At 40.8% G+C, this 144179-nt stretch overlaps 2 protein-coding genes and 1 non-coding gene across 4 annotated transcripts; all 3 read left to right on the top strand.

Moving 5' to 3' along the window:
- Positions 1–386: 386 nt before the first annotated feature.
- On the top strand, positions 387–1697 carry LOC134286485 (uncharacterized). Its single transcript, XM_062848101.1, has one exon. The coding sequence runs from the start codon at positions 387–389 to the stop codon at positions 1695–1697; it is 1311 nt and encodes a 436-aa protein (XP_062704085.1).
- A 3357-nt stretch (positions 1698–5054) lies between these two features.
- On the top strand, positions 5055–102719 carry LOC109404739 (zinc finger protein Elbow). Of its 2 annotated transcripts, XM_029872451.2 has the most exons (3): positions 5055–5378; positions 6285–6765; positions 101195–102719. In XM_029872451.2, the coding sequence occupies exons 2-3, from the start codon at positions 6706–6708 to the stop codon at positions 102542–102544; spliced, it is 1410 nt and encodes a 469-aa protein (XP_029728311.1). In that variant the 5' UTR covers positions 5055–5378; positions 6285–6705; the 3' UTR covers positions 102545–102719. The 2 variants fall into 2 exon arrangements, with proteins under 2 accessions (XP_029728311.1, XP_062707593.1); XM_062851609.1 differs by having other exon boundaries at positions 5055–6765.
- A 38693-nt stretch (positions 102720–141412) lies between these two features.
- Trnaa-cgc (transfer RNA alanine (anticodon CGC)) lies at positions 141413–141484 on the top strand. Its single transcript has one exon. It is a non-coding gene; the product is annotated as a tRNA-Ala (tRNA).
- Positions 141485–144179: the final 2695 nt, after the last annotated feature.

Raw genomic sequence — 144179 nt, forward strand, 5'->3', positions numbered from 1 at the left:
ACAAAAAATTGCTTGCGGATAAATTTCCTCTTCCAAGGATTGACGATATTCTCGATCAACTTGGCAGAGCCAAATATTTTTCGACGCTTGATCTCATGTCAGGTTTTCACCAGATTGAGATCGAGAAAAATTCCAGAGAGTTCACCGCGTTCTCGTTGCAGGAACGTGGACATTTTCAGTATAAAAGATTGCCGTTTGGACTAAATATAAGCCCAAACAGTTTCCAACGAATGATGTCAATAGCACTCAGTGGCTTGAGTCCCGAGTGTGCATTCTTGTACATTGACGATGTTATTGTCGTAGGTTGTTCAATTGAACACCATCTGAAAAACTTGAGGAATGTTTTCGAATGCCTCAATATGTTGATAGTATCGACATGCCTCAATATGTTGATAGTATCGCTGTACACAAATGTACCAGTGGACTACGCTCTGATGTGCCTAGAGGAACGATGGACCGAGCTAGAAAACCACACGAACATAGACAAGGAAAGCTTTATGAAGACGGTAAAGGTAATACTCGAGTCAACCTTCTTCGTATACCAAGGTACGGTATATGGACAGACGTACGGAGTTCCGATGGGATCGCCACTATCCCCAGTAATCGCCAACGTAGTGATGGAGAAACTGGAACAGGAGTGCATAAAGAACCTGGAGGCGAAACAAATACGAATGAGGGTGTATAAACCGTATGTAGATGATTGCATGTGTGTCGCGAGAAGAGAACACATACAAACGATCGTAGACACGTTCAACAATTTCCACGATCGTCTACAGTTTACAGTAGAACATGAAGTGGGCGGGAAAATGAAATTCTTGGACATGATGTTAGAACGCGCCGATAACAAAATTACTACGTCGTGGCTTCCCAAACAACCCGACGGTAGGTATCTGGATTTCAAATCCAAAAGCCCATTTCAACACAAGCAAAATACGGCGATCGCGCTCATTGACCGCGCGATCAAACTATCCTGTGGAGATAAACGTGCGGAAGCACTAAACCACGCGACACGAATCTTGCGGAAAAACCACTACCCCACATGGTTCGTAAATCGCGTACGAAAGAAACGTGTACACAAACACTACAACTCTTTGGAAGAAACAGGTACGGCAAACCAGCCCCAAAAGTTTGTGTCAGCCCCCTACATACCAAGTTTGAGTGAGAAACTTACCAAAACCCTACAGCGGAACAACATAATCCTAGCCTCCCGACCACGGAACAAAATTAAACACATGGTGTTTAGCAAAATGAAGGACCCGATACCACCAGGGAAGCAGACGAAGGTAGTGTACTCGATACCATGCGGAACCGACGATGGAAAAGTGTACATAGGACAGACGAAACGCATGCTGGAGATACGGATGGCGGAACACCGCAACGACTGCAGGAACCGAAATCCAAAATCGGGCTTGGCGGTACACACCATCGAAGAGGGCCACGTGTTCAACTTCGAGAAAACGACAGTACTGGAGCGCATCGAACACCCGGAGGTAAGGATGATCGCGGAGGTATTTCACATAAAAAAGCAAGGCGATCAGCAAACAGTGAACCTCCAACGAGAATGCGGCAATTTTAACTCCACGTACAACGGACTATTGGCTCGGCTTCGTGAGGAACCACGAACACGAACGCAGACACGAACGGCGCAAAATACGAACAGTACCGACAACGAAACGAACGAAGTGCATGCTGAGTAGGATGTTCCCCTGGTAGTATAGTAAAATAAAATTAGTTAATAGTGACAGACCAAGCTGTAAGGTCGCATTCAGCATGTTGTAAGTGTCCCCCCTTTTTTGTAAGAATTTGACGAAAATTGTAATTATCTAATAAATGTTTTGTAGGCGTCTGAGGAAGGCTGAAGAATAGTAGGCCGAAACGCGTAACGTATAAAACGCTGTTTTAATACAACCTGTCACCGAGAAAAGCCAATGCAACCCAATTATTATATATTGCACGGTGATTACCCAAGTTTATTATATGTTGATATGCCTGATGATTCATCCTAACTACTACAAAGTAAGAAAACAAAAGGTTGCCATGTATGTATATATTTGTGCTTGAACCCGAAAGTCTCGGCTCCACTTGCCAAAAAAAAAAAACAAAAAAATATCAATATTACCCCGGATTACGGTACCACCAGTGTTGCCACATTTTTATCTGTACTAGAGGCTCAAAAATTTTTTTTTATCTGTACCAGACATTCGAAATATCTGTACCAAATTCATACCACATTTGACTTGGAATATACATAAAAAGATTATTAATCCTTACTCAAGCATGAAAAATAGTTGGTTTCGGTGCACTGTGTCCAATTATTGAGCTAGAAAACAAAATACGATTATTAAAAATATTCTATATTCAAATTTTAATGATTTTTTTTTCTCAATTTCAAAAATATTTACCATTTTGTACCTTTTTCCGAAAATCTGTCATCTGTACCGTACAGATTCTGTACCAAAAAGCAGAAAAAAAATAATACCTTTCCAGATTATTCTGTATCTGTGGCAACACTGGGTACCACCTATTAAAAGAGTTAAAAATGTAAGTTTTTTTTTGTCCAAGCAGGTTTTTGATATTGGGCTTCGTGGCCGTGCGGTTAGCGGCGGCAGTCGTCTTGGCGTATCGTAAGCCTCGGAGTGTGGGTTCGATTCCCGCTCCAGTCGGTGGAAACTTTTCGTCAAATGAAAAATTCATCACTGGGCCACTGGGTGTTCTGTGTGTTGTCCGTTGTCTAGTGTAAGTAATATGTTCAGTCTGTGCAGCCTCTGGCGTACATTTTGCTTTCGATATATCGTACAACATTGAAAAACAAAATGTTTGTAGCAATACTCCAGAGCGTTCATGATTAACAAATATTTTAATCATGATTAATCATTGGTAATTAAAATTCAAATTTCGGTGATTATTGATTATGAATAATGATTAATTTGATTTTTGGGATGATTAATGATTATGATTAATGATTAAAATTGATTTTATCTGTGATTATTGATTATGATTAATGATTAAAAATGGCTCATTGATTAAAAATCATGACTAATCATGATTAATCAATCACAAAAAACAGGAAATGATTAAAATATAATTATTGTTTAAAATATTTTTGAAGTACCAAAAGTAAAAGGTAACTCTGTCTGGGAGATTATTGAAAAAATAATCAAGAAGAACAGCATTTGAACCAATTCAAATTGGATCATATACACTACCCGTCATAAGTACGGACTCACAAAAAGTATTGCAACAATATTGCATCACCCTGACTCAGCTCGCTATCTCTAAAACCAGAACTCCTACAAAAATGCCGCCTTCAGAAAAGTTGTTGCTTTTGGTCTTATGAATAACTTTCCTGAAGACAGCATCTTTGTGAGTCCTCAGGTTTTGGAGATATCGAGGTGAGTCAGGGTGATGCAATATTGTTGCAATACTTTTTGTGAGTCCGTACTTATGACGGGTAGTGTATTTTATATGGTGAAAAATTTTTGGTGATGAATGATTAATGATTAATTTTTTTTCTTATGATTCTGATTACTGAATAATGATTAAATTGCGAAATCAGTGTGATTAGGATTAATGATTAAATGAGAAATTTTGGTGATTATGATTACTGATTTTTGATTAATCTTAATCATTATAATTAATCATGATTAAATTTATGATTAATCATTAACGCTCTGCAATTCTCCGATTAACTACAAAATCACTCAAATCAATGTTTTGTTACAGCATTAACCTTTTCACCCAGCATTAGAGCAACTTGGAAAAAAATGGTGTACGTTATATCGAAGCAAATGTACGTTATATCGAAGCATAAAAAAACGAAATGAATTTTTCGCGAAAACTCATGTTTTTCATTATTAGTTTTATGAATTTCAACGAAATCATCATTTGGGGTTAATTTAACATCGAAAAATTTTACTATGCTTCGATATAACGTACACTTTGATATAACGTACAAATGTACGTTATATCGAAGAGTACCTCTAATTTCACTAAAACTCTATGAAACTGAACTTCTGGCTGCACTCAATTCTGTTTTTACGCGATGGATGCGTCCGCACAAAAAAAAAATCGCGTAACTTTGAGAAATGGCGCAAAAAAAATCCAAGGGAAAATTTTTTACAGATTTGCTTTCCTATCAAAATCGTGTAAAGAAAAGTCACGTAACTTTGACAAAATCGTGTAAAAACAGGATTGAGTGTAATTGCATCGTCCATAATAAACCGAAAAAAGATAATTCCAGAATTTTGTACTTCTCCAACAAACATGCTTATGAACAACTTATCACGTTTGACTATACAAACCGAACTGAAACGCGTACCTAACAAAGTACTAAACTTTTCATGAACTACTCATCCACTCCAGTCATTGAACACTTTGCCTCGATTCGAGAGGTGATAAGTCACCCATTTCAAAAATATCACCTTTGCCGCCCATCTCATTCACACGAACAATGAAAACAATAGGAAACACAAAAGGGCAACCATCACTTAACCTCTTGGCCCGGCACGCTTGTAAAAATATACCTACAAATTCCCACACCACCGCGCGCACCGCTCCGTGTCACGCTATGCCTGTTTGTGTGAATGAATGGAACGAGGTGTAAAACCGCCAACAACAAAGAGATACCAACCAACGAGCAGCGGCCATAATAAATTTGACGTCACATACATCAACACGTTGCAATCATGGCGAACCGTGAAAGCGCATGTTCCAATCGAAGCTTACCAGCTGTGAAATGATCCACTTCTGCCGCCGTTTTGCTTATGCGAGTGCGATCCGCTCTTTTGCTCTCCGGTGAGTCGTAGCTGGTGCAATCAAGTGTTGATGTTGGTTCTCTTCAGGAGCAGTGCGCCATGTGCTTTGTGGAGCGAGCAGTGGGGTTGCTATGATACCACTACAATTCCACAGCCTACTGGTTTGCTTGTAGCAGCGCACAGTACTGAGAAGAAGGGGGTCATTTTTGGGTGGCTCCAGACTGTTTATGCCCCACACCCCATTTGACCGCCCTTTTTCATGGAGCAATTTGATGCAAGCGAGCGAGAGAGAGACGCGAGTGCCCCTTGATAGCATGTGTAGGTATTTGTAATGGCCCGTCTCGCCGGCTTTTCTCTGGCTACTTCGTTTGGCTCGGTCACATGGCGAGCGAGAGCCGGCTATAACGACTCTGCGAGAAGTCCCACGTCTGAGAGCGCCTGAGCGTAAAAACTAGTAGTCGAATGTTTTTGTTAGTCGCTGTCAGTTATTGTGATCGTTTAGAGGCGCACAAATGTTATTAATCACTTTTGCATGAAGTTGGCTTGCTCCACCGGTTACGTTACGTGTTTTGGACTCAATTCGCGAAACTCGTTCCGTCTGTCGTGTCGTCGAGTTTTACTCCGGTTAGTCGCGAGTTCAAAGTTTGCGCGCGTATATTAGCCGTCTCTGTCTCCCATCGGAAGACAGATTCTGGCGCGCGGTCATCAACAACTTTGTTCCCAGTGGATTATATGGTTGCTATGGTTGAGAATAATCCACAGCGGTGGACAATGAAGCCCTTATGATTGCTGCGGTTTGTCTCTTGAACTGTTATTGTTCGCACTCGAGTGTGAATGTGATGTGTGACATGGTCTCTCGTGGGCTCATTTGTTGAATTTACGAGCACATTTCCCCCTTCGGAGCAATTGGTGATGATTTGAGTTGATAGCATTCATTGTCATCAACGGATAGCAGTTTATGGGCGCATTCATATCGTTTCTACCGTGGCAGTGTTCGCTTTCGAATATCAGACGGCTGTGGAAAATAGTAACGACGGATAGTTATGAATGAATTAAGTATAAGTTATTACCGTTCACAATCAGGCTGCAGTATAACACGAAAAATAAGGCAGCGAAAATTGCTCAGTGGAAAAAATCTTGACAACATAAAATAATGGATTAATTTACATAACTTCAACTAAATGTGGATTTATTGCGTCTAAATGGATATAAATCTAGCTCAGGGGATTATAATTCAGTGATTTATGTAGTTTTTATTCTGTGTTTCGCTTTGTTTTCGGAGCTACCTCACTCTTACACTCGCGCTGGATACCGACCTGAATACAATGAGAAAAAAACCCGACATCCAGTGGAAAATATTGCTCTCCGCAGTGTGAATAAAATTATGGCCGTGATTACTGCTACGGATAAATTTATGTATTTTTCCTCGGGCCAGAGAGCACAGTGATTTCATGTTTTTGTTTCTCTCGTTGCATATCATATAACGTTGCGTGTGATCATTTTGGGCCGTCAATTCATTGCGCGCCCTAGGAGATACGTCCAGCCGTAATTGATGTGGGTACGCGTCATGAAGTACGTGATAATAAATAGCAAAGTGAAAGTAAAAGTGACAAATAAACAACAGAAGAACAGCAAATCATTGTTATTGCAGTGTGATTTATGAAAATTACTTCGACTGTTTGTGTGGTGTAAAATGTTTACACTTTGAGCTTGATAAGCGGATTAATTATAATTTCTTGTCAAACAACTGCCTTGACAAGGCAAGCATACGACCGAGTGATTTCAAGCCGTTTCCTAAGGAAAAATCTGTGTAACAACAGATTGCAGTTACCAAATAGGCAAACGAAGGAAACTATTCTGGCGCCACGTAGCGCCACCCGAAGCTGTCGTTGATAGCTAAGCCGATTGGAAGGCACATCAGCAGGAGTGACACGAAGTAACAACCGCCATAATGTTGACATCCAGCAATCAATACATACGACCGGAATACTTATCCCCTCTTCCCACTACGGTAAGTCAATGAGTGCTTTTTCTTTCAGGGTGCAGAAAAATTTGGGCAGTGGCTTCTATGTTGGGTACTTTTTTCGCTATGACTCAATGTTAAACCAAATGACTAAAAATTTTGTACACAGCTAGAGTCTGCTAGCAGCCATTCTACTGGTTCTTCTTTTCTTCTGCTTTTTGGCATAACATAATTTCGGAAAATCGAACCCGTCACCCTTAGGTATCAGTAGATCGGCTTCAGAAGCAAGTTCTCCTCAATTTGGAAATTTAAATAATAAACTGCTCGAGGGTTAAGGACACGTTCGTCACATAGTTCTCCCGTCATTTTTGGCTGATTTTATGAATGAAAATTTTACAGGAGGTGGCGTCTTAACACGTGAATATCATTACCAATGTCAACAATGTTGCCGCTTCGTAAAATGGCTTATTCAAGATGCCAACACAGGCAGTTCAATTTGTAATATAAAAAAACGAAAAGAAATTGTAGTAAGCATATTTGAGTATGTAGGATTAAGATAAAGGATCCTTAACCAAAAAAAAAATAAAATGAAAAGGCAAATCCGCTCTGGAAATTTTTAGAAGGGTAACAACAACAGTTCTCAACAGTTTTATCTTACTGACAGTCACAAAACTCAAAAGTGACAGCAATTTGACAATTTATGGTGACATGGATACATGTACGTAAGCCTTATAGAAATTTTCAAAACCTCACTCAATATGGGAGTGAGACATTACCACACGGATACTAAATGTATGACTTGTGAAGGCACTTCTCATGTTAACCTTCCGTAACTCGCGCAGTTGAGCACATCCGTCAGCACTACGATAATGCTGAATACAAAAAGCGAGCTTTTTTTAACGTGTAGTACAAAATACAAGAGCGATATCGCTCAAGGCTTAAGGACGATTATACGGTGGAGGAAGATATCAGAAGTGTATATGTTCGAATTACCCGTAATTACAAATTCAACTTTTTCATCGCCCGTCCCGTAGAAGAGTTGTTGAATCACGTGTCCGGCAGATGAACCTGGGACATCAATCGTACTAGTGACTCGAACTCGTAATGTAGATAGGAATTCTTACAGCGCAAATTCTTCCATCCATGAACGGTTGATTCCTACTCATACCTATTTTCAGACAAACTATTGCTTCCTTCCAGCGGAGTAAATTTTCATAAATCGAATCGTGCTGTTGTGACTGCTGGCCAGACGCATTCAAACTATACTTCACCAACCTTTTTTTTAATGCACTGATCTGATTCCGTTATTGGGGTTTCCTTCACTAAAATGATTGATGAAATATTTCAATCTTTGCTCAATCTAATCTAATTCACGAGTAAATTTGTTATTGAATATCGTTTTGGCAATAGATTCAAGTAAATTTTCAAACATTTTACTGGGGATGAATTATTCAATTTTCTAACAGTCGATAGTATGCAACATAATATTCAACAACTCAAAATATGTTCCACTCGCTGCACACGCAAAACATCATCAAATCTCTCAAATGGTTGATGGCTTAGCTAAGAAGGCTAATTCAAGTATTTCATTTTCAGGTCAATGCTTTAGGTCAACTATTATCAAACATATTTTGATAATGCTGTTTTTAGCGCAGTGCGGAAGCTTTCGCATTATAAGCATCCAATGGGAGCCATCATTGAGCAAAATAACATAGCTGAATCAAATTGATTAATGTTTGAAAAACAAACGTCAGTAGACTGGACTAAACGTTTCGACTATATTTAGCCTGAGATAGTTAGGAGTCGTAAACCTTCCAGTTTGATTGACGAGTGTTTTAGCAAACCCTGCCGAGCAGTTGTTAAGAAGAATAAACATTTTAATCAGCATTTCCTGAAGCACCAATTGCTCCTCCAGCCAGCCACAGTGTGCCCACCCGAATCGAAAAAGTGAAACTGTTTGGCCCACTCTGCACGCCATTCTCCTGTCGCCTGTGATGGATGATAACAAACGATCCCGGGAATAAATGTGCTGTAGCGCACCCATAAATCACTCCGACTGCCATCTGACAGACAGAGTTGCACCGTAACGCGTTGTGCCGCCGACTCTCGCCATCAACCGTTTCGCCTCGTGCGCTGGGAAAAGGGGACAAGTACCTACGAACTGTAATAATGATAATAACAACTATAAGAGCCCCGCAATATGTCATTAAAATATTGCGCCATACCATTCCGGACGGGGATAGATTACATTTTTGCTAATTAGAATGAATGGAATAATATAGAAGGCACCGAGGCGCGTACATCGTTCCCATTGATGACGATTGTAAATGTGGCATCATACTATCAGGCTTAAGGTAATTCATCGCACAATTTATTATGTTAAAAATATGTTTTTGAAGTGAAAAGATTATACTTCTATAACGACTTGCTGAAACAAGATATTTACATATGATTTGCTCAATATCTACGAACACCAAAAAACAATTCAAAATCAACAAAAAGGTGTGTGGCACCCAACCTTGTGAACTGTTGTAGTCAGCCGGCATGCAATCGTTCATCTTCGTCCAAACAGACATCCATCACAGCCCTGTCAGTGATGGGCAGCTGTTTGTGGTCTCTGTGAAGAAATCAGCTAAACTTTGAATGAATAGTGAAGTGTTGTTGGCTTCTAAGTTATGTACTGTAATTCGGGGTAAGTTAAACACTGTTGGAAATGTACAGAAGATCTGTAATGATCCATGATTAGTAACTACTAAACAATGTCCGAAAATTGTACTTATTTTTTTTTGCATTCCTACTCTATTTCTGTAGAGAATATGAAACTAACAATTCCGTTCAAAAGATATTGATGATTTTCTAGAAAAAAAATAGGCACTTTTCAAATATGTTTTACTTGACTTACAAAAATAACACCCCTCTAATTTTTTGATATGTTTTAAAACATCAAGTCTTCTTTTGAATGCGGGCAAAAGATATTTTTTATGTTTGCCCCAATCCATTATATCACCTTTTGAAAAAAAAACTATGATATTTTAAGAAAAACACCTGTAACTATTGAACCAAAAGAGATAACGACCATCTCAGCGCACGAAACGACGCGTCTTCAAATGCTCTACAAGTGTTTCTCGGGCGATTTTGATGAAAAAATAAAACTGAAAAAGTTAATGCAAGAAAACCGATTTTTCTTGAACCACCCTGAGCATATTCAGAAAAATATCTCTACGTCGGTCAATTTTAAAGCTACATAAAAACTGTCTTCAGCAGACTTGCCTAAAATTGAAAGATCTACAACTTTTCCGAAGAATGTATATAGTTATTCTTGCAAATAAAAAAGTTTGGTTTCCAATTTCTTTGAAAATATGGACCACCCTAATTTTCATGTACATTGAAAACAAGACCTTATTTTTAGGAACAACTTTGTAGAAGGCCATATTTGTCTAAAAAATCATTTGAAGGCGCTGAATGCATCTTTCCTCGTAAATCTGGTTCGTGGACCACTGTGCAGTGTAATTAACATGATAATAAATAGCCACTCAATTTGCAGATCATACTCCGTGATAGGGCGGGCTTAATTTTTGAAACTAACAATAACTGTTTGGAATTCATGTGTTCTTCTAGATTCAACGTACATTGAAAAGCAAATACTCTGAGTTTGCACCAATACCTTTGCTAAACAGGCAATTTGAAATTTATCAGGGCTATTTTCTGTGATAAAGATTTTCCAAAAAGGTAATAAAACATTAAAGGGTGATACGGTCAAAATTTGGTCACACAATTTGTTTCATAACTTGAAACTGCGTATACCAAAACAGCTGAATTTTGGATCAGTAATGGTACTTTATATGTAGCTTATACCATAAAATTTTCATCAAAATCGGTTTAGTATTTGCGGAGATATTGTGTATCCTGAAAACTGCAATTTGAAAATTTTGTACAAAGAGGATTAAAAAATAAGAACACATTTTTACTCTTTTATTTATAGAGCCAGAAATACTGAACCAATTTCAATGAAATTTTTTCTGTATATAAAGTATACATATCAAAATGTTGTGTAAAAATTTCATTCAATTTGATCCAGCCGTTACAAAATTATATTTGTTTAGGTGGTCAAATTTTGTCAAATTTTGTCAAGTCAAGTCAAATTTTGGTCACACAATTTTTTCATAACTTTAGATTGCGTACACCAAAACAGCTGATTTTTGGATCAGTAATGGTACATTATATGTAGCTTGTACCTTAAAATTTTCATCAAAATCGGTCTAGTATTTGCGGAGATATTGTTGAACCCTGAGGTCTGCAATTTTAAAATTTTGTGCAAAGAGGATTCACACATTTTTACTGTTTTATTTATAGAGCCAGAGATACTTAACCGATTTCAATGAAAATTTTTCTGTATGTGAAGTATGCATATCAAAATGTAATGTAAAAATTTCATTCAATTTGATCCAGCGGTTACAAAGTTATATTTGATTAAGTGGCACCCGGTCAGATTTTTTTCATATTCAAACTGCTACAACTTTGAAAGTATGCATACAAAATGGCTCAAAATTTTACTAAGAACATATTTACATAATAGTATTATACTGTAAAATTTTGATAAAAATCGGAGCAGTATTGATAGTTCTATAATCGAAATTGTGCTTTACTGACCTTAAATTTCCGAAAATTTACTATGGGGCGCCTTTGTACAAAATTTTAAAAAGGTAGGTCGATGGTTTTATCTATATATCAATCAATACTTAATCGATTTTGATGAAAATTTTATGGTATAATCTACATATAATGTAGCATTACTGGTCCAAAAATCAGCTGTTTTGGTGTACGCAGTCTAAAGTTATGAGAAAAATTGTTTGACCAAATTTTGACCGTATCACCCTTTAGTTGAAAGCTCTGAATCATTTGAGCTTCGTTACAAAAATTTGATAGTCTTCGAGATATCTCTCCATAAAATCATGGGGTATTTCTCGAAAAAAAAAAACCATCCCAAATTATTCAAGGGTTCCTGAGGGGTCTGAATCTTACCGAATTTCTCCTCAGATACTATTGAGAATTCTTACGGAGATTCCGTCAAAAAACTCTTAGCGATTTCTGCAGGGATTCCTACTGGAATATTGTAAGGGATTCATTGTAGAATTCTGTCGGGAGTTTATCCACGAATTTTATGGAGAATTTATTCCAACAAGAATTTCTGTGTGTCGGGGCCCGTGGCGTAGTTGGTCACACGTTCGCTTCATATGCGGATGGTCATGGGTTTGATTCCCAGCCCCGGCACTTGCAATTTTTCGTCAGTTGCTTTTCCCCCGAGAGCAACTGACACTGACCCTCTTCTGAGCCCCATGGCTCAAACGGACCCGGATACCTGGACATCGGCGAACTGCTACTCATAATGGACCCCCAATCGGACTGGAAAGAAACAACGGCCCATCCATCATCATCCCTTGTGCTCATCATTCTACTAGGTATAAAGTAAAAAAAGTGAAAGCAGCAGAAAGGCAACCAGTTCGATAAAGTAGAATAGAATCTAGGCGCTGTACAAAATGTAAGTGCAGCTGTCAATTGAAATTGCTCAAGTAGTGCCCCAGTGGACAATAGATTAATTAGGTTAAGTGATTAACCTTCATCCAGCCAACGTACATTTTCCACCTTCAGAAAAGCACAAAAATGGTCATAACTTTTTTGTTTTTCGATGGATTTTGATGAAATTTTCACAACTTCCCGAAAAACTCTCCTAGTTTATGATGCCGGGGACATGGGTGCCTGGTCCACATGGTTCCGGAGTTATTCCGGATTGTCCTGGGGTACCAAAATTGGCCACATACATTGCGCAACGTATATCTCAAGATCCCGATGAGGTAGAAGTATAGTGTCTTCGGCGAATTTGTTCAGCAGGTTAAGAACGAACTGACAACAGCGACTTTGGTTCGCGATTCGGCCGCTAGGTGGCGCCAGTGTCAAAAATATTCAAACCCTCATATCTCAGAAACCTGATAAGATAGAATGATGCTGTATTCGGCAATATTCTTCAGCAAGCTCAGAACTATCTGATAGAAAAGTATTTGGTTTGGGATTTATCCGCTAGGTGACGCATTGTGTTTGAAAATTTCAAACACGTATATCTCGATTCCCTAATGAGGTACAAGCATGCCGTTTTCAGCAAAGTTGTTCAGCAGGCTAAGAACTATCTGGCAATGACGTCTTTGGTTCGCGAATCGTCCACTAGGTGGCGCCAGGGTAAAAAATCTTCAAACTTCTATATCTCAGAATCCTGATAAGATAGAATAATGCCGTTTTCAACAAAGTTCTTCAGAAAGCTAAAAACTGTCAGATAGTTGAGTGTTTGATTCGTGATTTATTCGCTACACAAAAATCGATTGAAGGTTTCAGCAAAACGCTTTACTGAAACAAAATCAGCAAACTTTGAGTTTACTGAAAAAACAGCAATCCGGGTTAGTTAGCTGAAAATCAGCAAACTCGCCTGGATTGCTGAAATTTCAGCAAGTTTTTCCGATGCCTCGCCGGCTCGGAGGGTCAACTGTCAAAACAAAAGAAAAAATGCAAAAAATAACTTTGTGCTTCGCTTGCGTTTTCCCATCGTCAATTCCATTTATCCGCTATTGCGAATAAATCACGAATCAAAGACTCTACTATCAGACAGTTTTTAGCTTGCTGAAGAACTTTGTTGAAAACGGCATTATTCTATCTTATCAGGATTCTGAGATATAGAAGTTTGAAGATTTTTTACCCTGGCACCACCTAGCGGACGATTCGCGAACCAAAGACGCCATTGCCAGATAGTTCTTAGCCCGCTGAACAACTTTGCTGAAAACGGCATGCTTGTACCTCATTAGGGCATCGAGATATACGTGTTTGAAATTTTCAAACACAATGCGCCACCTAGCGGATAAATCCCAAACCAAATACTTTTCTATCAGATAGTTCTGAGCTTGCTAAAGAATATTGCCGAAGACAGCATCATTCTATCTTATCAGGTTTCTGAGATATGAGGGTTTGAACATTTTTGACACTGGCGCCGCCTAGCGGCCGAATCGCGAACTAAAGTCACCGTTGCCAGTCCGTTCTTAACCTGCTGAACAAATTCGCCGAAGACACTATACTTCTACCTCATCGGGATCTTGAGATATACGTTGCGCAATGTATGTGGCCAATTTTGGTACCCCAGGACAATCCGGAATAACTCCGGAACCATGTGGACCAGGCACCCATGTCCCCGGCATCATAAACTAGGAGAGTTTTTCGGGAAGTTGTGAAAATTTCATCAAAATCCATCGAAAAACAAAAAAGTTATGACCATTTTTGTGCTTTTCTGAAGGTGGAAAATGTACGTTGGCTGGATGAAGGTTAAGAATAAAAAAAAAAAGAATTTCTGTAAGGGTTTCTTCGAGAACATTATTCTAGAATATATTTGGGATTTAAGGATCCTATCGGGAATTTCTTCAAGGATTTCGTTGGGAATTTCTCGTAATAATCGTAAGAGAATACATCCCGAGAATCGAGAGTTTCTCCAAATACATATATTCAACGAGTATTTCTTCATGAATTCTTTGGAGGATATTTCCAGCGATTTTCTGGGGAAATTATTAGGAAGTTTCTTGAGAACCCTTTCAGGACTCCTAAAGAATTCTATCGACAATTTTTCTAGGGATTTCATTCGGAATTTCTTCAAGATCACATTGAAGATTTTCTCCAGAAAATCCTTGGAATGAAATTTCCTAAGATTTCGTTGTTGATTCCCCGAGAAATGATATCAGGAGAGTCAGGAGTCTTCTGAGAATACCAACGGAGGTTCCTGACGGTATTGTTTTGATTATTTAAGAAAAATGTTTACACTATATGCTTCAAACTGCTTCTCCAACCTGGTAGGAGTATTACCGCAGACAGACGTTCTAGCTCGAACAAATTTAAAGGGCGAACACGATAATATTGCCACACAGAAAATATTGTATAACTTTTGATTGCGTTCGTCAAAATAGCTAATTTTTTGACCATGAATAGTATATTATGTGTAGCTAATACCATGAAATTTTCATTAAAATCGGTTGAGTATTGGCGCATATATTGTCGATATCATAAAATGAGATTTTAGAAAATTTGTGCACCCATTTCAAAAAATTACTTAGGCTATAACTTTTTTGTTACCTCATCAATACGTTTGAAAATTTCACTCGAGATTCTTAACAAAGTATTAATTAAGTGGTAAAAATTTGATCGAAATCGGTTCAGTACTTTTTCCAGTAAATATCCAAAGCTCAAATCGCTTCAAGGTAAATTTTAGGTACTTTTTGACAATTTCTAGTTCCGCGTGCTGGTAACACTGTCCCGATTTTTATAAAACTTTGACAGTGTAAAATTGTTGTGTTAAACTGTTTACAGTGAAAATTTCAGCCATTTTTGTTGAGTACTTTCAAAGTAAGAGCAGTTTGAATTTCACTATACCAAAAACCACATCTGCTTATTGTGACTTAGTGCGACATATTCGGCACCAACATTTCAAAAGGGCGTAACTGCATTTTGAAACAAACCCTTCTTTCACATCTGTGGATCGTATTTCAATGCCGCCATGCAAATCACTGCCAGTATAGGAAAGAAGAGTGATTTCTCTATCTAGTAATGTTTGTGAATTTCGTGGGAAACTTAAAATATGGCCCACAGATGTGAAAGAGTGGTTTGTTTCAAAATGCAGTTACGCCCTTTTGAAATGTTGGTGCCGAATATATGGCTATAACTTTTTAACGGTATGATCTAATTGAATGAAATTTTGACAAACTACTTCTACATACATACTTTACGTACATAAATATTTTCATTAAAATCGGTTTAGTATTTTTGGCGCCAGCGTTGAAACGGCAAAAAAGAGATATTTTCCAAAATGTTTGTTTGCACAAGATTCTCAAGTGGCAATTTCCTTGTTTCAACGATATCTCCGCCAATACTCAACCGATTTTAATGAAAATTTTATGGTATTAGCTACACATTATATACTATTCGTGGTCAAAAAATTAGCTATTTTGACGAACGCAATCAAAAGTTATACAATATTTTCTGAGTGGCAATATTATCGTGTTCGCCCTTTATTCAAATTTTCTATGTAAATTTTCACTAGCGACACCTAGGCAACCGATTGCCACAGTGCAGTCGCGAGCAGCTGACAGTTTGAGAAACCACGTGCTTCCAGCCGTTTACTTACCACCCAATTCACCACCCACCGAAAAATAAAATTAAAACAAACACTGTCAAAATCATTCCTACATTTGCGTCACATTACAAAGATTTCCCAATGCGAGTGAAATTCATCCAAATGCAGTTTTATTCAAGCAAATCTATGTAACATAAAAGTAGTAATGTGTAAAATATTTTACAAGAGTCCTGCGCTAATTTGTGCAAAAGATTTTAGACATTAAATAAAAGTCATTTACTCTGCACAAATTATGTGGAAACATTATTAGCGTGCAACACGTGTGGTCTTTTCCCGCCATCCGGCTGGAAGACGACCGTGATGACAGTTGTTGGTCGCAACGCACATGTGAGGCAGCGATTGTAGGGTAAAAGGGTATAATGCGCCCCACCGGGGCAAAACGCCCCCCTAATTTTCTAGCGTTTCAAGCGCTTTTCGCATGCGTGATCGATTAGAAATCTTGAATATTGAAGAATAATTGTCATCAAGCTGATCCATTAGTTAATTGGTACCGAAAAGCAACAATAATATCAAAAAGTCTGAAATCGAGGCTTTTGGCGTAATATTTTACCTCTTGTAAACTGACTTCATTGTAAACGAAGCTAGTTCTGTTCGCTTGTGTTATTTTGCAACTTTTATGCAGTTAAACACTTGTTAAAAGACCCTCCTAGGAAAAGCATGTAGTGGAATTATTCCCTGGGACAGTTTTATCACGAGGCTAGACGTTTTTCTTTTGGTGGGGCGTATTGCCCCGTTTGTTTTGATAAGACAAATTTTTGAACGTTTTCGAAAAACGTTTCAAAGCTTCCATAGCCGCCCCTCCAAAGGCAGAGTTTGCATGCAACACTTCACTGACTTTAGGAACAACGATTTGCAGTGGACAATAGATGGAATAAGGCGCCAGTTTTAGATATATTGCCGTTTCTGCTTAGGGGGGGAATATTATACCTGTTTACCCTATATGAACGCCGCTAACGCCATCTGTTCGCTGATTGCCACATGGCAATTTGTGGCGGCCATGTTTTTTACACAAGCTGCTGAGTCAAACTTGAACGTCTGTCTGCGGTATTACTGTGATAATTCCTTGTATTATTTCTGAAAAAGTGTTGCAAAAACTCTCCAAGAATACTAGCAAAAATTTGATACCTAACACATAATTCATATATGTTTGTTGAAACGGTTCTCTTTGAATCAGGTGTTTATGCTCGCTTGATCCCACGCAGCGATAGGCGAAAGCCCCAAGCTGCTGTACTTGAGCTGGTGGCTTCCGGATGGGTGCTCGAGGCTTTGTTTTGTTACCTGAATATCAGGGTCAATTAGGTGCTCTTGGTGAATTCCTAAGCATTTGGTGTTGTTTAAAGGCGGACATTACAAAGTGGAATAGACAATGTAAAACAAGATTTCAATTAACAAAACAGAAACAAATTAGCTGTAGATCAGAGGACCATACAACTTTTATAGCAAATATTTTTATTGTAGTTGACTCCGAAGCACACCCTTTATCCTTTTTTTCGATATAAGAGGTAGTGTATTGGTTCCCTTATTAAGCATGTGGCTCCCATTTTCATCTTTCTTAAAACAAATGATTGAGGGGCTGTTTGTTTTGTTTCTTATTTCTGTATTTTTTTTTTTAAGTGAGCACGCATGAAACCAAAAAGAACGGAATCAATTGATGTGTAGATTATTTATGGCACTCGTAGCCTAATATAAAAAAAAAAAACAACATTTTCTCAACAGTCAAGTGAGCGTTCAAACAGAGAAGAGAAGGGCATCTCAGAACAAATCGACCACACGAAAAGTGATAAATTTTTGGCGTGAAAGATCGACTCAATTTATTTTGTTTCTGCCCATTTCGTTTCCATCGGGCATAAACGTCAAAGCAAAACCATGGCTCAAAGTGTATTGATTACTTTCAGGTATAGTCAAAATTAATTAATAAATGACGTCATATCGATGATTATTTCTCTTATTTTTCAAAATTTTGTTTCATTGAGAGCATATCAGTTGTTGTTTCGACCACTATTGCAATTACATGGAAGACGTTCCAAAGACGTTTTTGCAATTGCAGGCTGTAATAAAGCATAACTATGGTGTTTGACCAATTATTCTTAATTATCATAATGATATTATACATATTCCCACCACTATTGTATCGCATACCCTATTTACGGTTTTAAGAGATAAGCAACTTTGACTGTGTCGCCGAAATACAGGGGATGGCCAAAATGTTTGGGATAGGCAACTTTTTTTCTCTCACTAAAAAGTTCAACATGCTATAACTTTTCATAGAGTGCATCAAAAAATCTCAAATTTTGACTGTTTGTCAACCTATTATATGTGCATCATTGGTACAAATTTAGGCTCGATTGATTAATCTTTCGCAAAGTTAGAACCATTCGGGTAAAACACCTTTTTTTAGACAATTCATTTTTGAGCTGTCATATCTCGGAACCCTGTGAACCGAATTGAATGAAATTTTGAACGTACACTAACAATGTGTAAATGCTTCACAAATCATTAAAACATAAGTACTTTTTAAACGTTGAAAAAAATTATCATGCATTGACACTTTTTGGATTTTTCTCGAAAAAAATGTAATTTTTTTACATCAATATCAATAAATTTTAGTGTTGATATTCAAAGATTTTCCACTTCTGTTCTCAAATTATCTCTAATCAGATATATTAGAGCCTATTTAGATTGAAGGAAGAACACATTTAATATTTTTTGTGTGGTATTGTAAATTTGACTTATTTTTCTCTATATGGATAAAAAATTCAACCCGGTATAACTTAATTCGCCGTGAGAAAATATTACATTTTATAACGTCGTATTAAGTATCAATATATTGTTGATAAACGTTAAAAAATTCATTCAATTCGGTTCACTGGTTTCCGAGATATGACAGTTCAAAAAATAGTTGTCTAAAAAATAGTGTTTTACCCGAACGGTTCTAACTTTGCGAAAAATTAATCAATCGAGCCCAAATTTGTATCAATGATGCACATATAATAGGTTGACAAACAGTCAAAATTTGGGTTTTTTTGATGCACTCTATGAAAAGTTACAGCATGTTGAATTTTTTTGTAGGAGAAAAAAATTTGGCCATCCCCTGTACATTCAAGTTAAGGAGAAACTTCAGATAATACAAATATGGCTGCCACAATGCCCGACTTGAACCACTACTCACGTTTTCAAGAGCACCAATCATAAAAATTCGTAAACAAATGCGCTCGATTTGGAAAAGCTGCCTCTTTTTGCAAGTGAGCGAAGCCATGATTAACAAGTGCGGCTTGATTCGATGCTTCGTTGGACAGATTTGTGCCTTTAAAGTTTGTATGCAAATTTGCAATGGGATTTCTTGATGTTTCACCTTAAACACAATCTTTTTGCGAATCAGTTTTTTAGTTGGTGTACCTGCCTCCGAAATACTTTGCTTTTGCATGTCAATAGGTAGGAATTTTTCGTGTAAAAAGTGTGATTTCTACCGCTAGGTGTCGCGACCAACAGCATGAAATATTTATCGATTTCGGACTCCGGAGATGGCCTTCTCTTCTCTGGTTCAAACTAACCTCTAACATTGTAGTGCGGGATTCTTGGAAAAATATTAGGCGCTACGTCTTTGGTTGCCGTAGCGGTGATACTTTAAATAGATAGTTAATTTACAGCAATAAAAAGCGAGTTTTATTAGATTACTTCCATTACTGTGTGAAATACAAGCTCATAAAATATACGATTTTAATATAATCAACGAGTCAGCGACGGGGCAGCCGCAGCAGTATAAAGCGCAAAAAAAACCTAAAGCGCTGGAGATCCAAATGCTGTTGTAACAATTCCATCCAGCACACACAAGATGTGTGAGCCGTGGCGAGCACTGGTTTCAAAAAGCTACGCGATCCGAACTAATCGGAGCTGGGCGCAATGTGCTGGCAAGATCCAGCAGCATGCCACAGTTGGTCGGTTCAAGGTGGACAAAAATATGAAATATGTAGTGTAATACTGAACGGGACAACAGTGGAAAGCACATGCGGCAGCGGAATATCACTTAGTCCTGTGGTTTTATGGGTCTGGGTGAACTAGTCCTTTTCACTTATCTGCGAAATCATCGGCGTGGCTAGGTTACAACGCGTGGACATTGTTTTTTGCACAAAGAAAAGAGGTTAAATTCTACGGTGGAACTGTTTGAGGCAGGGGTGAAGTAATAGAACCATAATTTTCCGTGTAAATCTCCAACATTTTATGCTTCTTCAATGCTCTAAATATAAATGTTTATGTTTAAAGTTACTTTTTTCCGCAGTTATTATCATTCTTGTTCTTGCCACTGACTTAGGGGCTGATCATTTATTTCATGAGACGAATTTAACGATTTTTGAACACGAATTAAACCGTTCCTCTCCGCCCCGCCACGAATTCGCTGAAATACCGGTGGGATTCCGCTGGGATTCCACTGGGATTCTGTTGGGAATCCGCTAGGATTCTGCTGGGCATTCGCTGGGATTCCGCTTGAAATCCGCTAGGATTCCGCTGGGAATCCGCCGAGATACCGCTGGGAATCCGCTGGGATTCCGTTGGAAATCCGCTAGGAATCCGCTGAGAATCCGCTGGGATTCCGCTGAAATTCCGCTGGGAATCTGCTGAGAATCTACTGAAAATCCGCAGGATTTTCGCTGGGATTCCGCTGGGAATCCGCCGGGTTTCCGCTGGGATTCAGCTGTAATGCCGCTGGGAATCCGCTAGGATTCCGCTGGGAATCCGCTGGGAATCCGCTGGGTTTCTGCTGGGAATCCGCTGGGGTTCCGCTGGGAATCAGCTGGGATTTCGCTGGTTATCTGCTGGGAATCCGCTGAGATTCTCTTGGAAATCCGCTGGTAATCCGCTGGGAATTCGCTGCGATTCCGCTAGGAATCCGCTGGGATTCCGCCAGGAATCCGCTGGGATTCCGCTAGGAATCCGCTGGGATTCCGTTAGGAATCCTCTGGGATTCCGCTAGGATTCCGCCAGGATGCTTGGAATCTGCTGGGAATCCGCTAGGATGCCGGTAGGAATCCGCTGGGATTCCGCTGGGAATCCGCTGGGATTCCGCTGGGATTTCCCTGGGGTTCCTCTGGGATTTCCCTGGGATTCCGCTGGGATTTTTGGCTGGGAATCTGCTGGGATTCCGCTGGGAATCCACAGGGATTCCGCTGGGAATCCGCAGGGATTCCGCTGGGAATCTGCTGGGGTTCCGCTGGGATACCGCTGGGAATCCGCAGGGATGCCGCTGGGTTTCCGCTGGGATGCCGCTGGGAATCCACTGGGATTCCGCTGGGAATCCACTGGGCTTCCGCTGGGAATCCACTGGGATTCCGCTGGAATTCCGCTGGGAGTCCGCTAAGATTCCGCTGGGATTCCGTTGAGATTCTGCTGGGATTCCGCTGGGAATCCGCTAAGATTCCGCTGGGAATCCGCTGGGAATTCGCTGGGTTTTCGATGGAAATCCGCTGGGTTTCCGCTGGGTTCTCGCTGGAAATCCGCTGGGATGCCGCTGGGAATCCGCTGGGATTCCGCAGGGAATCCGCTGGGATGCCGCAGGGAATCCGCTGGGATGCCGCAAGGAATCCGCTGGGATTCCGCTGGAAATCCGCCTGGATTCCGCTGGTATTCCGCTGGAAATCCGCCTGGATTCCGCTGGGAATCCGCTGGGATTCCGCTGGGATTCCGCTGGGAATCCGCTGGGACTCCGCTGGGAATCCGCTGGGACTCCGCTGGGAATCCGCTGCGAATCCGCTGGGATTCCGCTGGGACTCCGCTGGCATTGGCGTAACTAGAGGGGGGGCCAGGGGGGCCAGGCCCCCCCCAGAATCCACTAGGCCCCCCCCAGAAATTTTTCATGACTTTATATATGGGAATTAGAAAAAAATCTGAAAAACCACTGTCGTGGTGACAAACATAGATCTATATTCTCAATTTAGTTGAAAATCGGAGTTTTCGACTAGCGAAGTTGGATTTTTCTCCAAATCCGTGCGTCGGACCTAACTTTGGAAGTGCTGTTTGCTATACAGCGCACCACTTCCGAAGTTAGATCCGACGCACGGATTTGGAGAAAAATCCAACTTCGCTAGTCGAAAATTCCGGGTTTCAACTGCACGTACAGTAATAGAAATTTATTTGGCATAATATGTGTTTAAATTGACAGTTATTGGAGACAATTCTCAACTTGTCACTCTTTACAAGATCATTGTCCAAAATGGTCTATGTAATTAGTTAGTTTTGTTTGGAAATATTATATAATCAGAATTATATAAAAAGCAATACTTTGTACATCTTCTTTTTTAAATCGCTAAGAAATTTAATCCAAATGAAAATTTCCAGGAATTCTTTGATGGGTATCTTTAAGAATCTTTGATTTTTTTAGCAGCATTACTGCAAAATATGGTTAAGTGATTCTTTATGGAAATCAAGTATCATGTGGGTAAAAACTCTGGTTGATGGAATTCCAGCAAAAGTTTGTGAATTCCTAGTGAGAATAGATGTACTTAGCTGAAGCGTAAACGCGAGTGTATTCATTAAAACCATGCTGGAGGTGATTTCTAGTCGGTCACTATTAATTTCTTTTATTTCGTGGGCCAGGGGTATTTTTGCGTCTATCAAACAACGCACAAATTCAAATGGTCACTGAGGAAGTTTTAATATATTTAAAAGCTGGTGCTGCAAGATGTAATCGTAAGTTTGAAGGTATTCATGATTGGACTTGTAAAAGACTTGGTATTCATGAGATAATTGTGAAAGAATTCCTGGATGACTTCTTGGAGAATTTCTTGGCTTCTATGTCCCTCTAAAATTATCTGAAAGAATTTCAATACAAATCGCTGGAGGAATTCCTCTAGAAATCCTTCAAATTATTCAAAAAATCTACAAGTAATCCTAAAAAAAAAACCCTGGGGTGAATCCCTGAAAAACATTATGAACGGAATACTGTAATTTTATAACTAACCGCTGAAAAAATTAAAAAAAAAAATCCCGAGAGAAATTTCGGAAGAAATTATTACAAGAATTCTCGGAGCAATACCTGCAGGAATCCCTGGAGTACTTTGTGAAAGTATACCTGGAGGAATCCGAAAAGCAATTATGCTAGGAATTTTACGAAAAAAATCTGAAGAATCCGCAGAGATGGCATACACCTCAGAGCGCTAAGTGAGAAGATAAAAAATACACATTACACACAGCCTGCATGATGAGAAAGAGTGCGTGTAAAGAATTATCTTCTGTGTGGTCCGACTGCACGCGCTCGGCATCGTTGTCGCATCGCGCACGACGGTGAGCGCAGGAAAGCAAGAGAAAGTACAGTCCAACACACAGCTCACATCACAGCGCTGCGCTACTCTGTACTGCCGAGAGCCTACAACTTTAAGCTCAGTCAGCGCAGATGTGTAGCACATTCCTAGAAATGAGCAAAGCTCACGCAGACGAAGTTTGAGCTGTGCGACGTCTCGCGCAGCTGGTGTGGCAACTTACACATACGCAATCTCACGCAAAGTTTTGCGGCTGAGCGATGTGTGTTTGTTGCCGGTCCACATTCGTAGCAAAAGAGAGCGGCGCTCATTTTATTGAAGATGTGTACGCAGAGCTGTTTATCAGTGTATCTAAGCCATCTCTGAGAATCCGCATCAGAAATCGCTGTAGAAATTACTAGAAAATTGTTTAGATGAATCCTTGGAGGAATTTCTGGATGCATTCCTGGAGGAATCCTCAGAGGAATTCTTCAAAAAATCGCAGGAGGAGTTCCTAGATGTATTTCTGGAGGATATCCGGGAGAACCATCTGGGGAAATTCCATGCGGAATCTCTGGAAAAGTTCCTGGACTAATGCCTGGAGCATTGGGGGATTTTTTTTAATTATCTTACAAATTGGTATGAAGTTTCTGAAGGTTAATGCAATTAGGTAGGGATCATATATATTTGAAAAACTAAATTGAAAAAAATCAGGGTCGCCTAATTTTCCGGAAAACTCCAGTGAAAATCAAACATTTTCCACAGACATCACCTACTTTGAAAAATCATAGAACGAAGCATCATAGGCACATTTTTTTTGTGAAATCATAAGCAAATTTTCTCAGCAATTCCAAGATGGATTTCTGGAGGAAATCCTAGAAATTTTTTTGGACAAATTCCTGGTGGATTCCCTGGAAAAGTTAATGGATTGATTGATTGATTTGTCTTTTTAAATAGACTTTCAGCCCTTGGCTCCAAAGTTAATGGATAAATTTCTGAAGGAGGCATCCCTGGAGAAGTTCCTGGAGTAATGCCTGAAGCATTAGAGAAATTTCTGATGAAATTCCAAGATAAATTTCTAGTAGAATTCCCAGAGGAATTTCTGGAGGAATTCCAGGAGGAATTCTTGGAGGAATCTCACGGAAGAATCCTTAGAGGAATCCCTGCAGGAATTTCTGGTATATTTTTGGAGGAATTCCTGGTGGAATTTCTAGAAGATCCCGTGAAATAACTCCTGGACGGATTTCTAGAGGAATCCCTGGAGTTGAAATTCATGGATTTATTCCTAGATGAAACCTGAAAGAATTTCCGGAGAAATCCCTTGGAAAAATTCCTATAGAATTTCCTGAAGAATCTCCTGAAAGAATATCGGAAGCAATCTCTAAAGAATTTCCTGCAGAAATTCCTGGAGGAATGCTGTAGGAATTTCCGAAGACATTCTTGGAGCGATTCCTGGATCAATTTCTGAAGAAATTCCTGTAGAAATTTCTAAAGAAATATCTACGGTAAATCTTGGTGGAATTTCTTGAGGAGCCCCTGGAGACACTGCGGTAATAATTTCTGAGGAATTCCCAGAATTCCTGAAGGACTTTCTGAAGGAATTCCTGGAGTATTTCTGAAGAAACCTCATAAGGAATTCCCGCCAAATTTCATAGATAAATTTCTGCAAAAATTCTTGAAAGAATCCCTGAAGATATTCTTGGAAAGAACCCTGGAAAAATCCCTGAAACAAATTTCTGGAGGAACCTTAGGAGGGATTCCTGGAGGAACTTCCGGACAAGTTCCAGGTGGAATTTCAGGAGGAATTTCTGGACAAATCTTTATAGGAAATCTTGGGGATATTCCATGGAACTATTCATGGATGAATTCCAGGAGGAATCCCCTAATCAATTCTTTGAGGAATCCTTCAATGAATTCCTGGAAGAATCTCTAGAGGAATTCTGGAAGGAATCCATGGAAAAATTTCTGAATATATTCATAGAGAAATTCCTAAAGAAATTCCTGGAGAAATTCCTAGAGGAATTCTGAGAGGAATTTCTAATGGAGTTCCAGGAGAAGTTTCCAGAGAAATTTCTGGAGGACTTATAGGAGCAATTTCAGAAGGAAATTCTGGAAGAATTACTGGAGAAATCATCGGAGGAATTTCTGGAGGAATCCATGAAATAATTCCTGGAGGGATGTGTAGAGGATACCTCGGAGGATACCTGGAGGAATTCCTGGATCCATTCCTGAATAAATTACCGAAAGTATTCCTGAAGAAATACCTGGGGTAATTTTTGGTGAAATTCGTGGTAGAGTCCCTGGAGAAATGCCTGAATGAAATCCTGGAAGAATGCCAGGAGGAATTCTTGAATAAATTCCAGAAAGAATTTGTGGGGAAATTTTTTAAAAGAATCCCTTGAGGATTTCCTGGAGGATTCCTGAAAAAATATTTGAAGGAATTCCTAGAGATATCTCAGGAGGAAATCATTCAGGAATCCCAGGAAGAATTATTGAAATATTTCTTGGATAAACTCCGGGAGGAATTCTTGGGGCAATTTCTAAATGAATCCCTGGAGCATTTTCTAGATAAATTCTTGGAGAAATTGCGGTAGTAATTTCTGAAAGAATCCTGGATTAATGCCTGGAGGAATCCCTATAGAAATCTCTGGAGGAACTTCTGGAGGAATGCCTGGAGTAACCCCTGGATAAATTCCTGGAGACATGCCTGTATCAATTCCTGGAGGAATCTCTCGAGAAATTCCTTAAGAAATCCCTGGAGGATACCCTGGAGAATTTCCTTAAAAAATCCCTGGAGAAATTCCTGGACTAATGCCTGGAGTAATCTCTAGATACATTTCTAGATGAGTTCCTGGTGGAGTTTTCAGAAGAATTCTGGGAGCAATCTAGTGGAGTTTGGAGTTTTTAGAAGAACTCCCGAAGCAATCTCTAGATGATCTGCTGGAGAAATCCCGGGATGAGTCCATGGAGAAACTCCCAGGAGAAATTTCTAAAGAAACCTCTTGAAAAATTCCTAGAGGAATCCTTAGAGAAATTTCTAGAGAAATTCTTGGAAGAATTCCTGGGAAAATTCTTTGAAAAATCCCTGGAGGAATCCCTGAAGCAATTTCTGGAGAAACCTCAGGAGGAATGCCTGGAAAGTTCTGGACAAATTCCTGCAGGAAGTTATGGATAAATTCCTTGCGGAATCCCAGGAAGAATTCCTGGATTAATCTGTAAAGGAATTTTTGTGGAAATTCCTTGGAACTATCTCTGGAAGAATTCTTGAATGAATTCCTGGAGGAATCTTGAGAGAAATTCTGCAAGCAGTTAATGGAGGAATTTCTGAAGAAATTCCAAGAGAAATTTCTGAAGAAACTCCAAGAGAAATTTCTGAAGAAAATCCAAGAGAAATCCAAGAGAATCTAGAGGAATTCCCAGAGGATTTTTTGGAGGAATTCCTGAAGGAATTGCGGTAGTAATTTCTGAAGGAATTCCTATGGGAGTTCCTGGATCAATTCATGGAGGACTTTCTGAAGGGATTTTTGGGGTAAAACTTAGTAACCTCTTGAGGAATTCCTGGAGGCATTCTTAGCGGAATTTCTAGAGAATTACTTGGAAGAATCCGTGGGGGAATTCTTGCAAAAAAACCTGGAGGAATCCCTGAAACCATTCCTGGGAGAACCTCAGGAGGAATTCCTGGACAAATCTCTATAGGAAATCTTGGGGAAAATCCGTGGAACTATTCATGGAAGAACTGCAGGAGGAATCCCTAAATGAATATCTTGAGAATCCCTGAATGAATTCCTGGAAGAATCTCTAGAGGAATTCTGGAAGGAATCCATGGAGAAATTTCTGAAGGAATTCCTGGAGATTTTTAGAGGAATTCAGAGAGGAATTTCTGGTGGAGTTCCAGGAGGATTTTCTGGAGGAATTACTGCAGGAATCATCGGTGGAATTCCTGGAGGGATCCATGAAAAAATCCTGGAGGAATGTGCAGAGGAAACCCTAGAGAAGAAATTCCTGGAAGAATTTTCGGAGGAATTCATGGAAGAATTCCTGGATCCAAACTTGAATAAATTCCTGGAGTAATTCCTGAGGAAATGGTAAAACTCTTGCAGAAGTCTCTGGAGAAATGCCTGAATGAAATTCTAGAGGCATGCCAGGAGGAATGCCTGGAATAATTCTTGAAAAAAAAAATCCGGGAGGAATTCCCGAAGTAGTTCCTGGAGGAATCTCAAGATTCATTCCTGATGAAATACAAAGTTCGATTTCTGAAGGAATTCCAGGAGGATTTTCTGAAGAATTCTCAGGGGAAATACTGAAGAAACCGCTGAAATTCCTGAGGAAATCCTGGATTAATTCCTGCGGGAGTTTTTGAAGGAATCCCAATAAGAGTTCTTCTAGGAATGTTTAAATTAATCTCGGAATTCGTTTTTGTAAGAATAACAGAAGAAATTTCCGGTGAATCGCTGGAGGAACTCTTGAAGTAATTTCTGAAAAAAAAAACCCGATGAGGAATCCCGGAAGCAAGCCCCATTAGGAACTCTTTATGGAATCTCAGGAGAGCTTTCTTAGCGAATACCTGGAAGAATTTTTGTAGGAATATTCCTGGATAAAAAATGAAGAAGTCAATGTCTGCAGTAATTGTTGAAGGAATACTAGGATCCCTAGTGGAGCGGACCTGGTGGGATGGTTAGAACACTTGACTATCACGCCGAGGACCTGGGATCGAATCCCACTCCCGACAAACTCGCAAAATGTGAGTTCTTCCTTCGGAAGGGAAGTAAAGCGTGGATTCCGAGATGAACTAGCCTAGGACTAAAAATCTCGTTAATACAGATAAAAAAAAACTAGGATCCCTAAAGGTTTTTTGTACAAATTTTTCAAGCAATTCTTGGAGTGTTTTTTAAGAATCTCTATGTAAAATTTTCTAAAAGAATTTCTGGAATACATTCCTGCAGAAATACTTCGAATCATTCCAGATGTAATTATTGGAGCAATCTCTAGTGGAATTTTGGAATGCATATATGGAGATATCCCTGTAGAAATCTCTGAATACCTGCAGAAATACCTTAAAAGATCTCTGGAGAAATTCCTGAAGGAAACTTCGAAAAAAGCATTGGAACAATTACTGGAGGAACCTCTAAAGATATCCCAGGACAAATCCCCGAAAATAATTGAATTTTCAAATAAATCCTATTAAAATTCATATAAAAATAATAAATCCAATAATATCCTTATAAATAAAATAAGGATGAAAAGGAATTTTATCAACATTATGTCTAGTGGAATCCCTAGATGAATTCTTCATCTTGATCCCTAGATGAATTCTTGGAGGAATTGTTCGTACTCATATAGTTTACAAAACTATGAACAAATCTGAAACAGTCATTTTGATTACTCAAAACTACAATACTGATTTGCATATTCACATATCGGGCGCCCATCCCGTTTAAAATTCATCTCAAGTCAGGCCCCCCCTGGGCCCCCTCCAGGAAAAAATCCTAGTTACGCCAATGTCCGCTGGTAATCAGCTGGGAATCCGCTGGGATTCCGCTGGTAATCAGCTGGGAATCCGCTGGGAATCCGCTGGGATTTCACTGGTAATCCACTGGGATTCCGCTGGTAATCCTCTGGGTTTCCGCTGAGATTCCACTGAGAATCCGCTGGTAATCCACTGGGATTTCACTGCGCTGCGAATCGGCTAGAGCAGTTCACGGTTAATTACTGTGGAAGTGCTCATAGAACTTATGGCTGAGGAGCAGATTTTGCCTCTTTTTGGGAGGCTGCACCCAGATTCAATAGGGCTATAGTAAACGTAACAGTAATCTACTTAAGGGCATTCCTTTTTTTTCAAGTATTCAAGCAAATGCTTTGACATGCAAACAAAAACATTTTGAATTAAAATAGTCAGATAATTAGTCATGGCTACAATACACGATGAAGCTATTCCCATTACTGATGGAACTTCATCAGTCCCCCAAAGTCAACCCTGGTGTCATGAGCCAGTGCGATCAACGCCGCTCGCAAACTGCGCTGCAGCAAGCAACTAGCTACTGTCGTCGTGCTTGCGGTTGTCCTCGTTGAAGATTTGCTCGTTTTTGGTCCCCAGTAGGACGGTTCTCTGCATGTGTGCGCCCTTTTGCGGATCTGGACACCGAGAGCTCATTTCGCTTTCTTCTGGCCGCTACCGCAAACCGGACGACCGACAACGGACCGACGGGCGGATGGACGGGTATTTCGTGTGAGTTCATTTTGTGCCTGGTCGGTATTGTGATTATAATTTATAAACACGCTTTCACATATTTTACCCCGTAATCTGCTAATTTATGGTCTCTTTTAAAGTCAACCTTGATGATTGCACACAGAGGATAGGTGCCCGACGGACGAAACTTGGTTCAGATTCTATGCTTCTTATAGGGGATCGGAAAGGAGTAAACATGCTAAAATAACGGTCTAATGCCGAAGTTTGAGGACACAAACATGATGTGAAGTCAATATGCTTTTTCTTGCAAATTTTTAGTAGATACATATTCCCAAGAAACATTTTAAGTCCAATTTGCATTGGAGAGAGAACCTTTTTTATCAGTTTTATAAAGAATCTTTTCTAGTTGAAAATGTTTACTGGGATTGACTAACTAGCCTGCATCTTTTGAGGCAAAACTCATCCTTAATTTTATCTCAATTAAATCTAAATTTTCCAAAAATTGAAAGACTTCAAGTTTATCTATAAATGGACCAATAAAACACGAAATTAAAGTGAATTGATCAGATACTATATTTGTGAACGGAAATAACTAAATTAATTGCCAGTAGAATTTAAGTCATAACATATCGTCATAAATATGGTTGCAAATTCAATTTCAAAAGTATCAAGCAAATCCCACCCTGTCAGAAAGCGGATAGGTTCAGGGGTTTTTTTTTTTTCTTTATTATGTTCGTGCCTTCAGTTACGCCTTGTAAAAACCAAGCACCGCCTTACCGCCGTTGGTGCCGTCGAGAGTAAAGCTCGTTTGTTGAATTTATTTATTTATTAATTTTATTTGCGTTATTTATGGTATGTTGCTTCTCTGATCGCGGCTCGAAATTGCACGTTCCATGTCATTTTCAGCATTTAATGAATGTCTTCCTTTCGGCGTGATCGTTCCGCGCAATCCAAACAAAGATATCATCACTCTTTAGAGTCAATTGAGAAACGGTTTCTCACATTTTGCGCTGCACCGGGAAATATGATTGAATTATTGAACCGCTCCCTCTATAAATGGACTCGGAGCTTGAGAGCTGTAGCACGTTGAATGTCAACTGACTTAATTGGCCTGACAAACGGAGTCAAGGTGGCGTACCGCGGCGACCTCACAATATCTCCGCTTCTCATGATTTATTGCTCGTGACCGAATACTGTCAGCGATTAGTGTTCGATTGGACGTTAATTCTTCGACTCCGACATCATCAACACGTCAATTAATCTGCGCGTTCCGAGTCAGACGACCGCAGCCAAAGACTTAATCGAGCGCAGCACAACTCGTGTATAGGACAGTGGAGAAATAAGTAGAAAAGACACTGAGACGGCTCAAGTCATTAATTACACGCGAATCCGATTGCCAGCAAGTGGACCGAAATGTCTCCCCATTGCAGAAATAAATCCCTGAAACAGTGGTTATCAAACCGGGACTGAATTATGACTAGAATCATTTCCTGTCATTAATTTCATGATAATGATGCATGATGAGTTTAGAGAGGCTATTAATTTATATTTTGATGAAATTATACCTTTTGAATCACTGTTTCGATTCCACATACCCTGATGAACTTCAGGCACGATTTACAAAAGGAAGTTTTATATGAAAACTTTATCTAAAGCTGCAGAATTTTTTTTCTTGTGTACACAGTTAAACAGGCGCTCGGAGATCGGTAATTAAATTTACCGGATTTGATCGGTAACTTAGGAAATTGCTGAGTATTCGGTAAATTTCTGCAGATTTACCGGAAACTGTAAACAAAATAACAGAATTCCTGTGATTGAAGCCTGATTTACCGAATACGGTGATATTTTTCACCGAAGACATCTGTAAAAGAGCTCTAACACCGAATTCGGTGGAAAATTACCGAGCGTACAGTGGTTTATGCTTTGTATCACCGACCCTTCGGTAATTTGTTTGAAACGTCAAAATGAGTGAGTACCAAGTCAGTGAAAGCAGGCACTCGATACAAGTGGTTCCAATATTCTATCTATGAATTGGATATTAGTGGATTTATTTAGTCAGAGTGAAAGTGCGTATGTTCCAGCGTGTGACCCAATGCAATCTAAAAGAAAACAGGTAAGTGAGCCGGGAACTTCAATATTATATTGTCAAACCATTAGTTTTCATTTGTGAATTTCAGTTTCCAGCGCAGCAGCAGCAGCAGCAGCAGCAGCAAAAGGGCCAGAAATCCGCTAGGATTTGACTACTTCTAGTTTTATTCCACGATGCAGAAATCATTCTTGTATTTATTCTATGATGTTAAAATATAACTTAAAGCAAAAAAGCACAGACAAAAAAAAAGGTTTTGTATTTTTTTCCTACAAAAACAAATGAAATAAGTGAATAAAAAGAAGAAGAAGTAAACGATAAAATGAATGGGGCCGTTTACAGTTCTTTCGGTAAACGTTACCGATTAATCGGTAAATTTGACAGTTGTGATCTACGGCTCAATTTACCGATCGTTCGGTAATTTGTTTCATTACCGAACGGCTTACCGAACAGTCAGCTGTTGAGATTTCGGTAAACTATTTACCGAAGTCGGTGATTTGGTCTAAGTGTGTAGCTGGAAATGGGGTGGATCAAATTTTAAGATAAGAGCAGTAACATCACATATTTTCTTTTGTTCTCTAGGAATAAAAAAGCAAAACAACTTATTCAGTAAATGAATTATTGATGTCATCAACCGAAAGTTTGAGGTCACCCACCAATATGTTGTTACAGAAAATAATCACGAAAAACATGGGCGATTTTTTAAATATCGTACAAATTGGTACGAAGGTTCTCAGAATTCAACGATTGTTTTTTTTTCATAGGTGGGGTTCATATATACATATGAACAAAAACTAAATTGAAAAAAATCAGACTCGCCTAATTTTACATAAAACTTTAGTGGAAAACAATCATTTTCCACAGACACCACCTACTCAAGAACGAAGCATCGTAAACACATTTTTTTGTGAAATCATAAGCAAATTTTCTCAAAAATTCAAAAAAATATAAAATGAAAATTGTTTTCCACACAATTTTATACTGTTAAGGATAATCGGTTGGAAAAGTCGGAAAAACTAATAAGGAAGTCCGAAAAAATTCTCCAAAAAAAATTTGGAAGGGAACTACATAACCTATATTCTGTGAAATTTCACGATGTGGTTTTTCTCCGTTTCTGAGTTATGATCAATTTTGTGGAAATTGTCCAGATGTGCTGTATGAGCCGTTTTCTTTGCAAAATCATAACTTAAGTACGAAGGATCGTAGACACAATGTTTTTTTTTCTGTGAATTCGAAAGAAATTTTTCTCAGCTATCCAAAAAAAATACAAAATGAAAATTGTTTTCCACAAAATTTCCCACTGTTGAGGAAAATCGGTTGGGAAAATCACACAGTTTTAGCCGAACTTCGATAATGTTTTGCTGATCATTCGGTAATCTGACCTTTTACCAAAAATAGAACAGCTGAATACGGTACTTTATTTTAAGTGTACATGTTTGGCCAGTTGGAAGTTATTTAGGTTCTCCATGGTAATGTGCTGCTACAGCAACCTAGGATTTGGTTCACGATCAATCGCACCTACCAGGGTCTCGTCGATTACGATGAGGAACAGTCACGGTGATAGTTTATATCCTTGCCTCACACCAGCTACGACCCGGATGGCATAGGACAAGACACCGTTGTGCAGTATGTACTCTACACGAAAATGCCCTGTAACTCTGCTTCAATGAGTCCGATGATTTTCTCAGGGACACCCTTGCATCTTAGGGTTCCCAACATGTTTTCGTGATTGAGACGTTCAATGCTCCATGATAATACGGAGTGCGATAACAAGGCCCACACCTGTCCACACAGGTTAGCACACATGTTGTAGATGAGATTATGTAACAACTTTGTGACCAAATTTAGTTAATAACAGTTACATTATCTAATGTAGGAAATGTGTGACTGGTTTAGCGCAGAATCCTGCTTGCTGCCGGAGAGTTGCGTCAAACTACTCATCCCAAGTAACAAAATTAATTTTATAATCCTTTTTAAGAGTTCTTTAACACCTGTTCTTTAAAACCAAACATCCTAAGATGCTCTCGGAGAGTTGATTATAAGATTATCTTAAAACATGTTCAACTTCACAAGATGTCCTCTTGTCCTCTAGGCGAATTGATCTCTCCTTGCAGACCGCTTCAAGTGCACGATAAAACGATAATAAATGTATTAGCTTCTGTTGCTACTGCAGCTTTCATGTTGGAGCCAAAATTAAGGTGAGTCGGGAAAAAATATCATGAAAATAAATAATACAACATTATAATTGGGATATGTTTCCAACACAAATTGGGAACATTTCCAAAGTGTCACAAGTTTGTCAGCTGCCAACCAAAATTTATCGTTTATAAATGGCAAAATACTTCCGATAATTGCAACGCGCTTCTATAATAATGCAATTGGGAAATATTTAAAATAATTATTTCAGGCCACGAGAGAATAATTCATGAGTTTTCTCAACATGGCTTCCGATGAAATCCACGAAGACGTCATTAATTACACAAGTTTACAAAATAAAACGAAAGTCGTGAACTTCTGTCAACGACCAAAATTTTTGAAGCACAATTTAGTGCTGATTTCGAAACCAGCCATCAAAAAATTTTAAGTAGAACAGTTTTTGAGTGTTAGCTCAATATCGAGTTTTGCAACTTTTCAAAATATGTAATTTACTAAAATTCAAATATATTGCGTTCTGTTCAACCAATTTTAAATCTTTTTCCACAAATTAAAAGCTGAATACAATACCATTCGATCATCTGAATACATGTTTTGCGTCAGATTGATGAAATTCAAGATATTGGCGAATTTTAGGGACGATCTTCTTAAGTTTTAGCAAAATTCTCAAAATTTTTTGAAGAAATGTATTTTTTTCAATAAGAAAAAACCAACTTAAAAATTTTTTCTCGACGTTTATTTGACATATCATATGTAGGCAAGTTGCAGTAAAAATTTCAGCTTAATCGGAGCATTGATTACGGAGAATGAGATGTTTGAAGTGAGCGACTTTGCTTAAAAATAGAACAAAAATCGATTTCAAATCATCAACCTTGTATGGAAAGTCGAAAAAAAATCCGCTCTACTGTAATTTTTTTCTTTCGCGTTTTCGAACTCAGGGCATGATTCCACACCAAAAATGATCATCAGCTTACCGAGTTCAAAAATGCTGTAAACTAGTGTTATCGGTGGTTTTAACCAACATCACCATAAAATCCTTTTAAATTCCTTTAAACTCAAGCAAGAGTTAAAGGTGTAGCTCAAGAGTAATCAAATTTATAATGTTCTCCACCAAAATTGAAAAAAACACGTCTTGAATATATTTCAACTATTTCAACTTAACCAAGGGTAAGAAGTGTTTTTTTAGGTTTTTTTTATTCACTTAACCTAATTTACAGCTCTTTTGTCCACTAAGGCACTGCGTGAGCGATTCCAATTGGAAGCTGTACTTACACTTTGTACAGCGCCAAAATTTATTCTACTCTCATTTCATTTATTTAGTTAACATCAAATTCATGATAGTACTGAATCAACAATTTGCCGCCATAATACTCGATTTGCAGCTGCAGCTCTCCAACGTCGGTCACGCCCAACACTCGCCAGATCACGCTCCACCTGGTCCGCCCATCGTGCTCTCTGCGCTCCACGCCTTCTTGTACCAACCGGATGGTTAGCAAACACCAACTTTGCAGGGTTGTTGTCCGGCATTCTTGCAAATGCCCTGCCCATCGTATCCTTCCGGCTTTGGCCACTTTCTGGATGCTGGGTTCGCCGTAAAGTGCAGCGAGCTCGTGGTTCATCCTTCTCCGCCACACACCGTTCTCCTGCACGCCGCCGAAGATCGTCCTTAGCACCCGTCGCTCGAAAACTCCGAGTGCTTGCTGGTCCTCCTCGAGCATCGTCCATGTCTCGTGTCCGTAGAGAACCACCGGTCTTATTAACGTCATGTACATGGTACATTTGGTGCGGGGGTGAATCTTTTTTGACCGCAGTTTCTTCTGGAGCCCATAGTAGGCACGACTTCCACTGATGATGCGCCTTCGTATTTCACGGCTCACGTTATTGTCAGCCGTTAGCAAGGAACCGAGGTAGACGAATTCTTCTACCACCTCGAAAGTATCCCCGTCTATCGTAACATTGCTGCCAAGGCTTGTCCTGTCTCGCTCAGTCCCACCTACCAGCATGTACTTTGTCTTAGCCGCATTCACCACCAGTCCGACCTTTGCTGCTTCACGTTTCAGGCGGGTGTACTGTTCTGCCACCGTTCCAAATGTTCTAGCAATAATATCCATGTCATCCGCAAAACAGACAAATTGGCTGGATTTCGTGAAGATCGTACCCCGGCTGTTGAGCCCGGCTCGTCGCATAACACCTTCCAGGGCGATGTTGAATAGTAGGCAGGAAAGTCCATCACCTTGTCGTAGTCCCCGTCGAGATTCAAATGAACTGGATAGTTCACCCGAAATCCTTACGCTGTTCTGCACACCGTCCATCGTTGCTCTTATCAGTCTAGTCAGCTTCCCGGGAAAGCTGTTCTCGTCCATTAATTTCCATAGCTCTGTGCGGTCGATACTGTCGTATGCCGCTTTGAAGTCGATGAACAGGTGATGCGTTGGGACCTGGTATTCACGGCATTTCTGGAGGATTTGCCGTACGGTGAAGATCTGGTCCGTTGTCGACCGGCCGTCGATGAAACCGGCTTGGTAACTTCCCACGAACTCATTTACTTTACGTGAGAGACGACGGAAGATGATCTGGGATAGCACTTTGTAGGCGGCGTTTAAAATGGTGATCGCTCGAAAGTTCTCACACATTAACTTGTCGCCTTTCTTGTGGATGGGACAGATTATCCCTTCCTTCCACTCCTCCGGTAGCTGTTCGGTTTCCCAGATCTTGACTACTAACTGGTGCAGACAGGTGGCCAACTTTTCCGGGCCCATCTTGATGAGTTCTGCTGCGATACCGTCCTTACCAGCCGCTTTGTTGTTTTTGAGCTGGTGGATGGCATCCTTAACTTCCCTCAGCGTGGGAGTTGGTTCGTTCCCGTCCTCGTCCCCGTCATCCTTCTCCTCCAGAACCGCTCTGCACTCCTCGTCGAACCAATCGTTTCGTCGACTCCGTTCTACATACCCGATAGTGCTCTCGGCTGCGTTGTTGATGGCTGCTTTGACTGTACTCCAGCAGTCCTCTAGAGGGGCCACATCGAGCACACCCTCGTCCGGCAACGCTGCCTCGAGATTCTGCGCGTATGCGGTGGCGACATCCGGTTGCTTCAGTCGCTCTAGATCGTACCGGGGCGGCCGCCGGTACTGTACATTGTTAATAACGGAGAGTTTTGGGCGCAGTTTAACCATCACCAGGTAGTGATCAGAGTCGATATTAGCGCCACGATAGGTCCTGACGTCGATAATGTCGGAGAAGTGCCGTCCATCAATCAGAACGTGGTCGATTTGCGATTCCGTTTGTTGTGGTGATCTCCAGGTGTAACGATACGGGAGGCTGTGCTGGAAGAAGGTGCTACGAATGGCCATGTTCTTGGAGGCGGCGAAATCGATGAGGCGTAGGCCATTTTCGTTCGTCAGCTGGTGGGCGCTGAACTTTCCAATTGTCGGTCTGAATTCCTCCTCCTGGCCTACCTGAGCGTTTAGATCCCCTATGATGATCTTGACGTCGTGGTTTGGGCAGCTGTCGTATTCGCGTTCGAGCTGCGCGTAAAATGCGTCTTTGTCATCATCAGTGCTTCCGGAGTGAGGGCTGTGCACGTTTATTATGCTGATGTTGAAGAATCGGCCCTTGATCCTCAACCTGCACATTCTTTCGTCGATCGGCCACCAACCGATCACGCGCCTCTGCATGTCGCCCATCACTATAAAAGCTGTTCCCAGCTCACGTGTGTTGCCGCAACTCTGGTAGATGGTATGATTACCTCTAAACGTTCGCACCATAGATCCTGTCCAACACACCTCCTGCAGCGCTACGATTCCGAACCCGCGGTCCTTCAGTATATCGGCGAGTATGCGGGTGCTCCCGATGAAGTTGAGAGATCTGCAGTTCCACGTACCGAGCTTCCAATCGCAAGTCCCTTTTCGTCGCTGTGGTCGTCGCCATTGGTATCGGTTCGCATTCTTCTCTTGTTGATTTTCCGGTGCTAGTCTTTTTTACGGCTGGCTCGCAGGGCCTGACACCAACCCACTAACCCAGGGAGCTGGGCTTACCTTCCCGGAAGCTACGGGTTCTGCATTGGCATTTCCTCCAACTACAGTGCTAAATAGCTAGGCTCGAGCGCCAGTCTTCGCCGGGGGTGGTGGTTTTAATGGGCGCCCAGTTATTCTACTCTAATTCTTCTATATCGAACTAGTTCCCGTTGCGCTACTTTCACTTTCTAGCCTATCATGGTACATTGATGAGTACGAGGATATTGGCTGGAACAATCATTTTTCCAGTCCGATTGGGGATCCATTATGAGTTGCCGTTCGCCGATGTTCGCCGAAGTATCCGGGTCCATTTGAGCCATGGGCTCAGAAAAGGGCCAGTGTCAGCTGTTCTCGGAGGGAAAGAGCAACTGACGAAAGTGCCAGGGCTAGGATCGAACCCATAATCATCTACTTATTAAGCAAACGTGTGACCAATTGCGCCACGGGCCCCGCCCTGGGTTAGAAGTGTTATTCAAGAGAACTCCGATTTATGACGTTCTTGATGCGGATTTCTGCAAACTCCGCCGAGAACGTCATAAAATCTTGCAATAAATTGTAAACAAACAAATTAATTCCATCGTACCGCCGTGAAATATGTGATAATGAGAGTCGGCAATTAAAACTGGGCTCTGTCATCCGACGAATTCCATCAGCGGCCTGATACCGCTGCCAACCAGGAGCATCTGTCCCGAGAAACAGTTTTGATTATCATAATGTTCATGAATATCTCTGCCGTGTGCAGCATAGTTGTCCCATGTTAATAGGGATTCCCATAGAACATGGGACAACTTTGCTGCACACGGCAGATCTGCAATCCGATGAATTGACCATCGATTGCACGGAAATCGAAGTTCTATGACAAAACCAATCTGGATGCTGATGATTTTGGCACTGCGCCGCGTCAGGATCAGTTGTGCTTGGTTGGCACCGATAATGCGATCGATGGCAATCAGAATCTGATACTTTTTCATTGGTAATTTTTATTTGCCAAACTGTTCTTACTCGAGAACAGTTACTCTTGCTCAAGAATAGTTATTTGAAGATAACTAAGAAAACCTTTTAAAACTGACAATAAGTTCAATTGTTCTTGTTGTGTTTATTGTTTTATGCACTCAGTCACAAGTATTCTTGGAGATGTTCTTAAAACCTCGTAATGATGAAGAATAGTTGTGATCAGCTGAAACTCCGATAAGATCAACTAGAATATGCAATGCCTAATCCCAACATATTTAAAACTAATAAAACAAAATAGAACCAAAATAGTTACTTGGGATGTATCCAGTTTAGGATCACTTTGCAGAGGACGTTGAGAACGATTCACAGCAACATGATACCCCGCCAATCATCACATACAGTCAGGTTACCCTTTTGGGCACCTTTACTAAGATTCCCTGCATACAGTCGACCAGAGAAATTCCCATTAGTTGCATAATAATTGATACAGCAGTTGTGCAGATATCACGGGGTTAGCTTTGAGCATCTCGGCTGATATGCGGTCGACCCCAGGAGTCTGCTTGATTTCATTCTATGGATGGCTGTTTCTATCTCCTGCAATGATGGAGCTACGGAGATGACACGGGTAAAGCGTGGAACCGGTGGATCCTACTGAGGTGATGGCCGGCATTCAGTTGGTCAGCCGGATCGGCCAATAGCTGTTCTGACATGTCTTTTCACTGCCATCGTTACATTAATCTCAGTCCCACTAAGGAGACGTGAGACATCGTAGAGGAGACGAATGTAGGCAGTCCGCCTACGCTCGTTTGTCTCGTCTACATAAGCGCTTTACTTCCTTCTCGAGAGCTGAATAGTGCTGACGGGCTACGACTTTGGCTCCTCGTGTTTTCGCTCGCTCTATCGCGGCTTTGGCGTTATTTCGCTCCTTAATCTTCATCCAGGTGCCATCTGATATTCACGGCTTTATCTGGGTGCGTAGCTCATCCAAATTAGGTATTCTCACCGGTGGCGATGAAGGCATTCTTGATGGCGTTCCATTGATCTTCTATGCTTCCACCATCCGGGATATCAGTCGGCGTGTGTTGAACCGGCGCGCCCGATTTCGTTCTCCTGTCGATGGATCCTTGCAATGCGCAGCTGGATCTTACCGATTAGAAGATGATGGTGCGTCGCCATGTCGGCACTACGATTGTTCCGTACATCAAGAAGACTCCGTCGCCACTTTCGGCTGATGCAGATGTGGTAATTTTATTTTACGTGACGCCATGACGGAAAACCCATAACACTTTGTGCACTGGTCGATGGAGAAAGAGCGATCCCTCAATCACCGTCTCATTGTTGCCACAAAACTCTGCGAGCTGTTCATTTCATCGAAACCATGGCGCCCTATGACGTGCTCATAGTCCGAGTTGCCGGAGCCAACAATCACGTTGAACTCGCCCATGAGAATTTTGATGTTTTTTTGGAATCTTATCCACGACAGCATTCAGTCGCTGTGAAAGTTCTGTTTATTTTATTTTAACATTGGATCATGGTGAAGTTTCGAACCCATGTTCTGAATCTAGCTACAATTATCCTCTCATTAATAGGTTCCCACTTCATGGCGTTGGCGTGAGCGTTTACCAGCGCTCGGGACATACCTCATCAATCTAGCTGAAGTCAGAAGGACAACAGTGCCCAGGTTACACTACCAGCTAAGCACTCAACTCTTAGCTGATGGCCTTTGTCATCTATTGACCCGTGGAAGCATGAGGTAGGAACTTGTGAGGCCCATATCTTTTTTGGACGCTCCTTGCCGACTCAACATATTGTTGTTCACTTTAACCGGATGCTATTAACATGTTATGCAGTTGTGGCTGTGGAGAATCGAGAGTATCCTTGGATTTTAATAACAAAGGCGTTCAAGCTTATTTTGATTTTCTTCTTTGTGTTGGTTTTGTTTTAAATTAGTGAGATCGTTTCATGTTACTTTAAAAAAGTTTTTTCGGCTGTTTCTTTGTAATGTTTACTTATTTGTTTCAAACCTCTTGAATGAGTACTAAAGCTTTTATTCCTGGATTTTCCTTAATTCTTGGAAGATAATTTATGTATATTTCACTCAGCTTAGGGCCGATTTCTTCACCCTGGATTAAGAGTTAAACCAGGTTTAACTATATGGGTAAGCCTGGCTTACCGGTTAAGCCGAGGTGAAGAAATCGGCCCTTAGAGATTTAAATTGTTCTTAATGAATAATTTAGAAAATGGCATAATTCATTATTTATGGGTCCCTAAGTAATTGGATTTTAAGGCAATATGCATAATAGTGTTGGTCATCGGAACCGTTTTCTCAGATCAAAGCTTTTTTGGTTCCATTTCGGGTCCTGAGTATCTGTGCAAAATTTGAGCACGATCGGTTGCGTCTACACTTTGCGCATTGCAATTGAAATTTGAATGGGATTTTGAATGGGAGAACATTCTTTTTTGCATTTTAGCCATAAGTTGAAAAAGTTTGTCTGAAACTTTTTACCCGATACTGTAAAATGATGGCCTAGGATGTTCTGAAAAACTTTGTTGAAGACCGCGAAGCGATCCGACGCTTGTAAAAATAGTTATAACCAACGAACCACATGCATGTGTTTATGTTTTAACATGTAAAGGAATAACAATAGCAGCAAAATCATGCTGTTTCGCCAAGCAATGCCAACGCTATAACTTTTTTCTTAAGCATCTGATCACTTCGCGGTCTTCGACAAAGTTTTTCAGGACACCCTAGGCTATGTTTTCACTTTATCGGTTACACGGTTTTAGAAAAATTCGAGCTTGTTATGAGAGAAATGCAAAAAAGTGTGTTTTCCCATGTAAAACTCCATACAAACTCCAAACACGATGCGCAAAACGTAGACATATCCGATCGTGCCCAAATTTTGCACACTTATTTGGGTCCTGAAATGGGACCAAAAAAGCTTTGATCTGATGAGATACCATCAAATTTTTCATTTTTCCATATAAACGATGACCCACTCTAATGCATAACAAGGATAAACAAATCTCGATTTTTTTTAAGAAAAAAATAGTGAAACATATTTTTCTTAAGCACACACAATCTTTGAATATCGATCACCTTTCGTTGCCGTGGAGTCTCAATGTCGTCTTGGGAAACACTAACCTAAGCTCAAAAGCCTAAAGTATTGAAAATCAATACGTTGTACTTGGTCACCCCAAGCGCAGCAGCTCAGCTCCCCTATATTCGAACTGACTATATTCTACTTTTAATACGTCGTACATTTCTTTACCTCTCAACCCGGTGCCAGAGCGTTGGTTGTTGTAGGCACGTCGATGCACGGCAAACGGTCGATTGAAAATCTAGCAATTTATGGGTCGTATATATGCGCGCTGATTATGAATATAAAATTTATTTAATCCTCTTAGTGCCTATAAAGACGTTTCTAATGGGCCATAATTTAGCGGCGGCCAGATTTGATCTTCCTTTCTGGGATCACTCGGACGGACTGAAACCGACGTGCTCTCAGGACTGCTAATTTGTGTCAATAACATTTTGTACCAGAAAACATAATGAGGGTGCTTATGGAGTCCCTTTCCAGCCCGGACAATGCCCGCTCAGTTTGCGGTGAATTAGTTGGGGATGATTCTTTGATTTATTGTGCCCAGTGATTAAGTCAGCCTAGTTATTGGATTTGATTTCCGGACTCAGCCCAATGAACTTTGTTGCAGGAAATAGATGTTAACAGTTCGTTAGTGACTAACGGCTGGCCACTGAAAAGGGTAATGTGGAGATTTATCATTCTGGAGCAATCATAGTTTCATTGTACCAATTCAAGATTATTTCAATGCAAAATTGTAATTGAGAACATTCCCATGTCATTGTAACCAGATTTGCAGCTACAGATTTGGAGTCGTTTAGTCAAACAAGTTATAGTTGCATGATTTTTTCCTTTCAAGTATTTTCCGTGAATGGCGGCAACGCAGTAAGGTACAAACGCGCTTATTGCATTCTGTCATCAGCTTAAGCGCGAAACATACGGCACTGTTCGGCCCACGCGTCATCGTTGGCATGTGGAAGAATGTGAAATAGTTATTTATGTGACGAGTTGCAAAAAGTTGATTTTTTCAGCACGAGTCGTACATTTATCCAACGAGGCTTGCCGAGTGGGATAAATACGAAGAGTGCTGAAAAAGTCGAGTTTTGCAACGAGTTTCATACAAAATTTTATGCAATGATTTTTTTCATAATGCAACTCATTTGAGTTGCATAATGTTCATAATGCAACTCAAATGAGTTGCATTATGAACTTTATGCAACTATTTTTCATTATGCAACTCATTTCAGTTGCATTATGAACCGGTACGGAAAAGTTGGTCATTATGATACTGAAACGAGTAGTATAAAATAGAAATTATGACACTGAATTGCATAAAATTACTTCAAGACCCGTTTTTGGTATGGGTTCCGCTTGCTCTCGGAATAACTGGTACAACCCTAATCGGACACGAGCAATTATAATCATCTGCCAACGCAGAAAGCGACACACTCCTCGATTGAAATATCGATGAGTGCTCCCAGGCAAACAAGTTGTGCGGAGTAAATAAGCATGAAGAGAATGTTTTGCTTATGATTGTAGGATGTGAAGGGTCTACCATTGTTCCTGCTATTATAGTATTTTTAAGAGACTAATAAAGCATTTGTTTGATATGCTGTGTCAAAAAAAAAGTGTAATAAAATTCGTTGTAATAAATAATTTTTTTGCAACTAAGTACTATAATATTCACTTTACACCTGCCATTTTAGTATCATAGCGGTCCATTTTTCCACACTTTACCAATCAGTTGCATTATGGTTCATAAAGCAAGCCTCGCTTTTTAAATGTACGACTCGTGCATCTTCATTTTGCAACGCGTTATATAAATAACTATTGAATCAATATGGCTAACAATACTAGCGCACTGACTTTATGCATGACTATAGCATATTCTGTTGAACTTCTTTGAAGATAATCAAGATTTCTAAATTTTCTGCATGTGTTTAACTTGTTGGGGTAATCAACCATGTTTTCAATACTATAACGGATTTATGTCAGGTAATGTATGTGTTTATTTTATTAATCAACACTATGATCTTCCTTCGTGAAATATAAACTATTCTGTGAGGGTTAAACTACATTGTAATCGAACTTAAACTTCCCAAAAACCTAGAGATGCCATTAATTGAACATAAAAAAAAAACAAAGGTCTTAAAAGCTTATCAAATTGAAATTAAAACGTTTTCTCCATTCTCGCATATGAATAAGTTGTTCTTTTATTGTTTCATGGCTGCAAAATCACGTTCGTTCGAACTTGTTATTTTACAACATGTTGTTCATAGTTATTGTTAATCATCCAAACGCCACTAATTGACTGCACTCATTGAGGCGTGATGAAGTGCTCGTACCACAATCGTTACGATTACTGGCTGCCCACCGCGCTGCTGCCAACTATACTCCGGGTTGTTAGCAAAACCTCACGAGCAATTGAAATGTGGTTTATGGCAGTCGTTAAAAACATCGATTCGCATTATTTTCAATAAATCGCCGCACAACAATAATACCTACTGGCAGAAGCGATAGCGGTAAAAAAAATCGGTCTGACAAATCGGACCACGGTGTGAAGCATTCATTTCCGACGGTTGGAGGCGCGCGTTGAAGCGGAAAGTCATCACTGATGGTTTTGACGGGTGAAGAGTTGAGTTAGTAGGGCCCCTGGCTGTAACGTGTAATCAGATGCAACTTGTGTACCGCAGATTTTCCAATCGTGTTCGTAAAGGTTGAACGACTGTGTGAAATTTGCAACTGGTTGTACAATTGTGATAATAGATCATAACGGAAAGTTGGTAGACAAGTTGCGAAGTTGTTGATCGGTTTGATTGATGATAATTTTATACCGGTGCCTAGTACTTGAAATTTGATTAGGTACAACTCGCAGTGGTAAGTCTACGTTGAATCAAGTAACCTTGCCAATTAGACGCCATGCTGCGCAAATAGCTTGCAGTTGCCTTGTGCATTATTCAAGTAATTATTCAAGTTCTACATGGTTTTATTCATGATTTATTATAGCTTTGTTGAACCATCATCACTCTTACTGTTTCATCTTATATAAAGCCAGACAAGAGACATTATTTGATGGTTTACGGTTTGAAGTAATACAAATGTTAAAATTCTGCATTCTCGGATACACTAAATTTTGTTTTTACTCGATAGATGCGTCTGTGCAAAAAGCAGTAAAAAAATCGCTTAGCTTTGAGAAAATTGCCGAAAAACGTACCTTCATCGAAAATTTCACAATCCTTAATAACCATGAGTGACACATGTAGTTCTTATGTAGGACCAAGGAACATGCAACTCTACGCTTTGTTCTTTTTCTCGCCCAATCTGGTCTTTAATACCTATTTTAAGAGCAAGCACATGATTGGGTATGAATAGCAAAAGAGAACAAATAGGGTATCGCGCTACTTGGGCGGTGGTTTTCTTCGTCTGTTATTTTCGTCTGTTTTCCACTGTAACTCGGTCAATTTTGAACCGATTGACTTGAAATTTTGTACACGGGTAGATACTATACCTATCTCACCGCATTCCAAGAATTGTGTCAATTGGTTCAAGATTGACTGAGTTATAGTGGAAAACAGACGAATATAGAAGCCACCGCCCAAGTAGCGCGATTCCCTAATAGTTATGAGAAAATACGTGAACTCCAGATGAAGAACCACAGTGTAACATTAAAAAAGATAATTATCTTAAGTTACATGCATTTGAATACCAAATAAATAAATAAATAAAATATACAAGTATAAATAATGACTTAATTATTAAAGTTACATCACACGAAACAAAGACCAAGAAAATGAAAAATCTGTGTAAAACATCTATTACTCAACAACATGATTGCGATGGTTCGCCTTGAAAGGCATGTACCTTGCGTCCTTGTATTCATTTTAAAAACCGAGAGTGTGCGTACAATGCTGTTTTTCTTAGTGGTAGCAAAACCCAAAAGCGATGTGGCATTTTTTTTTTCGTGCTATGATTCTCTACCCGGGTAGACGTGAATATCATAATCATATCTTAAAACGATCAAATTTTGATGTCATATCTTAATATGATATTGATGAGATATTCAAAAGGCTGCCAAATATCTGCTCAATATCTCATCGTGATATGATTTCAAAATTAGTACTTAATTTGATCTTTGGAAAGCCTAGTGCAACCCGCTGTATTAATGTCGAAATTTCCCAACATTGCGCATAATAGTTATGTTAGTAACGCCCCGTCGGAAAGTACCTCGTCGAAGTTTGCCGCCAGTCTATGAGGTTGATCATTATCAATCACACCCGTCGCCGTGCGGGGGATTGTCCCGAGGTAGAAGTTCACACTTATATGCTATGAGATGACAGATTGGAACAAAAGTGAATTATAAACTAGGAATTAACAGCAAACTGAATTATCTTAAAAGCTATTTTCTTAATCTAGTTTACCTAAATACTATTCTAAATCAATATTGTTAAGTGAATTGGTAAGATTGAACGTAAATCTAGTGCACAAACATTGAATAACGTTGGTTTTGTACTTAAATTACTAGGGTAATGCTTAGGGTCTAAAGTTGCCTCTAAAATTGATATCTGCCCACTTCGATAATGCAACTGAGGGCTTAAAAAGGGGTAAGTGGAAACATAACTTAAATCTAAAGCATAATCCTAAACGAAAAAACATGCAAATAGGTATTGTGTCCAAACAGAAGTCTGGGAGCGCATTCCACCGTAGTTCTACCGTCGATAGGTGAGACTTTATACCTACAAACACACAAATCGATATACATACATACCTAATTCTATAGAGCGCCCTAAATACCTGTATTTCCTGATAAAGTTGAAGCAGAAGACAAAAAGAGTCACTAAAAGTAAGTACTAGATCTAACACATGCAAACATAGCTTAAAATTGACATATTTTCGTCAGGAATTTTATAACTTTCGTGCCAAGGAAATAAACGACTGGAAGGAAGTTCATAGAATTTTGATTCGTCCTCGCTGTGATCAACACCTTATAAAATTCTTTTAAGAGATGTCGAAGAAGTCCAACAACCCTGGACGGGAAATTCTGGTAGGGCAGGCAACTAGCGATGTGGCTGAAGGTAAGGCTGGTGCCGGAGCGATAGCAGCAGTCACCCCTGTGGATGCAGTCCCTTCTGCCAGTGGAAACCAGGTAAATTCGAGCCCAGGTAATGTTCCGTCGGTAACTGTAGCCCTCAGTACCGGGACGAAATCGAAACCACCGAAAGTAAATAGCATACCCAAGCAGTCAAAGTCAGTTCCCGCCGCGGTCGATACGAAACGAAATCCGGTTCGCGAAGTTCGAAGGAAACATGATTTTCACTGTCAGTTGGGTAGTGAGCGTGATAACGATCGTATGGTGCAGTGTGATGGTGATGGTTGCATGCAGTGGTTCCACTACGATTGTGTGGAAGTTACGAATGGTGTAGCAAACGTGACCTGGATCTGTCCAATATGCAGTACCGCAAAGGATCCAACACCGGCAGCGATAAATCCCCCCACCGGCACAACCGCTGGTCTGAACGAGCTAGTCGAGCAACGGAAGAACCAAATCGAGTCGTCAAGAGGCACCAATACAGAACGATCGAGTAGTAAGGCGAGTACAGTTAGGAGCGAAATGAGGAGGATGAGGGAGCTGGAGTTGCAAAGACTGAAGGAAGAGTTGGAGCTGGAGAAAAAGTTCCTGGAGAAAAGGTACATGATCCTGAAGGACTACGGCAGCGACTCATCGTCGGTCGCGAGTGAGATGGAGAACATGTCGAAGATCCAGGAATGGGTAGCAGAAACCGAGCGAAATGGTGTGGAGAACGATTCCGGTTTAGTAGAAGAGGAGATGAACGGACGGCCTGTATCGACCAACTCGAAGCAGCCGCAGGAGTACCAAACTCCAGATCTCGCTCAAGACAACAACCAATCATCGATTCATCCAGATCATCCAGGCCGGCTGTCGTGGCGTACAAACACGCACTGCCCGAACTTCCTCGAAAATCAACCATCAAACTTCCCATCGTTGCATCCCGGTACCTTTGTTCCAGGACAGCGTTCCACTTCAATATCTAGACCGCTTCCTGGTGTTCCGGCAGTGAATATGAACGATGAGACGGTGTGCATCTTGAATAGGAGCCAACTCGCCGCTCGCCAGGCAGTCTCCAAGGATCTGCCAGAATTCAGTGGGAATCCGGAGGATTGGCCGCTTTTCTTTTCCGTGATGAACTCTTCAACCCAAATGTGTGGGTTCTCTAATGAAGAGAATATGTTACGTCTACGAAAATGCCTGAAGGGAAAGGCATTAGAGGCCGTGCGATGTCGTCTGCTTCATCCATCGAATGTAGCCGGGGTAATGACGACCCTTAAGATGCTCTACGGAAGACCGGAGGCCATCATACAAGCGATAATCCGGAAGGTTCGATCACTACCTCCACCAAACATGGAAAAGTTGGAGACAGTTGTGAATTTCGCGCTGACAGTGGAGAACCTCGTCGCAACGATACAGGCATGCGAGGTCAGCGACTTCGTATATAACGCATCTCTAAGGCACGAGCTGGTAGAGAGGCTGCCATCATCCCTCAAAATGGACTGGGCCAGATTTTCTCGTGGTAAACTGCATCCAACACTCATCGATTTCAGTGCGTGGTTGTACACGACGGCGGAAGATGCCAGTGCCGTTATGGTCAGTAGCAGTGGCAGCGAACAGCGAACTCGGCAAGGCAAAAAGGATGGCTATCTGAATTTTCATTCAGAATCGGAAACGGCGGGCACAAAATCGACCGAATCGTCTACTAGGATGAGATCTTCCGGAACTGTCACCAAAGAACAGTGTGTAGTGTGCAAAGGAGGTTGCTCTTCTGTCGCAAAATGCAAAAGATTCGAGGAGTTTAGCTACGATTCCAAGTGGGCAGCAGTAAAGGAATGCAAGTTGTGCCGGAAATGCCTGCGCAAGCATAATGGATCATGCAAGCAGTCAAAACCGTGTGGAACAAACGGGTGTGAGTTCCTTCATCACCCTCTACTCCACAACACACAAAAACACGGAGCGCCGAAACCAACAGCATCGGTACAGTCAACTCCCAATAGCGCACAACCAGAGACAAGTCGGACGGATCGCAGTTGCAACGTTCATCAAGGTCAATCAGAGGTCCTGTTCAGAATTGTCCCAGTTCTGTTATACGGACCAACAAAGACGATACGCACCTACGCGTTCATAGACGATGGATCTGAGCTAACGTTGATCGAGCAAGGCCTGTGTGATGAGCTGGGAGTGCAAGGTCCGACGAAATCACTGTGCTTGAAATGGACCGGCGATACGCAGAAGGTAGAGGAGAAATCACAGCTGGTCGGCCTGCAAATATCTGGCGTGCGCAACTCGAAAAAGTACCAGCTAACAGATATCTCCACGATATCTACCTTAAAAATTCGCCCACAAACGCTTCTACTATCAGAGATACAGAAGAAGTACCCGTACTTGGCAAAGTTACCACTCGAGTCGTACCACAACGTTAGTCCTCGAATTCTTATCGGCCTGGATCATGCTAGACTTGGTCACACCATAACAAGCAGAGAAGGTAAAGACAACGAGCCAATTGCAGTTCAAACGAGACTAGGCTGGATGGTCTTCGGAAATTGTGCCGGCAATGAGAAGACCGAGTGGTATGTAAACTACCACAGCGTGCAAACCTGCGAATGCAATCGGGATGTAGGCGAAGATCTCCATAAAATGGTGAAATCTTATTTTTCCCTGGATAGTCTCGGGGTTTCAAAACCGGACAAGTTACTGGTCTCCCATCAAGACCAACGAGCACAAATGTTGTTGGAAACACTCACTCGCCGTATCGATGGGAGATACGAGTCGGGGCTTCTATGGAAATACGATGAAGTCCGATTACCGAACAGTGAACCAATGGCACGGAGACGTTGGAAGTGCTTAGAAAGTCGTCTGAGAAAAGATCCCGCCTTATCCGAGGCAATTAGAGCGAAAATTGATGATCATATCAGCAAGGGTTACATCAGAAGGCTGACCGAAGAAGAGTTGCAGAAACCACAATCCCGTGTATGGTACCTTCCGATCTTTCCTGTCGTCAACCCGAATAAGCCGGGAAAAATTAGAATTGTATGGGATGCTGCAGCCACGGTCCACGGAGTATCACTCAATACCTTCCTGCTGAAAGGACCAGACCAGCTGACGTCCCTTCTTTCCGTTCTGGTGCAGTTTCGAGAGTATCGAGTAGCAGTTAGTGGTGACATTCGTGAAATGTTTCACCAGGTGAAGATGCGCGAGGAAGACCAGCATTGCCTACGTTTCTTCTGGAAAGATGACGATCAAGCCACGGAACCAAGCGTCTACGTAGTACAGGTGATGACGTTCGGTGCTTGCTGTTCGCCGAGTACCGCACAATACGTGAAGAACAGTAACGCTCAGCGTTTCGAACAGGAACACCCTCAAGCCGTCGTTGCCATCGTTAAACGACATTATGTGGATGATATGCTCGTCAGCGTGGAGACCGAAAGGGAAGCAATTCAGCTGGTTCAGGACGTGAAAGGAATACATGCATCGGCGGGTTTCGAAATTCGGAACTGGATTTCGAATTCGTGCAGCGTCTTGGCAGCAATTAATGAAGAGTCACCGACGGAGAAGAACCTCGACATCGGCGAAGAAGCCGCCACTGAAAAAATCCTTGGGATGTGGTGGGACACTTCGAAAGACTGTTTCACCTATAAGATATCTAGCCGCTATGATAAGGAACTGATCTCTGGAAACCGTCGGCCAACGAAAAGGGAAGTACTCCGCACACTCATGATGGTATTCGATCCATTGGGACTCATCGCACACGTCCTGATGTTCCTGAAAGTGCTATTACAGGAGATATGGCGGACTCCGGTTGGATGGGACGATCCAATCGAGGATTCACAGTACGAGAACTGGTTATCATGGCTGGAAATCTTCCCACAGATTGCAATGGTAAAAATTCCACGCTGCTATCGAGTGCTGACATCAGCAGAGGAGGAAACCGTTGTCCAAATGCATACTTTCGTCGATGCAAGCGAAAATGGGTTTGCTGCAACGGTGTACCTACGATTCGAAAACGCCGGCACTGTAGAATGTTCACTAGTCGGTGCAAAAACAAGAGTTTCGCCGCTCAAATTCCTGTCGATCCCGCGTTCAGAATTGCAAGCAGCAGTCATTGGTGTGCGATTCGCCGATATTATATTGAAATCACTCTCGATTAACGTTAGTCAGCGAACGTTCTGGACGGACTCCAAAGATGTACTCTGTTGGATTCGTTCAGATCACAGACGATATAGCCAGTTTGTTGCATTCCGGATTAGTGAAATCCTTGAAACGACGGATGTCAATGAATGGCGCTGGGTACCCACAAAACATAACGTTGCTGACGAAGGAACAAAGTGGAAGCGAACTCCCAACTTGTCCAGCGATAGCCGGTGGTTCCGTGGGCCTGAGTTCCTTTACCTCAAGAAAGAAGAATGGCCGGTGAATCCGTTTCCTGAGAAGACTACGCAGGAAGAACTTCGAATGCATCTGCTTCTCCATACCCAATCTGCGGAGCCGGCAATACGCCCACAGGATTTTTCGAAGTGGACCGACCTGCTACGAGTAACGGCCTACGTGCTGCGTTACGTCAACAACCTAAAGCGTAGCTGCTATGGAAAACCGCCCATTCCTGGATCGCTGAAAAGGCGCGACTTCATCGACGCTGAAAACAACCTATTCCGTCGAGCTCAATCAAGTGCTTTCGCGGAGGAAATAGCCATTCTCACTAAAAATCGTTCGTCGCCGAATTCAGTGAAGCTTCTTCCTAGATCAAGTCTACTATACCAGTGGTCCGCTTTCCTGGATGAGAACGATGTGCTTCGCGTCAAAGGCCGCACGAAAGCATGTGCGTTTATTGATAGAGATGCCGCCGAACCCGTTATTCTTCCCCGGGATCATTCTGTAACTCGCCTTATCCTCTCTAAAGTACACGAGTGTTTCAACCACCAGAATCACGAGACAGCTGTGAACGAAATACTCCAACGCTATCGTATTCCTCGCCTGAAAGCCGCATACCGACAAATCCGGAGAGAATGTCAACAGTGCAAAATACTCCTCGCCAGGCCCAAGCCCCCCGTAATGGCTGATCTCCCTAAAGCTCGACTGTCCGCCTTTTCTCGTCCCTTCACCCATATGGGAGTGGACTACTTCGGTCCGATACTGATCTCCGTTGGAAGACGTACCGAGAAGCGGTGGGGGGTACTCGCCACTTGCTTAACCACTCGCGCCATCCACCTGCAGATCGCTCACACTCTGACCACTGACTCCTGCGTAATGGCCATCCGGAACATCATGGCCAGAAGAGGTATCCCCGCCGTGATCTACAGCGACCGTGGAACCAATTTTCGTGCCGCAAGTAAGGAGCTGCAGAACGCATTAGAAGAACTGGATCATAGCGCCCTGAAGAAGGAGTTTACATCTAGTCGCACTGAATGGGTTTTCAACCCTCCCCTCTCGCCGCACATGGGCGGGGCATGGGAGAGGTTGATTCGAAGCGTAAAACAAAATCTCGACCGACTGCAGACAAGTAGACAACCAACTCACGAGGTTCTGGAAAACGTGTTGGTAGAGATAGAAAATATCGTCAACTCGCGTCCTCTAACAAGCATTCCAATTGAGGATGACGATACACCTGTGCTAACCCCCAATCATTTTTTGTTGGGATCTGCTAACGGATTACGATCGTGGGTTCCCCTGGACGAAAACCCAGTCCTGCTGAGAAACAGCTGGAAGCAGTCACAGATGTTGGCAGATACCTTCTGGAAGCACTGGGTTCGGAACTATTTGCCTATGATCACTCGTAGGACCAAGTGGTTCGCCCCAACGAAGCCGATCACTGTTGGAGATCTTGTAGTCATCGTAGATTCTAAGCTTCCCCGTAATTTCTGGCCAAAAGGTCGAGTCATTGCCACATCTCCCGCTTCAGATGGCCAAGTAAGATGGGCTACAGTGCAGACCGCATCGGGAGGCATCTATGAACGACCCGCAGTGTCCTTAGCTGTACTTGACGTAGGCGTAGAGACGAATACGCTTCAGGAGGAGTCTTCGCGTATTCCGGGGGGGAGTGTTAGTAACGCCCCGTCGGAAAGTACCTCGTCGAAGTTTGCCGCCAGTCTATGAGGTTGATCATTATCAATCACACCCGTCGCCGTGCGGGGGATTGTCCCGAGGTAGAAGTTCACACTTATATGCTATGAGATGACAGATTGGAACAAAAGTGAATTATAAACTAGGAATTAACAGCAAACTGAATTATCTTAAAAGCTATTTTCTTAATCTAGTTTACCTAAATACTATTCTAAATCAATATTGTTAAGTGAATTGGTAAGATTGAACGTAAATCTAGTGCACAAACATTGAATAACGTTGGTTTTGTACTTAAATTACTAGGGTAATGCTTAGGGTCTAAAGTTGCCTCTAAAATTGATATCTGCCCACTTCGATAATGCAACTGAGGGCTTAAAAAGGGGTAAGTGGAAACATAACTTAAATCTAAAGCATAATCCTAAACGAAAAAACATGCAAATAGGTATTGTGTCCATACAGAAGTCTGGGAGCGCATTCCACCGTAGTTCTACCGTCGATAGGTGAGACTTTATACCTACAAACACACAAATCGATATACATACATACCTAATTCTATAGAGCGCCCTAAATACCTGTATTTCCTGATAAAGTTGAAGCAGAAGACAAAAAGAGTCACTAAAAGTAAGTACTAGATCTAACACATGCAAACATAGCTTAAAATTGACATATTTTCGTCAGGAATTTTATAACTTTCGTGCCAAGGAAATAAACGACTGGAAGGAAGTTCATAGAATTTTGATTCGTCCTCGCTGTGATCAACAAGTTATTTATGTGACGAGTTGCAAAAAGTTGTTTTTTTCAGCACGAATCGTACATTTATCCAACGAGGCTTGCCGAGTTGGATAAATACGAAGAGTGCTGAAAAAATCGAGTTTTGCAACGAGTGGCATACAAAATTTTATGCAATGATTTTTTTCATTATACAACTCATTTGGGTTGCATAATGTTCATAATGCAACTCGAATGAGTTGCATAATGAACATTATGCAACTATTTTTCATTATGCAACTCATTTCAGTTGCATAATGAACCAGTTCGGAAAAAATGGTCATTATGATACCAAAATGTGTCCTATAAAATAGATATTACGATACTGAATTGCATAAAAACTATTTTAAGTTTTCAACTTTCATTATGCGCCGCCTCAAATAACGTGACGCTTCAGGAGATAGGTGTTCAATGAATTCCGTAACGCTCCAGGGGAATAGGGAATACAGCCTAGCGTTACGACCCATACAAAAAAGTTGGAGTTATCATACAAAAGCACATTATAGATTCCGCCAGATCCTAATGAACCAACCACCGAATTCAAAGATATCGAATTTAGCGTTACATAATAAATAGATGTTCCCTTATGTACACCACAAATTTTACAAACGAGCACTGGGACAAAAACGAAGTAAAAGTGGCCTTCATTTTCAATAAGCGGGTTTATGGATGCGGCAAATGAAAAAAAAGGGTAATCGGCACAAAAAATGCATATAGTCGATATTTGCTTTTCTTTAAAAAAAAAGGCATAAAAATATATAGTGATTTTATCTGATAGATTTCTAAATCCCAGTTTATAATTATTTTATATCACTGTGAGTAAACTAGCAGAGGCTTTCCAATTGAGTCGGATGACGATATGAGCTGGACATCGATGTCGATCTTGCATTTGTGGTACGAATCCAATAAATGAATCACCGGACAATTTGGGAACTGGGAACTAAGCAAAATACGTCCATTTCGAAAAACGGACCGTTTGATTCTAGATTCAACAAAACATACCGTTGCAGACGACAAGCTTTTTGAGTTTCAACCAACGAATTGCGTAGCGATTCTGCATGGGGTATACGAAGAGACGACAGTCGTGACGACTACGATCTTCTAAATGTTTCCAAAGCTTTTCTGGGCGACAGTTCACAATAGAGCACGTTTAGTGAAGTACATACTAGATTTACCTTCTCACCATACAAAAATTCAGCTCATTACTACAATCTAGTACTTCACTGATTGCGTCCTATTGGTGGAAATTCGTCCTGTTTTAGGCGCAAAATAAACCAAACATGTTTCTACGCATGTCGTTTTTAAAGTTTGGATCACTAGCTTTGTTAACAATTCAGAAAAAGAGCATGAAATGTGAAATCATCTAGAGAAAAGTGCTCTCTTAGTTTGGGAAAATATGCAAAATAGTCTTAATTCATTTTTATTTTCCATACCATCACGTCAGTTTACAAATTTTGAGTGGAAACTGTATTAATATTCTGAAATAGAACATTTATCATTGAGAAATCTGAAAAATACTGCTCAAGATCAAAATTAGCTCTTCACATTTCCATCTGCAACAACCAGAATTCGAAAGATCTGAAAATTACTGCTCAAGATCAAAATCAGTTCTTTGACACATTCAACTAAAACATCCGAAAATTGTAAGATCTTGAAAACTACTATTCAAGATCATAATTAGTTCTTTCACACACTCATCTACAACATGGCGGGACCAAACCAACACAACTACCATGACTCGCAAACACCTTGGAAAACGTAGAACTTGATGCTCTTGTTACCTCCTGTTTTCAGATATGAGTCGTAGTGCAGTGGTAATGTCACTGCTCATAAATCACAAGGTCATAAGTTCGATTCTGGTTGCGGCCGTTTTTCTTTTTTTTTTTACTCTAATCCATCTGTCAGATCATTTTATGATATTGGTTAGATGTGCTACAGCCCAGATCTCTCCAGATATTAGTCTGATCTTATAACATCAATATGAGATATTATTATGTTCTTCCCCATACTAATTTTTGATCTTATTTTTGATTTTTTATCTCTTATGTCAAACAAACCAACAGCTAATTATGATCTTGAGTACTTCACTGAGGAATATCAAATGATGATATTGTTCTGATTTTTACTTCTACTCGGGTAGCATTCCTTGTAGGGATTGCTCCCGAAACTCTAGTTATGAATTATTCCAGCAATGTAATCTGGTGATTTCTTCAGGAATTACTCCTGGGGATTCGTGTAGACACTTTTTTTTATTGATCCTGAAATTTCATTCGAACATTTCTACAGAAACTTCTTTCAGATATTCTACCTGAAATTCAATCCTTGTCGAGATTCCTTCTGAAATTCCGTGTGGGTGTTGTTTCACAAATATCATTAGGAGATTTCTTGAGAAATTATTTCTAGGGATTTCTCTACGAATGCCTTCAGTAGATTTTTTTAAAGAATTCCTGCAGGGGATTTCTTTATGAGTTCTTTCTAGAGTTCCGTTTAGGAATTCCCACACGAGTTTAGACTGAAATTCCTCGGAGATCGAGTTTAGACCAACATTCTCAGAAAGAATTCCTAAATTCTCGGGGAAATTCAAAAGATGATTCTGAAGAATATCCAGTGGAAGCTATTGGAAGCGAGTAGAAGCTATGGATCGCATGGGTAAGAGGAGCTTCTGTTGGCATCCCAGAAGCAACTATTGCACAAGTCCCAGAGCAAACTTAAAGGAACTCCAGAAAGAATTCCTGGATAAATCCCAGGAAGATTTGCTGGAAAAATACCAGAACGAACTCTTTGAATGATCTCAAAATGAACCAATGATGGAATTCCAGAAAAACAAGTTTGCGATGTTTACTTTTTTCGTATCCAAAACTCCAATCACGTCCCCCAAAAATTCCTTTGGAATTCCTTTGATGTCAGCTTAAGGAAACAATGTTTATTCATATTTAATTTAAAAATTAATCTAAAAATTCTCTAGAAGACTCCTTTCTATACAAAATGTTGATAAGAAACTCCTCTTTCCCAGATTTTTTACAAACATTTGAACAGTTCTTGCCGTTTTGCATTTCTCGTACACCGAAGTGTACTGAAAGGCTATATGTTCACTCAAAAAACTCAGTTCGACGAATTGACATGATGTCTGTTTGTGTGTACAGTCCTGATTAAAAGTTTGGGGTCACCCCCTCAAAAACATGTCATTTTTTGTCTCAGCCAAAAGTTTGGGGTCTGTGTAAAACATGGAAAAGTGATTTGGTGATATCTTCGTCTTTTATAGTTCAATTTTAATTCTTTTCGGCTCATTTCAAAGATAATTAACTATATTTACGTTTGATGCCTTTAAATCAACGTATTCAGACACTGCACCGTTTTTCAGGCCGAAATCTTTGCTCTTATGTGCGGAGTGCAATCAGCACTTCAGCAGCACGTAATGGGCAAAGTAATATACTTCTGTTCAGATAGCCAGGCTGCTATTAAAGCACTTGCTTCGGCCAACTCCAGGTCGAAGATAGTTATCGCTTGTCGAACTCAAATTGAGGAGCTGAATTCAGCGAACGCTGTTCACCTTGTATGGGTACCTGGCCATTCTTCCATCGCTGGAAATGAATTGGCTGATGAGTTAGCTCGCACTGGAGCATCACATGACTTCATTGGCCCTGAGCCAGCTATTCCGGTATCCAAGTGTTGGGCGAAGCTTCGGATTGACACCTGGGCTGCCACTCAGCACAAACAATACTGGAATAGTTTGGAGTCATGTCGTCAAACAAAATTGTATTGTACTGAGCCATCTCTAGGGGTGGCAAAGTATCTAACAAATCTGTCAAAGCAGAATTGCAGCATGCTGGTCAAAGCATTGACTGGCCACTGCCGACTCAGTTATCACATGGCGAATATTCAGCAAGCTGATTCATTAAAAGCACTGTATTGCTCGCTAGTTCGGCCGATTTTAGAAAACGCTTCTATCGTCTGGTGTCCATATGAGATGACCTGGATCCTTCGCCTCGAAAGTGTACAGAAGAGATTTGTTAGGCTGGCATTGCGGAATCTACCATGGCGCGACCCAGTGAATTTGCCTCCATATCCAAACAGGTGTTTGTTGCTCGACTTGGAGACATTGGAGCAAAGAAGAAAAATTCAACAAGCAACATTTGTCGCAAAGCTACTCAATGGTGAGGTGGATTGCCCGGTGTTGCTATCGCAGCTAAACTTTCGTGTCCCGCACCGGTCACTTCGGAATAACAGCCTCTTGCAGCTAAGTTATCATCGCACGGCGTATGGCTACAATGAACCCTTGACAGCGGTAATCCGAGTATTTTCATCAATGGAGTCTCTTTTTGAGTTCGGCGAATCTTCCAATACGTTTCGTAATAGAATAAGAAGAAATGTCTAATGTTTGCTGTTCTATTTTATAATTTCAATGTATAGCTGTTTAGTTTTAATGTATTTTTGTTTTGTTTTGTTTTTACAATTTAACCACATTCATGTAGACTACCTGTCAGATGAACTATAATAAATAAATAATAAATAAATAAATTTGCATGTGATAGCTGTGAATCCGATTATGGAACTTCGTATCATTTAATATGTAACTGTCCAGTTTTTGCGCAATTGCGTTTCCGAGTACTCGGGAAACACTTATTAAGTGAAACTGACTTCAGAAACCTGAATCTTCAGGACGTTCTGTTGTTCTTGACCCGCTGTGGTAAAGAGCTATAGGCTCTCTTTACGCTTTATGCATTATCACAGTGCCCTTTTCAGGGCGCTGTTCGAACCCATTGTGGCACGCTTATGCGTTATTACGGTGTCCTTTTCAGGACGCTATGTGAACCCATTGTGGTACGCTTTTGCGAGTATGACGATCCTATTCCCTTACCTGTCCTTTTCCATGTCCTATCCTTTTTCCTTCCCTTCTCCGTCAGGTAAATGATGAATAGGCTCGTGTTCATGGCGATGGCACAAATTTCCCGAATGGAGGAGAACGTGCCTCTAGAGCCGACCTACTGATACCTGATACCTGATGGGGAAGAAGTCTGGAGTCCAAAAACGGCGACCAGATTTTCCAAGCTGTCGGAATTTAATACAAAATGGCGGCTCAAAGTTCAAGACTTCGGCTGTTTTACAAGAGTTTAAGGCTCAAAAATCAAAAGCCAGATAAACGATATGATCTCTGATGCCATGAAATGGATTTCTGTTAAAGTTTGTAATTATAATAACTGAAATTATATCTAATAACATTAAAAATAATGAGTTTTATTTTCGGTAATAAGTTGTCAATGTGGATTTGTCAATAAATAAAACTGTCCAAATGACTATCAAACAAAACTTCTCATGCTTAGCATCGAAGTAGTAAATTTATTCCAACGAAATTCCAATTTCTCAGATTGTATCGATAAATTAAGGGCATTTAAATATTTTGTTTAAGGATACTGGATTGATTTAGTAAGTTGAATGGAATTCTGTCCGACCGAATTCCATCCCCTGGCAAATTTTGCCAGGTATACTGCCAGGAAATTTTATAGCCATATTAAACTCTCCAAAAGAATTATTTTATTTGTCGAAAAATACCATAATATGTCACAACAATATTCTCGGTAATATGTTTCTCCTCTGCTTGGACAGACGCTGCATTTATGCATAATATTCTAAAGGTACTTTTAACGTTATTATATGTGAGTTATCCTGCCTATGATCGCAGAACTGCCCTCTATGAATTGAAAACACTGCAAATATGGGGCTGTTAATGTTGCACATTTTTGATATCTTGAGCCTGAGTATACATATTGAAATCACAAAAATAAGACATTTACCGTTGAACGGAGTACCATTGATCAGCGGGGTAGCATTGATCGGCATAACCGATTTCATGAAATGTCCAAACAACCACTTTTAATTGAATCTGTTTCTGCTCACGAATAATAAATATTTCGTAATATTTTATTATTTAGCTATCATGATAATCATATTTCCTTAACCGTGTTTCGTAACGCGAATAAGATATATAGTAAAACATTCATGCATTCAAATACTAGATACAATATAAGGAAAGAAATCACTGTATTACTTCAATATAATATCCTGGAATATAAACTTTTATGAAAGTGCTCTTTATAAACAAATTATACGATTTATTCAAATTAGGCTATCAATTTATTAAGTTATTGTCTATCTTTAGGCGTTGTTCTCGGTTTAGAGGATTTTAATCATAAAATAACTAAAAGAGTACATAACTTGTAAGAATTTGGGCAACATATTTGAAATCAGAGACCCCAAATTTAGTAAGTAAGGGTATTACTAACACAAACGACCACTGACATGATCAATGTAACCCCAAATAAATAAATTCAACAATATGAATAAAAAGCCTATTTTAACATGTTTTAAGTTTCACAATACTTTTTCGGGTAGCTTAACACACTCAGAGGGCAGTACATATTTTAAAAATATAAAGCATAACGTTTGCTTAAACAAGAGAATCACTCAAGAAATATCGATCATTTTGATCAATGTTACTCCGGAGTCCGGATTACGGTACTGAATGATTAAAATTTTAAATTTATCAGCTAATGTAATACATATGGAGGGGCAACGTGGTGTAGTGCATCACACGTTCGCTTTACATGCGGATGGCCATGGGTTAAATTCCCAGCCCCCTGAACAACTTTTCGTCAAAGCCGCTGGATGATACAGCACGGAGGACTGTGCTTTGCGGACGGCCGTCCATCTCGGCGATCAGACAGCGACTGAGACACTTGATTTTCTCTGATGTTGTATACATCAAAACCAGACACCCGAACAATAGCAACCGACAAAATTGGCAGTGTATGCGATCACCCTTCTACGATGATAAAGTAGAAGTGCTGTAATCGGCATTAAAATAGAAATGAATAGACGATGCAAAGATACCACATTGTAAAGATATTAAACTATGTGCTATAATAAGTGTAGATCATATGTCAAAAGGATTCAACTCACGCAGTGCCTAATTGGACGAAAGAGCTTAAACAAATAAACGTTAAGAAAAAAAAATGTATTACATAAGCTTAGGAAATAAAATCCCAACATAAAATGAAGCAAAGATACGAATATGCAGTATATTCTGCCCATACTCTCAAAAGTCACAAATTCAGCATGTGCTTAAGAGAAAACAAACCACGAGGCTTCCCAAAAGTTGACTTAATTAATTTACACAACTAATGAGCAAACACGGCCATAAATTCAAGCCAGCACGGCAAAGCTGCGGCATCCGGCGCGACGTTTTTTGGCGAAATGCCGCATTCACAGAGCGCGAAGATGAAATGTTTGACGGTCAATAAATTTTGATTAATCTTCTGTGCCGTCACCGAGAAGCAGTTTGGTTACGCCTGTTGCGGTTGATCTGGTTGTTGTTTCTTTGAAAATTATCTCAGATGTGTGGTGACCGAACTGAACCCGATGACGGGAGATCGCGCGTGTTTGTATGGGATTCGTTTGATGTGTAGCCGGTGTAAAATGCCTAGCGTAAATAAATAATGCTAATCCTCTGCCATGCAGCAGTTAACACGTCCGAGAACGAAAAACGAAACATTAGGAAAGGTTTAATTCGCCGTTAAATTAAGTCGTGTTTTTGTTAGTAATTTGAAACGCCCAGTCTCAGTTCGGAGGATTTCTTTGCCGACACGAAAAAAATTAGATGCCTTTCAACGGAAGCGTAACAAATGTCTCTCGAACATTTTATCCGTAACAGTTAAACGTAAATTATTTATGAGCTATGTGAGTGCCCCGACAATGGGAACAATTTATGGTTGAAGTTACTTTACGAGAAGGAGGTGGATAAAATTGGCTGTTGTTGATGAAGTTATAATTAAATTCACCTTTCGAGTCCAACAGCAACAGCGCAACAAGAAGTGATTATTGATAAATTTCACTGTGCTATTTAGAAACACTACTCAAGGTGCTGAGAACCACTCCCTTTGAAAGTAACTTTTAGGTGAGCGCATTCAATTCACCACCATCATCATCAAATGAATATAAATGACGAATTAATGGAATAATTTATTCTCGCAGCTCATTTCTGGGTCTGGAAGTGAGCGGTAAAAATGGCAATATTTTTGTAAACAGTCATAAATCATATGATTTATGGTGGCTATTCATTAAAACAAATTGGTTTCGCCACAGATAATGACAGTTGGGTCGTTTATTTTAATTCATGCCGTGGGATACACACAATGGGAAATCGATAACGGGCCCAACCCTGTCCCTGTCCGAGTTGATGACGGTGGCGCGGTGGTGGCACAATTGGTCGAATGGTTTTCATGTTCGATAAAGCGGAATAAATCATACCATGTGTGTGTCAATGCAAGACGGCAGCAGCACATAAATAAATGGCCTACAAAGTGAAACTTTGATCGAAAGATCTTTGACTGACCTAAAGGTGAGTTTATTTAAAGTGCAGACATATTTGAGGCAGTGTATGATCATATCAATACAAGATAATAAAAAGTTACGTAGTATAAAATAAGTTTCGCTCAAAACTTAGGTGCTTTTAATTATTCGAAAGAAATGTGTATATCGCTATTCCGGCTTTAGTGCTGGGGATTGAGTGTTCAATTCCCACCAATGTTAGCATTTCTCGTTCTCAGATAATCGATCAGGAGAAAATACATAAAAGTATTAAAACTGGAACACTCGGACCAGCATTGAAACCTGGCATGTGAGATGCTCATGGCTTATAGAGTAATTCAGTTCAACTATGTGAGATTTTGTTGGAAATGATTTTACACTGTAACTTGAGTTTTGTAAATCATTCAAAATAAAAACTTTTTTTGAGCTGACCTAAATAGGTATATGAATAACAAAAATGGTGTTCTTAGCAAATGTATTAGAGTCTTCTCGGCTGGATTACAGATGTCTTCCCTGGTTCATGCGCTTTTTGAAGTACTGACCAATTAATCGTAACCGTGAAGTTTTCATCTGATGGTTTTATCACACTCGACGATAAATGGCGATGATAAATGGCGTTAACTTTATTCAACGATGGCTATATACTTAATCGGGTAACAATATTAATCCTTTGAATCTGTTAGGGAAATGTTGGCGAAAATAGAAAAAAATATTCGAAGTTTATATGAAGAAAAACTACATCTACACACTAAAACGTTTCCATTTCCGCCAAGCCTTACGTCTCTTCAGGACCACATATTGCTTCGGAGAGGACCTAGTGCACATCACACCCTCGAGGTTAGATACGCAGCCTTGCAGCGACGTGCATCATGAGACACTGTTTTAGAATAATATCGTATTGCCGTCTTCGGAAGGCGGGGCAGGGTCTATACAAGGATGTTCTCCACGCGACAACTTGCTCGATGAAAGGGAGCACCTCTTGAATAGCAGCTCAGCTGGCCACTTTTATAATCCATGGTGTACCTGAAAAGCCTGTTGAGGATGTTCCTATCGAGCACCTTCCCAACGTATCGAGCAAGTATATTGGTTTATGGCGGCGATGGGTCACCGGGTGGTTTTCCTGCCTTTGTCAATAGGCCCAAGCACTCTCGTCGTTTGCAAATCTCTGGGGAAACTCCCTCGTCCATTTTGAATAGCAGATCTGAACATCTCGGGAGCCTCAGCAATAGCTACTTTTAAGGCCAGGTTCGGACGTCCTCCATCAGTCCTACGAAAGGAGACCAAGGTTATGACTCGGTAGGTTACATCTCCTGCCTTAGTCATTACAACCCTTGTTTACATCAACTCACTGGTTCGTTAGCATTCTTCCATATGCAGACCTTTTTCTTGCCCTTACTTAGGTCTTGAGCGCGACTTTGGCCACCCGTCGTAAACACGTGCTCCCTGCATCCATCGCCTTGTCTGTAGACTACGTCGCGGTGCGGTGGTCTCCCATTCCTAGGGTGGATTTACTGGGTATGTCAGTATCGCCGCATGCACAACTGCAAACGAGAACGCTACCTTTTGGTTCTGGTCGCCCCTTCTTCCCCCCGTTACCCGCTATTGTTGTAGAAGATACTGTAGAACATAGGTTCCCAAACTTTTAGGTGCGCGACCCCCTTTTACCAGCAGACGTGCTTTTCGCGACCCCCCACAGAAATTTCCCTCATTTGTTGTCTGTTACAATAAATTATTCAACTGTCTTCCGCGACCCCCTGGATGAAGGCTGGCGACCCCCCTAGGGGGTCGGGACCCACAGTTTGGGAAACCATGCTGTAGAATACTGTATCTACTGTTGTTGTAAATGTAGAAGAACCGCGTGACTGTCGCTGTGAGTGTTGATTTCGTCTATCCTCCAGTTTGAAGTACTAGATATCCTAAGATTATGAAACATAACGGCTCCGCTCTGGTCTGGTTGAAGGATAAAATGTTTCGTTACTAGGCCAGATCGAATCGAGCATGGCCAGTACTTCCAGCAAGATCACGCTGCTTAATGAAATGGCCCAGGTATTTAAGTAACTCGTTATTATCGCTTTCGCTTTGTCAACTCCGGTGTCATACAATCCGAATTCTGCGTGAATTGCTCTGTCCACCACCAAAGAGGGGCTCTTGATGACCACGAAGCCCTCATAGACGTTGACACTAACCCATGGACTAGGTATTTACCCGTCGACTATATTGCCACAGTTGTTGGGCCCGTCCGCAACCCAAATACCGTTTCCAGCGGGTACACGGTATGGATTCGATATTATGGCCATATCTGTCCCCCACTCAGTATCTGCCTGACTCAGCAGTTGCTGAGCTGCGTCACAGTGGTTCTGGTTTAATTGCTCACTAGCTGAGGCTCTCTTGAAGTTCAGGCACATCGGAACTCCCGTCGGAGGTTTGATGTCCTCGGATATCATGGATGAAGCATTTGGGAGGTTGTGTGCAGCCCTCAGTTTCAGCTTTAATTGCAATGTTAAGTTTCTAGAAACTGTACGATTAACATTGCTTGCTGTCGGAATTTCTGTTTTAAGGAATGTTCAAAATTTATGCATAGTGCTACAATATACATATTTCACTATACGTTAAAAATACCCATATACAAGCAGTAAGAGACCATGGTGCTGATGTGCAATAATTTATCATCATTTATATATATCTAACTCTCCCGTACAATGACACGATGTTATTTCTCGACGTTTCGTATATAAAATCACGTCAAATCTCGCAGCATGGATCGTGCTGTAAATTATGGCTAAACACATTACCCTTATGATACTTAGTGGCAAATTAGGGTATAAAACAAGCCGCATGATATTATCGTCATCATAGTTACATGCCATAAATGAGCGATACGTGTGCTACCGCTCGAAAAAGGTTCCCCGAGAGTGACAAGCTGTGTTGCTGGAAAATAAAGCTTGTGAAACGTGATGTCAATCAACGCTGGAGCATATCCACCATACCACACACACCACATAGAGCTTGAAATGGACAGTCTCTCGGACTCCATCTCATTCGATTGCCTGGATGCCATTAAATGACAGCCGATCTAGGAACAGAAAGCGAAAAAAGGCTATAGGCATTGCTGCTAGTCCGCACATTAATTGAATTACACACGAAACGTATCAATCAAAATGTGTCAATTAACGTAACTAGATTTTTATGATCATTATTAGTGGATACTGATACCCACAGAGCGTTTATGCTTCACTTGGTGGCCAGTGAAATACAACGCAACGCTGAATTAATTAGCATCCAATTTAAGGACAAGGTATTTGGAGTACAATGCTCAAAATTTCTAGAGCACCGTTTTTTAGAACTGTTGAACGGATTTGGATTAAAATGCATCACGCTGTTGACAACCACTGAACAATTAGCGTGATACATTTTCATCCAAATCCGTTCAATGGTTCTAAAAAACGGTGCTCTAGAAATTTTGAGCTATGTACTCCAAATACCTTGTCCTTAAGCCACGATCACGATATGGTGCACCCAGCAAGTCAATCCAGCTGGCCGTCGTCGCCGCCGGTGGGTATGAGCATGGGTTTGGTGCCAACCTTACCTTACATACATGCAACTGCGAATGCATCGATACTCGAGTTGAAGGAGATCGTGTCAAAGCAGGCGGGTTTTTTGGTGCCGCTCAAAAGTCGACTCAACTCGGCTCCGTCCGTAGTAGGCCAAGCCGAGCAGAGTCTTGCGTTTGCCATGGAAACCCCGCTCCGTTCCAAGTCTTGCACATGGGATCTCACATGTTATATACTGTTCAAGCTGTTTCACGACCAGCGTAAATCTTGTTTTTGGTATTATATTTTCATTTTCATAAGTCATAAATTAACTTTTACGATGACAGCTGAAATGGGAACTTAACCGCGTAACCTTTCGGCTCGATGTTGTTATTATGGATTGGTACAGGAAATGGCGCTTACTGGCGTAGTAGACACCAATATAGTGGTGACCAGGAAAGATGGAGGTAATATGCCAGGTGAAATGATGGATTATTTAATTTTCTTTTTATGATAACTGGATGATAACAGATTTTACAAAATACAATAATTGCTTTAAAAAAGGGGTTTATTTTGACTTGAATATTGTTTCACGGGCTTCGTGGTCTAGTAGCAACCACTTCTGATTCGTTTGTAGAAGGTTCTGGGTTCAATCCCTGGTCCGTCCTTTGGTCTTCTTTCTATTTTTCTCATGCAGCCATTCCATAGAAAAACGATATAGTGCAACTCCGTGAACTTGGTAGGTTAGTAGTTCTTCGAAAATAATTAGACCGGTATTTTTTTTTATTTTGTCATTAGGGTGACCAATTTTTAGAAAGGGTTTTAAAAACTATTTTAAAAAATCATAACTTTTGAATTTGAACCAGCTGACCGATTTTAAACTTTTTTTTATTTGAAAGCTATTGAATTGTAGTTTAATGAAAAAATCGATGAAGGGGCCAAATTGAGCTTAGGTGCAACAAATATGCGGTCCACGAAAACATCCGCGAGTGTGACAACTGACGAGTATGCGGGTGCTTCTGTTGAAGATATGCAATTTCGCGTACCGAGTTTCGAATCGAAAGTCCTGGGCAAGCAACCACGTGGGTTGTTGCCATTGCTGGGTCTGGTTTGTATTCTTGCGTTGTTTTCTTTTTGCTGGTTGTTGGTTTAACGGCTGGATCGCAGAGCCTAATACCAATGCCCTAGGAGGACTACGATATACAGTTTAGCTTAGAGTCCTTCACTAATACTCGGACCTGTCTCTAAAATGAGAAACAGATAATTTTGTAAGCCGCTTCTAACCATTATTGTGACCGGGAAAACGGTGTGTGGTGGCGAATGATGAACCACGAGATCGCTACACTTTAAAGTACATCTAGCACCCAGAAACTGGTAAAAAATGGGAGGATACTTATCATGTCCAAAGAAAAAAAATCCTTAGCCGACCGAGAGTCGAACCTAGAGACCCTGAGGTCTGTGTGAAAACCCACGCGTTTACCGCTTTGGCTTAGTGGGCCCCAATCTACCTTACCACTTTATTACGACATCTTTTGCCAGAATTCGCAACAAGTTCATCTCGACGAGAAGTGCAATATTTACCTCATGATTTATACAATGTTCGCTGGATATTTATGCATGTTTTTCATCATTCTTTGAATAACAAATGGCACCCCGCTCGAGTGTTACTGACACAGATCCCGCGATGGGCTGGAATGAGCCATTAATTGAGCTTGACGACGAGAGACACCATCACCACATCGACAGCAGCCAGAGAAATACATGTGCGAAAGAGGTAAATCAAACCAAACCAGCACGGCACGACGAAGGCAAACGGAGGAAACATAATCCACACAAAAGCGCAATATCAATAATACACAATACATTAACCACTCGATATTGTCTGGCTTGCGGAGAGTGCATAAAGCACACATCACCCGTTCTACCACGCCGGGTCGGCAGCTGGGATATGCCACGCCAAGCGAACCGACCGGGAATGCGACGGGAGACCCTTTGCATACAAAAGCCATAAAACATCGCATTTAAATAATATATACGGCCATAATTTATTGATAATAGCTTTTAATGTGGCACATTCAACGGTAGAAAACTGCAATATATTAATAGATTTTATTGAAATCTGTGCCGTATAAATTATTGGATAAACGATGCTGGCGACGAGGCTTCCGGAAGAGAGAAGTGCGCAGAACAATCCCACGGAGCGGAGCAGAGGTGCTCTGACAGGATCAGTGACGTTTGCCGACTGGGACAGATGAAAAATTGGCCACCCTGGTGTATTGAGCCCAGTCCACTGTTCGGTTCAAGTGATTGCGACCATTTTTTGAAACCATAGAATGGCATCAGGCAATGAATTTATTGCCATTCAATCAGTCCAGATACGCCTCGGTGGATGTTAATTTGGTATTTCCTCGTGAATTTGTATTTTATGTGGTTTATGTAAGTGGGAAGCTAGGAAGTCGAAAAATAATGCCTAAAAGAATCTAGAACTCCTCACCACAACGGACTGAAAATAACAACGTCCCTGAAAGTTTAAGTTTCTTGCGTTAGTTTAACCTGATTTCAACGGCTTTAAGACATTTAGTCGAATGACATTTGGTCGAATGGACATTTGGTCGAATAGCAATTTAATCGTGCTTAATAATATTTGACATAAGAGAGCAAATATCATTTTCAAGTGAGTTTCCTATTGTTATTCATATTGTAAATTGTTTTCGATGGCAAGCTGCTAAAGAACCTGACTTTCTCTGCTGACTGAAGGTTTCTCCTTCTTTTCAACCTTGACTCATCTTTCATGTTACCTTATTTTATTACGTTTTGTGTAGCATACTGAGCATTTTCATCAGAAATTTCTCCTTCTTTTGAACATATGCTATTCTTTCAAGTATTTTATTTGTGCTGAGAGTGGATATTATAGTTTCGATTTTTTGTTATCACAGATTTCTCCTTCTTTTGAACATATGCTGTTCTTTAAAGTTTCGTTTTTGTACTGTGTTTAAATGTTTTAGCTGATGCATTTTTATTTTTTCCTTCTTTGAAACATAGGCTGTTCTTTCAAGTTAAATAATTTCATTGATTCTCCATCTCCATGTATCTATTGTTGTTTTTTTCATCAGAGGTGCATTCTTCTTATGAACACATGTTCTTATTCCATACTGTGTTTCGTGTAATAGCTTTCTTTCATTAGAGGATTTTCCTTCTTTAGGGGGGTTCGGTGAAGTTTCTAATTTCACTATGATCAGATGATGAGGTTGCAGACTCATCACATATTTTTCCTTCTTTCAAACATTGGCTGTTCTTCCATGCTGTGTTACATTTGAATTAAACGCAAGTCAAAAATGCAAAAAATGCGTTCAATTTTTTTAACGGTAGTGCAGCAGTTATTTAACTTGCATTTAACTTCAAGAACGTTCAGATCCCAACGTTCTAAACTCTTAAAGGCTCGTTCTATCGATATGCCATGGTCATCCGAAACTTCAGAAAATCCGGAAATGTGCTAAACTTATTCACATTGTGGGAATGGCGTGTAAGAATGTGTTTATTTAGAAGTTGGAATGGCCATGACATGCCGAACATATTGCTGAAAATCCGGATTTTCCGAAAACCATGGTCCGAAAACAGGTTCACTCGAATATGTTCTAAATGAAAGATGAGCCAAGATTCAAATAAAAAAATACGGATATATGACCATTTCAGTTTCGAGGATACCAGGGTATAATGCTGTCATTTTTCTGCGTTCAAGTTAGAGGTCGCTCGCGTTCCAACTGAATAATTTTCAAATATTTCTGATCGCAGCGTGCCAAGTTTGAACTTGAACGCGTTGCGCCACTACTTTCATGTTTCCCTCTTATTTGTATTTGCATTTACGATTCTTTCTTCTATGTAATAATATCGCCTGCCACGGGCTCCCAAAAGTAAGAAATTACGGTTGCGAAACTGCCGTTCTGAGTCGTAGATATTTAGGGAATCAATTTAATTGTTGAGCAATTTGGTTACATACATTGCTTGCGAAAGGTTGCGTCTGGTTTCAAGGGTGTTAATTCCTAATAACAGGCAGCGTTCTCGGTATGGCGGTTGATTTGTCTGATATCTCTATGGAAGGTTTTGCAGGGCGTGGCGTACAAACATTCTCTGAACACTCTCCATCCGAACAATCCAGGAAGAGTGGTACGGCGTTCAGATTTCTTAGCCGAATTCAACGATCGGGCTCTTGGGTGTAGTGGAGGGTGAAGGAAAGATATTCTCAAGCCACGTATATGATCCACACGCTCGAGCACTTGTCCCGACGTACGGAAAGAGAACGGAATTTTTCATCTTACTATACGAGATGACATTTCATTTACTAACACTGAGCTCCAAACGATTTCTTGAATACCAATCTTTTAACGCGTTCAGCAGAGCTTGCAAGACGTAGCAATAAATATTGGAATCATCAGCGTAGAAAACTCTAGTTCCGGGAGATAAGATCAAAGCTGCGTCGTTTACCGCATAATTAATAATGATCTGAACAAGTTTTTGCACCCAAGGACTCATTCAACCTAATATTCCCCTTCACATACAAAATACTTCAATCTAGTGGAATAGAAATGTTGGGGTAATTGCTTGGCAATTTGAGCTGATTGAAGTTATTTGTTAAGTATGATATACCGATATGATCCTGAAGTTAAGTAAGATAGAAGTTATAAACCGAAGCCATTGATATTATTTTCCATTCGTAAGTCTTTTAATCAGTTAGTGCCTTTTGACGAAATGTTCATTCGACGAATTGTCCATTCGACTAAATGTCATATGTTTCCTCCTCCACAATATATGATTCGACCAAATGTCCATTCGACCAAATGTCCCTTCGACCAAATGTACTTTCGACCAAATGTCATTCGACCAAACGTCATTCGACCAAATGTCTTTCGACGAAATGTCATAGATCCGATTTCAACAACAATCGATTAACCGAGAGGCTATATTGGCGACACCAATCCTCATCTGCCTGAAGAGCGACTGTTATCCGGTCGAAAAGGGTGCTGATGCATATGCCAACTAACAAAGCTAGGTTCGTCCATATTATGAGGCTGTGGAAGATAAGAAATGTGGGTATAATTGAGACTGAGCTATTAAACAAACACTGTTCTTTTAAAATTAACTCGACGTACTGCTATCTGCGACTCAGATGGACTAACAATAGCACGAGAGACTCTTTGGGGTCGGTGTAAGATCATCAAGAGTCCAAAAAAAGCTTGGGTCTGTGTGGGTGTGTGATATGTAACTTGATGCAGCCTCCCGGTGGGGTAGTTATGGAAATTATGTCGCGGCTTGGGGCTGTCCAAGGGCCCAGGATCCGGAGGTCCTTGGAGGGCACAAAACGGTCGTCAGGAAGGTGACTTGATGGACGCGGCCGACTTTGTGGAGCACCGTGGTCGTTCAGGGTTACACTAGGATCCTAGGACATTGCGGACTAACGCCTGTAAAGAATTATCCAGCCGGATCGTTTAGCAAGCATGCGATGATTTCAGTGTAGCGACGATTACGTTGTTGACAAGCACACATGCTCGAGGAATAACACGCAAGTTTGACATTTCATGAAGTAGGTAAAGTAACGAACACCGTAAAACTAAAAATACGTGTTGTATTCTTATTGAGCTTATTATTCATAGCGAAGTGTTTAAGATTGTACACCCAAAACAAAGCGCGCATATTCCGTGCATAAACGCTCACGCTGTAAGCGCAAAAGTAGCTTGTCGGCGGTAGAAGCACTTTTCCGCGCTTATTTGATGGTGCGCCTGCGCGCACAAAAATTCGAGTAGTATTTTTGACCACACATTGACAAGCTGCAATGTGTGGGTGTCATCGGTTGCTACGTTGCTGTGAATGTATTGGTGTTCACATACTTTCGCGTCACCAATACATGCAAAACGTGCATCTGTATTGGTTGGGAAAAATGTTGAGAATGTGTGGGTGTCCTACCGTGATCGGTGGTTTGTTTTCGTTCCGATCGAACGATGGACACGGGTGCGATTAGCGGTCCTCGTAGGCGAACGGCATTGTGGATTCTTTGCCGTTTATGAGACATTTGGGAAAGTTCGTCTCCCCATTTCGCTCCCATTATCCCATTCAGTTCAAACCTGTGACAGCAAGATGAGCGAACCAAACAATGATACGACAGAAGGGGTGGCGGGTGGGCGCCTGTAGCAGTCGGATGCGATGCAGAAAGGTACCGGCGTAACGGGCTCAGACGCACCGCGATGACAGCAGCAGGAAACAGCGGTGTTGGCTTACCCGGGTTTTGTACTTTTCGTCGTCTGCAACTACTTATTAGTACTATAATAAATATGAATATGGTAGACGTTTAGAAGCAAAACTCCTTCGGCAACTCGGACAAAATTTTATTTAAAATTTATCGGCAAACTTATTTCTGGATTCTTTAAGAAGTTTATTAAAAAATTCTCGAAATCTTTTTTTTGGTTTTTACTTTATGTTAGGTATTTTAACTAAATGCTCATTCTACGCTCAAATCTATTTTTGGGAAATTTCTTTGGCATTACTTTGAGCATTTCTTTGTCAATTTTTAAGGAAATGTCAGCGGTAGTGTTTTGAGGAATTATTCGTAGTTCCTTATATAAGTTTCTTAGGCAAATAATTAAATTATTGCTACAGCAATATACTGGCAGTTTAGTCAGCGTTTCTCAAGGGTTCCTTCAGGAATTTCTCCAAGGATTTCTCCAGGAATTTCTCCAGGGATACTTCCAGGGTTTCCTCCAGAAATTTCTCCAGGAATTCCTCCAGGAATTTCTTCAGGGATTCCGCCAGAAACTTCTCCAGGGGTTCTTCCAGCAATTTCTCTAGAAATACCTCCAGAAATTTCTACAGGGATTCCTCCAAGAATTTCTCCAGGGATTCGTCCAGTATTTCTCCAGGAATTTCCTCAAGGATTCCGCCAGAAATTTCTACAGGGATTCCTCCAGAAATTTCTCCAGAGATGCCTCCAGTATTCCTCCAGGAATTCCTCCAGGAATTTCCTCAGGGATTCCGCCAGAAATTTCTACAGGGATTCCTCCAGAAATTTCAACAGGGATTCCTCCAGAAATTTCTCCAGGGATGCCCACAGTATTTCTCCAGGAATTCCTCCAGGAATTTCTTCAGGGATTCCGCCAGGAATTTCTCCAGTGGTTCCTCCAGTAATTTCTCCAGGGGTTCCTCCAGTATTTCTCCAGGGATTACTCCAGGAATTTCTCCAGGGGTTCTTCCAGTATTTCTCCAGGAGTTCCTCCAGAAATTTCTTCAGGGATTTCTCCAGAAATTTCTACAGGGATTCCTCCAAGAATTTCTAAAGGGATTCGTCCAGTATTTCTCCAGGAATTTCCTCAGGCATTCCGCCAGAAATTTCTACAGGGATTCCTCCAGAAATTTCTACAGGGATTCCTCCAGAAATTTCTCCAGGGATGCCTCCAGTATTTCTCCAGGAATTCCTCCAGGAATTTCTTCAGGGATTCCGCCAGGAATTTCTCCAGAAGTTCCTCCAGCAATTTCTCCAGAAATTCCTCCAGAAATTTCTACAGGGATTCCTCCAAGAATTTCTCCAGGGATTCGTCCAGTATTTCTCCAGGAATTTCCTCAGGGATTCCGCCAGAAATTTCTACAGGGATTCCTCCAGAAATTTCTACAGGGATTCCTCCAGAAATTTCTCCAGGGATGCCTCCAGTATTTCTCCAGGAATTCCTCCAGGAATTTCTTCAGGGATTCCGCCAGGAATTTCTCCAGAAGTTCCTCCAGCAATTTCTCCAGAAATTCCTCCAGAAATTTCTACAGGGATTCCTCCAAGAATTTCTCCAGGGATTCGTCCAGTATTTCTCCAGGAATTTCCTCAGGGATTCCGCCAGAAATATCTACAGGGAGTCCTCCAGAAATTTCTAATGGGATTCCTCCAGAAATTTCTCCTGGGATGCCTCCAGTATTTCTCCAGGAATTCCTCCAGGAATTTCTTCAGGGATTCCGCCAGGAATTTCTTCAGTGGTTCCTCCAGTAATTTCTCCAGGGGTTCCCCCATTATTTCTCCAGGGATTGCTCCAGGAATTTCTCCAGGAATTCCTCCAGGAATTTCTCCAGGGATTCCTCCAGAAATTTCTCCAGGAGTTCCTCCAGAAATTTCTTCAGGGATTCCTCCAGGAATTTCTCCAGGGATTCCTCCAGTATTTCTCCAGTGGTTCCTCCAGTAATTTCTCCAGGGATTCCTTCAGGAATTTGTCCAAGGATTCCTCCGGTATTTCTCCAGGAATTCCTCCAGGAATGTCCCTCAGGGATTCCGCCAGGAATTTCTCCAGGGAATCCTCCAAGAATTTTTAAAGGGATTCGTCCAGTATTTCTCCAGGAATTTCCTCAGGGATTCCGCCAGAAATTTCTACAGGGATTCCTCCAGGAATTTCTACAGGGATTCCTCCAAGAATTTCTCTAGGGATTCGTCCAGTATTTTTCCAGGAATTTCCTCAGGGATTCCGCTAGAAATTTCTACAGGGATTCCTCCAGAAATTTCTACAGGGATTCCTCCAGAAATTTCTCCAGGGATGCCTCCAGTATTTCTCCAGGAATTCCTTCAGGAATTTTCCTCAGCGATTCCGCCAGGAATTTCTCCAGAAGTTCCTCCAGTAATTCTCCAGGGATTCATCTAGTAATTTCTCCAGGAATTTCTCCAGGGATTCCTCCAGGAATTTCTCCAGGGATTCCTCCAGGAATTTCTGCAGGGATTCCTCCAGTATTTCTCCAGGAATTCCTCCAGGAATTTCCCTCAGGGATTCCGCCAGGAATTTCTCCAGAAGTTCCTCCAGTAATTTCTCCAGGGATTCATCTAGTAATTTCTACAGGGATTTCTCCAGGAATTTCTCCAGGGATTCCTCCAGGAATTTCTCCAGGGGTTCCTCCAGAAATTTCTACAGGGATTCCTCCAGTAATTTCTGCAGGGATTCCTCCAGTATTTCTCCAGGAAATCCTCAAGGAACTTCTTCAGGGATTCCGCCAGGAATTTATCCAGGGGTTCCTCCAGTAATTTCTCCAGAAATTCTTCCAAAAATTTCTACAGGGATTTCTCCAAGAATTTCTCCAGGGATTCCTCCAGTATTTCTCCAGGAATTTCCTCAGGGATTCCGCCAGAAATTTCTCCAGGGATTCCTTCAGAAATTTCTACAGGGATTCCTCCAGAAATTTCTCCAGGGATGCCTCCAGTATTTCTCCAGGAATTCCTTCAGTATTACTCCAGGAATTCCTCCAGGAATTTCTTCAGGGATTCCGCAGGAATTTCTCCAGTGGTTCCTCCAGTAATTTCTCCAGGGATTCCTCTAGTATTTCTCCGGGAATTCCTCCAGGAATATCTTCAGGGATTCCGCCATGAATTTCTCCAGGGATTCCTCCAGAAATTTCTCCAGGGGTTCCTCCAGGGATTCCTCTAGGAATTTCTCCAGGGATTCCTCCAGTATTTCTCCAGAAATTCCTCCAAAAAATTCCTCAGGGATTCCGCCATGAATTTCTCCAGGGGCTCCTCCAGTAATTTCTCCAGTGGTTCCTCCAGTAATTTCTCCCAGAATTCCTCCAGTGTTTCTCCAGGGATTCCTCCAGGAATTTCTCCAGGGATTCCTTCAGGAATTTCTCCAGGAATTTCTCCAGGGATTCCTCCAGTATTTCTCCAGGAATTCCTCTAGCAATTTCTTCAGGGATTCCGCCAGTCTTTCTCCAGGAATTCCTCCAGGAATTTTCTCAGGGATTCCGCCAGGAATTTCTCCAGGGGTTCCTCCAGTAATTTCTCCAGGGATTCCTCCAGTAATTTCTCCAGGGATTCCTCCAGGAATTTATCCAGGGATTCCTCCAGTATTTCTCCAGGAATTTCTCCAGTGGTTCCTCCAGTAATTTCTCCAGGGATTCCTCCAGTATTTCTCCGGGAATTCCTCCACGATTTTTTTCAGGGATGTAGCCAGGAATTTCTCCAGTATTTCTCCAGGGATTCCTCCAGGAATTTCTCCAGTGGTTCCTCCAGTAATTTCTCCAGGGATTCCACCAGTATTTCTCCGGGAATTCCTCCAGGAATTCTTCCAGGGATTCCGCCAGGAATTTCTCCAGTGGTTCCTCCAGTATTTCTCCAGGGATTCCTCCAGGAATTTCTCCAGTGGTTCCTCCAGTAATTTCTCCAGGGATTCCACCAGTATTTCTCCGGGAATTCCTCCAGGAATTCTTCCAGGGATTCCGCCAGGAATTTCTCCAGTGGTTCCTCCAGTATTTCTCCAGGGAATCCTCCAGGAATTTCTCCAGGGATTCCTCCAGGAATTTCTCCAGGGAATCCTTCAGGAATTTCTCCAGGGATTCCTCCAGGAATTTCTCCAGGGATTCCTCCAGTATTTCTCCAGGAATTCCTCCTAGAATTTCTTCAGGGATTCCGCCAAGAATTTCTCCAGTGGTTCCTCCAGTAATTTCTCCAGGGATTCCTCCAGTCTTTCTCCAGGAATTTCCCCAGGAATTTCCTCAGGGATTCCGCCAGGAATTTCCTCAGGGGTTCCTCCATTAAATTCTCCAGGGATTCCTCCAGAAATTTCTCCAGGAATTCCTCCAGGAATTCCTCCAGTGGTTCTCCAGTATTTCTTCAGGGATTCCTTCAGGAATTTCTCCAGGATTCCTCCAGGAATTTCTCCAGGGATTCCTCCAGTATTTCTCCAGAAATTCCTCCAAGAATGTCTCCAGGGATTCCTCCAGAATTTCTCCAGGAATTCCTCCTAGAATTTCTTCAGGGATTCCGCCAGGAATTTCTCCAGGGATTCCTCCAGTAATTTATCCAGGGATTGCTCCAGAAATTTCTACAGGGATTCCTCCGGGAATTTCTCCAGGGATTCCTCCAGGAATTTCTCCAGGGATTCCTCCAGTATTTTTCCAGGAATTTCCTAAGAAATTCCGCTAGGAATTTCTCCAGGGGTTCCTCCAACAATTTCTCCAGGGATTCCTCCAGAAATTTCTCCAGGAATTCCTCCAGGAATTTCTCCAAGGATTTCTTCAGTATTTCTCCAGGAATTCCCCCAGGAATTTCCTCAGGGATTCCGCCAGGAATTTCTCCAGTGGTTCCTCTAGTAATTTCTCCAGGGGTTCCTCCAGAAATTTCTCCAGGGATTCCTCCAGGAATTTCTCTAGGGATTCCTCCATGAATTTCTCCAGGGATTCCTCCAGTTTTTCTCCAGGAATTCCTCCAGGAATTTCGTCAGGGATTCCAAAAGGAATTTCTCGAGTGGTTCCTCCAGGAATTTCTCCAGTAATTTCTCCAGGGATTCCACCAGTATTTCTCCGGGAATTTCTCCAGGAATTTCTTCAGGGATTCCGCCCATAATTTCTCCAGGGGTTCCTCCTGTAATTTCTCCAGGGATTCCTCCAGAAATTTCTGCAAGGATTCCTCCAGTATTTCTCCAGGGGTTTCTCCAGTAATTTCTCCAGGGATTCTCTCTGAAATTTCTCCAGGGATTCCTTCAGGAATTTCTCCAGGAATTCATCCAGGAATTCCTCCAGGGATTTCGCCAGGAATTTATCCATTGGTTCCTTCAGTAATTTCTCCAAGGGTTCCTCCAGTGTTTCTCCAGGGATTCCTCCAGGAATTTCTCCAGGGATTCCTCCAGTATTTCTCCAGGAATTCCTCCTAGAATTTCTTCAGGGATTACTCCAGTATTTCTCCGGGGATTCCTCCACGAATTTTTTCAGGAATGTAGCCAGGAATATCTCCAGTATTTCTCCAGGAATTTCTCCAGGAATGTCTCCAGGGATTCCTCCAGTCTTTCTCCAGGAATTTCTCCAGGAATTTCTTCAGGGATTCCGCCAGGAATTTCTCCGGGGGTTTCTCCTGTAATTTCTCCAGGGATTCCTCCAGAAATTTCTCCAGGGATTCCTCCAGGAATTCCTTCAGGGATTCCGCCAGGAATTTCTCCAGTGGTTCCTTCAGTAATTTCTCCAAGGGTTCCTTCAGTATTTCTCTAGGGATTCCTCCAGGAATTTCTCCTGGGAATCCTCCAGGAATTTCTCCAGGGATTCCTCCAGTATTTCTCCAGGAATTCCTCCAGGAATTTCCTTAGGGATTCCGCCAGGAATTTCTCCAAGGGTTTTTCTAGTAATTTCTCCAGAGGTTCCTCCAGTAATTTCTCCAGGGATTACTCCAGGAATTTCTCCAGGGATTCCTCCAGTATTTCTTCAGGAATTCCTCCAGGAATTTCCTCAGGGATTCCGCCAGGAATTTCTCCAAGGGTTCCTCTAGTAATTTCTCCAGGGGTTTCTCCAGTAATTTCTCCAAGGATTCCTCCAGGAATTTCTCTAGGGATTCCTCCATGAATTTCTCCAGGGATTCCTCCAGTTTTTCTCCAGGAATTCCTCCAGAAATTACGTCAGGGATTCCAAAAGGAATTTCTCCAGTGGTTCCTCCAGTTATTTCTCCAGAGTTCCTCCAGTATTTCTCCAGGGGTTCCTCTAGTAATTTCTCCAGGGATTCCTCCAGTATTTCTCCAGGAATTCCTCCAGGAATTTCCTCAGGGATTTCGCCAAGAATTTCTCCAGAGGTTCCTCCAGGAATTTCTCCAGGAATTCCTCCAGAAATTTTGACAGGGATTCCTCCAGGAATTTCTCCAAGAATTCCTCCAGGAATTTCTCCAGGGACTCGTCCAGGAATTTGTCCAGGGATTCCTGCAGTAATTTCTCCAGGAATTCCTCCAGGAATTTCCTCAGGGATTCCGCCAGGAATTTCTCCAGGGATTCCTTCAGTAATTTCTCCAAGGATTCCTCCCAAAATTTCTACAGGGATTCCTCCTGAAATTTCTTCAGGGATTCCTCCAGGAATTTCTCCAGGGATCCTCATGGAATTTTTAAATAAATAATAATAATCCTCCAGGAATTTCTCCAGGGATTCCTCCAGTTTTTCTCCAGGAATTCCTCCAGGAATTTCTTCAGGGATTCCGCCAGGAATTTCTCCAGGGGTTCCTCTAGTAATTTCTCCAGGGATTCCTCTAGGAATTTCTCCAGGGATTCCTCCAGTATTTCTCCAGGAATCCCTCCAGGAATTTCTCCAGGGATTCCGCCAGGAAATTCTCCAGTGGTTCCTCCAGTAATTTCTCCAGGGATTCCTCCAGTATTTCTCCAGGGGTTCCTCCAGGAATTTCTTCAGGGATTCCGCCAGGAATTTCTCCAGGGGTTCCTCCAGTAATTTCTCCAGGGATTCCTCCAGAAATTTCTACAGGGATTCCTCCAGGAATTTCTCCAGGGATTCCTCCAGGAATTTTTCCAGGGATCCTCCAGGAATTTTTAGATAAATAATAATAATCCTCCAGGAATTTCTCCTGGGATTCCTCCAGTATTTCTCCAGGAATTCCTCCATGAATTTCCTCAGGGATTTCGTCAGGGATTCCGCTAGGAATTTTATCAGTGGTTTCTCCAGTAATTTCTCCAGGGGTTCCTCCAGTAATTTACCCAGAGGTTTCTCCTGAAATTCCTCCAGGGATTCCTTCAGGAATTCCTCTAGGGATTCCTACAAGAATTCCTCAAGGTATCCCCCCAGAGATTCTCCCAAGAATTCCTCCAGGGATTTCTCCAAAAATTCCTTTAAGTATCCCTCCAGGGATTCCGCCAGGAGTTCTTCTAGATTCGTCCAAGTAGAATTTCTCCAGCGATTCCTCCAAGAATTTCTCCATGGATTCCTCCAGGAATTTCTCAAGGAATTCCTCCAGGAATTTCCCCAGGGCTTTCCCCCAGAATTCCTCCAGGGACTGCTTCAGAGGAATCCTGGATTTTTTCCAGGATTTCCACTAGGAATTTCTCCAGGGATTCTACCAGGGCTTCCCCCATGAATTCCTCCTGGAATTTTCTAAGGGATTCCCTCAGGAATATCTCCAGGGATTCCTCCAGGAATTTCTCATGGGATTCCTCCAGAGCTACTTCCAGGGATATCTTCGGGAATTCCTTGAGGAAATTTTCTAGCATTTCCACTAGGAATTTCTCCAAGGATTCCACCAGGGCTTCCCCCATGAATTCATTCCAAGAATTTTTCCAGGGATTCCTCCGGAAATTCCTTTAGGGATTCCCCCAGGAATTTCTTAAGGAATTCCTCCAGGAATTCCTCCAGTGAATCCTTCAGGAATTCTTCCAGGAATTCCTCTAGAGATTCCCCGAAGTATTCTTACAAGAATTCCTCCAGATATCCCCCCAGGGATTCCTCCAAGAATTCTTCTAGAATTCCTCCAGGAATTCTTCTAAGTATTCCTCTAGGGATTCCTCCAGAAATTCACCTAGACATGCCTCCAGGTATAACCCAAGGGAATCCTTCAGAAATTTCGCCAGGGATTTCTCCAAGAATCCCTCCTGGGATTCCTCCAGAAATTGCTCCAGGGATACCTCCAGGAATTCCTCCAGTGATTCCTCCAGCGATTCTTCGAGGGATTCCTCTAGGTATTGCTTCAGGGATTCCTCCAGGAATTCGTCCAGGAATTTCTCCAGGATTTTCTCCAGGGATTCCACCAGCATTATCTTCAGGGATTCCTCCAAGAGTTTTTCCTGGGATTTCTCCAAGGATTCCTCCAGGAATTTCTCTAGGAATTCCTACAGGTATTCCCCAAGAGACTCTTCCAGGAATTCCTCCAGGGATTTCTCCAAGAATTCCTCCACGCATCCGTTAGGATTTTCTCCAGGGTTCCTCCTGGATTTTTTCCAAGGATTTCTACAGGAATTCTTCCAGGCATTCCTCCAGGATTACCTCAAAGAAATTCTGCAATTTCTCCAGGGATTTCTCAAGAAATTCCTCCAAGGATTCCTCCAGGAATTCCTCCAGAAATTTCTGAAGGGTATGAATTTCTCCAAGAAATTCGTCAGAGATTCCTTCAGGAACTTCTTCAGGAATTCCTCCAAGAATTTCTCCATAGATTCCTCCAGGAATCTCTCCAGGGATTTCTCAAGGGATATCTTCAGAGGGACTCCTTCAGGAATTTCGCCAGGGGTTTCTCCAAGCATCCCTCCAGAGATTCCTCCAGCAATTCTTCGAGGGATTCCTCTAGGCATTCCTTCAGGGCGTCCCCCAATAATTCCTCCAGGGATTACTCCAAGAATTTCTCCAGGAAATCCTCCAGGAATATCTCCTGGGATTTCTTCAGGAATTTTTCCAGGGATTCCTCCAAGATTTCTCCCAAGAATTCTCCCAAGGATAACTCCACGAATTCTTCCACGGATTCCCCCAAGAGTTCCTCCAGGGATTCCTCCAGGAATTTCTCAAGGATTATACATTTACATACATATCCTATATGTTGGCACCAGAAATCCTTTAGAAATATTCCGACGATCAGCCATTGCTGCAAGGATTCTAAAAATAATCTGTGATTTCTCAGTGGCACTAGAAATCCTATAAATATATTTCCAGAATCAGCCGTTGCCGCAAGGATTGTAAAAATAATCTGTAAATTTCCAGTTGGCACCAGAAATCCTTAAGAAAACCAGCTAGTACCAAAAAGCTTTTTGAACAATCAGGGAATTCCCACTTTGAATCAGAAATCCTTTAAATATATTCCGACTATCCACCATTGCCGCAAGGATTCTAAAAACAATCTGTGATTTCTCAGTTGCCACTTGAAATCATTAAAATATATTCCCAGAATCAGCCATTGCCGCAAGGATTCTAAAATTGCAAGGATTCTGTGAATTACCAGTTGGCACCACAAATCCTTAAAATATTTCCCGAACATGAGCTATAACCAAAAAGATTTTTAAAAAATCAGTGAATTCTTAGTTTTAACCAGAAATCCTTAAAATGTATTCCGAGGATCAGCTATTACCACAAAGATTTACAAAAAGAGTTGGCACCAGAAATCCTTAAAATATATTCCGAGGATCATCCAGAGAGTTCCATAAGAACTGTGATCCCACTATAACAATTCTTCCCACAAGCAAAATTTCAAAAATAATTTCAATAAATTAATCAGAGTTCCTCCAAAAAATTCCACAAGAACTGTGTTCTCACTACAACAATTCTTCCCACAAACAAAATTCCAAAAATTATTTCAAAAAACCAATCAGAGTTCTTCTAAAGAATTCAATAAGAGCTGCAAACTCCAAAAACAATTTCCATAAAATAATCAGAGTTCATCCAACGAGTTCCATAAGAAATGTGATCTCACTACAACAATTCTTTCCCCAAACAAAACTCCAAAAACAATTTCCATAAAATAATCAGAATTCCTCCAAAGAATTCCATAAGAACTGTGATCTCACTACAACAATTCTTAACACAATTTCAATTTCAAAAATAATTTCAATAAACTAATCAGAGTTCTTCTAAAGAGTTCAATAAGAACTGTGATCTCACTACAACAATTCTTTCCCCAAACAAAACTCCAAAAACAATTTCAATAAAATAATCAGAGTTCCTCCAAAGAGTTTCATAAGAACTGCCCCAAGTAACACACTTGTCACCGAAGAGTCACGGCGGCGCAGGTTTTTGTTGCGCAGAAGTTACTGTGACTTACTTCTAGCAAGTAAGTGTTTATTTGTTAGAAGTATGTCACAGTGACTTATGCGCAACAAAAACCTACGCCGCCGTGACTCTTCGGTGACAAGTGTGTTACTTGGGTGTGATCTCACGATAACAATTCTTTCCACAAACAATATTCCAAAAACAATTTCAATATAATAATCAGAGTTCCGCCAAAGAGTTTCATAAGAACTGTGATCTCACTACAACAATTCTTTCCGCAAACAAAATTTCAAGAGTAATTTCAATAAATTAATCAGAGTTCCTCCAAAGAATTCCACAAGAACTGTGAGCTCACTATATCAATTCTTTCCACAAACAAAATTACAAAAACAATTTCAATAAAATAATCAGAGATCTTCCAAAGAGTTCGATAAGAACTGTGATCTCACGATAACAATTTTTAACACAAAGAAAATTCCAAGAATAATACCAATAAATTAATCAGAGTTCCATAAGAACTGTGATCTCACTACAACAATTCTTTCCACAAACAAAATTCCAAAAACAATTTTAATACAATAATCAGAATTCCTCCAAAGAGTTCCATAAGAACTGTGATCTCACGACAACAATTCTTTCCACAAACAAAATTCCAAAAACAATTTCAATAAAATAATCAGAGTCCCTCCAAAGAGTTCGATAAGAACTGTGATCGCACGTCAACAATTCTTAACACAAAAACAATTTCAATAAATTAATCAGAAATCCTCCAAAGAGTTCCATAAGAACTGTGATCTCTCTACAACAATTCTTTCCACAAACAAAATTCCAAAAACAATTATAATACAATAATCAGAATTCCTAAAAAGAGTTCCATACGAACTGTGATCTCACGATAACAATTCTTAACACAAAAAGAATTCCAAAAATAATTTCATTAAATTATCCAGAGTTCCTCCAAAGAGTTCCATAAGAACTGTGATCTCACGACAACAATTCTTTCAACAAACAAAATTCCAAAAACAAGTTCAAAAAAATAATCAGAGTTCCTCCAAAGAGTTCGATAAGAACTGTGATCTCACTATAACAATTCTTAACACAAAAACAATTTCAATAAATAAATCAGAGTTCCAGAGAATTGTGATCTCACGACAACAATTCTTAACTCAAACAAAATTTCAAAAATATTTTCAATAAATAAATTAGAGTTCCTCCAAAAAGTTCCATGAGAACTGTGATCTCACTATAATAATTCTTTCCACCTACAAAATTTCAAAAATAATTTCAATAAATCAATCAGAGTTTCTCCAAAGAGTTCCAAAAGAACTGTGATCTCACGACAACAATTCTCAACACAAACAAAATTCCAAAAAGATTTTCAATAAAATAATCAGAGTTCCATAAAAACTGTGATCTCACGACAACAATTCTTTCCACAAACAGTTCCTCCAAAGAGTTCGATAAGAACTCTGATTGCACGTCAACTATTCTTAACACAAAAACAATTTCAATAAATTTATCAGAAATCCTCCAAAGAGTTCCATAAGAACTGTGATCTCACGACAACAATTCTTAACACAAAGAAAATTCCAAAAATAATATCAATAAATTAATCGGAGTTTCTCGATAGAGTTCCATACGAACTGTGATCTCACTACAACAATTCTTAACACAAAATATCTTAGTCAAATCAAACACAAAATATCTGTTATATTGCGACAGCAATTTGTTAACATAAGTAAAATTTAAAAAAGAAATATAATAAACTTATCAGAATCACTCCAAGAAGTGTCATAAGAACTGTGATCTTACGACAACGATCCTCAACACAAGTCAAATTTTAAAAAAATATAATTAAAAATAGGATTTCCTGGAAGAACCCTTGCATGAATTTCTGTAGGATTCCCTGAAATCTCTAAGAATGTCCCTGGAGAAATTCGTGGTAAAATCTCTGTAGGAATCACTGGAGCAATTCCTGGAGGAATCCCTGAAAGTTTCCTAAATGTTTTCCTGGAGAAATTTCTGGATGAATTGCTGACATAACTTCTGAAGGATTCCAGGAGCAATTCCTGGAGAAATTCCTGAAGAATATCTTGGGGTATCTCATGGAGGAATTCCTGAAGAAATTCCTGAAAAACTCCTGGATAAAATCCTGGAGGAATGCCTCAAAGAATTCCTAGAGGTATTTCTGCGGGAATTGTCTGAGGAATCTCTAGAGGAATTTTTGATAGAATTACTGGATGAATTTGTAAGAATTCTGGAAAACATCTATTTCTGTAGCTGTTATTTTTCTATTTATTAAAAACTTCATAGAGAAATTCCTAGCGGAATTTCTAGAGGAATTCCTGGAGAAATCTTCGAAAGAATTCTTGAAGGAATCCCAGAAGGACTTCTTGAAGAAATTTGTGGAGAAATTTCTGGAGGAATCTCTAGAGAAATCTCTGTAGGCATTTCAGGAGGAATACCTGGAGGAATCCCTGAAAAATTCCTGTAGGTATTCCTGCAGAATTTCCTTGAAGAGTTACTGAAGAAATCCCTAGAGGATTTCCTGGAAGAATCCTTGGAGGATCTTCTGGAAGATTTCCTGGAGGAATCCGTGCGAACTTCCTGGAGCAATGCCTGGTGGAATCCCTATAGAGGAATTACTGACATAGTTTCTGAAAGATGTCCAGGAGCAATTTCTGGAGTAATTCCTGGAGAAATTCATGAAGAAATTCCTGGATGATGTTCTGGGGGAATTGCTGGAGGAATTCCTAGAGGGATTCCTGTCGGAATTGCTGGAGGAATCCATGATGGAATTCCTGGAGAAATCTCTAGAGAAACTTGTGGAGGATTTCCTGGAGGAATCCCGGAAGCAATTGAAGTAAGAATCTCAGGAGAAATTCCTGGAGAAATGTCTGGAGGAATCTCTGAAAAAATCCTGAGGGTATTCCCAGTGAATTTCCTGGAAAAATTTATGAAAAAATCCCCAGAAGAATTCCTGGAGAAATTACTGACGTAGTTTCTGAAGGATCTCCAGGAGCAATTCTTAGAGAAATTGTTGGAGAAATTCCTGAGACATCCTTGAAGTAATTCCTGGATGAAATCCTTGAGGAATGCCTGGAGGAGTGCACGGAGGATTATCCCTGGAAATCCCTGGCGAAATTCCTGGAGCATTGCCTGGTGGAATCCCTATAGAGGAATTACTGACATAGTTTCTGAAAGATGTCCAGGAGCAATTTCTGGAGAAATTCCTGGAGAAATTCATGAAGAAATTCCTGGAAAATCTTTCCTAGAGGTATTCCTATGGGAATTGGCTTCTTTAGTGGTGTTGAGATAATTCCATATTCACAATCTACATGCCAAACTGAACCGACATCCAAATTTTCATGAACTTTGGTGCCCGGGAACCTATTTAAAAATCGATTTAAAGTTTGTATGGGAGCGATTTGTCGAATCACCCCTCGTCGCATTTCGTACTGGGCGGAGCTGTCAAGCAGTTGCCCAGCTGTCAAAAGGATATTTCAAAAAATCTTTTTGTAATTGAATTTAGGTATCAAAATAAAGTTTTAAAAATCTGAAAAAAATCATACTGGCTTAAAAAAAGGTGCTCTTTCGAATAAAATCAAAAAATCAATATATTATTCTTAATTTGAAAACCCAATTGCTGGAGGAATCCATGATGGAATTCCTGGAGAAATCTCTAGAGAAACTTGTGGAGGATTTCCTGGAGGAATCCCGGAAGCAATTGAAGTAAGAATCTCAGGAGAAATTCCTGGAGAAATGCCTGGAGGAATCCCTGAAAAAATCCTGAGGGTATTCCCGGTGAATTTCCTGGAAAAAATTATGAAAAAATCCCCAGAAGATTTTCTGGAAAAATTCCTGGAGAAATTACTGACCTAATTTCTGAAGGATGTCCAGGAGCAATTCCTGGATCAATTCTTAGAGAAATTGCTGTATGAATTCCTGCGAAATTCTTGAAGTAATTCCTAGATGAAATCCTTGAGAAATGCCTGAAGGACTGCACGGAGGTTTTTCTTTAGGAAATGCTGGAGGAGTGCTTGACATCCTGGAAGAATCTCTAGAGAAATTCTTGCAACAATAACTGGATGAATTTCTGGGGGAATCTCTAAAGAAACTCTGGAAAAAATATCTGGAAACATCCCCTGAGAAATTCCTGGAGGAATTTTTGGAGAAATTCCTGGAGAAATCCTCGAAGGAATTTCTGAAGGAATCCCTCAGAGAAATTTGTGGAGAAATCACTGAAGAAGTTCGTGGAGGACTTTTCAACGGAATTCCTGGAGGAATCCCATGCAGCAAACCATGAAGAATTCTTAGAGGAATTCCTTGATGAAATCCTGGAGGAATGCCTGCATGAATTTCTGGAGGAACCTCTGGAAGAATTCCTGAGGCAAACCCAGGAGAAACACTTGGAAGAACTTTTGTGGAATTCCTGAAGGAATTTCTGAGGAGTCCGTGAAGCAATTTCTGAGGGAATATCTGGTAATATTCCGGGAGGAATCACTGAAAAATTTCCTGGAGAAATCTCTGCAACAATCCTGGAGAATTCCTGGAAAAATTCCTAGATGAATTTCTGAAGAAACTCCTGAAGGAAGCCCGGAAGCAATTTCAAGAGGAATTCTTAAAGGAATCCCTAAACAATTCCTGGAAGAAGTATTGAATTGTTTCCTGGATGAGCTCCTTAAAGAATACAAGGTGGAACTCCTAAAGGAGTTCTAAGAAGAGTTCCTTGGAGAATCTTTGGAGGATTTTTTTTTAAATAAGTTGTTCCAGAAAGAATCACAGAAGAAATTCCTGAGAAAATTATTGCCATACATTCTTTGAACAATCCCTGAAGGAATCCCTGGAGGATATTCTAGAGGAAGGCCTGTAGGGATTAATGAATGAATCTCTAGAAATACTCCTGGAGGGATCTCTAGAAGAATTTCTGGGGGAATTCCTGGATGAATTTCCCAGAGGAATCCCTATAACAATTTCTGGAGGAATCTCTGAAAAAAAAAATCATGAAGGAATCCCTTGAGAAATTCTAGAAGGAATCCCAGGAAGAATTCCTGGAAAAATTACAGATGGAATCGCCGTTGTCAAAAGTACAACACACCCAAAAAAAAACCTCGCTTGTCGTGTACAGCGCGAGTGCGGTGCAGCTCTGGTATCCCACAAGCGCGACCAGTAATTCTAAAACTGTTTAAAAGGGTCTTGCTCTTGACACTACAACTTTACACAAAATCATAAACAATCCTAGTTGTTGCCAAAAATTCTTAAAATATTTCAAAGTATTTCCCCGTCGCAGTGATAAGTAACCCTACAAAAAAAAAAGTATTTCTCCTCGGTAATAGAGTTCTATTAAAAATCGGAAAATTATAATTTGTGATAAGAAATTCTAAAACTACTTCAAGGTTTTACAGTAATTCATCTTGGCACTACAGTTCCACCTGTGATCAGAGAATATCTAAATGCGACCAGACAGAAGTTCTAAAAACATTTAAGTGTATTCCCGAGTAACATTTTTCAGTGTAATAGACTTAATAGTTAATTGAGTCCGAAACTTCTAAAAATATCAGGGTTTAACCACCTGGCACTTGTATTCTACAAAAAAAATAAAGCGTTATTCCTGTCCATAAATTCTAAAAATATTTTAAAGGTAATTCCTCTTGGCACTAGGGTTTTACAAACAATTAGAAAATTCCTGGTTGTGACCAGAAATTCTCACAGAACACTGCTGAGAATCAGGGTTTGGCGCAGTGAGTACGTTACGCCAACAAGAAGAAGGTTATGAAGAAGGAATCCTAAATGATAGATATTTACTTACCCTTACTCTTTCCCAATGCAGCATATCCATGTCATGTTGTATAAGTTTAAACATAAGGTGTAGAAGTCGTAAGAACGATTTGGGGCTCATTTGGCAAACTCCAGCCAACCCACCAATCTCCAATGAGGAATGTGACCATACAAACCCAGTAAATTTTCCAGGTTCAATTCCTGTGGTGTAACATGTGATTGGATCAAACTTTTTCATTCATTTAGATTTCAATTTTAACTTAGTCAGGCACAAACGATCGTGGAAGCACAAAACAACAAATACGGAACACAGATTCTTCTTCCGCAAACACTGTCACACTTTGTAAGCTAGTAAAAAAAAGAACCGCTAAACACCAATGATAATGCTTCTTCTGAATTCTTCTAAAACTCGTAATATTTCTTCTCAACACAACACACTGATTTACTGAGCACAAACCCCGTACTCAAGTAAACATCACCATCAAATTATGTACGGAGCGAAAGCTTTTTCGCTGCCGGATGACGACTGGAGACGGTGTACTCTTCTTGGTGGTGGCACCGGCCAGTGCATGCACAAATCGCTATCCCGTACAGGCTTTTGGCACAGGCGCTATCAGCGAAATTGTGTACCGGTAGATCGAGCGGTATGGATATTCGCCTACCGCGGAACATCCTAATTCGTTCACGAGAAACTCACCCGTCGCGGACATCCGAAAACTTCCTTACTAAAAACTTTACCGGAAAATGCAAAATGCGACGACCGGCGAACGATAAACAACTAACTGTGTTTCTACTGGCAAATCAAGAGCAGGCGATGATTTTGCTCACACACACGTAAGCGTCGCTGATACTGTATGAAAGCTTCCACTTATCCACACAGCATATGTGTACGTGCATCATCAATCGCATGTCATTCGAGTTCGGTAGTCGAGCAGTGGTTCTGTATCGGGATACTATTTTTGTGGCGCATGTATGCGATAACCGAGCGTGAGCGTTTGTGCGCCATCAAGCATGAGTGTTTTGCGCTTATCCCGTGCGCGTTTCGTGCACAGAACACTGTGAGCTAAAACGCGCTTATGGCTCTGTTTTGGGTGTATGAGAAAAGAAAATTATATATCAACAATAAATGTCCTTTGAATAGATTTTGATTCCATTTACAAGAGATGCAGAGATTTCAGTAATTAACTTCCGAGCGGAGAAATTTGATTATTTGTAAAAAAATATTTGTTATTCTATGCTACTTCCATGATTTAGCAGTATTCATGGCTAAACATTGAGATAATTGCCCTGTCCAAATTATATATACCTGAGGGTGTCCAAAACGTATATTCGGTGTCCAAAATGCAATTCTTACAGGTGATTGGAAACTGTGATTTTCTCAGATCATGATGCTTTCGTTAAGGTATTTGTCACCAGGAAGGCAAAGTACAATCATATTATAAGCGCATTAGTAACTTTTCAAAATAATCAATTGCTTTCTAAGGTAGCTAGGGTGACGATTTTTCCAACGTTGTCCTCAGCCTATCCAAAATACATGAATTACCCTAAGTGTCGTAGCATTTTAGTACGGAGGGAGGAGTCTCTGATTTCGCAACTTCCGTTTTATTGGGCATTAGAAAATAGGATAGGAGGGTGGGGGGGGGGGGGTTGCCAAAAATCGTCCAAAGATGCTCCCCTATTCAAATTACCCGATCAGCCTTAATCGTCCACCACCGCCAGGCACAACCTTAAAGATCATCCTGAAATTTACAGTAGACAGCTAGGTAAAAGAAATGCGATATATTCGCCAGATTTGCTGCTCCATCTCGTGTGACAAGCGGCTCGTTTCGATTTCATTTAGTGCCTAGTTGACGACATCAGAAGAAACGCCGCCGCCAAGTCCATCAACCACTGCGCTGTCTGCTGGGACCGGTTTTCGTTGACACGGCGTACTTCACAGGCGCAAGTGATGTTTTATTATGGATGAAACGACCATAAAGTGTATACGAGGTGCCTCGAGCTTCAAATGGGTACTGGGACTACCTTACAGTGAAAGAGTGTATAATGGGTGCCTAACCAAAGTAAGTATGATTGATCATAGCTATGACACCAAATTAGGCGAGGCAAGATTGGACAGTGTGTATGTCGAGCCTAGGGCGTTGATTGTGGTGAAAAATCATGAAACATAGTTCAGAAATCAATGTGCTTTGTTGCACTTCATAGGCAAGATTTTGGAAACTTTGAAGATTTTCAAACTAGGGTTTGGGTGCTAGTAGTAGACCCCCTAAGCCATCGAAATTTACTTCTGCGGCTTTTTAGCAATGTTACCTCAATGAATAACCAAAGTGAAATTTATAACAAGTGTCATGTCTCCTCTTTGTGTAAAGACCGTCAAAGATAACCCATTAATAATTTGTTCCTGTGAAACACGCATTTGAAAGTATGCATCAACGTTGCCTATTATGCATTATTGGTAGTTAGTTAGTAAGTTTTTCAAAGCTTATTATATAGGGAATCGCGCTACTTGGGGTGGCGGTGGCTTCTATATTCGTCTGTTTTCCACTATAACTCAGTCAAATTTGAACCAATTGACACAACTTTTGGAATGTGGTGAGATAGGTATAGTATCTACCCGTGTCCCGTATACAACATTTCAAGTCAATTGGTTCAAAATTGACTGAGTTATAGTGGAAAACAAACGAATATAGAAGCCACCGCCCAAGTGGCGCGATACCCTAAGTCATAAATGGTCAAAATTTCATTGCATTCGGTTCATTGAATCCAGAGATACATATAACAGCTCAAAGTTGGCTATCAAATAAATATATCTTTTTCTAGAATCTTTATAACTTCGTGCAGAGTAGCCCGATCTTTTCCAAATTCTTTGCACTGATACACAACTAGTTGATCAACTTACAGTGAAAATTTGAGAAAATTTGATGCACTTTTCGAAAAGTTACAGCCATTTGAATTTTTTTTCGGAAGGGAAAATTTTGCCTGTCCCGATCATTTTGTCTATCCCCTGTAGGTGTAACGATTTACAAAGCGATGTACCATGCAATTTTGGTCCCACGACGGATACAAGCACAATCTCAGCACAACCAAGATATTACATTCAAATTTGGTTGAACTGTTTTCAAACGTTATTCCGGCAGAGGGTGCCCACAAGGCCCGAGCACGCTTCAACCGCATTTCAGTATTCAATGCAGAGTTTCAAAAAAATGTAAAAAGCGCAAAGCCGGCACAAAAGCTAAACAAACCCCCGCTCCATCAACACTAACATGAGATTTCAAGAACCAGCGTGAACGAGATTGTTTGTACACAAAACATACCATCAATTTGAGCCGTTCCATTCATGCCACCTCATGCTATAAACCCACTGCTACTTTCCGGCGTTCTATTTCGATGAAAGTTAATTAGTTTATGTAATTAGAACCGATAGATCAAACGACCCGCCCACGCTTGGCCGGCGTTTCCCGCTTTTATCTTTCCTCGCCTCATTTGTACCCAGGCGAAGCACGAATCACTCATTAACGATTATTGTACCATTTCATAAACTTTCTGCTGTTTTATGGAGAAATAAAAACGCAGAGAAACTCCGGACCAATGTGCTTCATTAATAAGCATAAAATTTATGACTTGTTAATTTCGAGGTGTACGGGGCCGCGTATGTGTGATAGATGTATGTAGGTACGTGCTATAGCGAGCGAGCGGCATCGATTCATAAGAATTTTGCAGTCGTGTAAACACAGTCACGACGAACGATGATGCACCGCGGGCCGGTCGCTCTGCTGGAAACGGAAACCCTACATTATAAGCAAGTGAAATTGACGTGCGATATGGCTCCGCGGAAAGATCGTTTAGGTCGGTCGGCCGTCGGGTTTTCGCATGAAGATAGATTAAAGGAAACCAAACCGGTGAACCGTGAAATATCGGTTATGATTTATTCGAAGGCGAAATAAACAACTTGCACTGTCGGAGCCGGAGAAGCAGCTGAACGATTTCAGCCGCTACAATTAGGTTGAAAGGAAAACATTAATCATGCGTCTATCAACAAGTGATGTAATTTTTTATCGCTCCTGAGCTTCAAGCTGTTTGTTATGAGCGGGTGTGATGATGTAGAACATACCGCACCCAGCAGCAGTAGGATCGGAAATCGATTGCACTTACGCACTGGTTGAAGGTACCTACAGTTGCTTTGAATTATGCGCAGCACTCCATTGGACGAGGGTGCGAACAAATTCTTTTGTGAGAGATATTAAGTGACGGTGGTGGCACTGGACGCTACACCTATTTTTGGCAGGTCCGCACAAATTTCGTGCTTTCATTAGGATAATTCCCACCAGGAAGAAAAAGAAGTTTGATATATAAAAATGTATTTTTTGTCATAATTTTTACGCTCAGCGTGGAACAGAAACTTCTTAACACATCCATTCTATATCATCGGGAATACTTTTACAGGCGTAAGATGTGCATAACGCAAATACCAAATAAATAGCAAACGCATTTGAGAACACACAAGTTAGGTCAATCCTTCAACAGTAATGCGGCAACAGATTCATGAGCACCCATCATTACATTAGCGCCATCACAGCACTAAACCCATTGGATTCATATGGGATTCAAGCCGCATCAAACTTGTCGACGATCAACTTATACAAGGTTTGTCTATCAGCTTCCGTGTACGTGATAAAATTTGTCCTGAAAAGCCAAGCCATTCTGAGTCCAAATCTGAATACGTACTATGCACTAAAATTTATGATGTTTTTTTTCGTTGCGATGTCAGTGGATTCGTCAATCATTTAACTAAAAGGATAGACTTTCATGCCTCGCGCAATTCTTTGCCATGCGTTTCGCCAAGTACGTTTGAGATGAGTGCAGCAGCTTAACGATTATTCTAAATTTATAGGCTTATGAAAAGCGTTGAAGGAAGACATTCCAAACTCGAGCCATTGAGCCACATTATTGAAGACGTTTATAATGGAGGATATAGGTTTGTTAGAGCCATACAAGGAAAGGTGACATTGTGTAGCCTGCACCCGTTCAAGACTTCTGCGTTGAATCCTATTGGGAGCATTCAAAGGTAGCCTTGCACGTGTATTACACCGTTCAATGTCTTCGCAGCGGTAACAGCCTTTTCAATCAACCGGCACTGCTCAAGTGTTTCAAATTCCGTTCCTGCCGCAAAGGTATGACTCCAACCACGTTATTTTGTCCTCTGATGCACCAGCTTCGCCAATTTGCATAACACGATACGATGATCGAATTTGTCGAATGTTGCCTTCAAATCAGTAAAGAATGCGCCAACTTGTTTCCCATCTTCTAGCTGCAGGTTGATGCATGCAGGTTGAGGTGAAGCAAAAAAGATTGGTCGTTACTGGTATCAGGTATTAGTAGGTCGCCTCCAGAGGCACGTTCTCCTCCATTTGGGAAATTTGTGTCATCGCCATGACCAAGGTTTTTATACATTGTAAGGTTGAGCATGACGTTAAGTTTGTGGAGAAAAGCAGAGGAAGCGAAATTTCAAAGGAATTTTAGGAAGCGGGGGATTTGTTTTCAGAATTCCTCACGGTGAAAAAATAATGGCCGCTCAGCCAGTTTTGACATCTAAGACTACCTTAGCCTATCCATCATTAACCTGAAAGAGAAGGGAAACAAAAAAAGGATGGGACTGGGAAAAGAATCGTCATACACGCATAAGCGTACCATAACGGATTCACACGGCGTCTTGAAAAAGACACTGTAATAACACATAGGCGTACCACAATAATGGGTTCAAACAGCGCCCTGAAAAGGACACTGTGATAACGCATAAAACGTAAAGAGAGCCTATAGCTCTTTACCACTGCGGGTCAAGAACAACAGAACGTCCTGAAGATTCAGATTTCTGAAGTCAGTTTCACTTAATACATGTTTTCCGAGTACTCTGAAACCGCAGTTGCGCAAAAACTGGAAAGTTACATATCAAATGACAAAAGTTCCGTAATCGGATTCACAGCTATCACATATAGCCCATATAGCCGAGGCGGTAAACGCACGGGTATTCAGCATGACCATGCTGAGGGTGACGGGTTCGATTCCCGGTCGGTCCAGGATCTTTTCGTAAAGGAAATTTCCTTGACTTCCTTGGGCATAGAGTATCTTCGTGCCTGCCACACGATATACGCATGCAAAATGGTCATTGGCAAAGGAAACTCTCAATTAATAACTGTGGAAGTGCTCATAGAACACTAAGCTGAGAAGCAGGCTTTGTCCCAATGAGGACGTTACGCCAAGAAGAAGAAGAAGAAGCTATCACATACAAATGAATTAGCTTACTGAATATTCGCCATATGATAGCTGAGTCGGCAGTGACCTGTCAATTCTATGACCAGCATGCTGCAATTCTGCTTTGATTGATTTATTAGATACACAGTTCGGAAGAAACCTGTAAAATAATGACGGATCGAATGTAACAAAAGGACCCCGTCATATATGATTGAAATTTTTGTGCGATCTTAAAATTACATTGCAGATATCTGTTAGAAAACAGGGAATCGCGCCACTTCTATTCTCGTCTGTTTTCCGCTATAACTCAATCAAATTTGAACCAATTGACACAATTTTTGGAATGCAGTGAGATAAGGTATAGTAATCTACACGTGTACAACATTTCAAGTCAATTGGTTCAAAATTGACTGAGTTATGGTGGAAAACAGACGAATATAGAAGTCACCGCCCACGTGGCGCGATACCCTATAATGAAAAATTGAGCTCCGTGCGAGAATTGAACTCTGATCCTTGGGGTGTGAGTAGCACGTCCGAGGTCTCTCGGCTATCTCTGCTTGTTGAGTAGCAGACAGTCAAAGTTAAACTGCTTCTACCATAATGCACGCATTCCCGACATGCTCCGGCTGCTGCAGAGAGTACTGAGAGAGACAACGGAGAAACCGCTACAGCTGCGAGCAGCCGTTCGTGTAAATTTAAAGCGAATATGCTTTAAAATCTGTAAACAAGCCATCTGGGCAGCAGCGGGCAGCTCGGCTGACGTTAAATGTTGATGATTTACATTTTTCTGCCGCAAATTTCAGTTTATCTTCAACTTACGTGCTGTTTAACTTTCATATTTTTTTGCTGTGTACTTTGCAGCCCCTAGAGATGGCTCAGTACAATACAATTTTGTTTGACGACATGACTCCAAACTATTCCAGTATTGTTTGTGCTGAGTGGCAGCCCAGCTGTTAATCTGAAGCTTTGCCCAACACTTCGCTATCGGTATAGCTGGCTCAGGACCAATGCAGTCATGTGATGCTCCAGTGCGTGCTAACTTATCAGGAAAATCATTTCCATCGAAGAAATAATGGCCAGGTACCCATACAAGGTGAACAGCGTTTGCGGAATTCAGCTCTTCGATTTGAGTTCGAAAAGCGATAACTATCTTCGACCTGGAGTTGGCCGAAGCAAGTGCTTTAATAGCAGCCAGGCTATCTGAACAGAAATATATTACTTTACCCATTACGTGCTGCTGAAGTGCCGATTGCACTCCGCACATAAGAGCAAAGATTTCGGCCTTAAAAAACGGTGCAGTGTCTACCAAGTGAGTAAGACTGATACAGCCTTAGTTCACGAAAATAAACACCAGCACATGCTCGATCTTCGAGCCATCAGTGTAACATACGATGCCGTCTGAAATACTTCTCTCCAGATAATCAGATAATCACTCTTTCCGGAAAGGGAATTTCGTGGAAAATCTCCTACATGGAAAATTACAAGCAATTGTAAGATCACTTGGAGCGAGGACAACTTTGTCTCAATTCACCAGAAGTGGACGGAGGCGAATGACTATTTGTTAAAACCTCTTTAATAAATAAATAATAATAATAATAACCAGAAGTGGAAACAACGCGGTGTTTATTGATCTGCGATTCACAAGAATTTCCTCTAGTAAACCGAGTACCGATAGGCGGTAAGTGCAAGAAAGTGCTTCTTATTTATGATGAATTTGTAGTAAGACAACGTCAAAGAAAACTTCGAGTGCTGCCGTGGGAGTTGAAGAGAACGATCCAGACATCGCCATCAAGCACATTCTTTGGAGATGGCCTAATTTTGGTTTGATTGTTCTCACTTCGCCCTTTTGTCACCACACAAGAAATGCATAGGCCAATATTGGCCGAACAACAGTTGTGTAAATTCATTTGATATGGGTTTCAGACCCCAAGTTGCACCAAAGCACTATGGGGCGGCTCCATACAAACAGGTGGCCAAAAAATCTTTTCTTCAATTTTATTATGTTTTGCCTCTATTCGTAGGGTTTATGCCTTAAATATATATAAAAAACACGTCATAAATACTTCTGTCTCCAAACTCCAGGATTGTCCGTGCTCTCAGATGCAAATTCAGCTCTTTCGGCACCATCAAAATCGTAATAAATTTGTAATCTCTCCGTTTCAACTGAGAGAAGAATGCTGAAACACCCTAAATGTCATTTCAAGCTGTCAAAAAACTGATTTAGGGGTATTAGAACTTTAAGGACAGACTTGTTAGAATCCCAATATGGCCGCCACAATGGCCGACTTTGGCACCTACTCACGATTTTGAGGGCACAAATCTCTTCGTGAACAAAACCAGCGCACCTGAGCTTCTTATTTTAAGCTTATTATAAGTGAGCAAGAACAAAATAATAAAATTCATTGTTGTTCGAAGCTTGCTTCTTGAAATTTGTGCATCTGAAGTTTTGATGCACTGTTGAACCGGGATTCCAAGACGTTTGTCCTTAAATAAACATTTTTTCAACAAAACAGTTTCAACAGCATTAAAATACAAGGACATTGCATACTTTTAGGCGTTTATCGATGTAGTATAAATGCAATTCAAAAAGTAAATTAAAATTCGTAAAAAAAAAAACGCAGATTTAGATTCTGCTATGATTGATCTATACCAAGACAAACAATTTTGACGATCAAATGTGTCCTTAGAGTTATTTAACGGGCAATAGCGCGATTTTATATTGGAATAACTCAATTATCGCCGACAAGCTGATTGGAATTGCAGAATAGCAGCTAGTAGCAGCCAAATTTGATTCAATTGTCTCCCAGGGATCCTTAAGAAAGACATAGAAGGAGTCTCGAAGCGAAACTTTGTGGAACTTTTTTGTATGGAACAGTTTGTATGGGGAGAATTTGACTTTTTTAGTGGCATCATTTAATAGTTTTACGATCAACATTTCTACGTCTGATATGTCATTCGAAAGGTGTATATGTAAGCTTTTAGAAACTACTTTAAAAGTTCAACATTTTTTATTAAAGCCGAAGATATGCGAAGATGAACAATTGATTCATTTTACCAAAAATTGCCGATGGTCTCATTCCGATGCTAATATCTCGGTAAATATATGGATTAGCAAACTGATGTTCTAGGATTTACTGGTCCAAGTAGTCCACTTTCAACTACCGAACCTGTATCTCAAATTAAATAGTCTACTTTCGATTTTTGACCACCTGAATCCCCTTAGTGCAAAGCCATACAAGCTTTCTTGATTCTGAACTCAATGTGAGGTGTCCAGGAAAGCTTGCAATCAAGAATAACTCCATCGTACTTTACTTGATCAGTCACATTAACTTCAAAATCAAAGATAAGCAAAGGTCGAACGCCATTACCGGTTTCGCCTTTCCGTGAAAAGAACAAAAGATGTTTTACTCGGACCTACTGAAAGGCCTTAACGGGAACATTTGAAAATGCAGCTCCTATCCTTTCCCATGTTAAAAAAAATGTTTTCACGCACAGCGCAATTCTCTCAGGGAGCCTCCGTCAAGGCGAATTGGCGACACCACCCCTCAACTACCTGAAGGGCGCTTTGCATCAGGTCGAAAAGGGTGCTGATGCACATACCGACTAACAATATTGGGCAGTCGTCGCCAAAACCATAAGTAGGAAAACCGCTATTATTGAGTTGTCTCAATAGCGTATCTACTACGAGATTCCACAAAAGTGGTGATAGGACTCCCCCTTAGGGGCATCCACAAACATTCAATTTCCTAATCGCTGCTTGACGCCATGTCGAGAAGAGATGCCATTGGAATACCATGACTCCGTGCGGCTTCCAATATGGCATCGTTTCGCACCCTTGATATCTAAGAAAACACCCAAACAACGTTGCTTTTGGATGAGTGCTTTCTCAATATCGTAAACAAACTTGTGTAAGAGAGTCACAGTGGACTTTCCAGATTGGTAAGCATGTTGGTTCACATGAAGAGGCATGTTGGCCAGATGAACGCCAAAGGCGAGAATACACAGAATACACTGTGTAGATCGCGTAATGCGAAATCATATAGGTGACAATTTAAGCAATTTAATTAACAACATTTTCATAATCCCGCCCTTGTTTATCTCAAGTTTGAGACTAAATAAGGGCAGTTGATTGTCTCGGAGAAACACAAGGTCGACTGCACCATTGCTCCGGTTAGCGCAGTAATGACAACATACTGTGGAGGACACCCTGGCACTCTACAGGTTCCGTTAGCGGTTAGGTTTTTATTAAATCCCCTAGCCCATGGTATCCCAAACTGTGAATCGCGACCCCCAGGGGGGTCAGCGGCCTTTATCCATCACAGACATCAAATGAGGCAATTTCTATGCTGGGTCGCGAAAAGTGTGTCTGCTGGCAAAAAGGGGTCACGCACCTGAAAGTTTGGGAACCTATGCCCTAGCCATTCATTCCTAGGCACGGTAATCATAAAGCCGCATTGCACCATGGAAGGGGTCACCTGTTAGTGGACTCTTACCACCGGAACAGGCGGTCCGTAGTGTTATTTGGCCTGATCCCCTCCTCCCCCAAAAAGTCTACGTGGTTTGTGATCGGCCCCCTACCGCTTCGATCATGTGGACCCTCATTTGGCGTATTTGTCCTGTAGGAAATGAATTGAATAGGATTTCTTAGATTTCAAATAATGGTACATAATACATATGCGATTACCTTACAAATAAATTTGATAGTCCCGTTAAACATTGCATGGCTATCGAAATTGACTGACCAAAATAAAGTTAACAAATGATCTGTAGCAGATAATTTCTCCCATACATCATCGTCAGTCAGAATAAATTATAAATTCCGCCCATCCAGCCTTGATCACGGCAGCAACTCGTAGAGCACCCTCATCTCCGCGGCTCATTTTTCCATCCGTCCGTCAGTTTCCAATTAATCTTCCTCAACGAAGAGCTGAGTCGGTCCGGGGAAAACTGAAAGGAAATCAACGGTAGCTGTCAAGTTTGTATTACGATGTTTATAGAGCGCATATCAATCGCACCGTTTGGCGGCAAAGGGTTAATCGGCGTTGAAAGTGAAATGCCCAATGCGTGCGGCGATGACAGTAGACCGTGGTTGCGGCAGTCAGTGGCGGCGCTTTTATGCTCCCGGGCGGTCTGTCTGTGGCCGAAGAGTGCGCGGCTTTTCCTTTTCTACATCACTCATCATTCGGTTTGCATACTCACTCTACTCACTCCGCCACTCCTCTCACAGACGCACACACAAACACGAACACGCATTGGGATTTGAACCCGCGCCCAGCCCATCACCTTCCATCGCATCGCATCGGCAGCCTTTTAGTCAAATGAAAGAGTCAGTCCGGTTCGGGGTTGGAAGTCGAAAGTGCGGATGAATCGCATTTGTTTACTCGCCCAGTCAGCCTTTGATCATCCGCCACCAGCTCAACGTGCCTTTTTACGCTTCTATCTTCAACCCGTCTTGTGTCAGCAACCAGTCAGCCAGTCAGGCAGCCACCCCCTCTGGCACCACGGCGAACGGTTGTACTCCCTCTTCGCGAGCGGAGCGTTGTTGTGTGTATATTAAGCCAAAAGACAGCCGCATAATGTGAGATGAAATGGACCGAAAAACAGAAATGAAATATATCTGTTTCGAATGATTTGTGTTTACATTGAACAACTACCTCACATTGCTACTTGGTTTCGCCGTTAGTAGTGGGACGAATTCACAGAGTCAAGTAAGGCGACCCTATTGGTAATGGCATGACTGACAGTGACACTACTGCCTACCTTGAAAATGTGTGTGTTCCTTTGTATGTGTTGTTTGCTACTGCAAGTTGTTCTTCTTTTTTGTGGCCAAACTTCTTGGCGTAACGTAATATTTTAAGGAGTATAAATTTGCCAAATTTAGGCAAAAAGTTTGAGAGTAGGGGAATATAATAATACATTAAAAGACTTCAGGAAGCCCATCAACATATGAAAAAAGGCTTGTAAAAAAAATTTTTTAGACTACTAATAATAAGTCGAATGCCACAGCTGTAAAGGCACGGGTATTTAGCATGGCCATGTTGTGAGTGACGAGCTCGGTTCCCGGTTGGCTCAGGAATTTTTCGTAATGGAAATTTTCTTGCCTGCCACATTATATACACATGCAAAATGGTCATTGGCAGAGAAACTCTTCGTTAAGAACTGTGGAATTACTTAGCACACTATGCTGATAAGCAGATCTTTTCCCAGTGCAGTGGGGATAAAAATTTATTGAAACAGTCTGAGCAAACGCAACACTTCCAGAAAACCAATGTGTTGGTAGATATAGTTACAATTCTGATGTTTAATCTACAAACCAAAAAAAAGTATTATCCAATACCTACCTATCGTTTTCTGGAGGAAACGGCTTTTGACAAGGATCCATTACAGCCAGAATGGGAAACACCACGTTGACGTGTAATAGGTTTTAGAAACTAGAAACTCGTTCACGCAGCCTCCCTCTCGTCATAATGCGACACTGACGGCAGGTTTGGACATGGCATGGCTTGTTTGAGGCCTTGTTTTTCCCTGCTGTCCAATTTAATTTCACGCCTTCACGAACCGAGCGTCATTCGTCAGCTGTCCAAACTGTCGGCGCTCTGTTTGCGAAGTCGAGAGTGAAGATTGCGCAAAAAAAAAAATCGCCGCCGCACTGTTGAGCTTACAGTTTGCGCCCGCCGTGTCCGTCGCTATCCGTCCGGGTGTCCCAGAGATCTTTTTTCCCGACGTTGACGTTGCTGCCCTCGTCTTTCTTCTTGCGGTTTGAACGCGAGAACGAAATGGAAATAACTTTATTTGTCTCTCTGGTCTGTTTGCGCTTTAATCCTCCCTCGGCTGATGGAGCGGTCATTATGTGGTCGTCTCAAATGTGATGAAATAAAAGAAAGGCTGCCGCCGCAATCAAGGCGGAAAATGATCAAAAGTCAAATTATCGCCTCACTTAACCCCATATCACGTGAAACGTCCGTCGCCTCGCTGACGGACACGCCACATCAAACGACTTGACAAGTTTTATTTCAACGGTCGATGATTATCGGGCAAGGCTGGTTTATGCTAAACTGGCGAAGCTGTGGGTAAGTTATTCGTGATTCAAGCGTAACATTATTTCAAATTCAGGCCATGAACCGGATAAATTGGTGATATATCGTTGATGATTTTCAAACAAGGTACAAACATACACAATTGGAGGAATAACATAAATTTGAATAAATAAGAAGACCACCAATAATAATACATTCCTAAATTGTAATTACCTCTCAATCTAAAACAACATACTAATGAGTGCTTTTCATATCTCTTCTCTTCCAGTTCGATTCCAAGTCCAGCCCTTTGGCTCTGTTGGCACAAACATGCAGCGCGATAGGATCAGATTCGCCGAACCCGAAACTTCTAGCAAATATAGAAAAAAGTACAAAAAGCAATCGTGACAAGCTATCACCCGGCACGCTGTCAAGTGGTTCTTCAAACGATACTCCAAAGTCGAGTTTCAAGCCATATGAACCGTCTGCAATTACCCGAGAGCAAACGAGGTCTCCGGACGACAATCGTAATGTCAGTGCAAGACACAAATCCCCAAAGCGATCCATCAATCCTCCCAACCATCAACCCCAGAATGGGCGCTGTGAATCCAACCAAAGTGCTGCTTCTTCTCGAGCTTCTCCTTCAAACCACAACCGAAGAACTCCCGGTGGTTCACAACTCCAGCAGGAACGTACCAACAGCCCAAATCGTGCCTCAGCCAAAGATTCTCCGAATACTTTACCGAATAGTTCTGCAGAACCAATAACATCCAAAGGCCCTATGGAGACTACAAGCAAGGATCTTAGCAATAGTAGCGAAAGCTCTGTTAGAGCATCCTCTTCGGCTCCATCTTCTACGACGGTTGGTCCCCCATACTACTCCAGTTATGGTAGCTACCCTATGGATCTTATGACAGCTAGTGCGCTAATGTCCCCGCACCATCAAATGCTCAAAGCAGCTGCCATGAATCCATACTTTAATTACGCGAAGCTTAAAATTCCTGGAGCTGTCGACTCAATGATTCCGGTGTGTCGTGATCCCTATTGTACCGGATGTGCCTTAAGCTCTCATATGCTAGGAAAACTTGGTTCGTCCGGTTGTCCAGCGGGTTGTACTCAATGTGATCATCCTGGAAGCAAATCTTACTCTCAGGCTGCTGCAGCCGCATCTCTAGCTGCTAGTCAATCGTCAGCTGCCATGTACGCCCATGCTCAACTAGCGGCACTTGCGGCGGCCTCACAACTGCCCTACGTATGCAACTGGATAGGTAGCGATTCATCATACTGCGGTAAACGATTTGCCGCATCAGAAGAACTGTTTCAACACCTCAGAACTCAACATGCCGCAGGAGTATCAATGTCGGAAGCATTGCTCAACCCGGCAACAGCCGCGGCAGCTGCAGCAGGCCTCCCACCGACTCATCCTCTGTTCCAAAGAACGTATCCCACCCCTCCGCTCAGTCCCATGTCTACTGCCCGCTACCACCCTTACGGCAAGCCACCTCTACTTCCTCCTGCGATGTCTCCAGCATCTCTTGCTGGTATTCCAATGCCTCCACATCCTTCCCTAGCGCAGTATTTTCCACCATACTCTTTCTATGGGGCGCGACTAAACGGGTCTAATAATATGCATCCTTGAATGGGTGTGTATATCAATACAGTTTTGTTCATTTTGTAAATAGTTTATCGTTTTATTTGATGAAATGTTAGTTGTCAATCGAAGTTTTAATGTCCTAAAATGGTACTTTGTCAAACTCTAGGCACTCTTTTGCAATATTTCAGAGAATGGAAAAATAAAATATTTTCTTGGAAAACCGGTCCCTTTGTTGCCACAATCAAAATATCACCGCCATGTCACAAAGCGATCACTTACAGCTGTTCATCAAAAAGATTCTCAACCGCTGATAACGGAGATGAATGACGATGGTCTGCGCTGTCAACCGTGAAAAAAGACACGACGAGGAGAGGAGGGAACCCATCTTAAAGCGTCAGCCAGTCAAGACAAGCGCTGCCTTTTGGCTGGCTCTATAAACTGTCATCAGAGTTAAAACGTACATCTGGCTGGGTGATAAATCTTGTGTTACGCCATTTCTCTTGACGCGCACTAATTGCGATACTAAAAAGCTCACCAGCGGCGACGCGGCGTTGGTAATAAATTATCCACCCTTGGTCGAGAGAAGCAAGAATTATCATCATCATCATCATTGCTGCCTGGGTGAACAGCCCGTTGGCGAGGTAATACTCGTTTCTGTTGGTGGCGTAAGATCTTGAAAATATTTACTATCGCGGTGATTTTGGTGAAATAGAGAATGCTACTGCGAGATTCGAACCAAAAATGAAAAACTTTGTGCTTCAGAGATTTAATTCTTTACCGCCCCGAACAATTATCTTTGAAAAGCTGAATAAAACACGGAAAAATGTGCCATTTCTTGCTCGGCATCCAGCAAACGAGCGAAATTTCAAATAATACCTATAAAATATTTTTTCTCCCATAAGGCGGATACAAATTTAATTTTGACTTTTTGTCTACTCCCCCCCCCCCTTCAAAAATTTTGGGCCAGATTTAGCATTTTGAGGGGGCAGATAAATAAATATTTATCAAAATATCGAGTCTTGCTAAATGTTCTTTAAAAAATCCGATGAATTTTTAATATTTTTCAGATTAAATGCTTTATTATTTTTATCCCCCCCCCCCCCCCTCGACCAGCCCAAGAGAGGTGGGACTAAAAGTGAAATAAATATTTGTAACGGCCTAACTTAAAAAAAACACTTGCTTCTTCAAAAAATTAGAACTCGAAAACGGTTTGTTTCAACCCCCCACAAATTGGGGGTCATGCACAAATTACGTCACGCTATTAGGGGGGAGGGGGGGTTTGCACAACGTGACGACCCATAGGAATTTTTTTGGGTCTCATACAAAACGTGTGACATAGGGGGGAGGGGGGGAGGACTTGAAAATGGTCGATTTTTGCGTGACATAATTTGTGTATCACCCCTTGACAGATGAGCTCAGTTTCGCGTACCTTCTTGCAAATCGCAGATGTCGCTACTGCACGTAAAAAATGGGTGCATCCTTTACTGACGCATCAATTTTTGTCCATGCGAAAACATCTTTATGTTTCGTGGTGAGTGGATGCCAACAAGGTTAGCGTTTCGTATCAAAAGGACGTATTCAGTAGAAGGGCAAAAATTAGTGTTCTTTAAATTTATATCATTTTGATTTGATGCTGTAAGAAATGCAATAAGAGCACTTGTTTAAACCACGTATATGACATTCCTGTTCTCACCCAATAGGATTGTTTGCAGCCAACATCAATTGGGTTCCCCCATTGACAATGCATTTGAGTTCCCTAAACATTGGTACAAGATGCGAGAATCGAAAACGTGACTTCATCGCACCCTGGTGGTTTAAACGGTATGAACTTCTGCAAGAATTTTTGCTGGCCTGCTTACTCTCACAGAAAATTTGACGTTTGAGCGGTGCCGATACCTCTCAAACGTCAAATTTCGTATGAGAGTAAGCAGGCCAGAATAAATTCGTGCAGTAATCCATTGCATATTTATTTGTAACTGCGCATGCTAGATTAAACCGAGGATCAAACTAAAAAATCTAACCTGATCTAATCTGGTATGGTCAGGGCGTCAACAGTGTACAACCAAAATGGTCAAAAATAAAAAAATAATAAAAAGTGAAGTGATTTTTTTTGAGAATGTGCACCACGTGGGTGGTGGTAATAATCTCATTAACCATTTTACGTGGTTATTTAAAAAAAACTTTTTTGACTTAAAAATAAAGCTCCTAGTCATCGACTAACCATGACTAAGGAGGACGACAGGGCTGGGAGAGTAACGTCATCAGCCAGTTTGAAGTCATTTAGGTGCTCCATGGTAATGTGTTGCAACACTGCCCATAATCACATAGTTGACGTAAGCGCCACTGTTGTCTTCAACACACTTTTGAAATTTTTACAATGAATAATGAAAAGTTTAAGACTTTTTTTCACGTTGACATCTAGCTAGTGATTAGATCTTGTGCTCTATTGAATAAAACTGGTCACAATAATTCACATGCGTTAGATATTAGCTTGTGAATGCTGACATTGTCAATGGTGGTTACGTCAACTATGCGATCATGGGCAGCACAGCAATCCACGATTCGGCTCACGGTCAATTGCACCAACCAGGATCTCGTAGAATACGATGAGGAACAGTAGCGGTGATAGTACCCAGACAACCAGTAATCGTATAAAATGTTGCATAAGATGATAAAGTGGAGGCCGTATACGTGCATGCCTCCATTTAGGCGCATGTAAAATATACGCATATCGCCTTCACTTTAACATCATATGCAACATCTTATACGATCACTGGTTGACTGGGTATACTTCTTTGCCTCACTCCAGCAACGTTCCGGATGGGATCTGACAAAACACCGTTGTGCAGTACTCTGTACGAAAATGTTCTGTACTGTGCTTCAAACTGTTTCGTAATCAATGAACACCAGGTAGAGAGACTCTTGAAATTCATTGATTTGCTCCAGAATGATACGGAGCGTGACAATATGGTTTACACAGGATCGTCCGGCGCGGAATCCTGCTTGCTGCCGTCGGAGAGTTGCGCCAATCTTCTCCTGTATCCAGTTAAGGATCACTTTGCAGAGGACTTTGAGAACGATACACAGTAACATGATGCCCCGCCAATTATCACATACAGTCAGGTCACCCTTTTTGGGTTACTTTACTAAGACGCCTTGCATCCAGTCCACCGAAAACGTCGCGCTTTCCCATATATTGCAGAATAATTGATGCAGTAGTTGTGCGGATACTACGGGGTCAGCTTTGAGCATCTCAGCTGATATGCGATCGACCCTGTTCGATTTCATGCTACGGATGGCTGTTTGTATCTCCTGCACTGGTGGAGTTTCGGTGTTGACACGGGTTATGCGTCGAACCCTTGGCGGATCATGCTGAGGTGTTGATGGTGTGACCGACACTTGAAAAAGGTTTCCAAAGTGCTCGAACCAGCGTTTCAACTGGTCAGCCGGGTCGGTCAGTAACTGTCCGGACGTGTCTTTCACGGGCATCCTAGCATTCATCTTGGTCCCACTAAGGCGACGTGAGACATCGTAGAGGAGACGGACGTCGCCTGTGTTTGCGGCTTTCTCGCCTTCGTCGGCTAGGGAGTCCGCCCAATAGAGGTAATAAACTATAGAGGGAGAATGTCGCTGGCGTCGCCGCCGAAACATCTCTTGCTGGCGAAGATAGGGAGGGATATAAGTGTCAAAGCGAAAAAGTATGCAGTTTGACAGATAGATACCCGATATGTTTGCCAACGAGAACAAAGGGAACAGCAGCGACATTCGTCCTCTATAGTTTATTAACTCTATTGTCCGCCCACGCTCTTATGTCCCGTCTTCATGAGCGTTTCACTTCCTTCTCGAGAGCCGAATAGCGCTGACAGGCCACGGGTTTAGCTCCTCGTGTTTTCGCTCGCTCTATCGCGGCTTTGGCGTTCCATATCCAAAAGCACTGCCATTATTTCAAAAAACACAAATACATATAAATACCTGTTAATATTAAAGCAAATGTGCAAAAAAAATATATATTTGGGAACTACAAGTAACCTCTGTCTACAAAATGAATACAAATCTCATTGAAAAGAAGAAATCACAGACAAATTAATCATCTGGACAGCCCATTAGCACCAATCCATCAATCCTTCGATCAAATATGAGTGATAATCACCAAAATGCTCTTCTACGTTATTCCAACCAACGGTTTTGCGAAGGTAATCATCAATCCTACCGTTAGAGATATGCTATTACCCTTTTTTTGGCGCCACATAAATATAGACTCGATCGACTGGCTCTATCATTATCGGGTCCACATTTCCAAGGGCAAGGTGGTGTTTAGCGAAAATGTTTCATAAGTCAGTGCGAAGGTGATGGTGATGGTTTTTGCGAAGGTGATGGTTTTTGAACTGATCACACTCAGCTCCAGTTAGGTCCACTGACCGTGTCAGTCACAAAAACTTCATCACTGATGTAAAAATCCAAGAATATTCTGGGAAGATGATTCCAAAAATAGGTTCCATTCATAAATAACGATGATTTATTTCATACTATCAGTCCTCTTCCTTTTGAAATGAACCAAGTCCGCCGCATGCTTTCAGCATTTCATCATTAGATCGGCGGCGCGGCCCATCATCAATGGTGTGGTGGTGAAGATAACCCGGCAGCACTCTAGTTTTTAAGTCAGGAAACCGCCTTCGAAGAATCGCCCCAATGAAGGTAATAACAGTGTTCGGTAATGGCTACGCCTCGATATAGGCACAAAATGGTAGGAAGATGTATGGTTGATAATAAATTGCAGGTAGATTTTCGCTTTTATCTTAATCATAATTCATAGTACACAAATAATATACCGTGCATGTAATTTTATTGTCTAAGATTCACTTGAGTGGGTTGGATTTTATGGCGCTGTTGTTGCCGGTGGGTAAGACCAATACACGGCACCGGGGAGGCGTCATTCATTCGTTAAGTGGAAGTGTAAAGTACATGGACGAAGAAACTGGCTTCCTCCGCTGGCTGACTGGTGGTGCGCCGTGCCACGCCAAGTATACAATGAGAAACCGAGTGCAAGTAGGTGATTAATGAGCCCATCATGCCTTCCAGCTCACACATGAGTTATGATGAGTCATGCATCATGCCCAGATGATGGATAGTTTATTCGTCTGCTGGGAAGGTGGGAAGTTGCGTTTGCATGGAAATGTCTCATTGTCTTTTTTGTGTTTCTACTTTGTTACAGAGCATGGTTACACCAGTTGTTGAGGAACTGTGTTGGTTCGATGCTAATGATATTCAATAGCTACAATAAATCATGAAACATGTACACATGTTTCATGTTGAATGGTTTATTTTTTCTAAGGAAATAAGTGCATATGAACTACTATTTCCAGTATTTTTTTCATATTTCGTATTCCAAATTCCAACCAATACAACGACATTGGTCTGAATTAGAAAGCCTCTGAAAGTCCTCCGCGAGTATAACTCGACAAAGACGGCACGCCAAACTAATCGAGAGCTCCCGTATATTCGCCTTTATGCAATTGATTGTTTAAGGGGGCGTCCATAAATGACGTAGCTTTTTTTAAGCGATTTTTAACCTTCCGTAACTCGCGCGGTTGACTACCTGCGTCAGCACCACACTAATGCTGAGTACAAGAAGCGAGATTTTTTCAACGTGTTGTACAAAATACAACAGCGCGATCGCTCGAGGGTTAATACCCTCTCCACTCTCGTAGCATTTGTTCACAAATTTGGATATCCCTCTATAAATGATGTAGCTTGTTAAACCATTTAAACCGTTCTGCTTAATGCCGAAAAACGATTGTACGACATTTCCCCGAAAACCAGTTCCCCGAATGAAGTTTCCCTGAAAGTTGTTTCCCCGAATGTACCATTTCCCCAAAAACGTTTCCCCGAAAAGAGTATTGCATCTGCCATTTAACATTCTTCAAGCATCAGTTGATGCTCACCACGCTGACGTAGTACACGTGGGACGTCATGACCTCAATGCACTAGGGATCTGGTTATTAGGCCGAAGCACGCTTAGCGAAAGTACGTCAGGTTGAAGTACGTTAAGCAGAATGATTTGTTCAGCTGAAGTTCAGTTGAATGGGTCAGTTGGCTATTTTTCTAATTTTCTTTATAAACGATGTTCAAATTTGGTTTTGAAGTCCTAGAAGATGTTTTGAGTCCCTTAAGTTTTTTTTAACATTCTTCGAATCTAGCGCGTTATATGGATACTGGGATATACTTCCATGATTTTATGGAATTTTTTTATCATTTTCCCTTTTCTGTCATAGATGACTTCTTGATGTTGATGTTATAATGTTACGGAAATATTAATGATCAATCTGCCAACATACTATCTGAGATTTTCTTTTTTTTATTACACGTAGTTGTTTCGAGTTTTACTATTGCATTGTTTATAAGTAGTAGTCTATTAAACTACTGACTACATCATGGCAGATTCACATTCTTTGTGAAGTCGGCTATTCTTTTGAGTATTGGGTTTTATTGTCGGTCAAACTGGTTTTTAATTCTTCTTTTCATAACAGCTATTCTATCACAGATTTTTTTCCTTTTTGACGTTTTTGGCGGCTTTTTGACGTTTATTCATATAATTTATTCAAACTATTCCACTAAATTGCCCGTTTATGACTTTGAACATAATCGGACTGATGACCCATCACTTTTACGACCCTTTCGGTCAAATGATCTTCGGCCTGACATACTTCTGCCTAATGACCGACTTTTAGCCTAATTGAACCAATCTTATAATAAAACTTCCCTTCTTTAAAACATAGGCTGTTTTTTCAAGATGAACTGTTCAGTTAATCATCAGTAATTTAAGTGCTGCTATATTTATTAATGTTTTTTTTTTGTTTTCGTGTACAACTGTTCTAGTATCTATAAGCATTATAAAATATAATATAATATATACATATTATGTAGTAGAAATCTTCATCAGAAATTCTCCCTTCTTTCATCACATACTGTTCTTTCAAAATATGTTGTCGAAATATTGGCGGCACTCTAACTACTAATATTTTCTGCAGAAATTGCAATTTCAAATGTTAGTTCGGTCATGATAAACTTGAATGGATTTACAAAAATTCTGAACAGTGCTTAGTTTAAAATATATTTTTCAAACAAAGTTTATTACCTTACGTTTCAAAGCCTGTTAATAAACATTAAAGTTGAGCTCTAAGACTTCTTTCGTAAGCATGCATACTTTACATTATCGCGATCGCGTGTGTTATACTTAGTATATGTACAACTTTTATGCTGATAATGAACGATATTAGATTACCACAATTACGACTACTCGTTTTAAAGGTATTATTGGTTCTAAAGGGTGTTTTCATCGATTAAATATAAAAAAATAACACGAAAGAACAGCATATGAATAATAGAAGGGAAAATTATGATGAGCGTGTTCTTAGTTGAGTGCCATATCATTTTCAATCAGTACAACAAAAAAGAACGACCCATATTTAAAAGAAGAGCAAACCTTATGAATAATATTTTATCTCGTAAAATCCATGATAAAAGAGAATGCACAACATCAATGAGGTGCGAAAGTTTCCATGATCTTGATGTCTTCATCTATTCGTAAATTTTCTCAAACCTGAGGAGGTAAACAATATTGAACAGTCTTTCTAAAGCCTGCATATCAGCCCTCTTTGTACTCAGGCCAACTTTCCGCAATTTCATTTCAACAACTAGGTCGAACAGTGGAAATTATCAAGAAAATGATCAGAAGCCAGTTCTAAAACTAGTATAATAAATGTTTCTGGGAAACGGTCCATTCGGGTAAACGGTTCGTTCGGGGAACCGTTTTTCGGGGAAAAAAATTTCGGGAAAACTTCATTCGGGGAACTGGTTTTCGGGGAAATGCCGTACAATAGGAAAAACAGGAAGTTGATGCTCCCAATGGAGTAAGGTGGGGCAAAAGTTCGACCTTAGCCGAAAATTCAATTTTTTTCAAGAAATCGAAACAAATATAAATAAATGAATACCGTGTGGTGATTCTACCATCTATGAGCTAAAATTTTGCTGAACAAAGTTACGCCAAATGTCTTTTCAATTTTGAGTTACAACACATTTTGTATGTGTGTGTCTAATTCGAACTCTTGCCCGAAAATATTAGTTTGCTCACTAGTAAATCTGTTAAGAATATCAATTTGGCATCATCTAAATAAAATTCACCACGACATTTGAAGGACACTGCAGGAGTTTCTTCTAAAATTCTCCCAGCAGTTCATTCTGGAATTTCTCAAGAAATTTCTTTTGGGATTCCCATTTTTGAGAATTCATCCCTTCTTAATTCCTCCAACACTTCCTTCTGGGATTTCTCCAAGAATTTCCTTTGGGATTCTATTTGAGATTTCCTCCTTTTTGTATTCCTTATCAGGGGTTCCTTCAGAGTTCCGTCCAAGAGCTCCTCTCGGAGTTCCATTTTTTCTAAGGTTTTTCTAAAACTTTATGCATGGTTTCCATCGGGAGTTATTTCAAGCTTTGCTTCTCCTCTGTTCCACCAGCAGTTTCTTTGGACATCTCTTCAGGGATTTTAAACGGAATTTATTTTGAAATTCTATCAGAACTTCTTTCTCAGTTTCCTAAAGAAGTCCCTTTCAGGATTTCTCCAGGAGTTCCTTCATGGTTTTCTCCAGGAATTCACTCCAATGTTCATTCCGAGATCTCTGCAGGAAACCCCTCCAGCATTCTTTCAAAACCCCTCCAGGAATTGCTTCTGGGATTCCTCCAGGAGTTCTTTTTCAGATTCCTTAAGGAATTCCTTCCTGGATTCTTCTGGAAGTTTCTTCTGGGATTCCTCGAGGACTTCCTTCTAGAATTTATTCAGGTTTTTTTTTAGGACTCCTTCAGGAACTTTCTCTGGCATTCCTACATTCACTCTTTCTGGAATTTCTCCAGGATTTTCTTTCCTAGATGTCACCAGGAGTACTATCTGTATATATCGTCTGGGATTCCCCAAAAGTTATTTTCGGGGCTCCTTCAGAAATTCCTTCCGGAACTCCTTCAATAATTTCTTCTGTGTTTTCTTCAGAAATTGAACCAAGGTTTATCCAGAAGTTCCTTCTGGGACTTCACAAATAGCTCCTTCTTAGATTCTCCCAGGATTATATTCAAGATTTTTTTTCAAGGTATTTTTTGGAATTTCTCTATGATTTCATTTCAAGATTCCTCCAGGAGTTTCTTCTGAAATTCTTTTGAAAGTTCCTTGATGGATTCCTTTTGAGATTCCTCCAGATTCTTTTGGGATGTTTTCAGAAGCCTTTTCTGGAATTCCCAGTAGGAATTCCTGTGAAAATGTTATCCATCTCCTGTTGGGGAAACCTATAAAGAACGCCATGAGAAATTCTTAACAAAGCTGCTAGATGAGCTCCCTAAGATATTGTTGGAGGAAATCTTCGAGGAAGTCCTGTAGAAACTATATAAGGAAGTCCTGGAAACTTGCCATAATGCCAAAAACTTAGATTTTTTTCCTTTGCAATCTTAGCGGCGTGCAGTGCCCTATAGCAAGCAGCAACATTATTCGTTCATTGTTCATTATTCTTTACGCAGTATTTCAAAACTATTTTCTCAGATACAGTTGTTGCGTCTAATAGCTGCCTGTCTTATGAAAGGAAGCCGGCATTCATGTCCTTTATTTGTTATTTACATTAATGTGGTGGAAAAAAAAATAGATCATGCAATATATTTTTTTTGTTTTTTTTTTTTTTTTATACTGGATAGTGATACTTTATGCAAGTAAAAAATGTATTAATTACGAAATACTTATCTATATATATAAAAATGAGTTTGAAGTTCCTTTGAGGCAACAAAACTCAAAAACGGATGAACCAATCAGCATGACCCTTGCACGGTTCGGTTTGTATTCGTGGTGGCTGTGTTTATATGTACAAAAAGTTACGACAATCAAAAAGAAGAGCAATTGTAGAATTACTGAAATTGTTATGAGCGGGGAAGAAACTCAAAGCGATCACAATAAAACCAATCTAGAGTGCGGTGCCAAAATGACTCCCCGGCAGTTGTCAAACAATCACAATCAAATGGCAGTACAACGTCTGCCGGGACAGCTAGTTTTCAATAAAGCTTAGTAGAAAGCTAAGTAGCATATCATACCCCCCTATCGTCACACTTCGTCACAAAATCATAGCCCCCCCCTCCTAAAAATCTACGTCATTTATGAACGACCCCTAACAGTGTAATTTCACATGACGGCACAAAAAAAAATTCAACAGACTGTAATTTTTCATACGGTGCATCAAAATTTCTTGAATTTTGCCTGTTTGACACTGACATCCTATTATATGTGCTGTGCATCATTGGTGCCTACAAATTTGGGCTCGATTGATTAATCTATCGCGAAGCTAGAACCGTTATCGTTAAACACTATTTTTAGACAACCAATTTTTGAACTGTCATATCTCCGAGCTGAACCAGTGAACCGAATTGAATGAAATTTCGAACGTTTATCAACAATATGTTGATATACTTGATGCGACATTATTAAATGCAATATATTCTCACGACGAATAAAGTTATACCGGTTTGACATTTTCACCCATATATGTAGAGGAAAATAAGTCAAGCTTACAATACCACACAAAAGTTACTAAATGTGTTCTTCCTTCAATCCTAATAGGCTCTAATTTATCTGATTAGAGATATCTTGAGATCAGAAGTAGAAAGTCTTTGTATAACGAAACTCAAATTTAATGACGTTGATGTAAAAAATTTACACTTTTTCGAAAAAGCTTCGGAATGTTGGCTTTGCAGTCTTTTGGGGAATCGAAAACACTGAGTTTAGCAAAGCCATCTTGACTAGGAAACCTTGACCGATTGGTAAATTGTAAAACTAATTCAATGTTTAAAACTTTGTATTGATAGTTGAATAATTATATTTTAGAACCCTTGAAAAAGGTCCCATACGGACCGAAACGTCGGGAAAAATCATAAACTAGTGTTTTCGATTCCCCAAAAGACTGCAAAGCCAACATTCCGAAGCAAAATCATCCCAGTCGCATCCCAACCAAGCATTTTTCGAAAAAGATCCAAAAAGTGTCAATCCGTAACTTTTTTAAACATTTAAAAAGTACCTATGTTTATATAACTTGTGAAGCACTAATATATTGTTGATGAACGGTCAAAATTTCATTCAATTCGGTTAACTGGTTTCTGAGATATGACAATTCAAAAATTAGTTGTCTAAAAAGTAGTGTTTTACGAAAACGGTTCTGGCTTCGCGAAAGGTCAACCAATCCAGCTCAAGTTTGTACCAATAATGCATATATAATAGGTTGGCAACAGGCCAAATTTGAGAATTTTTAAGGCACTCTATGAAAAGTTACAGCATGTTGAACTTTTTTGAGAGAGAAAAATAAAAGTTGCCTAACCCAAGCATTTTGGCCACCCCCTGTAAATACATGCACGATGATTGAAATAAGCGAATGGCGCATTAAACAACTTTTCATTATTAAGTCCACTATGAACTCAACGAGTGGTAACCCATTCTATTTCAATAAAACGCCAATAAATTATACGCTTCTACTAAATTCTCATAACAAACATTAGTTTTAAATTTTTATGGAAACACTTTATTTACGTTTTATATCGAATGAAAAAGCCGTTCCGTCTGCATCTCGGATAACAGCATTAATTTATCGTGATAATTTATACGTCTTTTTAGTGACTGGTGTGCGCACCCTGGCAAGCGGGGCTCAATGTTTCTCGCGAGGTCAGGATTCCGATGGCACCCCACACACAACGACACACTTGCCTACCAGCAAAGCAGAGGAAGAATCATACGAAGCCCGGACCAGAGAAGGCAGAGTTATTGTGCCGACCATCATCGCATCGTCGTCACCGTGTCGGTAAACTTGAGAAAGAGTGAAAATCACCAGCTCGTTCGGTAGTAGGAGATACGGCTTCCTTTTAACGACGACATTTCGGCTACAAACGATCACGAAAAACGAGCAAGACGACGACGGCGACGACAAAATTAAGTATCTTTATTACGAAACTAATTTAAATTTCGGGGTGTCATAAATAAGATGATTCTGCGTTAAGAGGTTTTTTTTTTTTAATTAATAAATATATTTCTACACCATTTAACTTAAGTTAATGGTGTCGCTGAAAAGCAGAGAAAATGGTTTAAGATCTTATTTTTAATTAACCTCCTCGGTAAGCCCGTGACGGCCAGCAATTGTTAAGCAACAGAGTAGATTCAGTGGTACAGCAGTGAAGCAGTCATTGTGTGGCTTGAACAACGTGAATAAATGAGAAAAGGAACAAGTAAACGAATTTGCATTCGATGATCACCTTTTGAATTATCGAAGTAGCACATAATGTGAATTAACTTATCGTTTTGCGGCTTCTTTTGTTTGATGATCGTCAATTTTCTGCTTTTACTCATGCCATAAATTTATCCTCCTATCATGGGTTACGTTTGTTATTTTTTTTTTATAGCATTGTACCATGTAAGGGAGGCGAATCATTTGTTTAAGTAACCACATTAGCACACATTAGTGTATCTGACGCTGTGGTCCTACAACATACACAAAATCAAAAGACAATGAAAATAAGGTAAAAAAATAGAAAACAAGAACAGATGCATTTAGTGTATTCTAATTAATTTCTAGACATATATAGTAAATAAAAATGGTTCTTCTATGATGGACATAAAAATTATCTTAATCGATATTATGAAATTGAAAATTGGGGTCTCCGGTTAGCCTAGTGATTAAGGCTATAGATCGCCAGACGGCGGGTTCGATTCCCATTCCGGTCGGGAATTTTTTTTCGACTCCCTGTATCATTGTGCTTGCCTCACAATATACTTATTCATGCAATGGCTGGCAAAGAAAGCCCTCCAATTAATAACTGTGGAAGTGCTCAAAGAACATTGCAAGTTGAAGAGAAGCAGGCCAAGTTCTAGTTGGAACGTCGAGCCAGAGAAGAAGAAGAAATTGAAAACTTACCTTTCTATATTTACGTATAATTTAATCAATAATATAGAACAATTGTTTAACAAGTTTGCTTAAATAGTTATTTATGCAGTGGGTTGCAAAAACATGATTTTTTTCAGCATGGGTCGTACATTTATCCAACGAGGTTTTCCGAGTTGGATAAATATGAAGAGTAAGGAAATATCCAGTTTTGCAACGAGTTGAATACAAAATTTAATGCATTTTTTTATTCTACGACTCATTTGAGTTGCATTATGAACATGCAACTCAAATTGGTTGCATTATGAACATTATGCAACTATTTTTCATTATGCAACTTATTTCAGTTACTCATTTCAAACTCGGACAGAAAGCAATCAGAATCAACAATCAAACCATGGGGGGGAGTTGAGGGAGGGGGGTGGCGTTGCGGCCGTTAACTGCTACATGTGCAAGTAGGAGAGGGGACAGGACTGGCTTACTTGTTCGATCTGCTGAATCGGATGAATTTTCCAGTTCACGGATCTGATAGGAACGGGCTCAATTGCGGTTGCTTACCAATCTTCTAGTTCACGGGTTCCCAACTGGTGGTCCGTGGCCCCCTGGGGGGCCGTGAAGCCACTCCAGGGGAGCCGCGATGTTACTAAAAAAATGTTAAATTGTTATTCTATTTTATGCAAATTATACCAATTTTTAATTTTGTATACCGCCACCCCCAAAAGCTACAATTTGAGGAAGAAATTTTCAGTATAAAACGCCTTCAGAGGAAAAAAAATTTCGGCTGCGCCGCTAGTTGTTAGTTACGACTCAAATTGAATGTACATGACATCATTGTTTACGAAATGTGAGTGTCGAATAAAAAAACTTATCATTGATCGTCGACAATCCCTCCCACAGTAAAATTCTGGCTACGTCACTGTACCCAAAAAAACTCGGTTTCGTTAATTTAATTCATATTTTTTTTCTAAAAAAAACTCATTGGGCCGCAGATGTTTTGATAATTCTTAAAGGGGGTCGCCACCTCAAAAAGGTTGGGAACCCCTGTTCTAGTTGGATGGTATCCATGTCCAGAAGAGTTCCCAACATGACTTCTGGTTCGTGCTGACGTCCCACATGCTCGCTGGCAAGGCCGTATCCAATTTCGAGCACTAGTTAGCGGGGGAGAACCCTCCGGGCCCTACTAGGCTCTCACCGCAATAACGCTGGATATAGCTCTCCTGTAACGTGTGGTGCGACAATAACTTAAGGGGGCTTGTCGGCCACCAGCACTAGACTGCCGTTCTACGCCCAATTGCAATTGCCCAAGCATATATTTTGGTTTGAGTTGCGTGATTATTTGGGTAAACTCTCCAAAAGCCTCCTGATTGAGATCCAGATTGAATCCCTCCTAAAAAACACACATACACTTTGAAGCTCTCATGAAACACTCGGGGCCTTGACGCCATCTGAAAACACCTAAAACGCTTTGAAACTCCGCTGAGGCTCTCAGAAATGTCTCTTGACCCTCCAGGAATCCACAGGGTTCCAGAGGAACTTCCTGAAGCCAATTGAAGTCTCTCTGTAACCAATTGAAACGCATTTCAACCTCTCTGAAAGTATCTGAAGCTCTTTGAAATACCGGAAGCCCCCTGAAGCACGCTGAAACTCATTAAAACTTTGTATCCTTCAATCGGAATTCTTCTAGAGATTGGCCTATGGCTGGCGAGGGACCTAGAGACTGTGAACTGTCTAAGTTCTGATGTCTTGCATTTGGCGTTTTGTCGGTGGATGAATGATGACAGAGCTCGGAGATCTTGGAATTTTGGTGACTCACTTACGAAGCCTGACCGTGAAATGAGTGGAAAATGATCTTTGGACCACTAGAAATCGTAAGACCCTTGTACGACGCATCATTGAATGGCGAAATAACGGTGGGTTGTCCATTGTCCAAGCATTGACGGCCTACTGGAGTGCATTTGTTATGATTAGTGTGACTGATTGGAAGAATGGCGTCAATTTCACAATTGGAACTGCGATCATCTTTCAAATCCATACAAATCCTCGTTCCAAACGAGCAGGAGACCTGTCAAAATTGGAACATGACGCAACTCTCCCATCCGGTCGCTCTAGTTATGATGGTTAAAGCGCACACCTTTTTCACTAAGGACAGCTGTCGGTTGCCTGTCTAGTGAGCAGGAGTCGTGAGTTGATTTATTTGAGTACTTCCAACTGATCTTATAATGATTTATTGAAATTTATCTTAAAACTAATTTAACTTCAAAGTAACAACATCACAATGAGAAGAAAAAGTTCATGAACGTGATACAAACAAAACTAGCAAAATTTCAAACAATTTCACTCGAAGCAACATCTAACATTTAACAAATATTACAATTCAGATATACATTATAATTCAGGGCTTCATACATTGCTATAAACTTCTCGAAAACACACTCGTGTTGGCCAACTTGATTGTAGTAGCGCCAATTCTTTGAGCTGATGGTTGATTCCTACTTTGTAGGAGATGTACGGCATCGTCAATGGGTATTTCCACGCTGGAACAAGTATTTTTACCACAGCAGACACATTTGAGCCAAGAGAATCCGTTACTAATTTGGACATATCGTGTTCCGTTACAGTGTTCTCTAGCCTGGTGAAAAACAACCAAAACTTGTCATCCGAAGATCCGGGATTCACGACAAAGCTTCGGAGAGATTTCGATTGGGCTCCTGATCCAGCGGGAGCAGCATTTCCGATGATCTCATTGATGGCAGCAACTTGTTTATTCAGCTCTGCCATTTCCTCATCATAATTTGGTTTGGTATGGAGAGCATCCGAAGAGGTCTGGTTGACGATGTTAAGCATTGGCACTTGCACTTTCGCCAAATGGATACCACGAATTTCACGCATTTGATTGACACAGCATTCGCAAAACCACCTCATGCTTGACTTCTTACGATATCTCATCAAATCATCACGGCTAAATTCGACGCATTTTGCATGATAGACTTGACCACAAATTCCCTCACAAGCGATGCAATTATCAGCTATGTCGATCGAAATGGCGCATTGTTTGCAATTCGTCAGTTTGTTTCCGATGGGTCTATCCATTACACACAGCAACGACGAACAAAAGGGCAGGCAAGTGCTCAGTAGGCCGTCCCTTATTTTGCAAAAAATGGAAATGTTATAAGTTCGTTGTTGGAAAATGATCGTTTTAGCTCAGAAATGATCGTGTCAAAATTTGAAGTTCGTATATCAAGGCTAAGTGGTCCCTCAAGGGGCCTAAAGTTGTCAAAAATTGTATGAGACTAAAAAAAACATGATTTTTTTTTTCGACGAAAAAATACGCTATTCGACTAAAACCGATGATTTTAGGACCCTAAAGGGCCAAAAATGTACTTAGAGTTGCGATATCTCCACTCGTTTTCAAGTTATTCAGCAAAGTAGGGTTGGTTTCCTTCGGAAGCTGTAAAATTGGTCAAAAATGCTAATTTTTCTGCTGTTTTTCGCCGATAACTCAAAAACGAGATATCGCAATTCTAAGCACATTTTTGGCCCATTAGGGTCCTAAAACACGTGGGTTTAATTTGGCCGACTGGAGTGGAGCTACGCCATCCGTTGAAAATTTTACTGGAAAGTTTTCAAAAGAAAAGTTTGCGATTGTGTTTATCCGACGATTTCAACAGAGTATGCCAGACTACGAGTAATTTGGTGAGATCTTTCCTATCAAAATTCTTAATTTTATTTATTCATGTGTTAATTATGTACTACACTAAATACGCGCCAGAACCAAAAATATAAATTTTTGATTCAGGAAGTGTTAATGCATTTCAGATATCCATTTGATATCCGGATGCATTAGTGCGGGGCTTACTGTTGCAGAAGACGACCTCAGGATGCACGTGCGAGTCAAGGCATACCTCGAAATGGGTCGTTAGATGTACAGTAGAGCTATCACCTTCCATCTCCAGGACTAAAAATGTTTACGTCTATGCATAAAAGTAAATGGCCAAAATAAACGCAGACATTTTTCTTCCATAAAAGCACTGCCGGCCAGTGGGCGATGGATTGTACATACACATACACACACATTAGGGTCCTAAAATCATCGGTTTTAGTAGAATAGCGTACATTCTCGTCGTAGGCCCCTTGAGGGACCACTTAGCCTTAAGATACGAACTTCAAATTTTGACACGATCATTTCTGAGCTAAAACGATCATTTTCCATCAACGAACTTATAACATTTCCAATTTTTGCAAAATAAGGGACGGCCTAGTGCTCAGCTGTCGATGTTTTTATGGTTTCATCGATCGAAGATGAGAAACATAAACTACTTCAAACTTTGAAGTCGTTACAAAATATCGGCACAAGAAACAATAATATTCAGTATTTCCGTACTACTACTAGGAAAAATATTGAAACAAACGACAATTCTATAGAGGCATGCTACACTAGGCAAGCGATGACCGAACGACCATTGGATGAACAATGGATTACTGCACGAATTTATACTGTCCTGCTTACTTTCACACGAAATTTGACGTTTAAGCGGTGTCGGCACCGCTCAAACGTCAAATTTTCTGTGAGAGTGAGCAAGCCAGCATAAATTCGTGCAGTGGACCATAGTGGTAATCACGTTCAAATGTATGCGTGCCTTTTTTGTAGATGTAGTTGTGAAACTGCGAGGAAAACATTTGCACTCCTACCCCGGATGTTATTTACCCGTTTTACCCAATTTGATTGGGTAATATTTGCATATGCAATCTGAATAGCCTTTAAATTAGCGTGCATTTTTGTGTGAGGAAAAACTCACGTTAGTGTTCGTGTGTTGAAATGTCACTTATCTCTATGACAATGAGTTCGAGTCTCACCGAGAGGACAAGTAGGGGTAAGACGCCACCCTAAGCCAACAAAATCATAACTTAAAAATGACAATGAATTTCACTAGTTTTAATACAGCATATCATTTTTCGAAGTGTTAGGCATGCAAGAAAAATATATTTTGATTCATGCAGTTGAAACTTTTATAATTTTGAGCCATTTGAAAATGTGATTGAAAATCACTTGAATTTTCAACGACGGGGTAAGACGGCCCAATAGAGGGGTAAGAAGGATAATTACGATTTTTTAAAATAATTGGCTTCTTTAACGGTGTTGAGATTATTCGATATTCTGAATCTGCATGTCAAACTGAGCCGAAATCCAAATTTTCATGAGTTTTGGTGCCCGGGAACCTATTTAAAAATCAATTTGAAGTTTGTATGGGAGCGATTTGTCGAATCACCCCTCGTCGCAGTTTGTACTGGGCGGAGCTGTCAAACAGTTGCCCAGCTGTCAAAAGGCGATTTAAAAAAATCTCTTTGAAATTGGTTTTAGGTACCAAAAAAAAGTTCTAAAAATCTGAAAAAAATCATAGTGGCTCAGAAAAAGGTGCTCTTTCGTATAAAATCAAAAAATCGATACATTTTTCAAAATTTAAAAACCCAATTGTGATTTAATATGTTTGAATCCCATACGTTAAAATAAGGTATGACTCCCTTAAGTACTTTACATGAAAAATTGGTTAGCATAGTTGTCCAAGGGTTACCAATTACTATTTTTATTGGGGCACTATAAATATGAATACTCAAACACCCATTATAATCACAAAAATGTTATTTCTGGCTACGTTCAGCGCAAACAATGCAAACATGAGTTTATTTATGTGAAATTACATATTTTTAACAAACATTTTTCATTAAATTGGGTTGCAGCTATATTTTTCTATGAACTGGGGGGTGTCCGTCTTACCCCGTTCGAGGTGGTCGCTTTTTCCCCGCATGGACAGATTTCACTTATGAGGCTAGTTCCTGACGAAACATTTTCTAATCTCAATCCTGCTCCTCTTATTCTTTGTTAACATTCCTGGTAAGTTATGAAGGGGCTATTTTTTAGTATGAAATCGTTTTTGCGAATCAAAATCCTTCAGGTTATATGCGACAAGTTTAGATCAAATATATCATCATGAAGCAAAATCTTTATTTTGATTGTTTGTTTTGAAAATCTTAATGTAAACATTGCACATAATGGATTAATGACTTGAACAGAGTAGTATGTGAAAATTGATAGAAAACAACATTTTCATACAGAACTGCAGGTCTTATCCCGGCGGGCCTTCTTACCCCGGCTTCCCCTAACTGTTTTCGCAAATTCCTATCCAATTTGTTCATTTCTCGCTCACGCCACGTCAGTATTTGTAAAGTCTAGCTTTTGGAATTCTCGCGTTTAGTATCATACAGGCGTATCTACAATGATCGATTTCTCTTAATCAATTTTCTCTTCGGATTATTTTGGGAAAAACGACCAATATTCGGATGATCTTTCGGTGTATTTCGGTGGAGGACGACTAGGACTAGCACCATAAACAACAAAAACAACCCATACCCAACATGATTTTCCGGCCAAAATATTAACCAAAGAGAAAATCTATGTAGAAAAATCGATCATTGTAGATACGCCCGTATGGTAGTAAGCGCGAGAATTAAGGCGAAACTGGAAGCATTTCCTCACTTTTTGGTTTTTGATTTTTTATTGATTAACGAAGCAATATTTTCAAAATCGGTTTTCGTGCACATGTAGAGTATGCATCAAGGTATCTTATGATTTTTTTTTGTAGTGGAAAATGTTTTTAGTTTTTGCAGAAACCATTTTTGAACAAAATTTCACAAAAAATGGTTTCTGCAAAAATGGAAAACATTTTCAATATTGCTTCGTAAATTAATAAAAAATCAAAAACCAAAAAGTGAGGAAATGCTTCCAGTTTCGCCTTAAGTAAAACTTCCACTCGGCTGGTTAAGCCGCAAAAATCGATAATTAATTAATTTGTTTACTTGTCCATTAGAGTGGGTCATCGTTTATATGGAAAAATGAAAAATTCAATGGTATCCCATCAGATCAAAGCTTTTTTGATCCCATTTCAGGACCCAAATAAGTGTGCAAAATTTGGGCACGATCGGTTATGTCTACGTTTTGCGCATCGCGTTTGAAGTTTGCATGGGGTTTTACATGGGAAAACACACTTTTTTGCATTTCTCTCATAACAAGCTCGATTTTTTCTAAAACCATGTAACCGATAAAGTGAAAACATAGCCTGAAAAACATTGTCGAAGACCGCGAAGTAATCTGATGCTTATGAAAAAAGTTATAGCGTTGGCATTGCTTGGCAAAACAGCATGATGTTGTTGCTATTGTTATTCCTTTACATGTTACAACATAAACACATGCATGCGGTTCGTTGGTTATAACTCTTTTTACAAGCATCCGATCGCTTTGCGGTCTTCAACAATGTTTTTCCGAACATCCTAGGCTATCATTTTACGGTATCGGTTAAAAAGTTTCAGACAAACTATTTCAAGTTATGACAAAAATGCAAAAAAGTATGTTTTCCCAAACAAAATCCCATACAAATTTCAATTGCAATGCGCAAAGTGTAGACGCAACCGATCATGCTCAAATTTTGCACAGATACTCAGGACCCGAAACGGAACGAAAAAAGCTTAGATCTGAGAAAACGGTTTCGTTGACCCACACTATTGTCCATTCTAAAACAAACATTAAACCCTTTTTTCTAGAACATTAAAAAACAATACTCTTCATTCGGCTGAAGTAAAAGACCTTAAACTAAAGAATCAAAGCTCTTAAGTTAATCATGTAACTAATCAATTTTAGTTTAACTGTCCATAAACTTCCCCTTTTCTTTCAACATTGAAGTTTCATCCTGTGTACAAAACTAAAATATTCCGTAATCGTTTGATTTGAACATTGTACTTTCAAAAATCAATCGCTCCCTGGTCGGTTTAGTGATTTTAATGAATCATTGTGGTTTGAAGGTAAGCGGACGGTACAACATTTGAATAGCCCATTTTATCGCTCAAATGCCACACAAAGTTGACATTCGCATTGAACATGCATAAAGTGTACTGGATTGAGCGTTCCCATTGATGGCGGACACGTAAATCATGCAGTAATTGATAGTTAAAATGTTAATCAATCAATTTAAATGTCGAACATGCGCCATTGAAATAAAACATCAAAGTCGATATAGCACTGGTACCTGAATAAATTCCGATAGAATGTGGTGCTTCACATTGCTTATGTATTTTGAGATTTATATTCAGTTCGACACATTCGCCAGTGGGACTGTTACGGTCATGATGGGAATCGCTAATAGTTCGGCTTGCGGGCGTGAAGGTGGTCAGTCTCTAAATATAGTTTGACAAATAATGGGATTCATCCGTGAGCATTGTTAGTGTCAGTTGGTAGGAGTTCGCAAATAGAATTAAATGTTCAGCTAAATACAGTCGGATATTTTTAACGCGGGGGATACGAACCGCACTAATTCATGCACTCAGTTCAAAGCTAAAAACAAACTGCGTAAAAAAGTCTCCACATTTCCCAGCAAATCATAAAGGGAGTTTTCATTTACGCGGACGCGTTACTCAATTGTTCTAATAATTTGAACTTCAAAAATGTTTATTTTATTCTCTAACTAATAAATTGGTCAAAGAGAGAAGAAGTTGAAGCTAATTTCAAAATGGATTCTAATTTCATGAACTTAATGTTAATGGCAGCCATAAAAGTAAACTTGGATGTTTTGTATTTCTTGTGCTTTCCAGAGGGACACATATTTTCAAAGGACCATTTGTTTTGACACCACTGTCACACAAAAGCATTCCAAAACTGTTAGACTATTCCAATTCAATCCATCAGGGTCTGACGAAGCGAACGCGTTGTTATGCCTAATTCACTTCAATTTCATGTATGTGCTCGTAGATTAGCGATTGAAAATTGATGTCCACCAGTGTTTAACGACCGCACAGTTGCCGTATTCCGCAATCACGCCATCTAATCAATATGTTAAGTGCACAATCGACCGTAATCATCGTGATCGCCACTACACTGTACATACTTGGTCGTGCCACAGAACAGCAGCGGGGGTTTTGACCATTTTGTCACCCGCAATTGTGCATTGCACCCAATACCGTGAACCGGTGGAGATTGTCGTTTGAAGGTATCAGTTTCGGCTCTGAACAGAACTTTCAACATTTCTTACCTATCTCTTGTAGATATTTTTTTACGCGTAATCAAACTATTAAATAAAATATCTTCTCACTCTTCTTCTTGTCACAATTTGCCTACTGGAATAAACCTTATTTTCCTGCTTAGTGTTGACCAAGGGCTTTTTTGCCAATGACCATTTTTTCCGTATGTTATGAGGCAGCAAGACGATACTCTTAACCTTCGAGACAATTGGCATAATACCCTAATTTTTAATTTTGATATATAAATATAATGTATGTCATCTAAAATCGTTATCGTTAAAATGTATCACGCATAACACGTGACTATCACGCCGAGAATCTGGGATCGAATCCTACTCCTGACATGGGGGCATAATGGACACCGTAAGCAAATGAGTACGTTAGGCCTGTATAACAGAGAAAAACTCAACATGTTATTAATTGGTTTACAACATTAACCTATTATCTACGTATTTCAAGCATTTACAGCAGGTAAAATGTATTTATTTCAAAGAAATAATTAATTGTAAACCGTGTGTCTTTCTGGGCTGGCAGGAAGGGTACGGGGCGAAATGAACACCCATCGGGGCATAATGGACACTCCTACATATTTTAAGCTATAACTTTGAATACACCGACCAGTTAAGTAATATGCCTGCGGAGATCAATGATGCAAATATGATTCTCTATCTTAGACGTATTTACTTAACCACAAAGTTAATTAAATAAACTTTATGCTAAAATAATTGGAACGGATTTTTTCGATCTTTTCAATACGCGTAACAGTATGCAATGCGCGTATATCCATTCGCGGTTGCTAGTGTTCATTTCGCCCCGAGCCGACTACAACATCAAATTTGCCATTTTAAGTGAATTCTGATCAAAATTAAAATACTTTAACTATTGCCAATTCTAAGTATATATGCAGATTCGATCATGCATGGCTATTTTTCATGGTGAAGACACTCAAATGCTCGCTTATTTACTACTGTTTCAAAATTATAGGAATTTCACCATATGAAAAACTAGTTTTAAATTTAGAGATATTTTGCTTATTTTGAAGGGCCCTTTCGTGACGGAGCGCAAAAAATTGAAATCTCCATACAAATGGCTCAACTTTGGCTCTCCAGAACTCTAAGATTTTCCAACAAAACAACAACTATTTTACCTCATTTGAAAGAACTACTCTTTCTCTTTCGATTTCTTGCTTTGACAACCTAGACAAATCGGAAATAAAAATTATGCGACAGATAAAACTTTTTCATGTTTTACGGTTTTTGTCCACTTTTTGTTTGCCTTGTTGTGGTAAATCTCACAGGCAACGTAAACAAAAGTTTGTTTACACACAAACGAGTATAAGTAATGGCTGAATTATTGAAACAGTTTACATCACATAAAACAAAGTCTAAACAGATGAAAAAAATATGCAAAACTGATACCGCTCAACAGCACAATTGTGCTGGTTCGTCACGAAAGGGATATAAATGGTACCATTGAAAAATAGAACGATTACTTGTTCCTTGTTGTGATTTCCCCGACCAGTAACGCAAAGCTGTTACCCAGAGTGGTTATTCGAGCACAAACGGCTGTTTTAACGGCTGTTCGAGTCCGTATGAAGTTGATCATCAATAATAACTTCTTTTCTCGATCAGCCTAGATAGCTGTGTAGTGTCGGTAGCGATTGTCTCAATTGGCTAAGAATAACACTACGGACCGCCTGTTCCGGTGGTAAGAATCCACCAACAGGTGACCCCTAATTCATGGTATGATGCGGCTTTATGCTTACCGTGCCTAGGAATGAATGGCTAGGGGGGTCTAATAAAAACCTAACCGCTAACGGAGCCTGTGGAGTACCAGGGCGCCCTCCACAGTATGTTGCCCTTACTGCGCTAACCGGAGCAATGGTGCAGTAGACCTTGTGTTTCTCCGAGACAATCAGCTGCCCTTCTGTAGTCTCACTTGAGGATAAATAAGGGCGGGATTATGAAGATGTTGTTAATTAGTTTAAATTTTCACCTACATATATGGTTTCGCATTATGCGATTCACACAGTTTATTCAGTGTATCCTCGCCTTTGGCGTTTTCCAATCGAAACCGATTTGGTTTAATTGTTGCTGTACTTGCGAAGAGTTTAATCTCACCTAGTTTGGGTAGTGGCTACGGTTAGGATAGCTCAGATCAATCTTCAGCATAAAAGAACAGCAACGATCAATCTTTGCAAACTTATGCAAAATGGTACAGCCCAAGTGGCCTTGGTACAAGAACCTTACTTTCGTAAGGGAAATTTCTATCTAGGAAACCTTGTGAACCCGGTGTTTGCCACTTTCAGTAAACATGAAATGGCAAACTCGCGTGTCATGCCTCGAGCATGTGTGCTTGTCAACAACGCAATAGTTGCTACACTTATCTATGAGCTAACCACCAGAGATGTATGTGCTATCACAATTGATGTATCTGTTGGAAACCTCAACGGGAAATACGTCTATTGTTCTGTGTATTTATCGCATGATGAACCATCCCCTACGGATGCTTTCAAACAAGTCATTGCATACTGCACTTCAAAAGGCCTTCCGCTAATTGTTGGCAGTGATGCTAATGCTCACCATATCATCTGGGGCAGCTCAGACATTAACTTGAGAGGCTCCAGTTTGATGGAGTACTTAAGTAGTACAGATCTTGCATTACTTAACATAGGCAACCGCCCAACCTTCATGGTATCTGCTAGAGAGGAAGTGTTAGATATAATGCTTTGCTCTAGCAGAATTAGTCACGAGCTGACCAATTGGCATGTGTCAGATGAAGAATCTTTATCTGACCATCGCTATATCTTTTTTGAACATTTAAATGTTACTTCGCAAACATTGCGTTTCAGGAATCCTCGGTCAACAAACTGGGATCTTTATACTGATTTGGTTGCAGCCAAATTTCATGGATATTCACCATCCATTGACACTCCAAGTGATTTAGATGATGCCGTTGATACTACAACGACCTTCATCATGGAAGCTTCTGAAGAAGCATGCCCTCTACGGTCTGTGAAGATCACAAGAGGAACCCCTTGGTGGAACTCTGATCTGGCGAAACTCAGGAAACAATGTAGAAAGAGTTGGAACAGACGACGTTCGGCTGGTTCGGAGGCTTTCAGGTCGGCTCGCAAGGCCTACAGTAAAGCTCTCCGGTCTGCTGAACGATCCGGCTGGAAAAACCTTTGTACAAATGTTTCCAGCTTGAGTGAAGTCAGTCGGTTAAACAAAATCCTTGCGAAATCTAAGGATTTCCGGGTGAACGAACTTCGTTTGCCAAATGGCGATCTGACTTCCTCTGATGAGGAAGTTCTGGAATGTTTATTCAGCACACGCTTCCCTGGATGTGTGGATATTACATCTTCGGATGAACCTGATATCTTTTCTTGTAGTTATGATTCTTTATAGACATGGGCAACTCACTCGCGAATCGACTCAAAGAATCGACTCGCGAAACCAAGTGAGTGAACCATGATTCTTTTCAAAAGAGTTACGATTCAGTGTAGTTCATAACGAGTCCAACAAGCTGTCGAAAAGAGTTGGCTGATTACGCACTTTCATAATAATTAGACGCAGAACACCACAATCTTTGCCATTAGATATTTTTTTTGTTAGTGTATTGTGTGACTAACTCGCACCAGTGATTCGATTCTTTAGTGGCAGGAACGAAAATCTGTGTTATCTGGCATTTTATCACGCCATTCTAAGATTGTTAATTCGACGTCGACGTCCGTACCAAGAGAGCAGATTTTCTCAAAAACTGGACATATAAGAAAGGACTCAGCTCGAAAGACGAAATTTTTCATCAACTTCTGGAAATGAGTTATTGAATCGGTCAAAAGAGTCGACTCCTTTTTGAGAGTGAATCGGGAGCGATTCGCTCTCAAAATTGAATCAGTTTTCCCATCTCTAATACCAACTAACAATGTTAGGTAGTCGTCGGCAAAACCATAAGTAGGAAAACCGCTACTATTGAGTTGCCTCAATAGCGTATCTGCTACGAGATTCCACAAAAGCGGCGATAAGACTCCTCCTTGGGGGAATCCACAAACACTCAATTTCCTAATCCCTGCTAGACGCAATGTCGAGAAGAGATATCGGTTTTTGAGCATTTGGTGAATCCAATTGGAAATCATTGGAGATATACCATGACTCCGTGCGGCTTCCAATACGGCATCGAAAGGCACCCGCGAGTGAGTTGCCCATGTCTAGTTGGTATGTGCATCAGCACCCTTTTCGACCTGATGCAAAACGCCCTTCAGGTAGTTGAGGGTTGGTGTCGCCAATATGGCCTATCGGTTAATCCGAGTAAAACATCTATTGTTCTTTTCACGGAAAGGCGAAACCGTAATGGCGTTCGACCTTTGCTCTCTTTGATTCTGAAATCGATGTGACTGAACAGGTAAAGTACGTTGGAGTCATTCTTGATTCCAAGCTTTCCTGGACACCTCACATTGAGTTCAGAATCAAGAAAGCTTGTATGGCCTTCGGGCAATGCCGGCGTTCTTTTGGTACAACTTGGGGTCTAAAACCCAAGTATATCAAATGGATTTACACAACTGTGGTTCGGCCAATATTGGCTTATGGATGTCTTGTGTGGTGGCAAAAGGGTCAAGTGAGAAAATTAGGCCATTTCCAAAGGATGTGCTTAATGGCGGTGTCTGGAGCGTTCTCTTCACCTCCAACGGAGCGCTAGAAGTTCTCTTTAACGTTGCCCCACTACACATTCATCTCAAACAAGAAGCCCTTTCTTGCACTTACCGGTTACGGGTACTCGGTCTACTAGAGGAAACTCCTGTGAACCGCACATCAACACACACCTCGTTGTTTCCACTTATAGTGAATTGGGACAAAATTGTCCTTGCTCCAAGTGATCTTACAATTGCTTGTAATTTTTTATATAGGACATTTTCCACGAAATTCCCTTCCCGGGAAGAGTGGACATCTGGTTATCTGGAAAGAAATATTTCAGACGGTATCGTATGTTACACTGATGGCTCCCTTCTCGATTGGTCAAGCAGGTGCTGGTGTTTATTCTCGTGAGCTAAGGCTATATCAGTCTTACTCACTTGGTAGACACTGCACCGTTTTTCAGGCCGAAATCATTGCTCTTATGTTCAGAGTGCAATCAGCACTCCAGCAGCATGTAATGGGCAAAGTAATATACTTCTGTTCAGATAGCCTGACTGCTATTGAAGCACTTGCTTTGGCCAACTCCAGGTCGAAGATAGTTATCGCTTGTGGAACTCAAATCGAGGAGCTGAATTCAGCAAACGCTGTTTATCTTGTATGGGAACCTGGTCATTCTTCCATCGCTGGAAATAAATTGGCTGATGAGCTAGCTCGCACTGGAGCATCACATGACTTCATTGGCCCTGAACCAGCTATTCCGATATCGAAGTGTTGGATTGAGCTTCAGATTCACACCTGGGCTGTCACTCAACACAGACAATATTGGAATAGTTTGGAGTCATGTCGTCAAACCAAATTGTATAGTACTGAGCCATCTCTACGGGTGGCAAAGTATCTAACTAATCTGTCTAAGCAGAATTGCAGCATGCTGGTCAAAGCATTGACTGGCCACTGCCGTCTCAGCTATCACATGGCGAATATTCAGCAAACTGATTCATTTGCCGCTGTGAATCCGATTTATGGAACTTCGTATCATTTGATATGTAACTGTCCAGTTTTCGCGCAACTGCGTTTCCGAGTATTCGGTAAACAATTATTAAGTGAAACTGACTTCAGAAACCTGAATCTTCAGGATATTCTGTTAACCCGCTATGGTAAAGAACTATAGGCTCTCTTTCGCTTTATGCGTTATTACAGTGCCCTTTTCAGGGCGCTGTTTGAACCCATTGTGGTACGCTTGTGCGTTAGTACCGTCTTCCAGGGTATTTTTCCTATTTCCCTACCTGTCCCTATCCCCATCCAAATCCTTTTTCCTTCCTTTTCCCTCAAGTAGATGATGAAATAGGCTGTTATTTTGGCGATGGCACAAATGTCCCAAATGGAGGATAACGTGCCTCTGGAGCCGGCCTTCTGATACCTGATACGTCAAAACATACATATTTTTAATATTTTTTTTTTGTTCGGCGCAAAACCATCTGTCAAAGTAACGCTTCGATTGTGAATATCGGAAAGTGCATGCGCTGCTTTCGTAAGCTCTGTAAAAGCGAGCTATGCATCACTATGCAAGTGCGAAATGGTATCGCCACCAGAACAAAGTCATAGTTTATGTTCGTGGAAATTCATGTGATTGCAGCTAATCAAAGTTTAAGTGACTCATTATTGTGCCAAGGAACACCGAAAATCACACAATAATAATCATTATTATGTTTCACTTTTTGTGCAGCATAAAATTGAGATTTCTGCGTACATGGGCATTGCATACTTTTAGGCGTTTATCGGTGGTTGTGTTGGAGATTTTGTCCCAATTTTGAAAAATAGATTCTAATCGTGAAAACACGCTTCATTAAGAGTTTTGAGACCAGGTTTAGATTCTACTATAGCTGTTCTATCGAGAATAAGTGATCATTCTTTGAAAAAATAGACAAAACATTCTTGTTGAGCCGATCTCTTGAAAGACCCATAATAGGCAATCAATTGACCCATAATTGTTACACAGCCAATTTTGACCCATTATTCTGGTTTTCAACATTTTAGTAATTTTCACCGCCTAAAGTGAATTTTACATGTAGATTAAAAAAAAAACAATAAAAAGGAGTTTCAGTGAAAAGAATATTAAGTAAAAATAATGAAAGTATTATTTTTGTATGAAAAACTATTCATATTATGAAATGATTGCTCCTTGAGTGACCCATAATTGTGCAATGAGTGTAATTGGCCATGGGTGATTTTTATCCTTGACCGATGCAAATCAACATGAAACATTTTGTGAATAAAAGATCACCTTCACAGAAGATGGTTACAGTCATTTGAACTTAGAATTTGCTAAAATTATAATAAAAATTCATAATTTTCCTTAACATTGCGGCTTCCTTGCACCCTATTTCGCCACAGTGTTCCAGTTATGGCTAACCCCATAAAAAATTAATGCATATAGTGCCAAGTGGAACCAAAACTAAAAAGTATGGCTCCTCAAACCATGACGTAAGGGGAGCGCTTAACAGCAGATTATACGCATATGCTATCATACCGCTCTCCGGTAGGGCGACGAACTCTTGCTCCTCCATCCAGTTCAATCAGATTGAACTTGCTTTCATAGAACAAAATAACATTTCCTCAATGTTTTTTGTACCAGAATAAACGAGTTTTTGTCCATTGCATATGCTCTTTTCACATTTTATAGTCAAAAGAGATTTTAAGCCAGCCGCCTGGAGCGTAAACCAGCCTTGTCTAATCACCGGCATACTGCCCACTTACTCACCTAAATTGTTGATGATTCGTTGAGCTGAATTGGTATTCCGGGTGATGATAGAAATTGATCTTTAACAGCCATGGCAACAATTTCTCGATCATCACGGCTTGATGTTTTCCGCTTTCGGCCTCTACCAGGAGTATGTCGGAAGTTTTTGGTTACCTGACATTTTGCCTAGAATCGTCTTACCGTGGATTTAATACAGCCAACCTTTTCGTCAACAAAGGCGCTTTTCCTGAACACTGAACACCATTTTTGCACCAGAAGCTTCTCAGTTGAAGTCAAAACAACCTTTTCTGTGAGCATAAAAAATACACGTACACGTGCCTTCTTTGATTCATTTATGGCAAGGTTAAAAGCAATGTAACTAAATAAGAGGTTATATAATAAGTCAGTTGATGGGATCCGCCATGCTGAAAAACAAAACGACAGCCAGGCTTGATAATCCTCCTCGAAATCAAAAGAGTTTTGCAACATGCTCTAGAGCGGTGTTTTGCTTTTGCCTCGTCACGAGGGAGCTAACCAAGGTATTTACATATTCTAAGGTAGTCTTAGATGTCAAAACTGGCTGAGCGGCCATTACTTTTTCACCGTGAGAAATTCTGAAAACAAACACCCCCCCCTCAGCAAATTCCTTTGAAATTTAGCTTCCTCTGCTTTTCCCCACAAACTAAACGACCTGCTTAACCTTCCATTATATAAAAACCTTGGAGCTAACGAACCCCAAACAGAGAGGCAATAAAACTGAGTGAGGAAGAGGGGAACGAAAAAAGAGCCGATGATTATTTCGGGTTTTTGAGTGCGATTTTCGCCTCGAGAGTCTTTCTTTGTATGGGAGTGGAACTCGCGAGAGCTTTTTGAGTGTGAGTGAACGTGAGAAACACAACAAGCAATGTTGAGTGTTGGGCGAACTCCTTGCTGCGCGGCAAGTTCGCGCTCGGTGCTGTTGAGGATTTGCGTTGTGATTTCTGAGTTTTATTGTCACTCCTCAGAAAACGCCAAAATGGCACGGTAAAGGCTGGGTATGCTGCGCAAATCAGATCCCATTGTGATCCACTAGCCTCTGCCCAGCAACACCTATCCCTACCTCCACGCGGTACCGGCCGGAAACTATGAGCAACCTTAGGGAAGATCGGGTAACCAACCCCGGTGGGAACTTTGGTCGTAGGCTGACAGGGAAGGGGGGGGGGGAGGTTTGCTTCGGCAAACCTGAGCGTCTGTTCTCCAGGAGGAGCGGCTCACAACAGCGTCTGATCCCCATGTTAGGGGCGGCTGATCTACGTCCGAGTGCCAGGGAAGGACTCTAAGCTCAACTGTGCACTATGGTCCTCCGGAAAGCAGGGGGTTGGTGTCAGGCCCTACGAGCCAGCCGTAAAAAACATTACTTTCAAGGATCGACTGAAATTCTTAACTTTGAACTTTTAGTGGCTACGCAGTCTTTATTCTTGAAACGGGTTTATTATCTACCCAACGTTTCGGCACTTAGGGATGGTGCCTTCATCAGGGGGAAAATAAACGAGACGACGAAACGAGAACATTATTTTCCCCCTGATGAAGGCACCATCCCTAAGTGCCGAAACGTTGGGTAGATAATAAACCCGTTTCAAGAATAAAGACTGCGTAGCCACTAAAAGTTCAAAGTAAAAAACATTGTAACGGAAAATCAGCAACAGAATAAAACGAACCGAGACCAACGGCAACGACCCCAGCGAACAAAAAGTACTTGAAATTGGAAACTCGGTACGTGGAACTGCCGATCTCTCAACTTCATTGGGAGCACCCGCATACTCGCCGATCTACTGAAGGACCGCGGGTTCGGCATCGTAGCGCTGCAGGAGGTGTGTTGGACAGGATCCATGGTGCGAACGTTTAGAGGTAATCATACCATCTACCAGAGCTGCGGCAACACACGCGAGCTGGGAACAGCTTTCATCGTGATGGGTGATATGCAGAGGCGCGTGATCGGTTGGTGGCCGATCGACGAAAGAATGTGCAGGTTGAGGATCAAGGGCCGATTCTTCAACTTCAGCATAATAAACGTGCACAGCCCACACTCCGGAAGTACTGATGATGACAAGGACGCATTTTACGCGCAGCTCGAACGCGAGTACGACCGCTGCCGGAGCCACGACGTCAAGATCATCATAGGAGATTTGAACGCTCAGGTAGGCCAGGAGGAGGAATTCAGACCGACGATTGGTCAGTTCAGCGCCCACCAGCAAACGAACGAAAACGGCCTACGACTCATTGATTTCGCCGCCTCCAAAAGTATGACCATACGTAGCACCTTTTTCCAACACAGCCTCCCTTATCGTTACACCTGGAGATCACCACAGCAGACGGAATCTCAAATCGACCACGTTCTGATTGACGGACGGCACTACTCCGAAATTATCGACGTCAGGACCTATCGTGGCGCCAACATCGACTCCGACCACTATCTGGTGATGGTCAAACTGCGCCCAAAACTCTCCGTCATCAACAATGTACGGTACCGGCGACCGCCACGGTACAACCTAGAGCGACTAAAGCAACCGGATATCGCCTCAGCATACGTGCAGAATCTCGAAGCCGCGTTGCCAGACGAGGGCGAGCTCGATGAGGCCCCTCTAGAGGACTGCTGGAGTACAGTGAAAGCAGCCATCAACGACGCAGCCGAGAGCACCATCGGGTACGTGGAACGGAATCGACGGAACGAATGGTTCGACTAAGAGTGCATGACGGTTTTTGGAGGAGAAGAACGCAGCGAGGGGTGTAATGCTGCAGCAAGGGACTCGACAGAACGTGGAACGTTACAAACAGAAGCGGAAACAGCAGACCCGCCTCTTTCGGGAGAAAAAGCGCCGCCTGGAAGAAGCGGAGTGTGAAGAAATGGAACTGCTGTGCCGTTCACAAGAAACACGGAAGTTCTATCAGAAGCTCAACGCATCCCGCAACGGCTTCGTGCCGCGAGCCGAAATATGCAGGGATAAAGACGGAGGCCTCTTGACGGACGGACGTGAGGTAATCGAAAGGTGGAAGCAGCACTTCGATCAGCACCTGAACGGCGTGGAGGACGTAGGCACGGGAGCCCACGGCAACAGAAGGAACGACGACGCCAGTGCAGCGGAGGACGGAAATGAACCAACTCCCACGCTGAGGGAAGTTAAGGATGCCATTCATTAGCTCAAAACCAACAAAGCAGCTGGTAGGGATGGTATCGCAGCTGAACTCATCAAGATGGGCCCAGAAAAGTTGGCCACCTGTCTGCATCGGCTAATAGTTAGGATCTGGGAAACCGAACAGCTATCGGAGGAGTGGAAGGAAGGGGTAATCTGCCCCATTCTCAAGAAAGGCGACCATTTGGAATGTGAGAACTTCAGGGCGATCACTATTTTGAATGCTGCCTACAAAGTGCTATCCCAGATCATCTTCCGTCGTCTGTCACCTAAAACAAATAAGTTCGTGGGAAGTTATCAAGCCGGCTTCATCGACGGCCGGTCGACAACGGACCAGATCTTTACCGTACGGCAAATCCTCCAGAAATGCCGTAAATACCAGGTCCCATCGCATCACCTGTTCATCGACTTCAAAGCGGCATACGATAGTATCGACCGCGCAGAGCTATGGAGAATCATGGACGAAAACGGCTTTCCTGGGAAGCTGACTAGACTGATTAAAGCAACGATGGACGGTGTGCAAAACTGCGTAAGGGTTTCGGGTGAACTATCCAGTTCATTCGTATCTCGCCGGGAACTGCGACAAGGTGACGGACTCTCATGTCTACTCTTCAACATTGCGCTGGAAGGTGTGATGCGACGAGCCGGGCTCAACAGCCGGGGAACGATTTTCACAAAATCCGGTCAATTTGTGTGCTTTGCGGACGACATGGACATTATCGCTAGAACATTTGGAACGGTGGCAGAACTGTACATCCGCCTGAAACGCGAAGCAGCAAAAGTCGGACTGGTGGTGAATGCCTCAAAAACAAAGTACATGCTGGTAGGCGGAACCGAACACGACCGGATCCGTCTAGGTAGTAATGTTACGATAGACGGGGATACTTTCGAGGTGGTGGAGGAATTCGTCTACCTCGGATCCTTACTGACGGCTGACAACAACGTGAGCCGAGAAATTCGGAGGCGCATCATCAGCGGAAGTCGGGCCTACTACGGGCTCCAGAAGAAACTGCGGTCGAAAAAGATTCACCCACGCACCAAATGCACCATGTACAAAACGCTAATAAGACCGGTGATCCTCTACGGGCACGAGACATGGACCATGCTCGAGGAGGACCTACAAGCACTCGGAGTTTTCGAGCGACGCGTGCTAAGAACGATCTTCGGCGGTGTGCTGGAGAACGGTGTGTGGCGGAGAAGGATGAACCACGAGCTCGCTGCACTTTACGGCGAACCCAGCATCCAGAAGGTAGCCAAAACCGGAAGGATACGGTGGGCAGGGCATGTTGCAAGAATGCCGGACAACAGCCCTGCAAAGCTGGTGTTTGCAACGGATCCGGTTGGCACAAGAAGGCGTGGAGCGCAGAGAGCACGATGGGCAGACCAGGTGGAGCGTGACTTGGCGAGCATTGGGCGCGACCGAGGATGGAGAGCGGCAGCCACAAACCGCGTATTGTGGCGTAGTATTGTTGATTATGTCTTGTCTTAATGATGTTGAACAAATAAATGTTTTTCGCGAGGGAGTTTCTGTCAAGCCTGACGACAGCTGGCAAAGTTTGTTTTAGAATTAGGCGAGGATTCAAGACGGCACGGCACTGGGTGAAAACTTTTCACTTGTAGGAAACCAAACGAACCAGCTCTAGCTTTATTAGCAAAGTTACAGAAACCATTGAGTTCTTGCAGCGAGGTGTCACGAACACTTAGGGGTCGTCCATAAATGACGTAGCTTTTTGGGGGGGAGGGGGGTGTTTGTGATTTTGTGACGAAGTGTGACGATAGGGGGGTAGGGGTTTATGATATGCTACGTAGCTTTCTACTAGGTCTATTGAAAAAAATATTTCATAATCAATAACATTTTTACTTGCATTAAGTATCATTATCCAGTAAATAAAAAAAATATTGCATTATTATACATTATTTTTACATTATTTTTTTTCCTTCACATTAATATAAATAACAAATAATGGAAATGGCTTCATTTCATAAGACATGCAGCTATCGGATGCAGCAACTGTATCTGAGAAAGTGATTTTGAAATCCTGCGTAAAGAATAATGTATTGTGTTTGCAGACAAAAATCAATTTCGCTCAAATGCTTCTCAAGACCAATAGTTTGCTGTTTGCTATAGGGCACTGCACGCTGCTAAGGTTGCAAAGGTAAATTTTTCTAAGTTTTTGGCATTACGACATTATTCCAGGAATTCCTTATATAGTTTCTATAGGACTTCCTCGAAGAATTCATCCAGCAATTTCTTAAGGAGCTCATCTATGAGGAATTTCTTATTGGGTTCTTTATAGGTTTCCCCAACAGGAGAAGGATAACATTTCCACAGGAATTCCTACTGGGAATCCCAGAAAAAACATTCTAAAAGGATCTGGAGGAATCTCAGAAGGAATCTCTGAAGGAACTTCCAGAAGAGTTTCAGAAGGAACTCCTGGAACAATCTTGAAAGGAAATAGAGAAATTTCAAAAGAAATTCCATGACGAGTACCTGGAGCAATTCTAGATGAACCTTTCAGATAAATCTTGAATAAACTTCTGGAAGAATCTCAGAAGGAGATATTTGGAGATTGTCAGAAGAAACTCCTGGTTTAATTTCGAAAGAAAGCACGGAAGAAATAATTGAAAGAATTCCGTAAGAAATTCCTGAAGGAATCCCGAAAATAACTTTAGGGGAATTCACGGAAGATTATCCAGAAATGATTGCTTCCGAATCCGTAAAGGGATTCCTCGCAGAATTCTTAGAGATCCTGGAGGAATCCTGGATGGAGTGAATAGAGGGATACCGGAAAAAGTTACTGGAGGAGTCCCGGGAAAAAATCCTGGATAAATCCTAGAAGGAAGTCCTCGAGGAATCCCAGAAGAATCCAGGAAGGAATTCCCGAAGGAATCCAAAAAAGAACACCTGAAGGAACCCCAGAAGCAAATCCTGGGAGGGTTTTGAAAGAATGCCGGAGGGGTTACATGCCGAGTTCTTGGAATGAATATCTGAGTGAATTCCTGAAGGAAACCAAGAAGGAACTCCTGGAGGAATCCCGAAAGGAACTTCTTTAGGAAACACAGAAAGAAGTTCTGATGGAATCTCAAAAGAATTTCCGGTTAAAATCCCTGTAGAGATGTCCAAAGAAACTGCCGGTGGAAGAGAGAAGAAGCTAACCTTGAAAGGACTCCTGAAGCGGTTTCCTTAGATAAACTTTTAGAAAAACCTTAAAAAAAAACTCCTGTAGAAATCTCAGAAGGAGCTTTTGGAAGAATCTAAGAAGGAACTTCGGAATGAATTATTGGAGGGATCTTTGAAGAAACCCCTGAAGGAATACAATAAGGAGAAATTCTCTAACGGAATCCCAAAGAAAATTCATGGAGAAATCCCAGAAGGAAGTGCTTGAGGAACTAAAAAGGGAGACATTCTCAAAAATGGGAATCCCAAAAGAAACTTCTTGAGGCATTCCAAAATGAACTTTTGTAAGAATTTTAGAAAAAACTCCTGCAGAGTCCTTCGAATGTCATGGTGAATTTTATTCAAGTGAAACCAATTTGATATTCTTAATAGATTTATTAGTGAGCAAACGAATATCTTCGGAAGAGCTTCTAGGCTAATATGGTATTGGGAGCATCAATTTCCTGTTCTTAGGCATCAAGCAGAACGATGGATGGTTTATTGAGTCATTAACTTTGGTGATAATAATCTCCACTGGTTGCATCTATGGTCTTGATGTCGGTGATCTGAACCTGGCAGTCGGCAATTTTTTCTTGCTATTGTGTGTTTTCATTATATTCCATTAACATACAAGTTAAAATTGAAATCAGAAATAAGTTCGAGATTTTTTTACATGAAAATTTTGTTGAGGGGGGGGGGTAGTTTAACAAGCTACGTCATTTATAGAGGGGGGTATCTGAATTTGTGACGAAATGCTACGAGGGGGGAGGGGGGTATTAAAAATCGCTTAAAAAAAGCTACGTCATTTATGGACGCCCCCACGCAAATCTACTGGTTAAAAAAAAACATTAAATTGCATTAGGAAACAAAAAGTACGATTTATTCATGACGACACTGCACTGTACATTGGAATATAGCACTATAAGATAAATAGTTGTCATTTCGAGCGAGATTGATAGACGTGAGGTAACGTGGTAACGCTTAAAACTTAAAACAATATGTGGAAAGATGGATTTATATGATAGCCAATTAGTCACATGTTTATGTATTGGCCTCCAAAAGTGAGGTTAAGTTTTGTGAAATCTCATTTCGCATTTTAGTGATTGAGTCGTTCCAGATAAAATTTAGTGTGGGATTGGGGTAGAAAAATTCATTTTATCGATAAATTTACCAAAAATGATTAAACTGATGGGGAACTTGTATTTCCCTTTCAAACTTCTAAATTTTCACGACATAACCTCTACTTTTAATCGCCAATCAAATCCGATATTAAAATAAACTGCATGTTAGGCGAAATTGAAAGCCACTTTCAAACTATTGTCAACCACAGAGAACAGACGTCTATCTTTACTTTCTGCCTTGTGTAAAACTTTGTAACGGTCATATCAGAGTATGTGGTTATGCTCCCGTTGCGTGGCGCTAGCGCTCCATCACTTACATTGTTGTGTTGTCATTTTTGTTTCCAGTGCTCGCCGTTTTGGCCGTTTGGCGCTTGTGTCGTTTTGTGGGCTAGTATATTTTAACGATGAACACTGCCATCATGGGGTCAAATCGACTTTATATGTGGGGCAGTCTCCGTTGGTGGCGTTGAGGTGCACTTAAATCCTTTACACACGATTTCAACGTATTTTTGTTCGAGCTTAAATGTCTGTTCTCTGTGTGTCAACGTAGCAATTTTGCACATGTAATGAATATCCAAATGATTCAGGCGTTTTCTTAGGATTTATTAAGCTTTAAACTCTTCTAATTACAAATTTAGAAAATGTGTAAAAGTGTTACGTATCTTTTCGCATTCTGGGTTGGTTGATTCAGGTGTTTTTTTTTTTCAGTTCTTACAAAGGCATTTTACCAACATATCAAATTCACCCCCCGAAAGCAAATTTTTTTTTTTTAATTTTATGTATATGATTTTCGGTAGTACTTTCTCGTTGACTGCCAAAAACCGTGGTCCTTCTTGTTTTGAAACATACTGTTTGACCATAGCGATAACTTTTAAAAAACTAGGCGCCAAAAACTGCAAAAAGTGATCTATTCCACCCGAAATCGCGGTACCTACTATATGAATTCTTACTGGACAACGTTCAAAGTGACTGCATTCCACGGTGGCTAGCATATGCCCGTTGACAGAATCGGACACAGAGCGGAATCACCAGCAGACGCCAAAACGGACGGTAGCCGAAAACTCTTTCAATCAAAACGATTCAACCGAAAACGAGTTAATTATGATTCAACAGCAGCGCTGACGGCGTGTCGGGTGTAGACATGCATTTCAAATATGTTGATGGCTTTGCCAGCACCATCACCACCGGCGGCGCGATGGCAGCAGTGAGCGAGTGTCCGAATTTTGAACAGAGAGCCGCGCACTTGTCGATAAAATACATGGTAATGGAATGGCACGGCGCGGCATTGTGTGTCCGCAAGTTTCGATGTCGTCGTTCCGATCCGATCCGACACAGAAGTTGTTAGTGGCTCTGCGGCTTGGCTTGGCTCGACATGACCGGACCGCAGCGATGATGGCTAATTAATAATTTATATATTTGAGGCAATCGGGGACCCCGTTAATGGCTATCAGCGATCGTTATAATTAAATCCATATAAGCATTTTGATTTTTTGGACGTTAGCCATAGCGCGTGAAACGAAACTTGAATTTTAACAGGTCTTCACGAGCGGTTGATAGAGGAGACAGTCGACGCCGCCACGCTGTTTGGCTTTCGTCAAACTACCCTCTTTTTACGCCGAAAGCCGCGTAGCGTGGTGTTGGCATGGTGTGAGAACCGTAATTATTGAGGTCAGGCAGCGAATGAGATTTTGAATTTTTTAGTCACGCACCTCGTTAGGCGCTACAGTGGGTTTTAATTTATTAACTCGTGCTTCGTTATTGTTCATTCCGGTGGCGAAAAAAAAGTGGCGTATCGTGATTGACTGACCCTTTTCGTGCTGTTTGTTGTGTCGTTGGTTTTATTAAACCGCAGCAGCAGAAAATTATTGTGTCGCAATCAATCAAAGTGTGGGGTCGAATAACCTTTCGCACGCGGAGAGCACTTTGAAAACATACACCCTGCTGCTATCTATGTACGCCTAGTCCACATCACATGGCATGGATGAGTGAGTCCATCTTCGTTGTGCTTTATCTTGGTTCGCGTAGCGTTATGTGTGGCAAGTCGAATGAAGATAGTGAAATGTGTTGAACAGGGAGTAAATACACAAGGGGATGTAGCTCAGTGGTAGAGCGCTCGCTTCGCATGTGAGAAGTCCCGGGTTCAATCCCCGGCATCTCCAAAAGTAGATATTATTTTATTATTTTGGAGATGGGTAATTTTTGAGAACTGATTAACTGTTCCTTGTACGTACCTTTCAACGACGTTAGGTTGAACTTGCTCAAGTTACACTGTTGGTCAGCCAAAGCAAAATCAAGAAATTGACATTTGCTCAAGTTGCTGCATCCTGCTTTTACCCGTTTAATGATGAATGGGAAAGAGCAGGATGCAGCAACTTCGAGCAAGTTCAACCTGCGTCGTTGAACAGAACTTATAGGCAATCTAATGTTGTACGAAAAAGAAGAGGAAGAAGAAAACAGGTGTTTGGATTTGAAATCGTTCATGCAATAGATATGATTTTTAAAATGCTTCGGTGAAGTTTGAGACAATGTTTTCATTAAAAAGGGTTTGTTCTCCAGGTTAAGACAAGGTGAAGACTACAAAATGACCAGTTTTTTATGTTTTGTTTTCGAGATAGAATGTTTACTCTGTAGTTCTTTTTGATCGCTATCAAAAGTAGTGTCTAATGCCCCGTCACGTTTGTTATTTACATGAAGTATTCAGTGTTTTAGAGAGTTTCAGCGGAAATTCGTAGGAGTTTCCGTGGGTCTCAGGGGATGTCAAGGTGTTTCTGAGAAACTACTTTGTTTTCTGTGAGAAATGTCTACTTTAAGGCGTTATCTTGGGTTTATTAAACACTAACTCAACCCCCTTCGTGCATTAGGGTCTTTTTTTACCCCAACCGTACACTACGTCAGCGAGCTGTTCCAAGCGTAATGCATTAGGAAGGTTAAGTATATCAACAATTAGTGAAATGGTTAAGTCTTGTGCTGCTTTTGCATTCTTGGGCATAATTGTTTAGCACTTACAGCACCACTTCACTGACTGATCTATTTCACCCCAAAAGCAGAACTATTAAGTTTTTTTTAATTTCAAAAATTATAAATTTATAGCAGTAAAAATTTCATCTCATAGACTGATGAAATCCATTGTTGTACTTGTTTTGAATTGATAATACCAACTGTTTCACCCGAAATAACGGTATCTTAAATTTTTATGTGGTTTTCTTAACCTGAACACTAAATTGAAATCGTCTAACCTAATAGCAATGTAGATTCCACAACATATTATTGATTATATGTCATCTATATTGTTTTATTCCACAATGCGACATTTAATTATCACTGTTTCTATGTAATCAACTCTGATGAACGGGTCAAGAATTTGATTCATCAGTCTAGCTATGACAGGCGTCAAAAACCTGTTGCAAGATAAATTACAACACATCAGCATCAACGTGACACTCGTTAAATATTTAGATCGTGGCACCGTCGCCGTCGTTGTCGTCACAACGCGCCTGACTTCTTCGCCGTCATGCCAAAACCGGGCGGTGTTTGGTGGCAATGGAGTGAATGTGTGTTCTCTCCTCAGCATGCAACTAATTCGTGTCTGTATTATAAAACATGTCATTTTGCTGTCACTCTTAACAAGGGAAATGGGCTGTCACTTGTCACAACATTTGCCAACGCTTTTGCCTGGCTGATGTCGCCGCTGACATGCGAGACAGCACAACGCATCAGCACACCAGCTACCAGAGCAGCAGATTCCCAGCCCCAGCAGCAAAAATAGCAATGTGTTCCATCGTAATCCAGAAAGAAAGTATGCTATTATGCGTATGTGTATATGCTCATTGCTCATGCTGTGAGTGACAAGGACACAGGAAGTAACGTTAACGAAATGTACATGCCGACAATGAGCGACATGACGCTAACGGCTGTGACAGTGATGGTGACATCGATTTTGAGGCCATACATATTTTAGGCTTATTTAAAATTTCTACCATCTCACTACTCTTCAATCGGTTACTCGAACATGTTGAACATGATTGATAAATTTGAAATTGAAATAGTTAATTCTTAATTAACGAGCAACAACCTGAACCTATTTTTGTGTCTTACCCTTTAAAGACGCGCGCCTGTTTGATACTAAAACTGCACCGCGCTCGCACTGAATACGAAAAATTAAGAGAAAATCGCATTCAGGTACCGTAAAACGGGGTAACTTTGATAGTTTTTCAGTAAATTTTCGTAATATTTTTCCATGTAACAGTATTTTTCCTAGTTTTATATTTTTAAAACAAGTACTGGGGTAACAGTTATCAATTGCAATTTAAAGATTCGATAATTTTAAATACTTTGGGTGACTTTAAATTTTTCATATGAGCGGAAATCACATTTTCATTTTGGGATAACTTTGAAAGTGCCCTGAACACATCAAATCTTTAAAAATAATCGCAGATTGAAATCTTCGAAGTATGAACTTGTTGAGAGAATCCTTGTGGAATATAGGGTCTTGTACCATTTGGGCAGGTGTACCTATTTTGGGCACTTGCCGCTATAACTAAGTCAATTTCAAACGGATTGATTTGAATTTTTGTATAGAGTTAGGCACGTACAGTATCTTACTCTATACAAAAACTCAATTCAATCGGTTTGAAATTGATTTAGTTATAGCGGCAAGTACCCAAAATAGGTACACCTGCCAAAATGGTACAAGACCCTACTAGATTGGATTTTCATATCAAAATATGGATTTTTTACAAAATCCTACATATAAAATTTAGTGTGTGGAGTACTGAGTGAAAAACAGTGAGTTAAGCTTTAAAAAATCATTATCTTTAAAAATGAATTTTAAACGGTACATAAACATATTATTAC

The sequence above is a fragment of the Aedes albopictus genome, chromosome 2 (assembly GCF_035046485.1).
Source record: "Aedes albopictus strain Foshan chromosome 2, AalbF5, whole genome shotgun sequence".
In the NCBI taxonomy this organism is placed as follows: domain Eukaryota; kingdom Metazoa; phylum Arthropoda; class Insecta; order Diptera; family Culicidae; genus Aedes; species Aedes albopictus.

Excerpts from the sequence above, each read along its gene's own strand:
- LOC134286485 (XM_062848101.1), top strand. The coding sequence starts at position 387 with ATGTTGATAGTATCGCTGTACACAAATGTACCAGTGGACTACGCTCTG.
- LOC109404739 (XM_062851609.1), top strand. The coding sequence starts at position 6,706 with ATGTTGACATCCAGCAATCAATACATACGACCGGAATACTTATCCCCT. Across the intron at positions 6,766-101,194 it reads TATCCCCTCTTCCCACTACG|TTCGATTCCAAGTCCAGCCC; the intron begins GTAAGTCAATGA and ends CTTCTCTTCCAG.